We start from the raw sequence: 132,500 nt of genomic DNA, 5'->3' as shown, positions 1-132,500 counted from the left end.
GATTTTTTAGGTTGCTATTATTTTGTTGTTGTGTTTGTTGTTTGTTTTGTTTTATTTTTGGTCGTTGCAGGTTGTTGGATCCTCCAGGACTCAAAAACCAAGTTGGGATGTCTAAGACATCCAGTTTGTGGGATGAACACCTACCAGATTCTTGGCTTTTCCACTGTGAGACAGCCTTTGTTCAGGGAGACAAATAGTGTAATCCCCCAGTATTTAAGTATGAAATTAGTCTATCTTTAGAATGTATCATGTCAAGACGCTTGGTTGTAAAAATTGCTGCTTGAAAAAACAATTGCTGCTTGAGTTTCTGACTTGAGTTCCATAAAAACATCAATTAATTTTGGCTTGAGATTAGGATAGAATTTCCAGCAATTTCTAGATTATCCCTAAACATACTAATGTCAACTTATACAACATGTTTATGTGAAATGGCCATCTCAATATTGAAAATTTAAAAATTAAACTATCTACAACTCCAAAAAACATTAAAGATGCTCATATCAAATATTCAGCCACTACTGAATTCTCTATGTAGACATAGATAACTTCATTAGTCTCATTAATATATTGTTCTTTTGTCTTCAATGGTTTAATCCTAAGTATGTCAAATAATTGTTTTAAAATATTTTTTTGAGATTCATTATCAGTAAGTGTTTGGTTTTTATATACTTACTTCATGACCTAGAGTCAAATAAATTTTCTCCAGCAAAAGGTGGGTCACATATTTACTTTAAAATTTTTTATTTGGGGAGGCATGTGCATGCATACATGTTAGATGTAAATGTTTCCACAGTGGCCAGGAGAAGGTGATGGATCCCCTAGAGCTAGAGTTATAGACTTGTGAGCCATCCAAAGTGGGTTCTGGGAATTGAACTCAGGTCTTCTGCATGAGCAGTAAATACTCTTAACTGCTGAGCCATCTCTAGTCAGTTTTCCTGTGTCCTTCCTCCCCACTCCTACCCCCGCCACGCCCAGTCTCAAAGACACTCAGTCCCAAGTAAACACACAGAGGCTTATATTAATTACAAACTGTAAGGCCCATGGCTCTTGCTAGCTAGCTCTTTCATCTTAAATTAGCTCATTTCTATTAATCTATATGTTGCCACACATCCATGGTGTTACTGGTCTGCTGGCACCTTGCTGCTCATTGGGTGGAGGACTGGCGCCTCCCTGACTCCACTCTTCTCCGTCTCCGTCTTCAGTTTGAATGTACCGCCTAACCTTACTCTGCTTCGTCATTGGCCAAACAGCTTTATTTATCAACCAATGAGAGCAACACACATTCACAGCGTACAGAAAGACATCCCACAGCAGCCATCTCTCCAGCCAGGAAAAAGAAAATCTATAGTACAATGATTGCCTTGCTGTCAGCCTAATAAGATAGGCCTATGTTTTTGTTTTTGTTTTTGCAGCCATGTTCTTTAACCTAAGATCTGAGAAGGAAATGGAGAAAGGATGTAGAATTAGGCAGCTCCAGGTAGAAGGTTCAGAGGATGGGGAAGCTTCAGGCTGAAGTGTGGATCGTGTTAAAATGACTGTGTAGAGTAAAATGAGGTGAAATGCATAAAGGGGGCTCATTGTGGACTTCGCTAAATAGCAAAGGAACATGATTTGAAATTCTGTGAGAACAGAAAGTGTAGAGTCTGGGTTTTAGAGAGAAGAGGGGAATTGAGAAAGTCATCATTGGAAAACGGGTTCACAGAGTTCAAATTTTAAATAGATATTAGAATTGTACTAATGATGCAATCCAGTGAGTTGTCAGAGTAATGAGGGTATCACAGACTCTGCTTCTAGTGCTCCCTCCCTCTCTCTCTCTCTCTCTCTCTCTCTCTCTCTCTCTCTCTCTCTCTCCCTCCCTCTCTCTCCCTCTCTCAGCCTGTGGGCTTTCTGTCAGTACTTATAGTCGTGTCCTTTCTATATCAGACTTTAAGTCTTGCAAATATGAAATCTGCTTGAATTGATTCATAAGGTCTTTCTATATATTAAGGCTGTTAATAAGAGTATATATTCTCCACTCAAATAATAAATATTCTATCAGTATTGAATATTGATTATGGTATTTTTTGATTCATATATGGTTTATTTTATGCCTTTTTTCTTAAACATTATTTTTAATTTATGTAAGTAAAATTACCTAAGATTTATAATGAGTCAATTCCCTCATAGAAAATGTTTGCTTCAAGAATTACCTGTGATAAGGAATAAGATAGGGCTAGATGTTGTGGCACATATATGTAATTCCAGATTCCGGAGGAAAAAGAAAGAGGAAGACTAGCCTGTGTGTTTGTGCATGCACAGCTAACCTGTGTGTGTGTACTCACACATACATTTTCATTATTTAGCTAATCAGTAGCCTTGGGAAATGTATGTCCATCATACTTAGACAACTGCTCTCTCACCAAACTACATACCCCAACTCTGCCTACCATAATTAGAATTGTATGGAAATTTCTAGATTGATTAATCCCCATTGAAAATCACGAAAATTGAACTAATGAATAAATAATACTTATTGAGTTCTGGCTTGACCATAGTAATTACTATGCTTCCCTTGGTGATGAACTTGATTATCACCTTAAAATACCTATTACTCTGCCTCCTCTGAATTTGTTATGAAATCATTTGAAAAAACAGTTCAATAGCTTTCAGTGATAGACTCATTCCTTTCACTAGACCTGTTTCTATTATAAAATGTTAGCATATTTGACATGGGATGTATCTCACAGGGTCTGAGCTGTTCAAATATAAGTGGACTGATTCATTATAAGCTCTGCCATATTTGATGGATTGTTTCTTTGTTTCCTTAATAATGTGTTTATTCCTTTCCTTTCCCTTACTGCCTCTGCTTTCTTTTGTTTTTTTTGATTACATTAATTTTCAAATCTCATATATATTTACATAATTTCCCCCTCTCTATCATCCCTCCACCCCTTTCCATACCTGCCTTATGCCCTCTCAAATTCATGGCCTATTTTTCCTTTATATATATATAATTTATATACATATAGAATAAATATATAATTACAATATGCTGAGTTCATTTGCTGTTGCTCATACGTATACGTTTTAGGCATGACCATTTTGTACTGGATAACCAATTAGGGGAGTCATCCCTAGGAAAACTAATTCTCCCTCTCTCTGGAGTTGTTAATTTCTCTTTATCTAGGCGTGGAACCTTGTGAGATTTCCCTCATCTGCGTTGGCACGTCAACTGGTGTTGGCACTGTTTGGGTCTTGCTTAGGAAGATATATTGTTGAGATTTCAGCATGTAGCTTCCTTATCATCTATAGAAGACGCAATCTCACAACAGACTTCCTGGTCCTCTGGCTCTTACAATCTTTCTACTCCCTGTTCCAACATGTTCCCTGAGCCTTGGGAGCAGCAGTTGTTGTAGATGGATCACCTGGGACTGGCAGTTGTTCTCTGCTTTTTGATCAGTTGTAGCTTTCTGTAATGATTTCCACCTGGTGTAAAAAGAAGAGGAGGAGGAGGAGGAGGAGGAGGAGGAGGAGGAGGAGGAGGAGGAGGAGGAGGAGGAGAAGAAGAAGAAGAAGAAGAAGAAGAAGAAGAAGAAGAAGAAGAAGAAGAAGAAGAAGCTTTGTTGATGAGGGGTGAGAGCTACACTTATGTGTGACTCTAAGGGTACGACATGTTCTTCTGGTTTATGTCATGAAGTCCTTCCCCATGTACTCTTCCCTTTAATTTTTCGTACATATTGACCCTAGTTTTCTTCCTAACACCCTGTTATGCTCAAACCCTGTTCACCTTCCTCTGTGCAAGGCCTGTGTTCCAGTAAAACCAGAGTTTGGATGAGAGGTCAAGGCTGTTGACCTTGCTTTGGCAGTCATCCCGCCTGACAGGATTCTCACATGTGTAAATCTTTTAGGAAAAACATTGCAGACAGTGTGAGTGACCTGCCTTGGGTCCAGTGACATCATAGGGACCACCCTCTGTGGGACTTTCCCCATCTCTCCCATAACATTTGAACTCAGACAATGGAATCCAAGGCCACCCTGAAGAGGAGCAGAAAGAGGAATCACAGAACAGCAGCTTGAAGGAACCAGGGAGATGGTGGACACCCAGGCAGGCCATTCCAGCAGACACCGGATGTTGCCGGGTCCTGGAGGTGTTTGCCTGTGGCTCTGCTTAAGCCAAGACCTCAAAGCAGTGCTCCTCCTCACAATGAGTTCATAAGTGACTTGGAAACGGCTGAAACCGGAAGGTGTTAAACTGTTCCTTGTGTTTCCTAACTCAGTGGTGGTGTATTCAAAAATAATTCTTGATGTTAAATAAAGATAATTAATGATGCAAAATGTGTTCTGATTAAAAGTTGAAGTAGAGAAAGGTAAAACAAGTTAATTTGGGTCCCACCTTCCTCACCATCGCTGTCCCAGAGAGGGCACACAGCAGTCTTCTGAAGTGTTCACATCTAACAACTTAGGAAGAAGCCCGAATCCAGTCTCCCGCTTCTCTGCACTGATTGATGCTAAAGTGTAGCGCTGACGCTAAGGGCGCCCTCGTTTTTTGTTTGTTTTCTTTTTTCTTTGTGCAATGGTTCTTAAGGCCATTCACTTTAAGAGCCCCGGGGGAGTGAGGTGGTTGTCACCTGCTACAGGGTGTGCACATTCTTAGGACCTTTGAACATCATATTACAATACAGCACCCCAATGTTCTTCCCAACCCCAATGGCCAAATAGTTTCACCATAATTGCTAGCAGATTCACTTATCAAATTAGTTAAACTGTTACCAGACAGAAATCAAACCCCCCCAACACAGTCGGCTCGAAGAGAGGGACTTGGTAAAATACTACCAAGTGCTAATCTCAGGCATCTGGGGCTGGGGAGGGCTCCAAAGTCTTGAACACCTTAGTGATGAGAAAGACTTTCAAAAGAAGCTGAACTGGGGGGGGGGGGGGGGGCGGGGTGCAAACGAATCCGTGGGTAAAGCTTCTTGTTACCAATTCTGACAACAAGGGTTCAACCTCTGGGTCCACACGGTGGAAGGAGAGAATCAGCTCCCACAAGATGTCCTCTGATCTCCACACATGTACTATGGCACACATGTGGCCACAAACACACACACACACACACACACACACACACACACACACACACACACACCTTAATAAACAAATAAGTAAATAAATAAATAACTAAATAAATAAATAAATGTAATTTAAAGTAATTTTTTAAATGGGGCTCCAGAGATGGCTCAACACTTAGGGGTGCTTTCTGCTCTCCCAGGGTGCCCAAGTTCAGTTCCCAGCACCCACATTAGGTGACTCCTAACCACCTGTAACTCGAGCTCCAGGGCATCCAGCGCCCTCTTATGACTCCTCTAGCACCTGCATTCACATGCATATACCTCTCACATAGACAGATACAAATTCACAGAATCAAAAGTAAAACAATTTTTTTTTTTTAAATCAGCTTTGCAAAAGGCACAGAAAGGAAAACAGTTGGGCACTCATGGACTCCAGAGTCCAGTCTTCAAAGCTTTTTTGTGCTTCCTACACTGGGGAAGGCCGTGTGTGTGTGGGGGGGGGGGGGGGGGGGGTGCACGCGCGCGCACGAGTACATGCATGAGTGTTTGTGTGCGAACTTATTTTTACTTTTAGTCCATCATGGACTAACACTTCTATCCAATACAAATGAATAGAACAATTAACCAAATAGCAAAGGCATATAAAAGACATGCCTAGCCGGGCGATGGTGGCGCACGCCTTTAATCCCAGCACTCGGGAGGCAGAGCCAGGCGGATCTCTGTGAGTTCGAGGCCAGCCTGGTCTCCAAAGCGAGTACCAGGAAAGGCGCAAAGCTACACAGAGAAACCCTGTCTCGAAAAACCAAAAAAAAAAAAAAAGACATGCCTAACTTTTTATTACATGGAACAAATTATGTTTCATTAAAAATTAATATAGAGCCACATTGAATTGCTGTAATTTTCCAAATGCTCATTTTCAGTTTCTGTCCTTGTCTATCCCCTAATGAATCATAAACAGGTCTCAGACTGGCACAAATTTGCCAGCCACACTTTAAATGACTCAGTCCCTGAAGAGTGTGGCTCGTGAGTCTGCATACAGGTGTCTGGCCTATGAAAGACAGCCCCAGAGGGACAATCAGATGTATGGCCTTGAGAGCCTCAGGACAGCTGGTCTATCAGCTTCTCCTAAAATACAGGAGTGTCAAAAACATCTCTCAACGCAGCTCACAGGGACAGCTCAACAACACAGCAGAGAACCACAAGGCCCGGCTTCGACGTGAGGAGCCGGTCCCAGGCTGAGCACGGTGCACTTGCTCAGACTAGTACAGCTGCTGTAAAAGGCATCCAAAGCAAACACAGCTCTCCCCGCAGCAGACTCAACAGAGCAAAAACCAACACCCAGAAATCAATGAGATGACCCAGTTCATCCTGTTACACAGTCCACTATCTTCAAACCCAGGATCCCAAATATAATAACAAATGAGTCTATTAACTAGGACAGGCTTCACAAGCCAAAACCCAGAAACTCATTCTTATAAACCAACGCAATTCTCAGAATTTTCCAGGTCAACTACAAGAAAGAGCTATGAGCCTCTCTTCTCAATTGAACTAAATCTCACCCATGTCTAATTGCGGTGTGCAAAGCTAAATCCTTTTTCCTTTCTGCACGGCCAGCCTGCCTCCTGAAGTGTCTAAGCCAGGGGCGTCTCAGAGGGAGCAGGGCAGACAGTGCAGTCCAGTTGAAGGAAACGTGAAGTCTGAAGCCAGTACATAAGGGTTTAGGAGCCATCTGCCAGCTGGGTGATCTAGACAATCTCAGCTTCAGCTCCTCCGTCCATAAAACAAGATGAAGGGCAGCCACCTCCATAGAAACGCAGCTGAAAATGTTTAGCCATCTTCAAGAAAAGCTCTGCAGTTGTGAGTTCTGACTACAGGGAAGTAAGCTGGAAGAGATGTTTCAACCACGCCATACTGAAACTGTCCTTTACAGTCTACTTCTTCTTTACATTCAAATCACTGTTACATATCACTCATCTTCAGCTCCCAGCACCATTCATTACCTGTTAGAACAGATAAGACCATGCCTGCCTGGCAACTTGGGAAAATGGCACACAAGGGATCTATCTATTGAGAGAACGTGAGCGGTAACAGAGACCATTTGACAGTTCATGGGACACTTAGAAGGTGCTAACAGGTTCCGTCAGGTAAGTCTGTGGGTTTTCTCAAGTTAGCGCCCAGTGTGGCACCTTTTGCCCTCATTAACAGGAAGTCGCCGCTCTGAGTTTGAGTGGTTTGTTTTGTTCCGTATTTGGACAGCTTTGCTGTGGCTGCATCCCTGTAAAAGGAAAATGGGACACTACCTACCCCGTGCTGTGGTCTGACATATTCTTATAAACATCCAAGTTACTGCAGGTGAGCCATGAGATCTGGCTCAGCTCCAACGCTGTGGACTTGGGCCGATGAACCACTCTGAGCTTATCTCTTCAATTGTAGCCAAAGTCTAATTGCTGCCCTGCCTGCCTCACAGATATAGAAATGAAGACACAAATGATCGTGTAAAGAGAATTTTAGAAATAACTTAAGATATTCAATTTGCATATCATTAAATTATGCTATATAACAGATAATATTATTATTCCTATTTTTCTTGCCAAAGAAAGACAATTTTATAGGATTCTCTTGCCATCTACCAAGCATGACAGTTTTGGTTTTAATTCTTTTTTAAATATAGAAGACAGATTTCATAAATCTTAAAAAAAAATTAAACTAAAAGTTATGCAAGTTTTGGTAAGTGTTTCTGGAAAATATTGGGGCTCTCATGCCTAGTCTATCTACGTGTATTCGTACCTACTTTACACTGTATGTACTTGCATATTCAGTGTAGACAGAATCCTGCAGAATCCTGAGTCCGATCAAGAGAAGGTCCATTAAAAGGCCTGGCACTGCATTGTCGTCTGTTCCTGGGAAGAATGACGAAATATAGTCCTTGACTTTTAAAAGACATTATTAAGTCCCTGGATAAACATGTGGTCATTTTCAATTAAAATTGAGTCAAAGAGAGTTTGAATAAAAAATGTGTTGCCAATATTCTCCTTTAATTACATTATTAAACCTACAAAAAAATGTAACTAAAATTTAACCAAACCTGGTCACATTTAAAGAAAATGGCAAGACAAGGAATGTGCTTGCTGTGAAACATATGGGTTTCTCTGGATGGTATCCAGGCAGCAACTAAGCCACACCAATAAAGCCACTAAGGATCTGTGCAAGGTTCCATATCTCTCCATCATAAATCTACACACAAATGAAAAGTGAGATGCATTAAGCTTGGGAGGCACCATTTCATGCCAGGAAAAACGTAAGTATTGCTTTAGAGCAGTGGTTCTCAACCTTCCTAACACTGCGACCCTTTAATACAGTTCCTCATGCTGTGGTGACCCCCCCAACCATAAAATTATTTCACTGATACTTCATAAGTGTCATTTTGCTACTGTTATGAATCCTAATGTAAATATCTAATATGCCACCTCAAGGGGGCTGTGACCCACAGGTTGAGAACACTGCTCTATAGCAAGGCCTATCTTTGAACTGTCCACGACTCACAGGGGTCTTACGGCTTGGGTTCTTTTTATTCTTTCACCATTTGTACCACAAGCACTCATCCAGAAATGAGTTCTTCACTGCACTCTGGCAGCACAGACCTGAAACTCCCCAAGCTGATAGATACTTTGTAAACTTGGGTGTGAAAACTCTAACCTCGGGAGCACTGAGGTGAGAAACTTGTAAGAACAATAACCAAAATCAAAGAAAGGAAGAGAGAAGAAACAACCACCCATCTTCAGAATCCTCTTCATCAGCCACAGAACCAAGTAGTTCATCCGTGCTCAACGCTGAAGCCCCATAATTATGAGGCTTTCTTCATTTGCTCTGTTTTTCCTGACAGCGGGAGTTTACATGTCCTCAGAGTGTAAGTATCTCCTGCCACATGTGAGTGAATTTCTAGCGATTGCATTGTTACACTGTAAACAGTATTTTCCTGTTACCTGTGTCAGCTTATACAACTGCTGACCGGGAAAAGTATAGTAACGAACTATTGGGTAGCGTTGCTGTTTTATTGGTCTTGGAAAAGAGTCTAGTGATAATGGTGCTTGCTATCAGGAGAATTAGTTTGCCGTTGCTGGATCACGTGAAGTCTTTCGGCTCACTCTGTTACAGGTTTCCATACTGAAATTATTGGAGGGAGAGAAGTACAGCCACACTCCAGGCCGTTTATGGCTTCCATCCAGTACCGCGGCAGTCATATTTGTGGAGGAGTCCTGATCCATCCACAGTGGGTGCTGACAGCGGCCCACTGCTACGACTGGTGAGTCCCTCATGCTTTTCCATGTATGAGGTTCTCTGTGACTGGGAAGAGCAACACACATAGGATAAAGTTTCATCAATGAACTAAGTGCAGCGAGATTAACAACAGTGATGAAAGAGAACAATTAAAACAATCTGCTCTAGTAAGTTATTTAGAATGTGTGTATTGTTTGTCTCTGGAATGATCCACGTAATGTTCAACATGTTTGTCTCTGGAATGTTCCATGTAATGCTCAGTGGCCCACAAGCAACTGAAATTGCTGAAAGGAAGTCTCTGCACAAGGATAGGTTACTGTATCCTGCCTGTTTCATTGGGTTTTTCAGAACTGGTGTTTTTATTTAGGTGTTTCAGAATCTTTGACATATTTAGTAAGTGCAGATAAATTGCAGACGACACTGTCAGTGTATGTATTGACAATGGATTGACAGATCCTTTAGTTCTTCAGCTTTATGCTTTACCCTAGACATCTGAGGCCCATACTTTGGGAATCACAACAAAAAGAGACAGCAGCTTCCCTGGGCAGAAAACAATTACAGAGAGAGGGTTTATAAAAAGTGACAAACAGCAGTGGGGGTGGGAATATTTAAAGGGAAGCTTTTCTGACCATGGATGGCAACCCCCCAGGTCGCTTTCAGCTTAAGATGAAGCATAAAATCTGTCTTGGGATGCTGCGAAGACAGGCAGTAGAGAGCTGATGGTGTCTTCTTGAGTTTTCTGATTTTGTTTTTTCTGTTTGCATACTTGCTTCTTTAAGCTTCTTGCCTGGATCCCCCAATCACCTCTTTTCCTTCTAACAGTACAGCTCTTCACTTAAGAACATGTCTTAGGGGCTGGAGAAATGGCTCAGTGCTTAAGAACACTTGTTGCTCTTGCAGAGAATCAGAGTTTGATTCCTAGCACCCACGGGGTGGTTCACAACTATCGGTCAACTCTAGTGCCAGGAGTCCAGTGCCCTCTTCTGACCTCTGCAGGTACCAGGCTTGCGTGTGGTACACAGACATACACACAAGCACAACACTCACACATAAAATAAAGTGGATAAATCTAATTTTTAAAAAAAAGTTAGCTGGGCATGGTGGCGCACGCTTTTTATCCCAGCACTCAGGAGGCAGAGGCAGGCAAGCATATCTGTGTGAGTTCAAGGCCAGACTGGTCTACATACTGAGCTCCAGATCAGCCAGGAATAGATACACACTGTCTAAAAACAAAAACAAACAAACAAACAAACAACAACAAAAACCCCATAGCTTCCAAGGCTTGCTCTCTAGACATCTACAGCATCAAACAGAACAACTGAACTGACTTGATTCTCCCTGCTTTGGGGATATGGTCTGGTTGCCAGATTTTAATGGAACCATGTCGGAAGATCCAGAGCCTGAAAATGGCAGAAAGACACCGCTTCCATTTCTAAAGAGCAAGTTGCTGGAATCCTATTTCATATCCTTACTCAGCCATGTACCCCCTCACTTCTGTCCTGCTTCCCACATCACTAGAGAATTTCATTCAAGGCGAAGTTTGCGCCTCTCCAACTATGCTTACAGGGCTCACTCAGGCTCATCAGACAAGGAGCTGAATATATAAATGTTCGATAAATGCTGGTGGGAAAGGGAAGCCAAGTAGAGGATTTGGGTTGGGGATTAAACGTGAAACAAGGTGCATGGTGTGAGAAATCCCAGCAGGAAGGTAGATAATGTTCAAAGTTTTAAAATTTGCCTAATGGATTTAACTCAAGAGAAGTATATCCCAAATTGGAGGGAGGAGATTGTTTAAAATAATAATAATAATAATAATAATAATAATAATAATAATAATAATAATAATAGGAGGGAAAGGGGGAGATGGAGGGAGGGAAGGGAGGAGAGGAGAGAGAACTGAAGAGAGGTCTTGGAGTTTTAAAAAAAAGGTCTTAGAGCCAGGCGGCAGTGGCGCATGCCTTTAATCCCAGCATTCGGGAGGCAGAGCCAGGCAGATCTGTGAGTTCGAGGCCAGCCTGGGCTACAGAGCAAGATCCAGAACAGGCACCAAAACTACATGGAAACCCTGTCTCGAAAAAAAATAACAAAAAGAGAAAAAGGTCTTAGAGTTTTTTTAAAAAGTTCTTGCTAAATATCATTTTAAATGGCTGGCATATAAACGACTCTGAAATATGTGGATTGAATTTCCTCCAGGGGACATTTGGGTGTAAAAATGTAGGCAGATCAGTGCTTGGAAAAATATTAAGCCTTATGAAATTCAAAATATTTGTGGAACAGTTCAATGGTGGCTTCCCACAAATGTGCTCACAAGGATCCTGAGGGAACAGTTTACTAAACCAGCCCTCCCTTTCAACACAGTGACAAAGTGAGCCAAATTTGGGAGGAAGGCTCTCGCTCGCTCTCTCCACACATCTACTCCGTTCCTCCTTAGTGCCTTGGCAGTTATCCCATCAGCTAGAAAAGGAAATGGATGCCAGGTATGGTGGCACTCTGAAGGCTGGGGCAGGAGGACCGCTAGTTTGAGACTAGCCTGAAATACCTAGCAAGAGCCTGTCTACAAAGAAAGAAAAGTCAAGGAAATACATTTAAAAAAAAAATACTCTTGCATTGTGCACTTTTCAATGTTTTCAATTATCAGAAGCAAAACTCTTGCCTGTTATCCACTCTCCTCCCTCCCTACGCCCCTCCCTCTCACCTGCCTAAGCAAGCTATCAAACGGAACCCTCCACGGCCTCCTTCACACACTGTACTCCATCGAGCTCCCAAGGCAAACCAAGGCAACTGGTTTTTGTTTTGTTTTTGGGGGGTGCTGGGGAATTGAACCCGAGGCCTGTGCCTGCTAGGTAAGTGCTCTACTACTACCACTGAGTGACATTCCCCAGCCCAAACCCCAAGTTCTAATCCTGCCTGGATGTACAGCCCAGAGCCTCCACCTAATACATTCTTAGGTTTAATTTACCGGAACCTCAGCTTCCTTGTCTGTAAAATGGGAATCATCTTCACGCCCACCTCACTAAGCTGCTGCTGCTTCAGTGAAGGGAGCAAATGAAAAGCATAGCACAGAACACACGACCTTAGCACACGTTATCGAGTATTGCTATATTGTCATTTGTCATGCAGCCCTGCCATGGTAATAACCAAGCAATAGACACGATGGCTCACTAGTGTGGATGGGATGGGACTGGGAATATTTCGCTTCTTAACAGCCAGCAACTTCTCTCTGTCCGAGCCAAGAGGAAGTCCAAGAAATAGGAACCCTGCCTTTGATGCCAGACCTCAGGAGCGGGTCTAAGCATCTTGCTTAGCATCAAGATGGGCTGGCCCAAGAAGCAAGATGCTGGGGGATCTTGCTACAAGGCCAAAGAGTCCAGGGAAGAGCACTAGACTTGGGTCATGAACCCTGAGTTTGGGTCCAGTGTCCTCTATGTTGAGATGGGTCACTTTGAACCAGTTAGAGGACTGAGGAGGAACATGCAGCCCAGTGACTTTAAAACTGAGGAAGGCACTGTTGGGCTCCACTGAGGCAGTATTGACTGCCATCTTCGGCAGACTGTGAAGGAAAAGAAATGTGTTACAGGCAATGCCGTGATTCTACTCCGCATGTAATTCCATTACAGGGCAGTCTGGGCGGGACTCAGGAAACTGCATACAAGTACCTCCAGATGCTTCAGGCCGCTCTTAGAAAAGCCCTGTGGTGTGCAAATGAATGGCCCTGGTATTACCACTTCTCTTCTGTGTGAATTCAGATCTAGACTCATATAAAAAGATGGAGTCCAGTGAGACCACTTAATAAGTAAAGGCACTTAGCAAGCCCGAGCCCCTGAATTCTATCCCTGGGACCCACACGGTGGAAGGAGAGAGCTGACTCCTGAAAGTTGTTCTCTGACCTCCACGCACACACCACAGGACATAGACACACAACGTGTGTGTGTGTGTGTGTGTGTGTGTGTGTGTGTGTGTGTGTGCGCGTGCGTGCGCGCGCGCGCTCGCGCGCACGCGCTTTAAGAAAAAGATTTTAAAGAGGTAGAATCCTAGAACTCAGGCAATTTCATTTACTCCCTGAGCAGAAAACTTGACCGTGATGGGACAGATTGCAATTGAAAATGCAGAGAGCACATTGATCTGCATGCGTTTATTAGCCTGTGGCAGTGGAGAGAAAAATAATGAAAACATTTAGAAGTCCGTAGCTAGTGGAGGAACTGGGTGAAAAAATGAATGAGCACTAGAAATCTCAGCCTTCGCCCTTCTCCGGCGTCTACCTTCCTTCCCGGGAGGTGTTTGTTCCTCACAGTTGTCCTTGGGAGAACTGTTTACAGACACACCCACTTTGCTGTTGGAGTGGTGATCCTGGGGGACCTTGTATCCTCCTCGCCCTCCAGAGGTTTGGGTTTAGTGGGCATGTTGGATTTGAATTTGAATCAGTCCTAAGAAATCGAATCCAATCCCCTGAGAAATTCCATCTGCATTCTGATTTCGAAATAGGCAAACTTTTCAACACATAGGGCTGGAATTCCCAAAATAAGCTCTTTGGGTAGAAACTGAGCAGTGATTCCAGGCAGTCACAGGTCGGCCACAAGCAGACTCTCCCCGCTGCGGTCACGTGCACATTCTCCTTCTATTCGCTTTACACTCCTGTGCCCTTTTCGATTTTTAAGAACACAAATCCGTGTGTATACGTGTATGTGTTTCTGTTATATCCTGCCTTGATCTCATTTTCCAGTAGAAAAGTTGGAGTTTTATATAAGTACAGTTCTTTTTTTGGTTTTTAAGACTTTTCTATGGAACCCAGTTTGTAATAATCCTGCCTCTGCCTCCCATGATGGGAACTGCACTGACATATATTTCTTCCTCTTCTTTGTTCTTTTTTCCTTGTTTTTGTTGTTGGTTTGGTTGTGTGTGTGTGTGTGTGTGTGTGTGTGTGTGTGTGTGTGTGCAGCTCTCTACGACTGAGCTACATCTCTAGGTCATTTTTAGCACATCCTTGTTCTAAAAAATTATTTGAAATGGCTTTCATAAATACACTACAACAGGAAATATCTGTACAATACAAATGGTTCCAACATGCAGCCGAAACTCCCCCCAAACAAAATCATTTCTATTTCCATCACTGGCTATGAATGTACTCATGTATATTTGGTTGATATGTAATAGGCCCATGCCTCCTAAAATGAATCTCCCTAGACAGATAAGCCAGTGGGTAGCCGAGTCCTCACCTTATTCATTTAAACCCCTATCATTGTTGGAAAGATGCAACAGCTCGGCCGGGTGGTGGTGGTGCATGCTTTTAATCCCAGCACTTGGGAGGCAGGGCTAGGTGGATCTCTGTGAGTTCAAGGCCAGCCTGGTCTACAAAGCGAGATCCAGGACAGCCAGAGCTACACAGAGAAACCCTGTCTCAAAAAACAAAAAAAAAAAACAAAAAAAAAAAACAAAAAAAAAAGATGTAACAGGTCTAGAAAGGAAGCACACTGACAGAGAGGCCAGTGACTCATGATGAGATTCACTAGGGCCTCCATCGCTCCACCTGGCCCTACGAAGGTCTCCTTGGAGTCTCTCCTTGGACTTTCATGCATGTGACGTCCATCATCTCTCGCTCTGACTGGTGGGTTTGGACATCATTGTGTTACCTCCGGTTTCTTTGCTCTTGTAGGTTTCCCAGAGGTCACTCTCCCACCGTGGTTTTAGGAGCACATTCTCTTTCAAAGAATGAGCCCATGAAACAAACATTCGAGATTAAAAAATTCATCCCATTCTCAAGATCTCCATCAGGTTACTCATCACACGATATCATGCTAATAAAGGTGAGTGGATTTGCCTCCCTCGGTCTCTTCAATATTTGCATACAGGATCACTCAGTTAATTAACTACATGAAAGCATTCTGGTAGCACCCTCCCCATGTTTGAGGTAACTGTGATAGTCTATGAAGGCTCACGTTAGCTCACGTACTCCCCTGAAAGAAAAACAAAAGCCACAAATGCATTAGAGCTATGTTTATATGAGAGAAATCAACAGTACTGTTCACTATGCAGAAGAGCAACATGTCAGCAGCCCCAAGGATCCACAGGAAATGCTTTTCCCCCAAATGCTTTTCCCATTAGTGACTGAAAACTACCACAGTCGTTTATGTCACCGAGCCAACCAAGTGACCTCAGGGAATCAGAAAGAAGCTACAACTTAGTCTAGACCATACTTTGTCCAGTCCAAATGTAGTCTAGACCGTACTCAAGGGCCCTATCCAGCAGGAAGCAGCCCAGCCCGCAAAGTCATGACCTATACATGGCGTTCCACAGAAAACCATCCAATACAGGGCAAAGGCCAGTTTGCTCAAGACTGGGTGGAACTCCTACTCTGTATATGTTCCCGTTCCCAAACACCAGTGAGCTCCATGGAGAATGGAAAGCACATTCAGATAAAACAATAGCCAAAAAATGCAGCTGCACACCATCAATGTACATTCGAGAGGAAGAGACGCCTTCCTGAGGCAGAGGGACCACACATCCAATGCACAGTCAAATGGGGTCTAATTGCAGGAACCACTGGGGAGGAATAATTTACTCTTTTTTTTTTTTTTTTTTTTTTTTTTTTTATCTTTCAGCTTCACACTGCTGCAGAACTCAACAAGCATGTCAAACTGCTTCAACTGAGATCCAAAAACTATTTTAGAGATGGAACCAAATGCCAGGTGACTGGCTGGGGAGCCACCAACCCAGATCTGTTAAAATCCTCTGATACCCTGCAAGAAGTCACTGTTAGCATCATAAGCAGAAAGCGTTGCAACAGCCAAGGCTATTACAACCGCAACCCTGTTATAACCAGGGACATGATATGTGCAGGAGATGCCAAAGGCCAAAAGGATTCGTGCCAGGTAAGCATCCTCATTCAAAGCGGTATCTCTGACTATGGTGACCACTGAACTGCAGTCACTTTGGCATTTTCTGATCCCGGGTAGGGGCGAGGGGGCATGGAGAATAGGAGGGCACCACGATTCTGAAAATTCACTGTCCACTCCTGTAGCGTCCTCTACTCTTCTGTATCTACTAATGTGAGCTTCTCCAGCATTTAAGCTGCTTTCATTAAATGCTTGTTCATCAGACAACAGACTGTATCTTTACGGGTGTCCACTGAAGGGCGGCGATACCATCCTTAGAAAGTCTACCAGCCCGGAGGTCACAAGCAGAAGATAACTGACCCCCCGAAAGGACCATCTTTTAAAGCGATCATTAGAGGGGACTGAAAGGTTCATGTGCCAGAAACTCAGAAGTACGGCATACGTTTCTTAAACAACGTGGACTTCTAAGACAAAATGCCATCAGCTGCATGGCTTAAAGCCTACAAAAATTTGTTTTTCACTGTTCTGGGAGTTGGAACGTCCAGATAAGGGTGGGTAGTAAAATCGGTGTCTCATGAGGGGAGCATTCTGCTTCATAGATTGTCTCTTTAACTTCCTGGCAGAGGTGGGGAGTCTCTAGGGTTTGTTTTGATCAGGGCTTTAACCCCATTCAGGAGAAATCCCGCTGCATGGCCTCACAAATCCCTACCTCAACCGGTAACCCTTGGGAGACTGGACTGCTCCACAAGATGTAGGGGACACAAACACTCAGACCATAGACTGGCTAGCAAAAAGGAACCATTGTTCTCTTTCAGAATCCTTTGTGTATGGAGATGGCGAGAAAACATTTGGTACACATTTTAGATGACTAATAAGTAGCATAGACGGTGTACTAATTTTAAGTTATTCTTACACTGTGTTTATTTATCTACTTACTATGTGTCTGGGCATATAAATGCATGCCACAGCACACACATAGAGGCCAGAGGACAACTTGTGGGAAGTTCTTCCTTCCAGCATGTGGGTCCTAGGGGTGAAACTCAGACCATCAGACCTGGTGGCAAGCACCTTTACCCACTGAGCTAGATCTTGCTGGTCCCAGATTACTAATTTTTAAAAAGAAGAGTTTAATACTCACACCCTACTAGAGTAAGCCTTACTGGGTCGGTTCATTAAGCCTCCAGAACTTCCCGAGACCACTACCCTCCTAACCAGGTGAACATCCCGAACTAGCCCTGATAAGGTCCTGCACTTTGCCATGTGACCAGCAGCCAAGACAGGCACTGCTGAAAGCCAGCTCTTTGACCAAAAGGCTACACCATCTCCTCTATGACTGCTCCACTTGTGACAGAATCCAGTTCCGTGCTTTGTTAGAGTGGGTCCTGTGTAATCACCCAGGGGGCAGGTGGTTACACACCCTGTGTCATCTTCAAATGTGTGCTAGTGACAAATTAAAAAAAAAAAAAAGGAAAAGATGACGGGAAGCGCAACACAGCTCCTCCCATCACACCGTTTACCGTGTTCCGTTTTTCTTTTCTGCTGGTCTCAACAACAATTTGATTCCAAGCCCACTGATGTCAAACTGACAATCACAATTTCGAGGCTTATTTTATCTCAGTGGATAACTTCAAACTCTAGGTCTGCCTGTTCTTTAACTAGCAAAGCTCAGAAGCCACTGATTCCCAAAGGGAGGAGTTGACACAGACAGAGGGCAGAGGGAACAGAGGCATAAAATGGGCAGAGAGACAAATCCATGGTTATAGACAGAGATGCAAACACAGAGAGAAGGGGATAGACAGACAGACAGACAGACACAGAGGCCTATTCTGAATAAGGGGCTATGCTGGGTACTCTGGGTCACAAAGAAACCAAAGACTCTGTTAGTAACACTAGAAAACAACAGTGCATTTAGGAAACCTCAGCAGCTGCTCACTAAACATCTGCTGGTTTTCCTTTTCCAGGGAGATTCAGGGGGCCCCTTGGTCTGCAAAGGTGTCTTCCATGCCATAGTCTCTGGGGGCCTTAAATGCGGCATCGCCAACAAGCCCGGAATCTACACCCTCTTGACTAAGAAATACCAGAGTTGGATCAAAAGCAAGCTTGCCCCGTCAAGAGCAAAGTGAGATTGCAAACGGTTTTCTTGTATCTGCCAGCCACTTGCTTCTTTTTCGGGGACGTGCTCGAAGATGGACTTCATCCGCAGATGTCGCTGGCTGTAGGAGGATGGTGGGACAGCTCGGGCATATTTCTGTGTCTTAAAAACTCACTTTGTTTATCTCTGTCTATAGACAGCAGTAAATAAATAAATGGCTGAATTTGAGATAAAAAAAAATCAAAAAAAGAACTCAGTTTGTTAAGGAACCACGATCTTTTTCATGTGTATTAATGATTTGTTTTTACCACGTTGGTTTCATTCTAAATAAAACATGGGAGTCTGACTTTGTCTTTATGGATTCCAAGTAATATCTGTAGATGAATTTCTAAATGGTCTTAATAAATAAAAAAACAGGGAGCCAGAAATTTGGGTTAAAGCCAGAGAGAAAGACCAGAGGAATAGGACTAACCCAAGCTAACCTTATCTCACCAACTCTGCAGCTTCCAAAGAGAGCGACTTCCTGTCTACCCAGGCTTATAGGCCTTGCTGTTCTGCCATCTGATTTGCTCTCTGTCTAGCTACATCACTTCCTCTTCCCGGCCAGCTCTGTCACTTCCTGTCTGTACAGACCTCCAGATCTCTATGGTTGGTACTGGGATTAAAGGCGTGTGTCACCACACCTGGCTCTGTTTCCAGTGTGGCCTTGAACACACAGAGATCCTGCCTGCTAAGTGATAGAATGAAGGGCGTGTGCTACCACTGCCTGACTTCTTTGTTTACTTAAAATGGCTTGCTAGTTCCTCTGATCTCCAGGCAAACTTTATTTATTAAAGCACAAGTAAAGTATCACCACATTTCAGCACAAATAAAATATCACCACAAATATCCATCCTGCTTCCATCCATACTCCTCAAAGGGCAATGAGGCGTCTACATGAGGCAATAATGGTACCTCCTCCAACTATGCTCGTGTTGGGATTTCTGCCAAATCATCACATGCTATTAGGATGCTTTTAGTTATTGTAAGAACTTTTAAGGTGCTTTCAATGTGTTAAATGCTTTTTTAAATGAGTGTTTAATTATACGATACAGTATTAACAACTATAGATACTCAAATATAACAGATCTTCAGAGTTTATTCATTCTGGAAATTGAAACTTTATACACAGTGAAGAATAACCTCCCATTTTTCTCATTCCTCATCCCCTACCAACTACCACTCTGCTCTAAGTGTCTGTGAACTTTAGTACTATTGTGAAAATAATAAACAGAAACACAAGCTCAATGCAAAAACTATCACCACGGTACACACAAATATTTGGGTAGTAACTGTTGATTCATTTCATACTCCATTCCAGAAAGAGTTTAGTTAGATGTGTAAAATACCTGCAACAGAACAAAACACAGAATTAAAAATCAGTGGGAGATGATTGGGGAGAAAGGGGGAAATGAAAGCAAGAGAGAGGAGGGAAGGGGAAGGGAGGGAAGAGAGGAGAGGTGCCCACATGGCACTCTTCTACAGTGAGTTTCTGTCCGAACATTTGCTGGGAAGATTCTCATATGGCCTTGTGCACACTTTGGCCCAGAAAGAACAATAAGTTATATGACTTATGGTGTCAAGGAAATAAAATTAAGTTTCTTGTACAAAACTAAGACTAGACAGAACTGTCTTCCATGATCCTTTTAAGGACACTGTGACAATCTGAACATCATATGTCACATGAGACCCATAAATTTGTGCGATTTTTAGATGCTAATAAAAACGAATATGAAATGAGACAATAAAAATAAAACTTTAAGAGGATTCTCTGCCATGTTTCCCAGACCTCTACTAACTATATCAGTGTCTAAAACCATGAGATTATTTGTTATACAGATTGTATTGACCTTTTGCCCCCAAATTCTGGTTGAATGGACTTAAAAGTAGACCTGAAAGTCAGAAGAATTTTAAAGGAAGTCAGTTAGCCAGGCGTGGTGACGCATGCCTACAATCCCAGCACAAGGCACACTTCAGCAAAAGGAGCAAGAGTTTGAGGCCAGCCTGGACCTCAAAGAAAGATCTTGTCTAAAAAATAAATAAAAATAAAAACATCAGCTGATTCTAATAAATTGGAAAATCTAGAAGAAACTGGTAATATGTAACCTTTATAACATCTTACAAGAAGATGACACTAAGTGGTAGGGATTTTTTTTTTTTTGAAAAAGCATACATATAAATTCTGCATTGTAAACTAGTGATTTATAACCAAGGTTCAAGTCCCTGGAGGACCTTAGCTGTGTTGGGTTGTCAACACTCACTGATGAGACTTGTGACATTTCTAATTTGAATGGAGGACCCTGGTGGGGAATAAGGAGTTTCTTCCGGCTCAAGAGGGCCGCTTTTAACCTCATCTAGGAATTTTGTTTCTAGGAGACGGCGCCTTCAAGGTCTCTCGCATGCATTTAGAAATGGATGATTTTTGTCTGTTTCTGTTTCTTGTCATAGTTCTTGGAAATCATGAATGAGTACCACCCTGTACTAGGGAGGACGACAGGGGCTGGGAGATGGCTCAGTGGGTAGGAGCACTTGCTGAGCATAGGTGAGGACCTGAGTTCCCTGGTACACAAATAAAAGCTAGCCAGAGCCTATGGGCCTGCAATCCCAGCACCAGAGGGCCAGAGACAGGAGGATCAGTGGGGGTTACTGGCCAGCAGCCTAGCCCAGAACAAACAAACAAAAACCAGTGAGTTCCAGATCCTATCCCAGGAAAAAAGTGGAGAGCGATAAAGAGGGCCAGTGAGGTCCTTCCCTGACTTCTGTGCTCCTGTGCACATGTCCATACCTGTACACAGGTGTACAACACACACACACACACACCAAACACACACACACACACACACACACACACACACACACACACACACACACACACACACACAGATTTAAGACCCAAGAAATTTAAAAAGTGAACTAAGTAAAATTCTGAAACTGCTTTAAAAATGAAACACAGAAGCAAATGTCTTTAGATATCCCAGTTTATATCATCTAGATTCACCAAAAGCATTGAGCATTGAAAAATACTGATTGTTAAACACCGGGCTATGTTGTATAATAAAAGGAAACATTGTAGACTCTCTGGTCTCATCATTAAAATAATAATAGTCCTGTATCTACTACCTCTAAAACTTGAAACTGTATCATCATAAATCTATAACCAAGAAGACTGTGATTTTCCCTTAGCCGCTTGATGAAACTCTGGGAAGCTGGCCCTAAAAACTTCGAGTTGTGTTTTACTTCAGGCTCCATGCTGCGAGCATCTCCTAACAACGCCTTAAACCAGAACAGACTGGGAATGACGAAGCTTCCTTCAACAGCCACGGCAGAGCTGGCAACCCTGAAGAGGGACCAATGGTGATTGTGACAAGCCCATTGGTTGTCCACTGTCAAAGGCATCCTTCATCCTTTACAGGAGGGAGCGTTTTGCTAAACGCACCAAAGTTTTCCCCAACGTAGTCTAAAATAATGTGTAGTGTTTTAATTTGGTGGGTGTGTCTTTGAACGTCTACACGATTCTATCTATGGTCTCAAAAGGAGGCTTGGAGCTAATTGGAAGCAAATACTCAGATTTTAAAGGTGCTCAAGGATTTCAGGGGAGAGTAGTTTGCCTAGTAATTTGGAGTCTTCCCACTTCCTTTTCTGGGGCATGTGAGTTTACCACAGATGTAAAAGATGGCCTTGTTTTTGTCCACCCTGCCTCAGTAAAGTGGACAGCACTAACACCGAGTTAAGTCCAAACACAATTCAAAAAATAAACCAATACTGATGTAGATAAGCCATGAATCCAGCCTAGGGGCAGGGAGCAGAAGCCTTCCAACTCTGTGTTCACAATCTCAGCTCATTCTGAAATGATATGGAGACCAGTGCTTAGAGCTTCATTGCTTTAGGAACTATCCAATAAAAGGGAGGCCATCCTTGGTCAATCTAACAGCTCTCTGCTGAGATTTTCGGTGTGGTCCTGGAAACCTGCCTGGGGTGGTAAGGGAATGAAGGGTAGACACATATCCAGAAAGCTGGGATTGGGTTAGCTACACACACTGTGATAGACTCACACCAACTCTGCAACAGCTTCGACCCTCAGCATGTGCATGATGGACAGCACAGGAGGAAGGCTTGGCTGGGCTCCGTGGGAGGTCCCTGGAGGTGAGCAGTCTCTAGGACTAAACATCCAAGCGGAGGAGGCTTCGGTTGTTAGTGTTTGCACACACTGCCAACCTCTGCACTTGGACCAACAGAAGGCTTGGCTGTCGCTCTGAGCCTCACCCTGGGGGAGGCCTGGCCAAATTCCCATTGGTCTGAGACACTGTTGCGTGACATGGCCGTGCCCATGTCAACAATACACACTAACTCTAGACTTCGTCCACTCTATATGCATTCACTCAAGACCTCTTCTGCTCCCCAAAGCTCTCCCTCGGATCTAGCTGTGACTTTGGGAAACAACACTGCCGTGAACTAAATTACTCCAAATTCAAATCCATGGGCCGATGTCCTGTCTGTGGCTGTATTTGGAGATAGAGTCTCTAAGGAGGTAAACGGAGTTAAATATGATCATAGGGTAGAAGCCTAATGAGAGACAAATGCTCTTGTTAGAAGGACACCAGTAAGTTCATTTTCCCTCTCTACATGGAGGCACAGTGACAAGGTGACCATATGGAAGCCAGAAAGAGGTCCTTCCCCAGAAAACAAATTGATCTTGGATTTCCTAGACTCCAGAACTTGAAAAGTAAATTTCATCATTTAAGATATATCTACAGAAAAACCACAGCTCTCCTCTTAAAGGGAACAAGAGACAGTTCATTCTGGAGCCGTTATGAGCGACCATGGCCCGGGAACACAGATTTAGGTTACCCCAAATTCCATGTTCCAATGTGAATGCAGTTTCATGAAGTATTTATAGTTTTACAGAACAAAGAAAGTCATAAATCAAGGCAAATTGAAAATACGTTGGTGGGTGCACCAGAGAGGTAGTTATAACAAGATGAGGGGTGGGGAGCTATTTTATATGCCCAAGATGCTATCTCATGATATTCTTAGCTTTGGGATTGGTAGAAGCTAGTGTTCTGCTAAGTTAATAAATTCTAAAAGGTTTTTATTTGTTATCATGAGATGTTAGTTCAGATACAGAGTGGGGTGAGGCATGGCTGTTCCAGAAGGCTAAGATAGGCCAAGATAAAGTAACTAGCCTCTGAATCCACAACATTTCAGTCTCTCCACAGTACTGTAATCCCAACCAGTCCATCAGTCTCTCAGACACAGATGCTCCTTCTGGGAGGTTTTGTTTTGTTTTGTTGGGTTTTTTTTTTTTTTTTTTGTTCACGGCCAGACACAGCTTCTTTTCAGGAACTTAAGTTCACAGTTACCCAACCTGAAGTGGGTCTTCAATGCAGTCCTAGTTTTGACTACAGCCGACGCACAGGAGAGGAGGGAGCAAGACACTGGGGTCAACCTGTCTCAGGACAAAGCATCCAGATGTCTCCCAAGGTTCAGAATGCTAAGACGCAGCTCAAGTCCTCAGCATGCTGTGCAGGCAGTACCAAGAGCTTAAGCTCCAACACCTTGACTTCCTGTTGACAAAACCCATCTGTCTGCTGCTTTCTTTCGGGGCTCTCTGCTGAGTCATTTGTTACCAATTTCTGACCGAAGCCGTGTTCTTTTTTTCTCTCCCTTAGAACCCTGAAGAGTCTGGTACACAGCAAACAGAAGTTTATTCTTTAAAAAAAAAAAAAAAATTAATGTTCTATTATAGGAGTGGGGTATGTGCATGGGAGTGCAGGTCAGGGGTCAGGTCCCCCTGAGGCAGAGTTACAGACGGTTATGCGACACCCACCATGGGCTCTGGGAACAGGACTCACGTTGTCTGCTATTCCCCCTGCCCTCAGAGAAGAGGGAGAAGCTGGGAGAAAAAGCTCACAACCGTTGATATTAATACTAACATCAGCTCACCCAAACAAAGGACGTGGTCCTTTTTAAGAGGAAATGGGGGCTTTGCGCATTGAGTAGGGGGATCGATTATGACCCTTATAGGGAAGGGGTGGCTAGCAGGTCCACGTGGGTCCTTTAAGGCTGCCCCATTCCATCCTGTCTCTGGTTTTATAACAGCAGTGGACCCAGGCGTCTTTCTTGTCTGAAACGAAACACTAGTTAGTAAAAAGGACAGGCTCTCAGGTCCGAGATCCAGTTTGCCTGGTAACAATCAGTTAACTGAATTGCAAACCCTGCACATCACTCAGAAGGTCTCCCAGGGAGGAAGGATCACATTCGTTTTCTGGTTTTAACCGTACATGTCTGTGCATCAGCCTGCTAAGTCAGTATATGGGTTTACACTGTGGCTTTTCCTTAGAAGTTGGAGTATGAGAATTAAACTGCTCTCTGGAAGTTAAATCTTCCACTTCAGTCTGTAAAGTAGAGATAGAGTCTGTAAAGTAAAGAAGAGGGGGGCTAGCACAGGCTGAGGACCGCAGGTCTTCCCCAGGACTGGAGTGAGGACGAGGACATCTACTGATCCATCTTTGGTTTTGCCTGGTTCCATTACATACTCACTGGCTTATTTGGTTTCACCTGATGTGGTGTCCTGGGTGAACTTTGGTGAACATTTTCATCTCTTTGCCAGTTGTTTCTTGTTGCAGATTAGTGAACCTTTTGCTCTTCTACATTGACGACTTTACTCCCGTGTTGAGGGTTACTTGTGCTTCTTTTTAAAATATTTATGATTTGTGGAGAAGGGCATGCATGCTACAGTACTTATGTCAAGTCAGACACAGTTTTGGGGGAGTAGGGACCCGCTATGTGGGTCCTTAGGAATCAAGCAGGAGTCATCAGACTTGGGAGCAAGTCATCTCACTAACCCTTGAGTTTCGTTTTAAGACACAAATTGAGTTTTGATTTGCTGGGGGTGAAAACCCGAGTCTCATTTCCTGCCTAATAAAGGTCAGGCCTTGAACTTTGGCCAATCCACCAAGATTAACAACCCCCTGAGGGTTTTCAACAGACCTGCAGCCTGCCTGTCTTCTAACAGGTACTCCCACATGCCTGTGTTGGCATCAGGATGGTGGCATTACATGCAGTGCCTTGGTTCATGCCCTGGGTTCAGGAAGCCTTGCTGAGCTTTGCTTTGATCTTTAACTGTGGTCTGTGGGACTCACTCAGCAGAACATACTACCAGTTTATTCTTCAACAGGCATCTTTTCTGTCCTGATAACAACAACAAAGTCTAATTAAATTTGAAGCCACAAACATGCATGGCCAAAAGATGGCATTTCTAGCTTCTCTCCCTGCTTGTCGTGGTCACTAAGAAGTAAATGGCTGGGAGCGTATAGGAAGGTCCTTTAAAGAGAGATGACTCAGCAGGAAGCAAAGTCCTTTTCTCTCTCATTCACAAGTCTTTGGATTCCAGGAGTGATGGTCAGACCTCCAGCAACAAAGATGAACCACCACACGGCAAACTTAAAGCCAAGTGCTAAAGACATCAAAGCAGAAAGGAGCCTGATGACCAGGGACCCTCCGTGCCTAAGGACTTCTTTCAAACAAAATAACCCACTCTTGTTCTGTAGCTGTACCATAGTAGTTCCTTGTTAGTTCTGGCTTTGCTTCCACGGTTTCATTTGACCATAGTCAACCTGTTAAAATGGAAAATTCTAGAAACATACAATTCATACATTGTAAATTACATACTGTAACATTCTGAGGAAGATGAGATCTTCCACATAGCCATGAACCCTCCCTTCCCCATGCATCTGCATTTAACCTGCTCATTAGTCACAAGGCACCATCCCCATTATCAGACAGACCATCACCGTGTTGAGGTATTTATGTCCTCATGTTCTATGATAAAAATTACTTTATTTTCTCTGATAAAATGACCCCGTGTGCATTAGCGATACACATTAGATGGTGGCAATTTGGGTATGCCAAAGATAAGCCATAGAATGCGTCCTTTAAGCCAAAAAGGGTGAAACTTCTCAATTTAGATAAGATTGTATACTGAGACTATCTTCAAACCACGCAATTGTAAAGAAGGTGAAGAATGTATTCTTTTTTGCTGATGTACAAACTGATAAATGTATGAAGTGATAAAATATATCAAACTGATAAGCGTACAGCACAGTGCATGGGAAGTGCTTAAAGATGGAAGACACTAAGTTATAGGGTTCAGTACCAGCCACAGTTTCAGGCACACACTGGGACTCTTGAGACATTCTCCCATGCCCCATAAAGGGGAGAGGAACTGTAACATACATCCCACACAATCTCAATAGTAAAATCAGAAGCCTACAAGTTCTACCCTTGATGTAGACAAGTATATAGATCCATGGCCTAATGTCCAGACCTTCCCAAATCCCAAATAACCTTCAGATTTCCACCTTACTGCTGTATGATATTGTTTTTGTGTTCTGACAAATCTTGACTGGAGATCAGAGGGCAGAGGTAGCCACTAATTAACCATGGAGGCCAGGCAGTGGTGGCTCACACCTTTAATCCCAGTACTTGGGAGGAGGAAGCAGGAAGATCAGGAGTTCAAGGCCACCTTGAGCTACAGGAGATCGATCCAGTCTAAAATAGAAACAGAGCAGGGAGGCGGTGATGCATGCCTTTAATCCCAGCACTTGGGAGGCTCAAGTCTTTGATCCCAGCACTTGAGAGACAGAGAAAGGAATATAAGGAGGGTGAAGACAGGATCTCAGGCCCCTTCAGTCTGAGGATTTGTAGAGACAGGATCCCCCACATTTGGTCTGAGACTTCGTAGAGGTAAGAAGTCTCTAAGTGGCTGCTGCTCTGCTTCCCTGATCTTTCAGCTTTCCCCCTAATATCTGACTCCGGGTTTTTATTGTTAAGACTAATTAGGATCCTGTTTCACCTTACCTTACTTAAACAAGAATTGACTAAAGAAAAAAATGATATTCAATTTTATATAATTGAAAAACTGTTCTCTCCTGACTGACAGATCTTTGCCATATCCTGCTATGTGGCAAATATCTTTGTTTTTATAAAAAATAGTGCATATATGGGGCTAGAGAGATGGTTTAACAGTTAAGAGCACTGACTGCTCCTCCAGGGGACCTGAGTTCAATTCCCAACACCCAGAACCATCTGTAACTCCAGTTCCAGGTGATCTGATGCCCTCTTCTGGCCTTTTCAGGTACTGCATGCCCACAGTGAACGGACATACGTGCGAGCAACACAAGCTATGCACTAAAACAAAATTAAACGAATCCTTTTTTAAAACGACACATGGCAGTCAGGGGTCTGAAACAGTATTTTTCTCCCTTCTGTATTTTGCAAATGGATCTTGTAGAACTGCTTTCTGTAAAGTTCCATGTGGATAATGCTGTCTGGCATTTGAGGTTATTATCTGTTCTATTATTTCGCCATCACTTGAAATGATAGAGCGGTTTTTCCATTCGAAATATAATAGCCACTCCATTGGAAGATAGTTGGATGAAGCAACATCCTGAATGCCAGCAGTGTTGTAGAAATCAAAGCTGCCCCACACAGGGTAAGACGGCCCCACAGAGGGCAACCGTGTTAATGGCCGATTCAAGCCAGTTCCACGATCTTCAATTCACTCTGTAGCGTTTAGGGAGCGATTCTCCATTCCCTGATTTAGTCATGCATAAACCAACTTCTGTTTCTGGTCAGAAAACCACCTTCTGAGCTGGCCACTGGAGGAGCTAAGAAGAAAAGAAAATTCCTGCCCGATTTGCAGGCATATTTGCCTAAAAATAAACCAATGCTGGCACTATGCTTCAGGCTTTGAATGGCCCCAAAGGCCCACATGCCAAAGGCTGTGCACTCTTGGAAGACAGTGGAAGTGTTCCAGTGGTGGGGTGTAGTGGCATGTGATCTGAAAGGACTGTGAGAATCTCCTTTGCTCTCCCCTCCCCTCCCCTTCCCTTCCCTTCTCTTCCCACCATGTCCTGTGCATCCTGGGGGAGAGTTCTCCCACTGATTACACCCCAGCCCCTTCGACTCCCTCCTTTAGTTTCTGACTGCCAGGATGTGAGCAGCTCCCTATCACGTGCTCCCATAATGAGCTTCTGCCTTACTACAACCCAGAACAGTTGCTCAAATCTACTACAGGCTGAAGCTTCTGGGACCAATAACCTTTCTCCCTTTTAAGCTGATTGTCTGGGGAATTTTGCTACAGTAACAGAAAAGAGAGAAACACAACTATAATCGAAAAAAAATTTTTTTTACAATGGAGACATACACAAAAATTATTATTATGGGGATGTGAACACTGCCAGGAACCTCATTCATGCGTAAGTCCCCACATCGGTGAGCCTCTTCAGATAAAGCTTGATTTAACAATGTCCAAAGGTAGAGAAGGGAGAAAGAGCTGGATTACCAGATTTGTGCCTTCCAACCACATGAAAGTAAATAAGAACTACTGTAGTCAGGCCATATCCATGAAGGTGAGCAGGGCCTGTAGCACGAATCTTAACAGGTCTTATTAATAAAATCAAACCTGGAGCCAGGTATTGGGGTGAACACTGGAAGATCAGAGAAGCAGAACAAGCCACAGCTTCCTCACCTCGCCAATTCCTCAGCTGATCCTGTTTCCTCAGACTGGAAGCCTCTGAGTCCTCATCCAAATGGATCTCAGCTGAACTGCTGCTCAAAAGTCTAAAAGCTTAACCAGCCCTAGTTCCTTGTCCTCACTCCTTAAATACCTTTCTGCTTTCTGCCATCACTTCCTGGGATTAAAGGCTCTTGTCACCATGCCCGGCTGTTTCCAGTGTGTCTTTGAACTCACAGAGATCCAGACAGATTTCTACCTCTGGAATGCTAGGATTCAAGGCGTGTGTGTGCCACCATTTTCTGGGCTCTGTATCTAGTGGCTGTTCTGTTCTTTGACCCCAGATAAGATTATGAGGGTGCCCAATATTTTGGGGAACACAGTATCACCACAAGGGCCACTCCTTTTGAGAACTCAATTCTCATCCCAGGGATCAGGGTGACAGCTGAGCAACGCGGGAGCCACAGAAGTGTCCAGGGATGTCTTCCATTCCCTCAGGGAGTCATGACTCAGCTTATTCCCTCCAATCCAGATGACTGCTCTCTGACCAAAGTTGTGAAACTTTGAGAACTCAGGAATCGAAAGAATTTGTGAGCCCCACAACTAGACATCAGGACTCTAGGATATACCCATCCCAAGCCTTATCTTACCTACAACTTCTTCTCACCCAATCTTGATTTTTAAAGTATCCAGATAGCACAACATTAATGTAGAACGGGCTGCTGTGTTAGTTTTGATGGGCCTCCACCCTGCCTTGCCAACTGGGGCAAGGACTGTCTCCCCACCTCACAGCAAGGTCAAACCCCAGAAATCTGCACAGACTCCGGGCTCGTGCTTGTCCTGTGCAGGCAGGCGGCCTTTAGACGCAAGGTCTCTATTCTCATCCCAAGGGCTTTGGCTTCAAACCTGTGTGGTTAAAAAGTAATAGACCTCAAGTTAACTTCTGAGGTAACTAGCCGAAGCAGATTTCTAAAAAACATTTTTGATGGAAATAATACAAACTCAGAGATCTCACTAAAATCCACGCTGTGGGACCCACTAGCCTATTTACTCCATGAGAGCTGGGGCCTCTAGCTGTTCTGTTTAGTACTGTAGAGCCAGAATTACACTGTGACTACATAACAAACACCTTTAATGGATACAGAAGCGGGTGAATGGATGGATGGAAGAACTTACTGTATTCATAAGTTATGGAGTGACGATAAATAAAAAAATAGTAAACCTTGATCCAACTATAATGATATAGCCTAAAGTCACCATTTTTCCCTGATGATTTAACCTATGAACTTATACATGTTAGGCAAGTGTTCTATACATCTCCAGCCTTTTTAAAAAGTTTTGAGGCAGGGGGACTTTAAGCCACTCAGGCTAACCTCAAATTTATCATCCTCCTGTCTCAACCTCCTGAGCAACCAGGATTAAAGCCTTGCGCCACCATTCCCAGCTTAAAATCACCTTCATAATGGTGAAAACTTCTTCATAAAGGCAAGGGATTGGGATGAAGGCAAGTAGCGGTCTAGAAAGTTCCATGCTTATTTAATAATGCTTGGAGCTATGTGATGGGGGGCACCATATAAACATTGAGTACTATTATTTACTTGAAAGTTTCAATGAGCCACTCTACATATGAGATTTGGAAAGTGTAGTTTTTGCTTGTCTTGTTGTTGTAACAAAATGCCTGAGAGAAGTAACCTGAGGAAGGGTTCATTTGGGCTCACAGTTCCGGGGGTACAGTGCGTCGTGACAGGGGAGGACTGACTTGGGACCGGAGGCCGCTAGTCATGCTGTGTCCTATCAGGAAGCAGAGACGGTGGACGGATGCATCCAGCTCATGTCCTCCTTTTGATTCAGTGTGGAACCCAAGCCCACGGCATCAACCTCAACTAAACCGGGAAATACCCTCACAGACACACCCGGTCTTGTCTCCTAAGTGAATCTAGAGCCTGTCGGGTAGACAACGTGATTCGGCATCGCAGTATCACCATTCACATTCTAATGAGGAAAAGTTATGAAAACATTAGTGTCCCGGGTCGGAAAGACATTACCTTCACAGTTACCTCTTTAGGCCTCAACATCACAATTGAAACAGAAGAGCAGTGGGGTCGGGCTTTTAACAGAATTGAACCCAAAGCCGTAAATCATCTTACAAATTCTCCTAAGATTCTTTTCCTCTTTAGAAAGGATTTGGAAGTGCATCCAAAGGAACTTAATGAATCTGATGTGGATTTTCTAATGCCGACAATGAGTCTGAATGCTGGTACAGCTTGCACATCTTGCAGGTGATGACACTGAGATGTCAAATAACTCACCACACAAGCCTGAGCTTTCCAATCTTGTCTAGAGTTTGGTTTTCAAAGGCAATTCAAATATTGAGCTCTGCTGAGAAAACGGTGTCTTAACAATCGCCCCCTTCACGTGTGTTGTTCCATATGGCATGGAGAATAATTATTTCGGAATACCCCATGCCTTACTTACCTGAGAGGGGTTGCCACAGAAATATTTGAAGCCAAGGGGTGTCTGTCTTACTGCGGTAGTGGCTGAATTGTTTCTAAAATAGGAAATAATATCAGAAAAGTACTCCATACATGTTAGGATTAGAATAGGATTAGAACTGTGGTTGGAGATAAGGGAAATAGAGATGGAAAGAACAGAGGATGGAAGACCTCAACCAGACACTGAAGGCTGCTGTCTTGGCCTGGAGTCTCTCAAAAGCAGATCTGAAGGCACAGATTTGAGTGCACACTCTAGTCACAAGGTAATCCCAGAAAAGTGTTAAGATATAGGGAAATGAGAAGGGAGAACAGTAAGCCAAACAAGGTTGGATATTTATGCCACTTGCAATGGATACGGGCACCAATAACTCCTGCTACAATGCATTTGGAGACACCAGACTGCCTTTATGATGATCACGACTACGGCTTGGCTAAACGAGCTGTCTTCGACGACACATGCATGGGTGATGAGATGTAGAGGGCTTCAAGATCATCTCCGTTAGTTTTAGATGAACACATGATAGCATGGTCTTTCATTTCCAGGGGGAGATTTTTAGGCACTGCATCCCCACTGGAATGAAGGAGATTTTAAAACCCTGAAATCACACCTTGCAGGGCCTGCTTGAAATCTTCGTGATACCAAATTCATACCCATGCCAGCGGCTAGCATCTAGTGTCCCCTGAGGTCACAGACGAAAGTATCAACACAGCAAGGCCATAAAGCAGGCACTGCTGCTTACCGTACTGAAGAAATGAAGTATAGAGAGTATATGATAATGTGTCCAAGGTCACAGAGACAGGAAGTGGCGGAGTGTGGATTCAAACTCACGATCATCTGACGTGAGAACCTGTTTGTCCAGCTCCTCATTCCTAGCTTTGGCAAGCACAGGTTCACACAACTTTCATCACTACCAACCGTGAGTCACAACTTGCCCTTAGAAATTCTTCCAGTCGATTGTGCCAGCTACCGTAAAGCCACGCCACCCTCCCCAACACCAGCACATTCACCAGCCTCTCTTCTCTGTACTGGAAGAACAGAAAAGCCCAAATCTTAAGAGCATGTGGCCCCAAACAGTGAATGGTAGAGATAATAGAAAGTTCATATCGAAGGCGACGAAGCTAATCAGAGTTCTGTCACCAGAGTGCTGGAGGTCAGAGCCTGATGCCTGGCGACTCTAACAAGCTAGGCTCAGCCACCTGTCAATAGGCCAGTTACACAGACTGAAAAACAAAATGTAGGCTTATTCTATGTGGCCCACACTGGGAAGAGGAGCAAAGATCCCCAGTTATAACCCCTGCCACACGCGCGCGCGCGCGCGCGCGCGCGCACACACACACACACACATACACACACACACACACACACACACACACACACACACACACACACACACACACACACATCCAGCCCGTCTGTGGAGGCCGAGCGTGAGCTTTAGGTTTCATAGAAGACAAGAGGAGTGCACTACTAAGTGTGGATGATCAGGGTGTGATCCTGCCCATCACTAACGTACTATTGTCTGGTTTTAATCTCTTCTTCAAGATGGTCTGACCAGCTGTCAAACTGTGTGCAATCTCTTCCTGAGAGAGAAGCTTTTCCCTCCCCCAGTGTGAGATTTCTGGGGAAACAGCAGTTCCTTGAGGGTCATTAATTCAGTTGTCTGATGGACAAAGGAAGGAGCAGCAAAGGTCACTTCAGAAGATCTTCACCCTTCTAAAGGATTGCTACACCGTCACCGTGGATACAATGTGGGCAGAAGAGTCGTGAACTCTGGAGATCAGTGAGATGAGATTCAAATCTCCTCTCTGCCATGATCTGTGAAACCTTGACCAAGGCATTCATTTTCCCAGGCTCCCACGTCTCCGTCTTTCATATCTGTGAGTTGGACTAGACAAGACACAAGGTTCACAACAGCCCTGAGAATACTCTGATCCTGAAGTTCAAATGGTTTCTGGATTATTTTGAGCAACCAGCACAGCCTGGATGCTGCAGCTCCATCCTTTTCAGATGCCGAATCATTTCCAGGCCACAGCCACAGATGACTCTCCGATGTGAGTATCAAAGACCAAATGGCAGAAGCGGGGGGCGGGGGCCCCTAAAGAGCGAGTCAGCAACCACACGAGGTTCCTCACCCCGTCTCAGTTTCACAGGTTTGGCAGCCCCGGATTTTTCTTATATGAGGGGAGCCTTCGGAAAAAAATATCTCAGCAAAGTCATTTTTCCTTATTATAATAATATTTATCGGTCTCTACGGAAACAGGAAACAGACGACAGGTTATAAACACAGACCAAGCCTCAGTGAAATCAGAGAGCCAGCCTCATGTTCAAAAGACTGTCCCTGTTTGTAATTCACCTTTCGTGATGAGCATTGCTAGTCATATGCTAAAGGAGAGACACTACTATGATGAGTCCTCATGAACCCATCATGAGGTTTCTCCGATTTGCAATGCGTGACCAGTCTTGTCTCACCTCTACCCCATCTAATGCCCCAACCCTGGATAATTTTGTGGTGAATTTCACTGTCATATTGTATCATCTGTAAGTACATCGGTATGAAGCTCTAAAAAAACAAGCACTCCGTTTGAAAGCATCACTGAACCATCATCACAGTTTTTAGAAATTATCTCTTAGAATCTTTTTAAAAATTAATCAATTGTTTTGTTCTTTCTTGAAATTTTTTGATGGTTTGTTTGTTTGTTTTCAGATGGGGTGGGTCTCTTATGTAGCCCAGGCTAGCCTCAAACTCATGATCCTCCTGTTTCTGCCCCTTTCTTCTCCCGAGTACTAGGATTATAGGCAGGGCCCACCTTGTCCACCAACACTGGCTCTTTAACATCGAACAATATTCTACATTCAATTTCTCCCAACCATCTCAGTTGTTGAATGCATCTGTTGTTGTTGTTGTTTTTTAAGACAGGGTTTCTCTGTGTAACAGCCCCAGCTGTCCTGGAACTCTCTTTGTAGACCAGGCTGGCCTTGAACTCACAGAGATCTGCCTGCCTCTGCCTCCCAAGTACAAGAAGGCAACCTAAAACACCAGGACTACCAAGCCTTCTCTTTGCTAATGCATTATGAAAGCTTGTTTGTTTTTTGACTTATGTAACTCCAGATGTCTTGAAGCTCATAAACCTGCTTCCACACCCTACGTGCACACACCACCAGGCCAGGAGAGAACATTTTCTATTTATCTTCTGCTATGGTCTTGTGTGATTTGAGAGTCTCCCAAGACATCATGGTTAAAGGATTACTCCTAATAGAGGGCCTGTTAGGAGAAGATAATTAGAATCCTGGGTGCTGGGACCACATAGAGGGTGAGCTACTTCTTTTGTGACTTCTAGTTATTTCCTGTTTCCTTGTTCAAAATGTGACTTCTTACCCCAATCTGAGCTTCTGCCATTGCTACCTGATGTCACCATGCATCATTGGGCTCTCACCAGAACTGGGCCAGTGTACCCATCACATGTACCTCCAAAACTGTAAGGTAGGTGAACCTCTTTTCTTCATAACCACCCTGTCTCAGGTGTTTCATCATAGTGGATATGATGAGCACCACCGGAGGGTTGAGGATCCTCTGGTTCTCCCATGGCATTTCTTTTTGCTTCATTGTGCTATTATTTATTTTTATGAAGTCTAGTCTTCTCTGCTGGAATGTAAGTTCTTTATGGGAAGAGATCAAATCTCTTTCCATCTTGGTCTTAGCTCTATCCTCCAGGCCCCACACTGAGTGTGGCACATGGTAGACATTTTAGAAACATTTGCTGGAAAAAAATATGGGTGAGTCAAGGGTTTTAAAAGGAAATTATTTATTTATTTATTTATTTATTTATTTATTTATTGGTTTGTTTGAAAGGGGGGTCTTATTCTATAACTCAGGCTGGCATGAAATTCTCAGCAATGCTTCTACTGCAGCCTCTCAAGTGCTGGGATTACAGACATGAGCCACCATACCAAGTAAGAAACCTCTTTCTGCTGCAAACCAAAGACACCATGTAGCAAATCTACTTTTAAATCTCCTTCAGGCAACTTCTTCCAGCAGCACTTCAGCCAAGAAAGCGAAGATGCACCCTCATCATGGCCAAGTTGAGGTAGATATCCAGGTTTACCCAGAAGTCTCCCTCAACAACCATGGGGAAGAGGTCTGTCATCCTTATGGGCAATAATGACAGTTTAGAGTCCAACGAGGCTTCCACAGACACCTCCCAGACACAGAGGGCTGAATCATTACTTCTCCCACATGCCTTATTAACACCACAGGGGCACAGGCTGCTCTCTACCCCTAAGGAGGGATAGTGGCCCCAGGCCCAGCAGAGCATTTGGGAACATTCATTATAGACTGGCCAAAAGGCAAAGGTTGCCACATACTTCCTGCTGGCCTGGTGAAGGAAAGTGTGGTACCTTTATTTTTTTTTTTGCTGTGTTTGGCTATAGCAATTATTGCCTATAGCCTTTCTGGTTTTGCTCAGCTGCTCCTTTCCTGGTCCTTTGACTAAAGGTTTGGCTGGGATTTGTTTTTTGTTTTGTTTTGTTACGGCCTGTGTGTACATTTCTGTGTAAAGGGGAGCTGGCTTCTTCCTCGGTAAGTCTAGAGGGAAATGAAACAGAAGAAACTCAAGAGCCTGCCACTGATTTCCTTAGGTTCCACATATCCATCTAGTCTACTTGACTCTCTCCAACTTCAGTCTCCTTTCTTAAATTTAAATATACAGAGACAGTCAATTTTGCTCAGAAAACTCTCAGTAGCAGCAAGGTGCCAAATGAAAGAGACTGCCAGCAAGCATTCAGTTCTTTGCTCTCAGTGGACCTGGGACCAGTCCTCTGAAGAACAAGCCTGTGGAGAGCAGTCCCCGACAACAGGCAGAAGTGGCAGGTCTCTGAGGCAGGAGCAGTCTTCCTCCTTTGACAAGTGGTCAAGGAGCCTGACGATCAAAAACCTATGTGCCAGGTTTATGTAGACCCAGGTGGGCCCTGACTGTCAGGGTATATTGTCTGTATGCAAATTAGGTGTAGAATAAGAACCAATTGGTGTATTGTCTGTATGCAAATGAGGTGTAGAATAAAAACCAATCAGGAGTGAGACTGTCAAACTCAGAGAGAGGAAAGAGGAGCTGACAAATGGGTTTCCAATCAGGTTAGCAGCTCCGCTTCTGTTGCTGCCTTGCCAGTTATAGGGAAGTAGGCCCTTGGCTGTCGGAAAAATGCCACAAAACAGGTTCTTTGTTTCCTGATGCTCTCATGGGTTTGGGGGTGGGGGGGGGGGAGACGATGCTGTAATCCCTATCTACAGCAGGAATAAAAGAAAATATACATGCTCCAGAAGGAATAGAGAAAAGTTTGTTTACCTCCACAGTGACACACTTCTTCCAACAAGACCACACCTACTCCAACAAAGCCACGCCTCCTAATAGCGCAACTCCCTTTGAGGGCCATTTTCTTTCAAACCACCACACTTTGTCTCAAAAAGCAAAAAAACAACAAAAAAAAAAACAACTTTTAAAAGTGAAGAGTAGTTTTCCAGATGGAGAACAGGGAACATCGTTATAAACAAAAGAAAGAGCCTGAAAAAAAGGAACAAGCCTTGAAAGAAGGAACCGGCAAGCAAGTCCATGGGGGTAAAGTACCACATAGGAAAAACAGATGGGCGAGGGCAGTGCAGAGCAGGTATGAGGCAGATCACATAAGATCTGCATGAAAGGCCAGTGCTGAAATATTCCTTAATAAAAGGATTACACTGCATGGGTAGAAACCCTTCACATTTCCCCTTGAGCAGTTGAAGAACTAAGTCTCCTTCTAGAGTTGTTTGTTGAGAATTATTCTTTATAGGAATCTAAAGTGGTCAAATTCATAGACTCAAAGAGAAGAAAGGTGGGTCTTGTTGGCTGCAGGAAAGATAGTATGGACTTCCCAACCCACTAGCATAAACTTTCCATCCAAGGAGTATGTTGTAAAGACCAGCCTCACATGGACCTACAGTCAACAATAATTCATTATACACATCATTTATTAAGAGGGTGGGGGTCCATCTCATGTTAGTGTTCTTATCACAATCATTTATTTTCAAATAATACCTTCTTTATCCAGCCAAAGTCCATTTCAGTCAACAGTTTGTCAGTTCCAGGGTCCTGGGGCATTACCACAATCACAACCTAAGAAAGTTAGGCCCACTGGATTTCTCTCAACCACTTAGTGGTTGGTCTAGGTCAGCCAATAACTCAAAGTCCCAGAAACAGTTTGCCATGGAGTTTATTTGTGTTACTGCTGCCCTGAAAATAATAAAGGGGTAAGAAAGTGAGAGAACAAAGATATTATAGGAGAAAGTCTTTAAACTAAGGCTCGACCCTTAATCTTATCACAAGTAGGAGACCCACATACAAAGGATGTGGCCTGAAACTGATGGGCTTCAGCCAGAACAAGATGCTCATCCAACAAGCCACAGAGGCAACAGCTATAATCGAGGGGGGATTTGGCCCTCTAATGCCAACCAGTATTGTTGCTGTGGACTCTCTTGGACTGGCTGTCCCCCTGCTGTGGGTAATTTGATGGCCACTTGACTCTAAGGCAGGACCACAAACCCCATTTTTATTAGATCTACATTAATGCTCATGCTTTGGGGAGAGGAGGCTGGAGCTAACAACAAAGACTCCAGAACTTTTTCCCAGAGCTACAGCCTAAACCTCTAAGTTATGACAATAGTCATAAAATATTTGTTGAGTGTACAAGCTCATAATTTGGAAGACTTGAGAGAGGAAATCTCAAGAGAAGCAAAGTATTTTTACATGTTTTTGTTTGTTATGTTCTTTCTTTCTTCCTAGTGTTCCAAGATTCTTTCTTGTATCCTTTCTGTTCTCTTTAGAGAACTTCCTAGTGTACCCCATGCTGTTAGGGTACTTCTCATGGCCATGAGCTTTCTTTAGTAGGTATTTTTACTGGATAAAGGACTCTTGACCAACATTTTTTTCCTTCCTGATACCACTTCCTTCTGGCCCCATGGCTTCTGAGGAGAAACCATCAGTCATTTGAATTGTTTTCCTCTCTTATTGCTTTCATGATATCCCTATCTTTACTTTTAGAAGTGTGTGTGTGTGTGTGTGTGTGTGTGTGTGTGTGTGTGTGTGTGTGTGTGTGTTTCCCTCAACCATGATGGGAAAACACAGTGGACAATGAGGCAGCCGCTCACATTGCAGTCACAGTCAGGAAGCAGAGAGAGATGAATGCTGGCGCCCAATCACTTTCTCCTCTTGACTCAGTCCAGAACCCCAGTCCATAGACTATCGCAGCTTACGTTGAAGGTGGGTCTTCCCACCTCAGCTACATCTCTCTAGAGATGCCCTTACAGACACACCAAGATTTGTCTCCTGGGTGGTTCTACACCCAGTCAACTTGACAATGAAGGTCAGCCATCAGGAAGATTGTGTACCAATTGATTACAAAATGTGTCCGCCCCCGCAGAATAAAGATAGCAAAAGAAATGTTTCTGCACATGCTCACTTTTCTCTGAAAAGTCTTAGCAAAAATGCAACGACAAGATGCTTTGCAAGTGTGTTAATATAGGAGTTTGCCCTTAAAGGTTCCTGTCTCATCTAGCAGCTAGCAACTGGAGACCTGGATGGTTGGGAGAGGCAGAATTTTTGTTGTTGTTTTTGTTTTTTGCCAGAGAATGACTAACCAACTAATTGATGTTATGATGTGGATATGGAGTATCCTCCCAAAGGCTCTTATTTGGAAAACTTGGTCCCTAGCTGGTGGAACTATTGGGAGGTGGTTGGATGATGGATACTAGTGTCAGCGAGTTAACACATTCTTAAATTCAGACTGAAAGGTCGGTAAGAAAAGGGTCCTGAGTGGAGGAGGCAGACCACCTGAAATACAGCAAAATATGAAACTTGGGAGGCACTAATTGGATACAAATGGGAAATTCCACACTTGATTTTGTGTGTCCATTCATAACCAAAATGCTAGCAATACTAAACATATTACACAAATTAAGTTTAAGCTGTCTGTATAATGTATATGAAACACAAATGAAGGTCACACTTAGGCTTACGTCCAAGCCTCAAGAGATCTCATTATGACTATAGATATTTCAAAATCAGAAAAACATCCAAAATGAAACACTCCTGGTTTTAACATGAGGGCTATTTGGCCTGCACCATGTCCACATAGGTGTGCAACTTTTTTACATGGTTTTAGAGCTTAAAAATATGAATTATATGTTTGTCTATGTGTGGGTAAATACATGCACAAGTGCAAGTACCCAAGGAGTCCAGAAGAGGGAGCAGGAGTTCTGAAGCTGGAGTTATAGGCACTTAGTTATCCGTCATGTGACGTGGGTCCCCTGCCATTGCAGTGCCTGATCTTAACTGCTGAGCTTTCTCCGGACTCAGGTTTGTTCAAGCCAGGCTGAGAAAGACAAACATAGTCCAGTTCTCTTATATATTTGCAAATCTGAAACAAACAAAGACATGAAAATAGGAGGGAGACTTTTGAAAAGAGGGATGACGGGTGGGAGAGGAAAACAGATGAAAAGAATGAAGGGGTAAAAATTATCAGTGTACATTATGAAAATATCACAAGAAACCCATTATTTTGCACAATTAATATATGCCCAAAAGGGGGGGCAAAACAAGAAAAGAGTCTTTTCATTGGTTTAAAAATGCCGAGTATGGCCGGGCGGTGGTGGCGCACGCCTTTAATCCCAGCACTCGGGGAGGCAGAGCCAGGCGGATCTCTGTGAGTTCGAGGCCAGCCTGGGCTACCAAGTGAGTCCCAGGAAAGGCGCAAAGCTGCACAGAGAAACCCTGTCTCGAAAAACCAAAAAAAAAAAAAAAAAAAAAAAAAAATGCCGAGTTGACACTTTCAATGCTAAGTGTTTGTTAAACGTGGCTTCTCCTGTCTACTAAGCCTTCTACAGAATGTCAAAGGTTCAACCCAATATTCTACATATTTCTTTCACTATAAAATACAGAAAATATCAATTTTATAGCTTTATCCGTTTCAAAACTGAAGTTAGCATCAGACGTCAGTGGCTTACCTATTATCCTATAATCTCGGGTGTCTAGGAGAATCACAAGATCGAGGTCAATGTGGACTCCTTAGCAAGACTTGTCTCAAAGTCAAGTATTAAAAGTAACAATAATAACTTTACTGGGGTCAGAGAGTAGATGGGAGAAGACTGGAGATGGAGCAGACAAACTGCTCTCAGAAAACTCCATATTGTGTTTATTGTCATTCCCCAGAATGAAAGGGCAAATGGAGACTTTGAAGTCAGCAAGATGCACTTGAGGATATCTGTATCAAAGGTATCTTAAAGCTTTCTTTCATCCGTGTGTCCCTGGTAACCAACACAGTATTTAGAACAATAGATAGACATAGACACTCGTTCACTGGCCAATGGTTCTCCCAACCTTCTGCAGAGAGACTGTTCCCCCAGATACAAGAAGGTCTATCTAAAGAGTGACTGCTCCACAAAGTGAAGTTACCTCACAGAAAAAATCAGCTCTGCTACAGAAATCATGTCCTCCTTCCCAGAATTCTAAGCTGGAGCCCCTCAGGGATGTTCATCCTAAAGGACAATTTACACATTTTAAAATTATATACCTCACCTCCAAATGTAAATGGATTATGAAAGTTTATTAGTTACTGGTCTCATTCTATGATAAAATACCTTGACCAAAGCAACTTAAGAGAATGAAGGGTTGATGTGGGGTCACAGACCCAGGCTAGACAGCTTGTCATGGCAGAAGGATCATGAAGCAGCTAGTCACACTGTGTCTGTTATCAGAAATCAAGGGAAGGGGTATGGATTCTCACTCGCAGCTAATTTTCTCAGTTTTATTCAGCACAGTACCAGAACTCACAGAATGATCCTACCCATATATGGGTGTGTCTTCCCACCTCAACTAACCTAATTAAGATAATCCTCATAGATATTCCAGAGGCTAACCTAATCTAGATAATCCTCACAGATACTCCAGAGGCTAACCTAATCTTGATAATACCCACATATGCTCCAGAGGCTAACCTAATCTAGGTAATCCTCACAGATACTCCAGAGGCTAACCTAATCTAGGTAATCCTCACAGATACTCCAGAGGTTAACCTAATCTAGGTAATCCTCACAGATACTCCATAGGATAACCTAATCTAGATAATCTCCCACAGGTATGCCCAAAGAAGTTGACAATCAGTATTAGCCATTACAGAAAATCAATGTACCACCTTATATTTTATAACAACTAAATGAACAACCACAGTAAGAGCCATTTCTCCTCAGACTGATAGTAGCCCCAGAAACAATGAATATGAATCTGCTTTTCCTGAGGAAATGCTCAAGTTGTTTACATGATTGTTGTAAACAATCTGAGGTTAGCCAATGCCTGGCCTCTACAACTCTAAGAAAAATAGAATCTTTCACCAGAATTCACCTCTTCAAGGTCTAACATTTTTTCCTTAGCAAGATCTCCTTCCATGGGCTCCTGGGTATAAATTTCATTAGCATTAATCTTTTTTTCAGTAAAGCTTCCCTGAACTGCTTGCACTGCCAACACCTTCAGAACTGAAGACAAATCTTTGGCTGTAAACATCTCAAGCTCCACGCATGCTCCCTTAAGAGATACAGAGAGACCAATGCCTCCCACTCAGTGTGTACAGCTCCATTTTCAGCAATTTTATTCATCCACAGTCAACAGTGCTCAGAAAACATTAAATGGAAAATTTCAGAGAGAAGGAGAAACCACATTCACATAACCGTTACTGAAGTATACTGTTATATTATTCTACTTTATTACTGATTTTCCTAGTCTCTTAATGTGCTAGGAAATTAATATGTATCATAAGATCATGCACTCTACAGTCTCAGGCTGGGAAGGTCTTTATCCCCAGCAGGTAAGTGTAGAGATGACTGTCTGTAGCCAATAATCATGTTCTTCCCTTGTTGGAAATGACTTGTGCCCTCCAGGCATTTGGACTAGGAAACTTTAGAGGGATGATCAAGCACAAGGAAAGTAGAAAACTGTCCTACACATTGCAAAGGCATAGATTCAGTTTAGGGCCATATTCTGAGAACATGAAAAGTAAAGGTCAGTTCTAATGCTGATTTTCATGTAAGCATAATTTTAATTTTGACAGAATCTTTTTTAGTGTAATATTGTTTCATAAATTCCTTACTAAGTGGAGCTCAGAAGATGGCTTTGTGGAGAAGGTGCTTGCTGCTGAATCATGAGGACCTGAGCACGGATACCCAGCACCCAGGCTTGGCAGCACAGGTCTACGACCCCACTGCTGAGCAGGGCAGGAGTGGTCGAGCCGGGTGGCTCTCCAGCAGTCCCTGGCTAGCTGGTTTAGCCAACCAGTGAGCTTCAGGTTCACTGAGAGAGCCTGCCTTGAAAAGTAAGGCAGAAGACAGTAAAAGGAGACATCCAACATTGACCACTGACCTCCACATGAACACATACACATATGCACACACACCTGCACAAGAACATACACATGCATACAACATACACACACACACACACACACACACACACACACACACACACACACACACTTCAATACCATATAACAACAAAATACATGTAGTCATTACAACAACTATCTTTGTTGGCTCTCTTCTAAAGCAGAAGACACGAGAGCAAGAAGCTTCTCTAAAAGAAAAGTCCAAGAAGTACTAGAAGAAAATTCAGAGAGTGCATTAGGGAAGGGGAGGAAGCCTCATGAATGGATTATCACTGTGGGCTCAGACCTAGAGAGAATAGAGAACACACCTGCAGTTAATTAACCAGGCATAAGGCAGTCACTATCTACTGTCAGTCAGTAGCTGAAGGATGTTTCCAGGGGTCTTAATCCTCAACACTTTAAGGCTACATAGGATGTGCAAGCAGTTAGGTAGCACGGAGATGGGAAATTCTAAGATCTTATGTCCAGGGAAGAAGAGCTCAGGCCAAAAACTATGATATTCCATCACATTACCAAACTATTGTTTATCTATTTTCTTCAAGAATAGACTTACTATATCTGAGTTTCAGCAAGGGAAAAGTCAATTAGTAGAATTCTCTTGTAAAACTTAGAATATGTACTTGATAAAGATATGAGTTAAACTTTTCTCGTGAATCTTATGACACAAAATACATTATTATTGTTTAAGAAGGTATTCATTCATTTGACATCTGTTAAGATGGCTATAAGGAGACAAAGCTTCAAGCATTAAGAGGGATGAATGGTAACTGGAAACCTCGAAAGTTGCAGGTGGGAATGTAAAATGTGCAGCCCCTGTGGAAGACAGCACGACAGATTAACAAGAATAAATATAAGCCGGGCAGTGGTAGTACACGCCTTTAATCCCAGCACTCGGGAGGCAGAGGCAGGTGGATCTTTGTGAGTTCGAGGCCAGCCTGGTCTCCAAAGCGAGTTCCAGGAAAGGCACAAAGCTACACAGAGAAACCCTGTCTTGAAAAAAACCAAAAAAAAAAAAGAAGAATAAATATAGAATCAGAATTTCCACACAACTTTGTGGTGGTATTGTGTTCCCCAAAATATTGTACACCCTAGTAAACTTATCTGGGGTTAGAGAACAGACAGCCACTAGATACAGAGGCTAGAAAATGGTGGCACTCACACCTTTAATCCTAGCACTCCAGAGGTAGAAATCCCTCTGAATCTCTGTGAGTTCAAGGTCACATTGGAAAACGGCCAGGCATGGTGACACACGCCTTTAATCCCAGAAAGCAAGCCTTTAATCCCAGGGAGTGGTGGTACAAAGCAGAAAGGTATATAAAGTGTGAGGACCAGAAACTAGCAGCATTTGACTGGTTAAGCATTTGGCTGGTTAAGCTTCAGGCTTTCGAGCAGCACAGTTCAGCTGAGAGCCATTGGGATGAGGACACAGAAGCTTCCAGTCTGAGGAAACAAGACCAGCTGAGAAGTTGGCCAGGTGAGGTTAGCTGTGGCTTGTTCTGTCTCTGATATTCCAGTTCACCCCAATACCTGGCTCAGGTTTGATTTTATTAATAAGAACTTTTAAGATTTATGCTACACAACCTAGTATCTCCATTGTTGGAGTACACACCCAAAAGAATTAAAAGAAAGGACTGAAATAGGTGCTTGTATACCCATGCCCACATAGCATGATTAATGATAATTAAAAGTCGAAAGCTTTAACTAAATGCCCATAAACATAAGAGTCAATGAACGAACCATGGTCTATACTTACAATGGGATGTTTTTTTTTTTGTTTGTTTGTTTTTTTTTGTTTTTTTTGGTTTTTCGAGACAGGGTTTCTCTGTGTAGCTTTGCGCCTTTTCCTGGAACTCACTTGGTAGCCCAGGCTGGCCTCGAACTCACAGAGATCCGCCTGGCTCTGCCTCCCGAGTGCTGGGATTAAAGGCGTGCGCCACCACCGCCCGGCTACAATGGGATGTTTTTCAATCTTAAAAGGGTAACAAATTACTGGATCCAGTAAGATGGCTCAGCAGCTAAAGGCACTTGCTGCCAAGCCTGAGGACCTGAGATTGAGCCCCAGGACCCATATAGTGTAAGGTGAGAACCAACAAACTGTCCTCCAGCTTTTGTGTGCTCCCCATAGCCTATGTGTATGTAAGTGCACAAGTGCACACAAACACAACAAATGATTGTAATTTTTTGTAATCAAAGGGATGAAGTTCTAATACACACTCTTATACAAATGGACTTTGAAGACATGGTCACAAAGGACAAATACTACATGATTCCACTCATATAAGATACTTGGAGTAATCACATTCATGGTGGAAAAACAAATGTGTTTGCCAGGGTCATGAGACAGAGGTATGGAAAGCTACTGTTTAACTGGTGTAGAATTTCAGTTAGGAAGATGAAAATGTTGTACTAGAGCCAAAGAAGGCTATGATTGTAATTAATGCCCTTGAACTAGCACCTCCCAGATGGCTAAAATGATAAAATCCATTATACAGACCTGTGTGCATGTGGAGTGTATCTATAATCACCACATTAAAAATCCTGCAAAAATAAAATAATTAAAAGAAATGGGCTGAAACGCAAGGCCCTACGTTCAATACCCAATACCACAACAAATAAACACACAGGTGACCATTGTCTGCAGCAATGTGAATTTTTAAAGGCATGCATTAGTTTTCTCAACATCTTCTATTCATGTGCCTACTTAGTTTCTATAAATAGCGTCTAGAGCTCATGAAAGTACCTTAAGAGTAGCCATTCTGGGACTCTCTGGTGTTCTTCCCTGTCTGATCTAGATGCAGGCACACCCAGGTCTTCTTCATGGAAATATAGGTACTATTACAGCTTAAATGTGTCTGTTTCATGTTCACTTTCTCCAAGGCACGGTTCACTTGCAGGTGTGTGACTCTGTGTTTGTGAAGAAGAGCCAGACCAAGGAACCAGGCAATCTGGTATTGCAGGTTTGCTGGTATCTGTGTTGAGACTGGTTCTCTGAGTGTATTCCTTCTGCCTCTTGAGGGCAGCTGTGAAAAGGCCACAAAAGTGGAGACTCACGGAGGCTTCCTAGTGAGAACTTACTCAAGGTCTGAGCTTGCTTTATCCAGCAGGACTGCATAAGGTGATGATTTGACCATGGGCGTGGTTACCAGGTGTTTGGAAGGGTCTACACTTGGCTGTGTGGTGTGCTTTGATCTGGCAAGGGGGAAGTCTTTTGCCCCACCCCTTGACATTGTTATAAAAATCATTTAGAATAAACCTTCAAGGCCTTTGGGTAGTGATCCAAGCCCTCCCAAAGCTATCCTGTGTTTCTGTCTTTCTTCTCGTCAACTAGGTCTCTCTTTCTATCTAATATTTTCTTATCCCTCTCTCATAAGAACCCTTCAAGAGGTAGGAGCTGGCCTCCCACACACCGAGGAATGTGGGTTTCGTGTTGGTCTACTACACACTCCTATCCTCTGAGGGACATGGATTACTTCGGACACCAACTTATCTTACCATCGTACTAATTAAAGCAAGATTCGATCCTTATGCTTCCTCCCACACAATGTTGAACTCTTGAAGTGTATGGAATAAGGGAGAGGAACCTCATAATGGCATTTTGTTACCTGGATTCCTGACAAGTAAAATTGTGTGTTGCATCTTAAACATTCTCCTTACTCCCAGCATTTGGGTGTGTACCTTCCTTCTTCAGGAGGGTCTTTTGTCCACTTTCCCATCTCTGTAGACCTCTGCCAACTTCATTCAGCACTCTAATTCCACGCTGGAGTATTGCTTGAGAAGTAATTTCTTCTTCCTCTTCCAGAATACCACAGTGCTTTTGTATTATCCTACATTCAGCATTTATCAATTCCAACGCGTATCTTACACACTGATATTTGCCTTATCCCCCTTGACTTAAGACAAAGTCTTTGATTTGGTGGGTCCTTTCTCTGAGCTTTGTTTCCTTATTTTCAAACCAAGAGACTGACCTAGGAGACTCTATTACAGTATTACACAGTAAGTCTCTTTGAGGAAGCAGAAGTGTTCTGTATCTATGCTGCCCAGTGTGGAAGCCCCCATTCACAAGCGACCACCGAACACATAAAACATGGCTACTGGGAGCAAGGAACTGGATCTTTAACTCTAATTATCCCTTTTTAATTGCTCCTGTGAGTAGCAACTTCTATATTGAAAGGGTGAAGCTTTAAGCCATTATTTATAAATGCCTCAAGGCCTTGACATTCTAACATTCTAGAACTTTCTAAATTACTCTACCTCGGCCTTTGTCCTCCTACCAAACTTTGGTAATTATATTCCCCACTCTCATAAAACAGAGAGAGAGGGAGAGAGAGAGAGAGAGAGAGAGAGAGAGAGAGAGAGAGAGAGAGAGAGACTCAAAGGACTAAAATTTGACTTTCTCAAAATAAACAGTAGGTGTCTCCATTGGCCAAAATATCAACTATTCAAAGTGTGTTTTAAAAGCCTGTGGATAAACAGACATGGGCCTAGCCAGTGTGTTGTCTCTGGACAGTAACTAAAACCTGGAATCCAATTGCTTTCCAGGAAATCCCTTCATGCCAGAACATTGGGCCGAAGAACAGAAAGTGGGCTCTGTGAGGGTGTAATTGGACCCACCAAACTAGGACTCTGGAAATGGCTTCTTCTTGCCTAATGCCACTGAGACACTTCCTAATTAAGCTCATGTCATTGTGTTGGATATTTGGGGATGGTGGGGAATTTCAATCTGCCTCTTCTGAAGAACACGGTCATGTGACATGTGGCTAGCGATTTTCAATTACACCCAAGTGAGTGGCTACTAGTCACTTGGAATGGTTCCCTAGAATCCCTTGGCTCCTGCATCCCTCTGCAGTTCCTCAGAGAGTCCATATCTTGCCGAGACAAAAATCACAACAAAAATGAAGAGTAGTATACATTTGCCCCAAACTGCATTCCATCAAGTAATTTTTCAAGGCATTTCCCCTAGAATGGCTTTGTGTCTGACTATCCTCCTACAAAGAGACAAACTACAGCAGCAAAGCCAGACATAGGTTGAGGTCAGGGCAGGTAGCAGCGCAAAGATGACCAGGCTGGACTCCAAACTGGCCTATGGGCTGCCTAGTTCCCTGTGTTAGAAAGATGGTCTCAGACATTACTGTCTGTCTTACACTTTCTACTGCTATGATAACACACTGTGACCAAAAACAACCAGGAAGAAGTGGTTTATTTGGCTTACACATCCTGGGTCACAGCGCACTGAGGGAAGTCAGAGCAGGAACTTGAGGTGGGAACCTGGAGGCAGGAACTGAAGCAGAGACCATGGAGGAACCTGCTTACTGGCTTGCTCTCCAAGGCTTTCTTGGCCTTCTTTCTTTTACAGCCTTGTATTTGTCCATGGGTGGCACTGCCCACAGTGAGCTGAACTCACATCAATCACTGATTTAAAAAATTCCCCCACAGACTAGTCTTATGGAGGTATGTTCTTAGTTGGTGTACTAGACTCAACTAGACACAAGTTAGAGGCATCAGTGAGCAAGGAGCCTCAATTGAGAAAATGCCTTCATAAGATCCAGATATAAGGCATTTTCTTAATTAGTGATTGATAGGGGAGGGCCCAGCCCATGGTGGGTGGTGCCATCCCTGGGCTGCTGGTCCTGGGTTCTATAAGAAAGCAGGCTGAGCAAGCCATGAGGAGCAAGCCCATAAGCAGCACTCCTCCATGGCCTCTGCATCAGCTCCTGCCTCCAGGTTCCTGCCCTGCTTGAGTTCTTGTCCTGACTTCCTTTGGTGGTGAACAGTGATATGGAAGTGTAAGTCGAATAAATCCTTTCCTCCCCAACTTGCTTTGGTCATGATGTTTCATCACAGCAATAGAAACCCTAACTAAGACCGTTGAAGTCCTCTTTTCTAAAATTACTCTAGCTTGTGTCAACTTGACAAAAACACTGACCAGTACACTGCCATCCAGCCCTCCTGCACAGACTTTATTCCTGCACAGACCTCAATGAGCATATGTAATACGTTGCACACAGCTCACTAGTACACATCCCCTTACACAATTATCTCAACTGCACAGCTATTTCTGTGGCCCAGACCTCACTATGCATGAGTGTGAGTCTGTGTCCCTCACACAGACACCATCACTGCACAGGTGTGCATCAGTGCACATCACCGTGGCACTGTGGTCACACAGTGCTTGAGGGCGTGGACTCTGGATTTGCACTCCAAGTCACAATTAACAAGCTAGGCCACCTTACTCAACCTGTTGGATGGTTTTTAGGAAACAGCTATATAGAGAGAGAAGGTGGAAAGAAAGAGACCATGTTAATTCACAGTTACAGGCATCTTGTCATGCACATAGGTGGATGACCAAAATGCCTGCAAAGGAAGATGGGAGGTGGCCCCTCCTCATAGAGACAGAGATGGGTGGAAATGACTTCTATAGTCCACAAGGGAATCTGGGAAGTGTAGTTCTTCAGCAGAAAACTATGACAACCTCCCTAATAACCAGTGTCCTCATATATAAAGAGACCATTTGGGAAAAACAACAAGAAATCACCACAGTGGAAGGTCTATGTGTACATGAGTTATTAAGGAAGAGTTCTTTCTTACAGCTCAGCTATATGATAAATTCTTTCCCATTTTTTTCAATGATAAAGATGTAGCCCTGGAGATTTTCCTGTCTCCTCTGTTCTCATGAACTACCTCATCGGTCACTTTCTCAGCTTGACTGAAGATTTCCATTGAACAACACATCTTGAGTCTTTACTCTCATAGGCCCTCCATTCCCAGGACACACACATATAAAATAATCTAATCTCCCCCTTTCCCAGCATTGGGCCACACATTGGCTTCCCAGGGCACCCTGGGACACTGTCATATGCCTTTCCAGTTTGGGATGTTAGACATCGCCTTTTCTGGCTGCACTTTCTCATGGCCACGTCTGTGTTGCTATTACAGAATTCCCGAGGCAGGGTGCTGTTGTTTAGATCCTGAATCTCCCCCAAAGCTTACGTGTTGAATTCTCCATCTCCAAGGAAGTGCAAGTGGGAAGCAATAGAAACTGAATGGTAGAGCCTGGGGAGAAGTCTTTGGAGGCATGCGTTTGAGGAAAATCACGTGGCTTGGCCCCCTCTCTGCTTTCTATTTTGCTCGCTGGCCACCAGTGTCAGTGGTTTCTTCTATCACTCATTCCTGCCATGACATCCTGCCTCACCCTGCGCAGGCCTTAAAGCGATAGGTCTGTCCAACGGTGAATTGACACTGTACGCCAAAAGAAACCCTTAGTGTTTATAAGTTAATTACCTTGAGCATTTATGAGATCAGAGTGGTGGGAGGCTCCCTAAAACCCTGGACAATCCATAAAGGACAAATACATGCAATGGGGAAGTCCAAAGTTGATGGGCTTTCATCAGCTTATGGCTGATGGACAGAAGGACAAAGGACAGAAGGACAAAGTGGGGCTGGGAGGGCCAATGGAGGAAAAGGAGGAGGAGCGCAGACTCACCCTCTAACCAAGGACTCCGTTCTACGATAAGTAACTCATACCGTGATAATGTATTTGTGAAGGTAGCCTTACAGGCCCAGCCTCTTAAAGCCCTTATTTCTCCACACTACCCCATTTGGAAGTTCAGGTTCCAGAGAACTTTGGGAGGCACACTCAGACCAGAGACTTTCACCCCTGGCTCCCAAAATTCATCTTCTCAGCTCACAGTTCCTAATTCTCAAGCATCAACCGAAAGCCCCAATTCTAGGGCCTTGTGGGACAAAACACAGATGAGTCTCAATGCGTGATCTACCCAGCTGTGAGTCTTTAGAATTAACAAATTACATGCTTCACAAAGACATCGGTGAGACAGGAATAAGACAGATATTCCCATTCTGTCTGAAAAGGAGAAATGGGCAAGAAAGGGGTAATTGGCCCACAAAATCCAAAACCCAACAGGGTAAACAACGGAAAGTCTTAAATAATCTCCTTTAACCCCATGGTGAACATCCTGAACATCTCTGATGTCCTTTGACATAGGATTGCAGGGCCCCAAGCTCAAGAACTCCATATCCATATTATTAGCATCATGCAGCACTTGTATCTCCAGAGTGGAGGCCTAAGCTTCACCCAGGTCTCCTTGAGTTGCAGCTAGGGTAGCCAAAGAAATGGGTGTTCTACAAGAAACAGACACAATCAGCTGCAGTTCTGGAGGTCCCAAGGTCCCAAGGCCAAGGGAGCAGAATCCCAAGGCAACCCTGAACATGAACCCTGCTCTGGACCAGTGACCATGAAGGCCGCCTGGAAGACCTCCGAACGACCTTCAGAGCCCCTCCCCTCATCCATGGCCCCTTCTGGCCCACAATTATCTCTTTAGCCAAGGGTCCCTCGGCCAACTTTTAGTTGTTCTCCCAAACTCACCTTTGTCCTCTTTATAAGCTCAGGGTGAAGTTTTTCAAGTATTTTATTTCCTTCTTTTCTTTTAATTAAAAATTACATCTTTAAATGATTTCTCTCTCATTTTACTGCAATCAGCCAAAAGAAGTTACACTGCACCTTGGGTCCTTTGCCATTTAGATAGTTTTTATGCTGATATCCTACTTTGTCACTGTTAATTAAGTTCTGCCTTAGTCAAAGACCTAGGACCTGCTCATACATCTATCAAATCCTTTGTCACTGTATAACAACAGGACCTTTACTCTACTTTCTAGTCTCCATCAGGTCCCTCTGATGTCTTGGCAGAATGATCTGGCTGTCCACATGTCCACTAACATTCTGGTCACAGCCACTGTCATCATCCATGAGAAGGTCCAGGCTTTTTCTCCATCATCATCCATGAGAAGGTCCAGGCTTTTTCTCCATCATCATCCATGAGAAGGTCCAGGCTTTTTCTCCATCATCATCCATGAGAAGGTCCAGGCTTTTTCTCCATCATCATCCATGAGAAGGTCCAGGCTTCTCCTCCAGGGCTCTTTTTCTCTGCCCCCACCAGCATCATCCTGAACGCTGTTTTCAGGGATCCTGGCTTCTCTACCCTCATCCTCTAAATCAGCGGTGGTTGAGGAATATTGTTCTAACTAGGCAAAGATGTGTTTCATTTGTCTATGCTACAGAATATCACTTTAACTGTGCAGGTGTGCTACTTTTGTCTATGCTGCATTTGCTTAATTGTGTAAAGATGGGTTGCACTCGTTTCACTTTGCCTGCCCATGGCACCTGATTGGTCTAATAAAGAGCTGAACGGCCAATAGGTAGGAAGGAGAAAGGATAGGCGGGGCTGGCGGGCAGAGAGAATAAACAGGAGGAGGACTCTAAAGAGAAGAACGAGAGGAGGAGGAGAGAACGAAGGGGCACACCTGGGGCCAGACACCATTCAGACAGAGAGAAGCAATGAGAGTAAGACATAGAGAAGAAAGGTAATAAGCCCTGGGGCAAAAGATAGATAAAGAGAAACAGGTTAATTTAAGTTAAAAGAGCTAGCCAGAAACGTTCCTAAGCTAGGCCAAGCATTCAAAACTAATAATAAGTCTCCGTGTCATGATATGGGAGCTGGTTGGTGGCCCCAAAAGAAAAAGCCTAGTCCAAGCGGTTCTCAACCTGTGGGTTGCAAACTTTTGGGGTCAAACAGCCCTTTCACAGGGGTCTCCTAAGACCCTCAGAAAACACAATGTTTACATCAGGATCCGTAACAGTAGCACAATTACAGCTAGGAAGTAGCAATGAAAGTAATTTTACGGTTGGGGGTCACCCCCACATGAGGAACTGTATTAAAGGGTCGCAGCATTTGGAAGGCTGAGAACCACTGCTCTAAATTCTCCCAGCCCTCTATTCAGTACTCAGTCAAGATGCTTCCCCCTTTTCGGGTATTTGTTGTAATAACGTTCTAATTCTCAGCATCAGTTTCTGTCCCAGTCTGTTTAGTGCGGCAGCAATCAGAATCCCTGGGGCTCAGAGTCTAAAGTCAAGGGGTCCTCATCTGGTGATGGCCTGTCATCCACAGCAGAGGGCAGAAGGATGGAGGGAGACGGGAGGGGGCTGAGCTCATCATTTGATAGGGAACCCACTCCCAACAAATGGTTCCTCCTGCTCTAACAGCATTAACTCATTCCAGCCTCCTCTAGGGTCTCCCACTTCTCAGCACAATCGCCTTGAGAACTGAGCTTCCCCCACACAAACTTGCACAAAACATTCAAACTGTAGTGCTATCAGATACCATCCTTGGAAAGCAGTTAAATATAACCTATTAAAATGATCTGAAGACGATCAGATGGTCAAAGCAAAGACATTAATCCTAATTGCCTCACGCCCGTGGGAGCCCACTAGTAACTAACCTTAGCCCCACTGTGAGGTGGGTGTGTGGTTTTCAGCTCCGAACATTTGCTGTTGCCAGATGGGGTATATCAAATTGAAACAGCTTTGCAGCTATGACTTCCTGCCCAACAGCTGGGCTTCCAAATGACTCAGCACATGACCACAAAGCTGCACCTATATTGCTCGATATAAACACTAAAAAGCCAAATACACTCATCTATTTCTTTAAGCTCAGTTAGGCCAGAAAAGTTAGCTATCGCAACTATCTCTTAAAAAATCTAAATAATAGCAGAATAGACACTTAAAATTCAGTAAATTGGACTTCCATTTTTACCCTGTAACTCAAACAGTTACTATGGATATTTATGGAACTGGCCATGATCAACAGTATTTCTCAATATAAATGACAAAAGCACATTTTAAGATTGCTTTGCCAGATGTTCAATTGAAATACATATAGCATATCAAAACTGTCATGGGTGCTATGTTTTAATTATACAGGACCTCTATTTGTGTGCAGGATGGGTGCCACTTGCCTAGCGTCAGTTATGCGCCAGACAGTACTTTACATCAGCACTCTATGGCAACTGCATGCTAACCACGTGGGAAGCAGGGAGAAATACCCGAGGTCTCCCTAGACCAAGCAGGTAATGGTCATATACTATAATCCTCTCCACAGCCTCATGAACCAGGTCCAGCTGTGCTCATGAGTGATGGTGATGTTAAATTATGAGGCTAGCACTCCTGACTGGAGTGATTTAAGGGAGAGCTGGAGTAGATGGGTTGAGTCAGCGAGTAAAATAGTATAAAGGACAAAATGCTGACATGAAGAGGAGTTCAAGGAATTGAGAGGCCAGGGCACTGCAGTTTCTGAATCACCTAGAACTAAGACACAAGAAGTAGTAGAGGAAGAATACTAAACCCGGGTCTGCAGTTTTCTAGAAATTGGGGAGTTCCTAAAAAACACTGAATGGAATTAAGATGTGGCCCAGCAATTTCCTCCTGAACACACACTCAAAGGAAATGCAAGCAGACCAAATGTGAAGTGTTAACTGTATCCGGAAGGTGAGAACAGCCCAACACCATTAGCAGGTCAGTGGTAAGCAGCGGAACTTTGTTCAGCCATAAGGAAGTGTGAAGTTCTGATACATCCTGCAACAAGAATGAGCCTTAAAGACATTGGGCCAGGCGGAAGAAAACAACCGAAAGGGAACAGTGTACGATTCAACTGATTTGAAATATTTAAACAAGCAAATTCATTGGGACAGACAGATCAGAGGTTCCCAGGTGCTGAGGGGGAAGAGAGACTAGGAAGGCATTGCTGTTAACAATTAGTGTTATAGTTATAGTGTTTCTGCTATGAAGTAATGAAAAAGATTTTGAAATGTAGTAGTGAGAATTTCAAACATTTTGCATCTATTTAGTGCTATTAAATTATGTTACTAATATGGTTAAAATGGCATTTTTATAATACATCTAGTATTTAAATTAGTAATGCAATGTGCCTAAAATCATTGAATTACACATTGGGTGAATTGTATAGCATATGGCCTATCTCTTAATGCAGTGACTAAACAAAATTAGAAACGACTGTTCCAGAAGGCAGAGCAGGTGCAGCAGCATGCAAGGCAGTAGGTGGTTTAGGTGGTGACCTGAAGAGACGTACTGCTGTGTGCTGGGGACCTGGGGAGAGCAGTCCATTTCCTAGAAAACTCACCACACGGAAACTTTGGGCCTAGACCACATCTAACTGACCAAACTCTAACCAAATGAATTTGGTGAGAACCCCATCAAAGTCTGTTCTCATGTCAAAGTTCAATTGGAGTCCCAGGTTCAGAAAGTCAATGAATGATGATGGACTCTTTCCCCACCAGCACCTTGTGGGGAAAGCATGTTCCCACACCATCCTTTACTGAAGGATGGAAAAAGAACAGCTCTAACCTATAGCTCTGGTCTACACCCTCTATTCTAGTCCACTCCACCCTGTCTTGGACTCCCTACCCTCCAGTCCTCCTTGTCTACTTTATGGAAAACCATTGTCAATAAATAAATTCATTCTAACACCTCTAACATACTCCTTCCCTCTCTGGCACTCTGTAAATTCAGACCCAAATGATAATTTCCTAACTGATCATGTATGTCTGTAGCTGGGAAGTTTGCAGCCTCTCCCCTAATGTGAGTTTCTGCCATCCATTCTAACAAGCATCCATCCTTAACAAGCATTCACTCTAGATTAGATTTGGGTACTGCCATGAAGATTCTGCTCTGAGACCATGTCTAACCTCCCACCTTGAAGCAGATTGCTGCCCCTTCAACCTTGTATCTACAGACACTCTGGAGCTGCCACTGCCTCGACATTGGTGCCAGACGAAATCCCGCCTTATCAAATACAGATCCTTGAAAACACTAACTGGCTGATATGGCTGACCACCTTTCTCTTCTGGAAGTGTGCAAAATACCTTCCAGCACTGTGAATGCTAGTCAGTGGGGGTGAAGCTGCTAGTGGGGTACCTGCTCAGTTTTTCACGTTCAGGTGCAGAAGTGATACCTTCAGCGATAGGGTCTTGCCTTCAAGTTGTGGAGGGTAGCCAAAGCCTTTGCAATAACTTGTGATGTTTAGGGAGTCTATAGGACTCCTTTGGCCAATGACTCAATAAGATGTGAGCCATTTCTACCAGGGGGTGGGGGTTGGTGTGTACTTGGTGGCATTAGTCATCTAGTTGGGGCATTGTCTTCCTCCTTATATAGTGACTCCATGTAAGTTCCTTTCTGCTATGCATGTATTTATGAAGTGTCTGTGATAGCAGGCTTCCATATAGCTTTTCAAAAGATCTTCAGCGTTAGTTGTCCTTCCCATAGCCTGCCCTTTAACCTGTCTTCCAGTTTCCCTTCCCATTTAATCCACCTAGTCTAGTTTCCCCTTTATTTACAATACAATGTTCTGTTTCCTGCTGGAGGAGGAAAGTAATCATCAGTATCATCCAGCTACAAACCCTGTGACCAACAATAAGATGTACTGGTACAACAGTGGTACAAACTTTATGGGAGCAAACAACCACTTTTGAAAAATTGGGTTTAAAGTCCGTTTATGAGCTGGAACCCATATACGACACTGCTGAAGTGGCCAAGAACCCAAGATATATAGATAGAGATAGAGATAGAGATATATAGATATAATCGGCCCTGGGGAAAATTTAATAATACTATTATTCTGCTAAAAAAAACATAGCAATAAAATTATTCCTAATGATATATTGTTATATTCATAGATCAAGGCATTGCTTAGCCCTCATCAGAGAAGCTTCTTGTAGTAGATGATAATTAGCTCAGGGACCCCAGACTATACAATGTGTAGAAAGTGAGAAATTTTGGAGCACTCATGTCTAAATGAAATTTCTTTATCAAACCAAAGTTCAGAGATCTATTTGGAAGAGGAATCAAAAAGACTGTAAAAGTCAGAGGTAGATGACTCTAAAGAAAGAGTATCTCCCGGAAACAACAGGCTGATACTCATAATGATATATATATATGAACTCACAGAGACTGTGACAGCATGCACAGACCTGGACAAGTTCAAACCAGACAAAATCCCAGCGTGGAGATGGGGAAATAGACACAAAGTCCCACCCTAAACAGGAAGCTGTTTGGACCTGATACCTGCTTGGAAAGGGAAAATCAGTTTTCTGCAGTGGAGTTTTGGTGGGTTATATCAACCATACTCCAGAGTGAGCCCCATGCCCAGGAATAGTTGGCCAACATAAAGTAAACTCCATGGTTTTTGTGTACTTTTTTGTTTTGTTTACATTTTGTTTTGTCTTACTGGGTTTTCGTTTTGTTTTAGTTTTTCTTTTTCTTCTTTTTTGAGAGAGATAGAATGAACATGAAGTGGATACATAGGGAGGCAAGGGGGATTTATGGGAAATTGATGGAGAGTAGAGAATATGATCAAAATACGTTGTGTGAAAAAAATTCTGAATAAAGGTTAAAAACCCGAGTGGCTCCCCCTTGTCCTTTTACAGCTGTAGGCCTTATTTATCATGATGCTCAAAGTTCACCATAATGCTCCCAACTCTCTCACCTCACCTCTCATTGCTACCCACACTGAAGTTCCTGAAACACTGGCTACTTAAAGTCCCTGTATAGACCAGGTCCTGAGGTCTAAGGTTTATCCTTTCATCTAGCACTGTGTCCAGCAAATAGGACCCAACCAGAAATGTACTAAATGAGAAACTTATTTAAATATATCAACTCCATTGTGAGAAATAGTATTAATTCTACTTTTCAATAAAAACAACACCACTTTTCATGCCTGTTACAGTGCCTGGACACAAGAGATGTTCATTAAAGACTGAGTGAGTAGGCTGGTAGAGGGATTGGTGGATGGATGGATACATGTGAAAGGGAAAAATCAGTAACCATCTTGAGAGACGCTTCCCACTCCCCAAAGGTATTTGCTGACCAGAAGTTTTAGAACTAACCAGAAGTTGAACTCATGAGAAGATAAGGCTGAAACAATAAATCTACATATTCTGGGTTCAACAAAAGCAGGACATAAGGAGTAAAAGTTTATGTCTCTGTAGATACCCTGAATCCTGTTAGCCAACAGTAACCTAATGCTTATAGTTCAGCCGGTAACTTCAAAGAACTACCTCACCCCAGCCCCCTCATCCAATCCCAAGCTGTACGTAAACCTTTCTGATATAAACCCCTTAAAGTGAGTGCTCGGGCTGTTCTCCTTCACCCGCTGTGTCAGATGTTGAACATGGACCAAGCCCCAGGCTTGCTTGCTTTGTTATTAAAAAAAACTCTGTGTGCTTGCATTGGATATAGGCTCTGTGGTAGTCTTGCTTGGGGGTCTTGTGACCTGGGCACAACACATGCATGGATGGACAGACAGATAAAGATGGAGGTGGACAGGTGAACTATGAGGGGAAAAAAGTACATTAGGAGAGTGTCTCCTCTGGGTGGCGAGGCTCTTAGATGCAGAGAACATGTCTGTGGTTGTTGGGGAATGTTATTTTAAAGTGTGTTGAGTTTTTCCCTACTGCTTTTGTTAACAATTCAAATATGTGTTTGATTAAATAAAATTAACCTGTAAGCAGGAAGCTGAGTCAGCAAGTAGCTGACAGAAAGTGGTAGGAAGAAACCAAGTGTAGCAAGGATTTTGTAAGTGGGGGTTAAGAGAAGGATGCTGGGTTTTTTGGAAGACACCAGCAAAGGGAGAAAGTTAACTACTTGTTATTCAGCCTCTCTGAGCGAGCAGAATTCCACCTAAACCAATGAATCATGAGTTCTTTAGATTTAGGCAAAATTTCCCTTAGTAGCTTTGAAAGAGTCGGTGCCTGAGAGAACAGAATCCCCTCAGGCTGCAGCCCTTGCAGTCAAACCCTATCTGCAGGAGTTGCAATCTCTAACTAGGATAGCCATTGCTTAAGGAACAGCCGCTGTAGATAATAAAAAACAGAGTACAACATGCGGTGATTTGAATGAGAATGTTTGGGAAGGATTAGGAGGCACAGCCTTGAAGGTGTGTCACTCAGGGCAAGCTTTGGGATTTCAAAAGTCCATACCATTCCCAGTTAGCTTTCTCTGCTTCTTGGTTGCATCTCAAGATGTGAGTTCTCAGCTATTGCTCCAGTGCCATGCCTGCCTGGGCTATGCTCCCTGCCATGATGGTCATGGACCAACCTTCTGAAACTGTAAACATCAAATTAAACACTTTCTTTTATTAATTGGCTTCATTATGGTGTCTTATCACACAATAGAAAACTAAGGTGATGTCTTAATTCAGCTTTATAGTTTTGCATCTCAAAACAGGCTAACATGGACAGTTTTTAACAAAGATATCAACAGCAAATTGATTTGGAATTACACAAGTAATATAAATAGTATTATCACAGTAAAACATAGTTTAATAAGTAAACCTGGTGTTCCAATTAGGTATCTTATATGAAATGATGTTTTAGACATAAAAAGTTCAAACATGGGAAGTCATACTAAATAGAAAAAGGTTTCAGGCCTTAAAGGGAATTGTCAGCAACTAGAACAATCTGTAAAAATTATTTTCATTCTACTGTAAAAATGAACCACATTTCCTTAACCACTCTTCAGTTGATGAACATCTGTGCTGTGAACAGAGCAGCAATGAGCACAAATTAGCAACTCTCTCTGTAGTGAGATGTAGAGTCCTTGGGGTATATGTCCAATAGTAGTGTAAATCTATTTCCAGTTATTTGATGAACTTCCTCACTGATTTCCACAGTGGCTGTACCTGTTTGCACTCCCATCAGCAATGAGTAAATGTTTCCCCACATCAACACCAGTATCTGCCATCATTTGTTTGCAGTAGTGACAAATAGAATCATGTTAGTAACCAGCCACATTCTGATTCAATTTAAGACCCACTCCATAAGATGGAACCCATATCTGACCCCATTATGGAGGCCAAGAACTGTGGCTAGATAGGTCAGCGGCCCTAGGGGAGAACCTACCACTATTACACTGCCAATTGGAAATAGTATTAAACTAGCTTCCAACGACTCCTCGGCGTACCTGTGGATTCGCACATCTCTAAAAAACGCATCAGAGAAGCTTCTTTTTACCATAGATGGCGATTAACACAGAGAGCCACGGTCGGTCAAGGTTCAGAAAATAAGTGACTGTAGAGTTCTCAGACGTAAATGGGACATCGACTTCACACCCATCTCCTCCCCAGGCTCAGGGACCATCATGGAGGAGGGGAAGGAGGGACTGTAAGAGCCAGAGGCGGTGGGTGACTATAAAGAAACAGTGGGGTTTTTTTTTTTTTTTTTTTTGGTTTTTGTTTTGTTTTGTTTTGTTTTCTGGATAAAACAGCGTGCTTGCGCGTGTGAGCGCACAGCAGTTCTGTCATGCCCAAGATCTGCCCAAGTTCACTCCAAACGAAGTCCAAGCATGGAGTCAGGAGGTAGGTACTAAGCCCACCCCCTAACCAAGGAGCTATTAGTAACTGATAGCTGCTTAGAGAGAGAGAAAGTTGTCTTTTTAGTGGATGGCACACACCTAACTGTGGTGATATTTTATTTGTGCTTTAATATAGCTTTCCTGGAGATCAGGGGGAAAGGCCAGCCATTTTAAGTAAACAAAAAGTCAGGCAGCACACGACCTTAATCTGATCATCAGGCAGGGTCTCTGGGTGTTCAAGGCCACACTAGGGAACAGAGCCAAGCATGGTGACACACGCCTTTAATCCCAGTACCAACCATAGAGACCTGGAGGTCTGTACAGACAGACAGTGACAAGGAAGTGAGGTAGGTGGGCTGAAATAGCCAATGAGAGGGCAGAACAGTAAGGCAATAAAGGCGTGGGTAAGACAGGAAGTAGCTCGCATTTGGAAGCTGCAGAGCTGATGAGGCAAGGTTGGCTAGTGGCTATTCCTATTTCCCTGATCTCTCTAAGGCTTTCACCCCTATATTTGGCTCCATGTTCTTTATTTAATAAGACCATTTAGAAATTCGTCTATACTTAACACTATATAGCCAACACTGATACAATGTAATGGGTTGTTTTTGTTGTTTTGTTTTGTTTTGTTTTTAAAAAATAAGGGCACAAAGTTGAGTGTGCATGCAATGAGGGGATGAGTCTGGGAGGATATGGGGGAGGGGATGGATATTATCAAAATACAGTGTATAAAATTCTCAAAGAATTAATAAAGACGTGTTTAAATGTCCATTAATGTCACCCATCTCTGATGATACCAACATTTTAAATTTTTTTTTCCTAAGCCAGAGTCTCACTATGTATCCTTGGCTAGCCTGGAAGTTGCTGTGTAGACCAGGCTGGCCTTGAACTCACAGAGATCCACCTGCCTCTGCCTCTCAAGTGTTGGGATTAAAGGTGCGCACCAAAACACCTGGATGGAGCCTACATTCTAAAAGAAAGACTAGCAAAATAGAATAAATGTCATGTAGAAAAAAAAATTAATCATTAACATTCACCTTAAAGGTATTTTAATATTTTATCAATAATTCTGTCCTTAACAATTTATTACAAAAATATTTAAAATATAATTATATAAATAATAAAATAGTTCATCTTCTGTAATCACCACCCAGCACAAGTTCTTTTTACAACATAGAGTTAAAATATGTTCTTTTCTTTGTACATTTAGGAGTGTGTGTGTGTGTGTGTGTGTGTGTGTGTGTGTGTGTGTGTGTGTGTAGGTAGGCATGCTACAACACACACACATGAAGGTCAGATGACAAGCACAGGAGTTGACTCTCTTCTTCCACCATGTGGGTCCCAGGGAGTCGAACTTGTCATCAGACTTAGAGACAAATGACTTCACCTCCTACTGAGCCATCGCCCCAGTCCTAAAGTATATCCTCATATTTTCATTGCTTACATGTGTTGCGTAACACAGATAAAATGAGAATACTGGAAAACCTTTGCCTTTGAAAAGAAGGGTCTGTAGAAAAATCTCAGCTGCTCCTGTGTTATTAGGTGGGGTGACCCAGAGCAGCAGGATGGAAATTTGAAGGGGTGAGGGCAAGTCTCTGCCAGGTTCACTGCCACCACAGCCAGCTCTGGAATGGGCACAGTGGGGCTACTTTCTAGGTCCTTTCTGAAAATCAGTTTGTTTAATTTACCCAGGACAGGCGAAAGAGATATCTTACACTGGATCTGTGTACATTGGTGGGATTTTCCTCATAAGGCATTTCCTGCCCTTATCTCTTGTTCTGAATCATCCAGGAAAACCTTTTGACATCTCACACCCAATAGCGATGGGAATAGCCAGAAAAGCAAGATGAGAATTGCACTATAAGGGACTAAGTTAAAGGAATGTTGGGTGGATCTATGTGAAGCTGGTTTCTATGGTAACCTCTGGGGAGCATAAGAGACCTAAGCACATGAGGCAGAGATCACCTGAGGAACCTCACTGGTGTACGATAAAGGTTCTTAGCCAGGCCTCCTGTGATAATGGGCCTCTACAATGCATGTGAAGCCTCTGTGTGTGTGTGTGTGTGTGTGTGTGTGTGTGTGTGTGTGTGTGTGTGTGTGTGAGAGAGAGAGAGAGAGAGAGAGAGAGAGAGAGAGAGAGAGAGAGAGAGAGAAAAAAGAGAGAGAGAGAGAGAGAGAGAGAGAGAGAGAGAGAGAGAGAGAGAGAGAGAGAGAAGAGAGAGCTCCCCACAGGTAACTAGTGGTACACATTTTCTCAGAGTCCCCTCCAGGTTTGTGGATCCATGACCTCTAAAAAGACTTAAGTAGAGTAGCAAAGGCTACAGTCTCCACCACTACCAATCTCCTGTTGAAATACCACGTGTTTTCTCAGCTACACATTCCAGGGCTTTCTCAACGCTGGCCAGTCGTTTGGTTGTTCTTGGTTTATGGCTGGATACAATGACTTCCTGTCGAAGCCATCATTGCCTTGTAACTGTCAGGCCATGGTTACGGCAACTGCTCCATCACCTCTGTCCTTAGGTACAAGCACCATCCATCCCAGGGCAACCCTGGGACCCACATATCCTCCTCCCTCATCACCTAGTGCTCCTCTACTTTCTTTGTAGGATGTGGACCAATTACTCTCATCCTGTCCTGGGCAGTGAACCTGCTCTTTGCCTGCTGGCTGACTGGACAAAGGGACTATAGGAACCCTGTTCTCCCCACCTTCCCATTCACTGCAGTTCTCATGACTTTGCTTCATCCCAGAGAGAAACCCACCCTCTCCTATCCAAAACCCACCAGAACCTACTATCATAGTGATATGAAGAACAGATTGTACAAGACAGTCATGGAGAGTCTTCATAGGAGGGATCATTAACCCACTGATGAGCAGCCTAGGTTGATTCTCGGTCATAGCCCGTATGGCCGATGCTACCATAAAAATGGGCATGTAAATATCTCTGGGGTTTTTTTAAGATTTTAATTTTATGAGTATATGTTTGTATGTTTATTTGTATATGTCCATGTGTATGTGTACATGCATTCGGGTATCCAAGGAAGCCGGGAAAAGACATCAGACCCCTTGGAGCTGCAGTTACAGGCAGCTGTAAGCTGTCCCCACGGACACTAGGAAATTAAATCTGGTCCTTTGTAAGAACAGCAAGTGCTCTCAACCACTGAGCCATCTCTTTGGCCCCTGTAGGTAGCTCTTTGATATAATAATTTCATCTCCTTTGGACATATACACTCAGCAGTGGGATTGTGGGATTCTATAGTAGATCTGTTTTCAGTTTTAAGGAATCCCATACTATTTTCATGAAGCCTGTACTAATGTGCAGTCCCATTAACAGAGTCCAAGAGTGACTCCTTCACACATGCTCGATAGCAGGTTATTCTTGATGATAACCGTTCTAATAAATTTACACTTCCCTGGTGATTTCTGCACCTGCTTGTTGGCCACCACAGACTTCTCGGAAGAAGTATCTATTCAGATTTAGTCCATTTGTATCGGATTACTTCCTTTTAAGCACAATTTTCTTTTTAATTTTTTTATATAAATTAACATAGTCCCATGACTTCACATTTGCCCTTTTGGACAGGACACATCTAACCCCAAAGGAAATAACCTCAATTTATGAAACAAGTAAGTACCCACACCACAGATAAAATACGACTCAACTTTCCAGTAATAAAATACCTACAGCTTCTGCATAACACAAGAGAGAGGGGTGAGGAGAGAGGGCAAACAGCTGTGTCTCCTGTATTACTGAAGCCAACACCTGGAACAGCACTCTCCAGATGGGGATGGATATCGGCAACAGCAGGGTGCCTCCCGCCTCCTTTCTCCCCAGGGCCATCTTTTTCCTTCTCATTTCTGGAGGTAAGACATACTTTTGGATGCTTTTTCCTTTTGCTCCTGAGGAAATAGAAATCTATATTGGTTTAATTTATGCTAAATGTTATATAAAAAAGGAAAGAAAATGATAACCCCCACCACTCATTTTTAAGGCACCCTTTGTCTCTGCTATCTAAAAGGCACACCAGATTTAAAAAAAAAAAAAAAAGTCCAAAGTGTCTAAGGTGATACCATGAAAGCATCAGCCATACCTGGTGTCTCTTACAATTCAGACTCTACCAAGCAAGGTCTTTCAATGGAAAACTGCCAGTGCCATTAAAGTGGGGATGTCCAGGGCTGTATTAACTGACCTGCCAATTACATAAGTACAACCGAATGCTCTCAGATAAGTCTTCCAACGTTTAGTTTCAAGATTTTGTTTGTAGCTGTGTTCATGCCCAGTTGTGGGATGATGAAGGAAATAACAGTATCAGTACAAAATAATCTTGACTACATACACACATGCACGCCCACACTCGCACACACATGCATTCATACAAATGCACAGGAACAAATGCCTGTCCTTAACAAAATTCCTCAAATAAAAATTAGCAGTATGCTAACTGTCTATAGACACTGGCTCAGTTGAACATCTTAGTGTCTGTGAAATCATCTCCATTTCACACTTGGGAAACCAAGACCAGAAAGGTTACTGTATGAGCTGAACATGCAACTAGTTTGTAGAAGCACTGGGCTTGAGCTCTGACTTCAGGTTCAACCACACCTTCAGAGCTGGCACACTGGCACAGGATCTAGGCACCTATTCAAGGCCATGCTTAGACATCAGAAAGTCCACAGCTCTCCCAAAGCCATGTGTAAATAGCTAAATTGCATGTGTAGGCCTTGTGTTATTAGATTCTCATAACGCTGTAAGAAAAATGCTAAAAGAAAAGAAAAGACTGTGTAAGAAGCCACGACTGGAGGAGACCGTGCTTCACGATGGGAAAATATGGGTTTGCACTTCCTGTGTTAGGACGGTGCTCGGGCATTGTTAGTGGTGTGAACTTGGGTGTTTAAACTTCATCCTTCTTATCTACCTAGAAAAATATCACCTGTCTTCCGCTGTAGTTAACATTATGAGCGGTGTCAGATACAAATGGTGTCACAGATACTCCATTACTGCTGTCACTGGAGGTTCTGAATTTTTTTCCTTTACTTTTAATATATTTACTAAAACTGACTACAGATAATAAACATGCTATGGAATAGAGCAAGTTTTTAAGGCCAATACCCCAGTGTCCCACCTGTAGGGGGCGTCAGTGTCCAGAAAAGAGACTTCCTGACCACTCTAACCTCCCTGAACCCTGAGCTTTACAAAATCACCTGACGAAACCCACCTACATTTTAAATATGTGGTTTGAACTCTGTTAAGGAAGAATTTATGATACGGTTATGCAGAGAGATCAGGATTGTGGTCTTGGATGGAGAGAATTGTGTTCCGTTCACTCCTGGGCCCGTTTTAACAGCAGATACTCAAAAACTGTTGTGAAAAAATGGGATGATTGTGAATTAATTAGAAAAGAAGTCCTCGATTCGTACAACAGAGGGCACGGGAAGCCGTTAAGAGTTCTTGCACAGTAAGTCCCGCACAGGACCCCGGTTCAGTCCCCGCACCCACATGGTGGCTCACTACCATCATTACTTCAGTTCCCGGGGATCCAATGCTTTCTTCTGATCTCCACAGGCATGCATGCAGGAAAAACACTTATACACATAAAATAATTTTAAAAACCTATAACCTTAACATCTATGAAGTGGATGATGGTATGCAATACAGACCTAGAATGCCCAGAAGATGGCTAACATGGGCTCAGAAAACCAAATCAGTGGGCTGAATTTCTTTATAGACAGACTAGCCCAACAAGTACTTTTTCCTGTCCAGGCATTATGCTAAGGTGTTTTGTTTTTTTACTTACATGAGTCCATGTTTTACTAATAATCGATTTTTTTCATCCATGACAATTCAAGAAGGCTCTCGGTATCTTTGCTTCTGAATAAGAGCATAGAGAATTAGTCACCATGCAAACTGAGAAACTCTGTTTGAGGCTAGAGCCAAGCCTGGGCGTGGGTTGGGGGTGGGGTGGAGGGGGGGTGGTCCAATCAAGGATGCTGTCAACTCCGTCTTCCCTACTCCCTTCCAGCCCTCCAGCTTCTGGCCACTTGGTGGTCTGGGATGTCTCTAACAAGTATCAGATGACTCTCTGTAAAATGCCATCTGCTGGTGATGACAGGCCACAGCATCAAAGTTGGGATAAATCACTACTTTCCTACACACATCCACAGTCCTCTGCAGCTCAGAGAACTGCCCGCATCAGAATCAGGATGCTTATTTAACACATATGTTTCCTGGTTCCAAACCATTCTCTCAAGTGGGTCTATGGAATGAATGTATGGTTTAAATATGGGCTATAGGTTATTATCATGACAATAAATTATTATGCACAAAGAAAAGCATTCTACATATTTGTCACTTAGCCATAATGAGAAAAATTGGGTAATAAAGCAGAAGTAGAAAGAACAGAGAAAGTAGGAAAGAGAGAGGGAGAAAGAGAGAGAGAGCATCAATTTAGGCATATGGCATAAAAATATAATTTAAAAGTAGGGATGTTTACTTACAATGAAACTTAATAAAGCTAAACTCAAGCCTGACATGGTAGCATACCTGTAATCCTAGCATTTGGGAGGCAGAGGAAGGATAAAGGCTAGCCTTGACTACCTAACAAGTTTGAAGCTAGCCTGGGCTACATGAGACCCTGTCTCAGAAAACAAACAAAAAACAGAAGCCAAGCACTAAGCTGAGTGCAAACAAATGCTATGGAGCAGCATGTGTGGCTGGGAACACAGCCATGGGGCAAATGCTCCAGCAGCAAGCCCTAGCCAGAGCCTGGGAGCTTGATCTGTTCTTTTCTGGCACAGGACACACATCTAAGAATTTGCAACGTAATTTTTTTTTTGCCAAACTTTCCGGGGGGTAGGTAAAGGATGATTACATGAGCAAGGATGTCACTCTCTATCGATCTCTTAGTTTTTCCAGACTCCTGTAAGGGAATTATAGGAGGAAATGAAGTGCCCTCTCATGCCAGACGCTACATGGCTCTGATCAAAGGACTAGGAATCTGCGCAGGGGCCTTGGTCCACGAGAACTGGGTCCTGACGGCTGCTCACTGTGACCTGTAAGTCATCCCTGCTCCTCTCACTCCCAGTGCTGACTCACAGCCATCCAGTCCAGAGCCGCAATCAGTGTAGAATGGAGAAAGCAGTGGGTACCCATAATCAACATCATATCCTGCTTCATGGGGGAACCCGCCCCCACTTTTTCCCCAGGGGACTCTTGAGGAGAGAGGGATAATAGATATTAGGTAGAAAGATAGAGGGGAGAGAAACAGATAGAAACACAGGATAGCCTCATGAGGGCCTGGATCAATATCCACCGGCCCCTTCTGTCTCGTCTAAAGGAACTTTTTATAGGAATGCCAAGGGGTGGAGCGAAAGACCTCCCCCTAGCACAGCCAAGTGCAGACCCTTCCAATCACCTGGTAACCACACATGTGGTCAAGCAATCCTCTAATGCAGCCCTGCTGGGTAAAGCAAGCTCAGATCTCACTAGGAAACCTTTGTGGGCCTCCACACTGTTGTAATACTTGCCTCATAAACAAGGCCAGATAATATAGAATAAGACTGAAATGCATAATACCACTCTAAATATCAACCGTATTAGAAGTTGAAAGACAGGGAAATAACAGCACTCAGTGAACTCACCCAGTTAACCGCCCCCACACAATCTGTCTTTTGTTCCCTGTTTGGTTCATAAGCATCTTTTACACAATCAATATCAATCACATTGAGTGTCTCCTATGGTTACAGCTCGTTTATTCGCTATCACTGGTCTTTTCCCACCTTAGTATGATATTTTAGAGTGATCGTAGGAAATTACTACTCTTTGTGTGAAAAATATCAATACTCTATAGCTTAAACTAATGGTTTGAGTCATTATTTTAAAGACAGGGTCATATTTATCAGGTAGAACTACTATTCTTTTTTTTTATAAGTCTTTTTTTTTTTTTGAAACAGGGTTTCTCTGTGTAGCTTTGAGCCTTTCCTGGAACTCACTTGGTAGCCCAGGCTGGCCTCGAACTCACAGAGATCTGCCTGGCTCTGCCTCCCGAGTGCTGGGATTAAAGGCGTGCACCACCGCCCGGCTAGAACTACTATTCTTTAATTGGTGCCTGTTGTTGGTAAGCAATACTGTATATTCTCTGCGCTCACTCTGGCACAAATTGCCTAAACCAAAGATTCAGCTTAAAATTATATATGAAGTTATGCTGTGGTACAAAATAAAGTTTGTCAAGTAAGAACATCAGCACAATTTATGCAAACAAGAAAGCTAACCACTGACAAATCTGTTAATTGACAGGACTGGTTAGTGCCAAGTTGACCCAACAAATTGGGATACAGTTTTTCTCATCTGTCATTGGTTCATAAACTAGATTAGGAGTTAGCTCTAGTTCCATTTGCTTCTGTATGTGTTTGGTGAGGGTGTATCTGTGTGTATCTATGTATACGTCCATATGGGAGGCAGCAGGGTAGGGGGGTAGGGGTAGTGAGTGTGTGTGTGTGTGTGTGTGTGTGTGTGTGTGTGTGTGTGTGTGTAGGAGGGCTGTCTCTGTTTGTCTGTCTGTATGTGTGTGCATGTGTGTGTGTAGGAGGACTGTCTGTGTTTTGTGTGTGTGTGTGTGTGTGTGTGTGTGTGTGTGTGTAGGAGGGCTGTCCGTGTTTGTCTGGGTATGGGTGTGCAATTCTTGGTTTCACAGTATCCCTATAAAGGCATCTCTTCCTTCAAGTTCCTAAAAGCATGCCTTGGACCACCTTTTCTATTTTGAATACAACAGCAAGGTTCACTATTTTCCTGGAGCACATAAAGGCAAGCCTCTCGATATGCCTTTGGGTTGGATCTTCCCACTGGGTGTCATCAACCCAGAAGGCCACTAGGAGACAGACTTTGCTGCACAAATCCAAAGCAGCGGAAGCTCCTCCTTTACTGCAGCAGAGTCCAGTTCCTCTAGCCCAGGGCCTCAGTGCCTGTCCAGGGAAGCCCTGTTCCACACCCTCTCCAGGACATTCCAACTCATGTTTTTTTCCTAAGTCAGAGACTCCCTTCCTGGTTGCTTTCTCCTTGAAAAGACATGGGCAACTTGAATGTGTCCTAACACATGTGGGAAGTCTTAGGTAGAAGACACCAAAACACCAAAAAAAGGGTTCTATAAACCCCGGCCCCATTTTGTGTTTGTTTATAAATATGAAGCCATCTGCAAACACTGAGGGAAATTATACCTGGAGCTGAGCTTACTCTAGTCTCTAACTTAAATACTGCATGATTTTCTTTTCAGGAGAGGCAAGCCTCAAATTATTCTTGGTGCCCACTCTGTGTCTCAGACAGAGAAACTCGAACAGATGTTTTCCATTAAAAGGGCAATTTCCTACCCGTGCTACGATCCTGAGACATTTCAAGGAGATCTTCAACTCCTTCAGGTAAATATGCTTCCATTTTTTGGTTTTTTCTCATAACTTTTAGTAAACAGACAGTGTAACCTGAAACCAATTACTACATGAGTGTGAGAGAGAGAGAGCACGCGCACGCGAGCACACACATACACACACAGCATAAACCAGCCCTCACAAGATGGATTCCAAGTGTGAGGTTCCTCAGTAGGGCAAGGATCCAGCCCTTCACCCCGATGTTCCTTCCCGTTCCGCTCAACTGTTTCTCACAAATTCTTACCATTGCAGGACCAGGCAGTCTACAGTGGTGCTGCTCATTGACCCAAGGCCACCAGAACTCCCCCAGAGTCACACATGTCTGTGCTGACTGACACTCACTCAGCAGGGGAGATGGCCACTCTGGGAAACTGCTGGGGTAGACTCAGTGAGAGGACATGCCGGGAGCCCTCTTGTAGGATTCAAGCTCTGCCTGGCAGTCTGGTAGAGCACCGAGGAACTGGGTCTGCTCTGAAGGGGGTGTTGTCAGCGAGTGGGTTGGTTCTGTGATGAAGCATCTTTACAGTTTTACTTACCCAGGAAGCAGAAGGCAAAGAGCCAATGTTGTGATTGTAAGGACATATCCGTCGTGAATTTTAGCCAATGGTGTTTGGTCATTTGGGGGTTGTGGACAATGACATCAGTTTTGTCCCTACTCAAACTTGACTACAGAGCCATCCTGTGCTTGTTCCCTTCATTGGGTTCACCTTGTCTGGTCATGACAGTCTTAAGGAAGCTAAGAACTACCAGGAGGATGAAGGCCACTGCTCAGTGATTAGTGCAGCCTGCCTACCTCTGCCACAGAAGAGAAGTTCTAAGTGGGACTTCCCCTACAGGTGCTCAGTCTAGAGAGAGGCAGACGGATAAACTACTGACTCTGAACTGACAGTGTTCTGTTTATCCACGACCAAGATAACATGGGAGCACTAGGGAAGAGCAGGTGGTCAAAGAATCCTGCTGGGTACCAGGAAAAAGGGAGGAAGGCGCTTTCTAGATAGGAAGAACACCGTGTGTGAAATAGAATAGCTTGGAGGAAGAGGAGAGAAAGGAGTTAAGATGACATTTGAAGTGGAGGGGTAAAATGGACACAGAAACAAAGGTGGAGTTTGTAAGTCTCGGCTAGGATTTGAGTGTTATAGGGGAGTGTTTTAAGCAGGAGGGTGACATGACCAGACACATCAAGAGTGATGTAGAACGTAGGACAAAGAAGACAGGACCAGAAGAGAGTGAGGCAGGAGCGGCCCGCAGTGTCTCTCAAAGCTGCAGACGGGTTGATGGTGAACTTCATAAGCAAGACATGAGACTGAGCCCAGGGCTTCTGCATCCTCACCACCGGGGGGTAGAGAGAGAGCCACGGGACTCCGTTCACCTCGACAGGACCCTCACCTTCCTTGTCCCCATACTTCCAACCTAACCTCTCCCACTGTTTTCCTAGAGACCACCAGCCCTGGCCTTCCCTGGGTCGCCTCTCATCCCTACGCTAACTCCTGCCTTGCTTCCTGGATGGTGTGAAGCAGCTCCATCCCCACCCCTTCATGCTCTCTCAACTCCCTTGGTTACACTTCAGGTTGCATTTCTTCCTCTGCCTGCCTAGGTGCATGAGGCCATAAACAACTCTGTGTTTTCAGCTGGATGGTAAAGCAGCTATAACCAAAGCTGTGGGAATCCTTCGCCTCCCCCAAAGAGGAGAGGATGTGAAGCCCCACACCAAGTGTCGTGTGGCTGGATGGGGGAGCACCAAAAGAGATTCTTGCAAAGTTTCCAACATCCTGAGAGAAGTCAACGTCACCGTGATTGACCGAAGAGTCTGCAACAATCCAGCGCACTACAATTTCAAGCAGTTGGTGGACAACAGCATGCTCTGTGCCGGCGGCAGGCGAGGGGAAGACGATTCGTGCAGCGTACGTAAATTAAAACGTCTAAGCATCCTTTGACTCTGGGGAATGAAGGGTTTAGAGGATCTTCTAGAAAGAACACGGTGAACAGCTGCCATTCCCTTTTGTGTCTGAGGACCCCTGCTTGTCCCTAGAGTGGTGGTGCCATTCTCCACCCCTTGGCAGACCCCCCTCAGGGAGCGGTCTCTATTTTCTAATGGTCATTTCCAGTACATGGCCAGAAATAAGGTAAAATGAGAACTCACAAATTCCTGGAGAAAAAAAAAATAACCTAAAAATTGTTTTGAGATATCAAATGTGCTCTTCCGTCTGAGATGACTTAGCTAGTGTCCTCCTTGGAGAAGGGCATATTTGGGACCCCATCTCATGCTTTCTAATTGCCCCAAACATATGTCTTCCCCCTGACAGACTGACCAAGAGAGAAAACACATAAACTTTTTTTAATTTTTTGAAGGGACAGCAATGTGGATCAGCATGTAAAGGTGCTTGCTGCCAAGTCTGAATTTCATCCCCAGATTCCAAATAGGAGAGAATCAACTCTCACAAGTTGTCCTGACCTCCACATTGTGGCACATGAGCATACATACATACATATATACAGAGACAGAGAGATAATAATTAATAATAACTGTTGATAATATTTATTAATCATAATTATGTATTAGTTATTAATAATTATTATTCAATTTAAAAAGAGAACACAGGTCAATGAAAGGAGACTTGTATTCTCTCCTGTCTTACTGATAGAAATGATTCTTCACTGCTGCAGATCTGCCTTTTTTTAAAAGATTTAATTTATTATGTATACAGTGTTCTGCCTACGTGCCGGAAGAGGGCACCAGACCAAATTACAGATGGTTGTGAACCACCATGTGGTTGCTGGGAATTGAACTCAGGACCTGTGGAAGAACAGCCAGTGCTGTTAACCTCTGAGCCATCTCTGCTGCCCCAGAACTGCCTTTTGAAAGGGGTGAATGCCTGGAAAACATAGACACCTGTAAACTAAAAAGTCCATACACAGATGCTAAGGGCTGAGAAGTGGTGGAGGAGATTTTTAGGTTGTTTTTCATTTTGAGAACCTCTTTTACTTGATTCATTTTTCTCATTCAGTTTTGTTAGAGTACATGCAGTGTGAAGAATAATGGGTTTCATCACGGAATTTTCACTCACTAACACACACAAACACCACGCACGCACCACACATTGTGTACTAGTCACACATGCTGTCTTACCCTCTCTGTCCTCCCCCACCTGCCTGCCAGTCCCCTTCCTCTTCCAAACTCTCCTCAACTTACTGTCATATCATGTCATCCCTTTGATTTAGTTTTGTTTTTTGAGACAGGGACTTACATTGTAGCCCAGGCTGGCCTAGAACTCACGGTAATTCTCCTGACTCAGCCCCTCATTCTCAATTTTTAGTCTAGTTTCTACGTATAAGAAAAAAAAAATGGGCTATTTGTCTTTCTGAGTCTTATTTACCATCACATGATTATCCTCTAGTTAAAGGAGATTTAAAATTTGCTTTTAAATCAGGAAAAAGAAATAAAAGGAATGGATGGATGGATGGATGGATGAGTGGGTGGATGGATGGATGGATAAAATGATTAGTAAGTATCTTGGAAAAGCAGCACACTCATGACACATATCTTTCTGTTCCAGGGGGATTCTGGAAGCCCTCTGATATGTGATAACATTTTCAGGGGTGTCACTTCCTTTGGGAAATGTGGTGACCCCAAAAAGCCTGGCGTCTACATTCTCCTTACAAACAAATATCTCAACTGGATACAGAAAACCATTGCAGGGGCCATGTGACATCGTTCTGTGGAAGCAGACCCCTGAGGTTAATACTGGTAGAGATCAAGCAAAAGGGTCTGAAATTTCACCTATCCCAAGAAGCACTTCTTCCTAACCGTGCCAGCCATGGCCTGTCTGACATGATCACCAGCCACCTGCTTGCATTGCTCTGTAGATCATTAAGGCTGCCATTTCTCATTTAACTACTTCTGTGCCAAGAGAAAGCCCTGAGAAGAGGGTCCTTGGTTCAAAAATCACTTTGCTTTATTCACAGAGTATGGGCTGATGTTTTCCTGTGTGCTGCTTAAAAGAAGCCAATCCAGAGAAAACCAAAATAGTCTTTGCCCTCCCAAATACAGTCCCCAAATCCTGTGGCCCTTAGAATGCGTGTGTGTGAAATTCTTTATTATTAAAAATAGATTCTTCTCTCAAACAATGCACCCAACCAGAGTATCCCCTCCCTCCATTCCTCCCAGCTCCTTCCCACCTCCCCTCTCCCCCAGATCCACTCCCTCTCCATATCCTCTTCAAAAAAGAGCAGGCCTCCAAGAGACAGCAGCCAGCCAGACAGGACAAACCAAGATACAATAAGACAAAGCAAACACCCTCATGTTGAGGCTGGACAAGGCAACCCAATAAGAGGAAAAGGGTCTCAAGAGCAGGCAGAAGAGTCAGAGACACCCCAACTCCCACTGTTAGGAGTCCCACAAAAAACAAGCTAACAGCCATAACATATACTCAGAGGACCTGGTGCAGGCCCATACAGGTCCCCATGCTTCCCACTTCAGTCTCTGTGAGCCCATGTGAGCCCTGCTTAGTTGATTCAGTGGGCCATGTTCTCCTGGTGTCCTCCATCCCCTCTGACTCCTACAGTCTTTCCTCTCCCTCTTCCATGGAGTTCCCCAATCTCCGAGGGGAGGGACCTAATGGAGACCTCTAATTTAAACTCTCTCTCTCCACATGTTGTCTGGCTGTGGGTCTCTGCACCCGCTCCCATCTGCTGCCAGAGGAAGCCTCTCTGATGATGACTGGACAAGGCACCAATTTATGAATATAGCAGAATATCATTAGGAATCATTTCATTGATTTTATATTTCATTTTATTTTATTGCCAGTCCTGTTTGGTTCTACCCGAGGTCTCTGGGCTATCCAGTCTACTGTTCCTAGTCATCCAGGCAGGTTAAATCATGGGCTCCCTCTAGTGGGGTGAAACCAAACATTGTTTGGCCACTCCCCACATGTCCTGGGACACCATTGCCCCAGCACATCTTACAGAAAGGACAGATTGTAGATGGAGAGTTTTGTGGCTGGGTTGGTGTTGGGGTTGCTCTTTCCATAGCCTGCAGAATACCTTACCACACCAAAGAGACTAGAATGTAGGAGTGAAGTCCATGCCTGCAACCAGCTCAACCTCTCTCTGTTTAATGAGCTGAGTGGGAGTGGCCATTGAAAATGCCCCGCCCCGCCCCCTCCCACCCACCTACCCCCTGCTGTCATTTTTCAGAGGGTGACCTTCTGCCCTAGCACCAGCCTGGGCTGTTTAGAGATCTCCATGGGACCTCCTTGGCCAACACCTGAACAGAATGTCACCCAGACCCACCACTGGAAGCCTTGCCTGGCTACAAAAGAGGGCCAGTTTGGACTTGGTGTCCTCCATTACTACGAGTCCTCACTAGGGTCTCTCTTGTAGACCAGGAAGTTTCCGCTGAGCTAGGTTCCCACACCATCCTCCAAACGCCCCCCAATTATAGCTGTCTCTCCTTGCACTCTCTCCCTCCACCCACCCCCCGAAATCCAGCCACTTCCTAGCCCCACTTGAACATCAAGCAGCCCCTTCCCCTGCCCCCAGATCTTCCCTCTTAAACCTGTTTCAACTCTGGTTTTTCTGTTTCTAGGAAACTCCCCTAGATAGCTAGCTCTGTGTCTTAGCATACCCAGCCTCCTTCAAAACACTGTGGTGTCAGTGCACACCTCACCCCTGGGACACATTCGCTGCCGTGTGTGTGTGTGTGTGTGTGTGTGTGTGTGTGTGTGTGTGTGTGTGTGTGTGTTTTCCTAATCTGTTATGTATGTGTAACCTTGGTGAAAATGTTTCTTCCCACTAGTGCATAAGTCCCATGAAGACAGAATGGTGTAACTTTCAGTATCTACATGTTCAATAAATGAATGTAATGAAGCTTAACTGCTGCCATGTTAGCAAAGGACTACCTACCAGACCCTCTGAACAGCTGAGCACCTTTACCCGAAAAGTAACTCTGACCCCCACTTCTAACATCAGAGTAGAGCTTTGCCTAAGCATTGGTGATGGTTGTCTTTATACACCCACCCCTGCAGTGCATGCTGCTGTCTTTATACACCCACCCCTGCAGTGCATGCTGCTGTCTTTGTATACCCACCCCTGCAGTGCATGCTGCTGTCTTTGTATACCCACCCCTGCAGTGCATGCTGCTGTCTTTATGTACCCACCCCTGCAGTGCATGCTGCTGTCTTTATGTACCCACCCCTGTAGTTCATGTTGCTCTCTTTATACACCCACCCCTGCAGTGCATGCTGCTGTCTTTATACACCCACCCCTGCAGTGCATGCTGCTGTCTTTATACACCCACCCCTGCAGTGCATGCTGCTGTCTTTATCTACCCACCCCTGCAGTGCATGCTGCTGTGTGAACTGATTCTTTGTGGAACATTACACTTGTGAGGTTCATCCACAGTGAGACAATGCCACCACGTGCCTGTCCTTCTGTGTCTGCTAAGATCCACAGGTTTTCAGCTTGGCCTTCTTTCCGATGGGGGCTCCAGAATCGAACCCTTGAAGAAAGAGTCTTGATTGACTAAGAAGGTGACCCAGGGTAATGGGAGCAAACTAGCGTTGGAGTAGGAAAATGAGATACAAAGGGCACAGTTTCACCGACAGCCCAACAATGCTCCCTCTGGGACTGTGAGTGTAAACACAGAGTCAAAGAGCCCTCGTTCTCCCTCATTCTCACCAGCAAGGCTTGCCTTGCTTCCTGTCTCCTTGAAGGTACAGATTCAGTCAAGACGCACAGACAGCAGAAGCAGAAGCTATTTATGAAATGAAAGTGGAAAACACACTCCAGACCCTCTTGAAAAGGACTGTGGATCTCCCAGTCAGCCAATGTATCCCCCTCCTGTCTCCCCCATCTCCACCCTTCCCCATCCCATCCGCTTTTATTTAACATATGACCGTCGGATGCTACACGTGCTCCTACGGTGCTGTGCCACCATATGCTGCTCTCATTAGAGACTAAAAAAATGGCTGCATTTGATCCTGAACTCTGAACCCCCCAAAAACCGAGTTCAATAAAACCTTTCTTGGTATAAAGTTAGTTGCCTTGGGTATTTTTCTGTAGTCATACAAAGATAATATATCTACACCACTTCCTCAGCCACATTGATTTTCTTCTTCCTATTTATGAAATAGGAAAGCAGTGCCGTCCAACACGACTAAGTCGCTGGTGTTGGTTCAAACTTTAGGAGTCTGACCCTGAGTAGTTTATTTCAGGGATATTTAAGCACATCACAACTTGGTGAAAACTTTCCTGGTGATAAGTAACTCAGTTCCATGTGCACAATAAAGCGAACATAAATCTCCTTGAGGAACAAAGTAAACTAAATAAATGCCGATGTGACTACCTGAAAACTTCTTGTAAAGTACATGTGACACGTTCCAGAGAGATGGGTTCAATGCATTGACTGGGAAAAATAAGCTTATGACAAGGGTCTCAGGGAGGGTCCAGTGTGGTCTCTGCCTGCGCAGATAGCACAATAGGGCAAAGGTCACCAGGCTAGAAGACATGTCTGCTCCCAGCCTTCTGGACAGATACCACATATACTGTTCCCTCCCTTAAAGGAACAATCCCGTGTGCTAACATTCCACTTTCCCCTAGTGCCTGTCTGTGAGCACAAGGACCTTCATGCCTCCTACAATTTCATATATTTTAAATGAATCTCTGGTTGACATTTTAATTAAATAGAGCTAACAAAAATGCTCATAACATTGTTGAATAAAAAAGTTGAAAAGAAAATAGCTATTGATTGAACGTAGATGAAATGTGGTGAGGAGCATGAAAATATATTTTATAACTGCCTGACTCAAATGCAACATGGGAGGAAAGGGCTTTATTCAGCTTCTCAACAGAGGACAGATCCAGGCTCTGATCCGGAAACAGCAGATCTTGAGCATAGCATCTCTTCACACTGAAGAGCGTCTCTTCACTGTCTGGAAGACAGAGCAACCTTCGCTCGCTGAAACGCAGAAACTTGTAAAGCCCATGCCAAAAGGATGCCAAATAGTCAAAATGGCGACTTTGGAACATCCCCAGGAAGCCCGGTGGTTTAGTTCGGTCACTACATGGGGAATGTTGAAGCCTGGTGTACTTCAGAAGCCTCAATTATCTGAAAACAACCCCTTTCCTTGATAGCACTTACGTAGTCTTATTTCTCAGTCAAAAGTCAAACTGTAAGGGATGGAGGAGGAGATGCCTTGCAGTCCAAGCAACATGACCTCATTTGCTGAGTGTGTGTGCCAGGCACTGTGCTGGGCATGCGCACCTGCTTTCAAGTAACCCTCTAACATACAGGTTATCCAAGATCAGTTTCCCCCTCGGGATTTTGGAAAAGATGGTGAGGTGGCAATAACAGCGTTTCCCTAAGGTTCTCTGAAGCTCTATAGGAGAGAATCCTTAAAAGAGACCTAATAAGTGCCAGCTCTCCTTCTCTTTCCCTTCTTGGGCAAAATTCCTTCTTAGGTAAACAGAGCAGTAGACATCGCTGTGAATATTCAACGAGAAAATGTTAAAAGAAGGCAAGTTACATGCAAGACCCTTTGGTCTGAGTGTGGTTCCCGCTAAGCAGAAAGGGTGGAGTGTAAGGTTATCTGTACTTTATCCATTAGAAACTAGCTAAACACACACCTTGTCTCTGCATCCTGGGATGGAAGACTGAGAAACCACAGACTTGCCCCAGAAGTCCTGACTGCCTCCACCCCTGACTCTCCATAGAGCTCAGAAGAGATCATTCAAGTTCCTGGGCCCCATTTCCCTTGAACTGCCGGTGAGAACGTGTCCCGGAGTATCTTCAGCCTCAACCCTCCCCAAAAGAGGCCAGGCAGTCATTCTCCAAACCCCCTCTCACACACACCAGGCTCCACCCTGATGTGGGCTTTTATACTCCCACACACATCCACCACACACACATGACTTCTCAGCCCCACAGGCATACACTCACCTACAAACGAGTTTCTTTACATCCTGCAGGCAAATGCTCAGCAAAGCCTGTTCTGGGCACCCTTTCCCACACACACCCTCCCCTATTTATTCTCCATTCTAGCACTCGACTGCTTTCTTTCAAGATGCTTAACAAATTAAAATTCTTACCTGTCTATAAAACTTCTTCCTTCCTAGGAGCCAGGGTCCATAATGGCGATGCTAAATTTGTTTTATCGCCTTTGCTTCTTGCCCCTGATATCTGACATCCTGTCTGACACATACACACATTCAGTCAATACTTGGGTGACCGTTTAATCAATATGATTTCAATCACTTTCCCCAATAGTCAATTCACTACTCTGCTACACGGGAGCAGATCTGTACATTCAAATGCATGTGGAAACATGCACTGACATTTTGGAAAATATCGATTCGCTGAGCTCCACATACTTTCCAAAGTTTTCCCTACCTGAAATTAAAGGTCATGTTTATTAATTCCTCTACCATTCCATCGGGAGTCTTTGAGGGATACAAAGATGTTAAAGTCCTGAATCACAGACCTGAGTTTTCCAAACAGTCTTTCATATGAAAGTTCTAGTTTTATCATTGGCTACAAAAATGGTCAAAACTGCTCTCTTTAAAGAGGCAGGCTACTTCACTCACACTGTGCATATAGTACTAAACAGGCATTCACTACAGGGTTGTACCTGAAGCTAAAACATCTTAGTGCTTCAACTGCTGAAGCAAGGACATTCTTGAGTGAATTTGCTTTTTTTGTTTGTGTTTCTTGATAGTTCCTGACATTGAAGAACATGGTAGTACTGGAGCAGTTTGGTGTAACTGCACTGTGTGTTCTAAAGCCCTGGAATTTTGATCAGCACAAATGTCAACATAAGAGCCAAAGGCAAGCATCCTAGTATTGTTATGGAAACAGTTTGGAAGCTGGAGAGATTGCTCAGTGGTTAAAGAGCTTGTAGCACAGGCTTGAGGACCCAAGTTCAGGTCCCAGAAATTCTCATAGATGCCAGGTGAGCAACACAGCCCACCTGTAAGTCCAGCTCCAAAAGATGGAGACAGGGACTCCCTAGAGCAAACGGGTTAGCAAGACTAACCATATGAGAGACTTCTGGGTTTCATTGAGAGATCCTGCCTCAATGACTAAAGTGCAAGAACAGTTGAAGATTCCTACTATCTACCTCAGACCTCCACATGCTCGAGTGAGTACACACAAACACACACACACACACACACACACACACACACACACACACGCACACGCACACACACACACACACAGGGGGGTGGTGTTTGACCTCACAGACCCCTGAAGGATCTCAGGGTGCCTTACAAGTTCACAAATCACACACTGAGGTCCACTGGTTTGTAATGTTGCAGTAGCCTTCCTCACAGTAGACTACATTTAAATGTTCATAGGAATGGAAAGAAAAGCTGCACCCACAAGTTTTGAAATTTGTATCTCATTGTCAAAACCATCTGGGAAAGAACTGTTAGGACAAAGGTAGTGAACTCACATTTTTCTATTTCAGATGTGTTCCGGGTGATATATATGGACATGGGCGATACTTTTCAGTTTCAAAAGTTTACAAAGCTATAGTAATCAAGACAAGTGGGACTAACATAACAACAGACCTATCTATGCATTTTGTAGAACTGAGATCTCAGAAATAAACCCAAATAGTTATGGTCAAGTAATATTCAACAAGAAGTAAAAACAATCCTGTCAGGGAAAAATGGTTGAACAAATTAATGCTGGGATAACTGAATATTCACATACAAAAGATGAAAATGACCCCTACCTCAACCACACACAAAATGTCACTCAAATAGGGGCTGGGAAAATGACACAGCAGTTAGCAGCGCACACTGCTCTTACAGAGGACGAGTCCAGTGCTCAGCATCTCCCAACTACCTCCAGTTCCAGAAGATCCAATGTCCTCTTCTAGATACACAGACATACACATTAAAAAATAAAATAAATATTTGTAAAACAATTAACTCAAACTATAACAAAAACATTCAAAAATGTGTCTAAATATTAGAACAAAGCAGAAGACAACACTCAAGAAAATGTAGACCAGGCTGGACGGTGGTGGCAGATGGAATTCTGTGAGTTCAAGGCCAGCCTGGTCTACAAGGAGAGTTTCAGGACAGCCAGGGCTACTCAGAGAAACCCTGTCTTGAAGAAAGAAAGAGAGGGGGGGATAGGGAGGGAAGAAGGAAGGAAGGAAGGAAGGAAGGAAGGAAGGAAGGAAGGAAGGAAGGAAGGAAGGAAATACAGATGGAAGTCCCTCCAATCTTGGATTAGTGGATGACTTTTTAAATATGGCATCCAAGATGCAAGTGATGAAGAGGGCTGGTAAGTGGAGCTTTACCAAAACTTAAAACTTCATGCTCCAAAATGCAGCATCAAGAAAGGGAAGAAGCTGGGCAGCGGTGGCGCACGCCTTTAATCCCAGCACTCGGGAGGCAGAGCCAGACGGACCTCTGTGAGTTCGGGGCCAGCCTGGGCTACAGAGCAAGATCCAGGACAGGCACCAAAACTACACAGAGAAAACCTGTCTCAAAAAAAAGGCGGGGTGAAGAGATAGCCACAGATATAGAGAAAATACTTGCAAATCCGACAAGCTATGAGAGACTTGTATTTGGAATATTTAAAGAATGCTTAGTCTTCATTAATAAAAAGACAACAATTTTAAAATAGGCAAAGGATGTAAATAGACATCTCAGCAGAGACATATGAATGACACATGAGAAGTTCATCATCATTAGTCACTGGAGAAATGTCAATCAAAACCACAATGACTGAAAAAGAAATTATCAAAGTAGTGACAATATTGGCAATGATGCAGATAAATTAGAGAGCCCTTGCAGATTACTGGGGAAAGTCTAATACAGTGCCTCCATTTCATTAAAGTTCCTTTAAAAAAAGGTAAACACACAGTTACTGTGCAATTACTCAGTTACTCAGTAATTGCACTAGTAGGTACAGATCCCAAAAATGTGAAAAGAGAAGTTCACATTTAAAAATTATACATAAGTGTTCAGTCGCTCGAGAGTAGAAATATGCCATGTATCCATCAACTAATGAATGAATAAATAAAATGTAGCTTACCTATATAGTGAAATCTTATTGGCAATAAGAAGAAATAAAATACGGACAGGCGTTACAATGTAAACTCTCAAAAGCATTGTGCTAAGTGAAAATAATGACTTGCAAAAAAATAAAAGAACTCCTTTATATTATATGATTGCACTTACCTGAAATGCCCAGAATAGAGAAATCTATGGAGCCAGAAAGTAGATTAGAGAGGCCCTGATGGGGCAACAGTTAATTGATAAAAAGGTTATTGGAGAAAATGTCTTACAGTTAGATTATATTGGTGACTATATAACTCTGGAAGTATGCCTTAAATGAGAGGAGTAATGGTACATGAATTGCACCTTATCAAGCAATTAAAAGCCAAAATAAATGGAGAAACTATGATGACAGTTATATAGAAACAGAATTGACAATGTCTCCTTTTTTACTTGGCGCAAGTGTGACTTTGAAAAAAAAAAAAGTGAGAAGAAAACTTCACCAAAACCAGAAGCACGGTATCTCATTGCTGTTACTGAAAATGATAAAACCCTGGTGCTCTCTGAGATCTGGGAAAAAGAACCGCAGATGTCTCAGCAGGGGTCCCTTCTAAAGTCATGTGACTTCTAAAGAAGCACTCACTGGGTCTGAAGTCACAAGGGTGTTAACTGTGGGGCTGTGTGGTTTAACACCAGATATCCTCGTGGAACATATGGCCAGAGGCCTCACTATCAAGACCACTTCCTTGGCTCCGACAGAGAGCCCAAGACTTTCTACTAGAAACGAAGCCAGCTCTGTCTTCCCAAGACTGGCCATGTGCTTGGTCTGTTTTAAGAAAGCAACATATCCCAACGTTGGGACAAAATAACCTAACTCGTGCTGTCCTTCAAAACTGAGGCAGGAACTTCTGTCCATAAATCTTCCTCTGGACCTCCACTTGTATTTTTCTTATCAATTCTTATAACCCGAGAAAATAGCTAAAAAGAAACATGTCTGGTGATCAATTTTAGGACTTTTTTTTTAACTCCAAGTGTGTGTGTGTGTGTGTGTGTGTGTGTGTGTGTGTGTGTGTATACATGTGTATGCATATGTGTGAAGAGACCAGAGGTTGACACTGGGCATCTTCCTCAAGCACTTCCCACTATTCTTTGAGACAGGGTCTCTCACTAACCCTGGAGCCAGTGCAACAAGATCTCCATCTCTTGGCTTTCCGTTTCTGGGATTACAGGCACACACTGCTGCACTCAGATTGTTATGTAGGCTCTGGGAGTCCATACTCGAGTTCTTGCGTTTATGTGGCAGCACTTGACCAACTGGCACCGAAAACTGTTTTGTTTTGTTTAATTCATCTATTTATTTTACATCCCAGCTGCAGCCTACAACCCACCCCCCACCACCATCCTCCCCTTCCAGTTCCTCACCCCCAATCCCCTCCTCTCTGTCTCTATCCAAGAAAGGGCAGGTCTCCTATGAGTATCAATAAAACCTGGTATATCAAGTTGCAGTAAGACTAAGCACCTCCCCATGTATTAAGGCTGGGTAAGGTGACCCAGTATGAGAAGTAGGGTCCCAAAAGCCAGTAAAAGAGTTGGAGACTCTTAGGAGTTCCACAAGAGGACCAAGCTACACAACTGTAACGCATATGCAGAGTGCCTAGGTCAGTCTCATGGAGGCTCTCTGGTTGTTGGTTCAGACTCTGTGGACCCCTATGAACCCAGCTTAGTTGATTGTACGAGCCTTCCCGTGGTGTCCTTGACCCCTCTGGCTCCTATACTCTTTTCTCCCCAGGATTGCTGAACCCCACCTAATGTTTGGCTGTGGGTCTCTGCACCTGCTTCCATCAGTTGCTGGATTACGCCTCTCTGATGACAATCTGGTCACAGGAGAAGGCCATTTCAGGCTACTTACCTACTACTGCTAGGAGTCTAAGCTGGGGTCCTCCCCATTAACTCCTGAGAGACTCCCCTGCACCAGACTTCCACCCGACCCCAAAGTGGCCCCACCCCGGCAATCCCCCTCAACACTCTTCTCCCCACCTCCCACCTTCCCCGCCCCCCCAACCTGATCGCTCATGCAAAACTCTGATTTTCAGGTTTTCAAAGAGTTTCTACTAATGGATACTGACGATAATATTGCTGGTGATGAAAATATCCCACCTGAGTCATTTCTAGTCCCTTCTTCGGAACTATATTCTAATGGCAACAAGGTCCCCTTCCCCTCAACTGTTGGGTAGGAGGACACGTGGCCCTCTGCACCCCGCATCACTAACACAGTCAAACATGCGCACCCCCACCCACCCCCCGCCCCGAGATGAGGGATGACGTCTGCTTTCCTCTCTTTTAGTTTCATTTTCCAACTCCACACCTAGAAATCTGAAAGAGAAGAAATGAAACCACATCCTTTGTACTCTCATATATAGGTGGAAAGAAACAAAACCAGAGTTCCCTGCTGATTGATGTGGGGTGAGCCACAATGAAGAACTTCTGTGCTCTCCGGGGGTCTTCTCTTGCCACTGTCATTTTTCTCCTGCTAATTCCTGAAGGTAAGGCAGACTCATGGCATTCCCATCGCAACCATAATGGAGCAGATTTTTGTGATGCTTTAGCAATGGTGCCTTATTTATAACCGATAGAATTTTCAAAGCCTGGGAGCATTTAGCATTCGTTTTTGAATTATATTTATTTTAGAAGAAAAAAATATTTGTAATTTCTTTCCAAAAATTGGCAAAACCATCAATTGGTAGTTGCTGCCAACTTACAGCTTGCATTTTGCTTTAAAAGACAACGTGCAAATGAGCAAACGAATGAATGAAATGCTCTTGAGTTGGGAAACCAAGCTCTAGATTTCAAGAAAGGAAGTAGTGGTGGGGCTTCCCGTTCTCTCACCAAATACTGTACAGACAGCTTTGAAGAGAGTTGAGCTGAGTCTGAGCTAGACAGCAGAAGCCAGTGAGGACCGGTAGGTGCCTCTCACTGTTGAACACTTACTTGGTTAGCGTTTCCCTGGCCAGTCTTCCGGACCCTGAGGAAGACCTCTCACTGACTCCTTGGGAGAGCTGGAGTATTTGCTCTCCGGCTGCTCCATCCACGTAGTAAGTAGTAACCCATATTCCTGTGTGAGTGAACGCACCGTTGCACCCATGGGAATGCCATCGCGAGAACAACAGCTTCTGAGGGGTTCTCCATGTTCCTTGGAGAACCTGCTAGGAAGCTTGGCGTGGGGGTAAAATGACTAGAAAATACAGAGGCAGCCATGATTTCTCCCAGGACCCATAAGCTTTTAGGGGTAGAAGCGATGGGCAGGAATTTCAAAAGAAGTTCTAGTGTCAACTTTATACCCAACAATGAAAAGAAAATTTAAAACAAGGTGGAAAGATATTTGGGACCAAAAGGGGACACATGACCTGCACAGCATAGCCCACAGGTACTCAGTCATGTCAAATCCCCCCAAACCATGAGAGTAGAGCAGATTTTCTTTCTTTTTTTTTTTCTTACTTTATCATTGGATTTTGGTTTTTTAAATCCAATTACATATATTCTTCAAGAGAAACCATAAAAGCAGCTTTTTTCTATTACACTTTGTTTTCTGTGTTCAGAAGGAGCTGTGTGACCCGAAAAGGGGAAAAGCAAGAAAGCAGTGCTTTGTATTCAGGACTAGTCAGAATAATCTAGAAGACCTTTTCAAAACAAAGTCTGAATGTCACAGCTCCTGCCTCTGAAATTCTACTAAATCTAATTCTGAATGGGGAGGAGTATTTGCTAGTGTTTAAAAGCTTCCTGCCCACGCTAATCCTATCCCAAACCTTTTTAAGTCCAGTTAGTGGCAGACCTGGCCTTATGCTCAGGCTAACATGAGATCAGGCACAGAGCCTTACAAAGGAGAAAGTTCTCAAATTCATGACTCCTGGTGTCCACAGACTCTCCTTTGTAGTCTAGCTCTGTAAGAGTCACCCCAGGAAAACTTGGGATGTGGCCAATGTTCTTTTGGTTCTATCCAAGTCTATTTCTAGAGCCTAAAATTCTGCCTTCCCTATTCCCTCACGGAAAATGGACCATGTGCCCTCTTTTCCAGCCTCTCACCCTCCTCAACCTGATGAGAAGTTCCAGGCCTACCACTGATACTTAAGAATTTGGCAATTAGTTTGACTTATCTGTGGAATAAGAAACCATAACTCTCGGCCAACAGTCAGAAGTATTTGAGAATCCAAGAATATCTTGTATAGAAGTTGCAAAACTACAGCTCGCCACAAGGCATGGGGTCCTCTCCACTGTCACACATACTCGCCTTGTGCCTATGTGTCTCTCTATCCTCTGACGGTGTCTATCATCCTGGTCCAGCTCACGCAAGTTTTAATGAAGTGGACTATTTACTTACACACCTCCACTCCTTTTCACTCTACTCATTCAACTCACCTGTGAAGGGTGTAAACTAAACCATGTTTGGTCCGAGGATTGAAGCAGAACCTCAGGGGAGATCAGTGTTACTCTCTCCACTTGTGAATGAGAGTGGTGCTCTTAATACCCGAAATCTCACAGGGACCAAAGTCTTCATGGAGGGTCCCAGCTACAAGGTGCTAACATCAATGTGCATACTATGTTTTTACACGGCCTCTGAGTGGAAGGGGGAAGTGACAGGCTTCTACAATCCATTCCTATCCTGCTTCTCCAATTAACTCTCATCCAGAAGGGAGTAGGGGCAGTTAGGGCTGCATCAACACCAGCATCCCCTCTAGCAACCGCTAATGGTATCGACCACTGCACAGCTCTCTGCCCTTGGCAAAGCCTGATCTCTGAGGCTACAGTTGTGACAGGTTTCCAGCAGAATGGTCCCTGGAACACCAGTGGGCTTCTGTGGATGTGACAGCAGGGACTTCTCAGGAGCCCCAAGGGCCAAGACTTAGGGTCAGACATCCGAAGGTCTACATAGAGGGAAAAGAGGAGGGTAAACATAGGTCATACCAAATTCTCTCCAAATTCTAAAGGCATGCCTTGTCCCAGAAATATGGCTTTCTTGAAGAGTTACTTGGAGTGGGCACTCACCTGAGTTTCCCTTTTCTATTGAACAGGTGGCTGCGTAAGAATCATTGGAGGAGATACAGTGGTTCCTCATTCAAGACCTTACATGGCCCTACTTAAACTTAGAGGGGAAAACATCTGTGCTGGCACTTTGATTGCAAAAGACTGGGTGTTGACTGCTGCTCATTGCAAGCCGTAAGTCTTGGGGGTTAAAGTTTTGTAGAAATACTCTAATGAGGAAAAATAATAAAAAGACTATATCTCACTAACACATGGGAAAGTCACAAATATTTTTATATGTAAGTGAAATCCTTGACAAGTTGTGTTGATCTGAAAGGAAATTAACCCCACATTTGTCGCAAGGAGCCAAGGCGATGAGGATACAGTGTCTGCAAGCTCTCTCTCTGAAGGTCCTCACTATGAAGGAAAAAAAAAAGAGAGATCACTGGCTTGGAGGGCATAGGGAGGTAGAAGTGGATCTGGGAGGAAATAGGAAGGAAGAGGAGTGACTATGATCAAACTACATTGTATCAAAGATTTTTTTAAAGAAAAGAAAGACAATAAACAGGTTTACTAAGTGGAAACAAAATCACTTTGGCTGTTTTATAAAGGGAGGATCACTCCCGAGAATTAATAAGCTAGTGAACTGGGGTAAGGCGAAAATACCAGTGGGCCACTAGACTCCTGACCCTGTAGAGGTCATTACGAAGCACCCACCTCTCCCATTTCTCTAGAGCATATTCCATTTGTTGAGTGAAGCCCATGTGGAGAAGGGCTTCCGGTCCTTTTCAGCCAAATGGCTTCTTTCATCTGTCAACATGATGGCATTTTCCCAGTGCCTAAGCTCCTGCCACAGTACTCCATGGGAGACATAAGTTCCATCGAACTAAAAGTACAAATTTATTTCTTTGGTCATGCACCAGAGTCCTAGTAGCTACGTGTGACTCATGGTTTTGGGGCCATGCAATTTACAGACCGTGGTGTTATCAAAGCATGCTCTGGAATGTACAGTTATGACGTCTTACGTGAGACCAGCCTCAGCTGGTGCAATAGAGAAAAGACAATGTGTCTATTGCTCAGTTTGATGTATAATGAGTTGTGAATGACAAGAGCCATAAGCATGAACGCATTAGGAAATGTCTGCACCCTGCGTGGCATGTACATAGGATTCCTTACTAAGCTAGCTGTTTCTGGAAGCTTTCCCCCATCTGAGTTTGTTCTCTTACAAAGAGATCAGCCAGAAAAATTGTTTTCCAGCCCCCAGCTTCCTTTGTTTCCTGCCTCTGGATCTCCTGGGAGCTTTGCTTTTCAGGGACTTGCAGCCTAATCCTCTACCTCAGCCAATCAGGGAGAGGAAAGAGTAAAAACAAACCCAAGATTTGGATTTGCTGCCTTGAACTTCTCTCATGTGATTTTCTCATAAACCTGTTATCTTGTTATAAATAAGCTGTTGGAGATAACAAGTGTGGTGGCTCAAATGTCATTTGTCTCCTCAAAAGTTCATTTGCTGGAAGTTTGGTCCCTAGGGTAGCCACACTGAGAGGTGGTTGGGACCTTTAAGAGATAGATCATGGGGTCTCCATTCTAGTAACGGGATGAATGTAGGCTTCAGGGTTGGCCAGTTACCATGAAGGGCAGCTTGTTATAAATCAAGCTCCATTTCTGGTCGCTCTCTTGCCTCCTCCTCTGTCACTCAGCTGATCCTCTTCACACATCCTCATCCCTCCAAGCACTTCTCCACCATGAGCTGACATGTCACATGACCCTCATTAGAAACCCAGCAGATGCTGACACCTAACTCTTGAACTACGAAACTGTGAGCCAAAGGAAACTTCTATTCTTTATAGCACACCCAGCCCTGGATATTTTGTTAAAGCTACATAAATCTAAAACAGTAATGTTAACAGAATCATACACACCTTACCCTTCAAGGCAGGCATATTCTTTCAAGCAACAAAATTTCTCCAAAAGCAACATTTACATCAATGGCATAATGAAACTGCTCAACACATATTATGACCAGTTCCTGATTAAACTAATAACTAGTATTGTGTCTATTACAGGGGGAAACGTTCTCAGGTCATCCTTGGAGCTCACTCAATAGACAAGGATGAGCCAGAAAAACAGATATTATCCATTAAGAAAGCATTTCCCTACCCATGCTTTGACGAGAATACACATGAGGGTGACCTGCAACTTTTACAGGTATGTACCTTTGGTTGTTGTTTCAGTCACAAAACCTTCTAAAGTTTCACCACTTACATAAATGTATGTTCCTAGTTCCCCACCTGGTAAAAAATAAGGGAGCCCCTCAGAGATAGGTAAGAAGTTCAAATATTAATATTTATTGCAGTTGGCATTTTCTTTGGGCCGACAACCAGCTCCCAAATAAAGACATGGAGACTTATTATTAATTATGAATGCTCGGTCTTAGCTTAGCCTCCTCCCACTAGCTCTTTTAACTTAATTTAACCTGTTTCTATTCATCTACATTTTGCCTTGAGGCTTTTTACCTTTCTTTCATTCTGTATGTCCTACTTTCCTGCTTCCCCCATGTCTGGCTGGCTGGCCCCTGGTGTCTCCCTGGCATCTCTTTTTCTTTCTTTTCCTGAACCTAAATTCCACCTCCTACTTACTCTCCCTGCCCAGAAGTCCCACCTATAGCTCCTCCATCACTATTGGCCGTTCAGCTTCTTATTAAACCAATCAGGTGCCTTAGACAGGCAAGGTAAAACAGCAACACATTTTTACATAGTTAAACAAATATTCTACAACATAAATAAATGCAACACACCTTTGTTTAGTTAAACAAATGCAACACATCTTTGCTTAGTTAAACAAATATTCCGCAACAATTCATTTCATACGCTGAACTGTTTATGTTTGTCTTCCCACAGTTAAATGGAAAAGCAGCCATTAACAAAAATGTGGCAATCCTTGCCCTGCCTAAAAAGGGAGGTGACGTGAAACCAGGAACCAGATGCCGCGTTGCAGGATGGGGGAGAATTCAGAATAACTCACCTCCCTCTTCTACTCTGAGGGAAGTCAACATTACTGTCATAGACAGAAAAATCTGCAATGACAAAAAACACTATAATTTTAATCCTGTAATTGGACTAAATATGATTTGTGCAGGAAACCTCCATGGTGGAAAGGACTCGTGCCAAGTAAGTGAAATGAGATAGAGTGTGTCAGCTATTGGAGCAAGGTACAGGGGTGTAGATGGTGTGACGTTATGTTTGGTCTTGTCAGGGCATTGGCTTCTATGGGTTCCTACTGTGTTTGTTTGTTTGTCTGTTTGTCTGTTTGTTGAGACAGGGAGTCTCACTATGTAGCTCTGGCTACCCTGGAACTCACTATGTAGATCAGGCTGGACTGGAACTCACAGAGATCCACCAGCTACTTCCTCCTCAGTGCTGGGATTAAAGGCCTGTAGCACCATGCTCAGCCTTCTACTGTGTGTTTTGAAATTTGGTAAGATCTAGGTGAATAAAATAACACACTCAGCTCCAAAGAGTCAGTAAAAATAAGAATCCACTGCTAGGTCCATGGATGACCTATACATTGACTTTCTTTCATATATTAAACAAAACAAACAAACAAACCGCTTAGAAAAAGTGGTGAGGGAGTTCCCAGCTTTCATGTTATCATATAGATACAAACAAGATACACAAAATTCTAAAGAGTTCCTGAAGAGCTGTCAGTCTTTCCCACCTCATCAGAACCCCAAAATGCTCAACTGCCTTTTGTGTGGACATGTTTGAAATGCCAGCCATTCCCAAACCTGGCCAGGGACCTGGAACTAGAGTAAACAATTTCAGGCACGACCCTCACCAGAGAATGTATAAGCCTCCCTCCCAGTGTCCCCAAAAACATGAGGGACAGGGCCTGATCAGAGACAAGAATTTAAAAGAACACTTTGCAAATGTTTAGACCCTCAGTTCTAGCTTGTTAGTTCTTGCCTCTCCACAAGACTCCAAAGAGTCTCCTGAGGTGAGGCCAGTGTGTCTCTCAACAGGGAAGGAGTCAGAGGACCTATGCCTTGTCTTCAGGACCAAGGTTGGCCAAATGCCAAGAAGAAATGGCACCTGTCCTTAGCACCTTTCTTCTCTTTACTTAACCTTCCCTCCCTCATTGCCTCCCACATCCTCCACTGAAGGCACCCAGGAACCTGGCTTTCCCTCCTGGGGATTTATACGCAACACCCTGAAGCCACAGCAGCATCCCAGGATGCCCCTCCCCTGGGACCAGCCCCTGTACCCGCAGAGGCTCAGCAGTGCTCCCCATACCCGCAGAGACTCAGCAGTGCTCCCGTTCTCTCCGTGCCCTAAGCTGGCTGCTGAGGAATCCAGCCTACGGGGCTGAATCTGCACATTCCAGATGCTCTAACAAGGAGGGAATGTATCTCAGCAGGGATGGCCACAGTTCTCACATGATCTATTACTTCATACAGATATAAAGACAGCTTTTCCCTGAAAGGAGGACTTCAGTTTTCTTTCTTTGGGAAAATAGTTATCTTCTAGAGGGACCAGAAAACATGGCAGTTACTCTTTACCTAAGTGTGTCATCTGCCTCTCCCTGTTTCACTCCAGGTTGAAAAAATAATCAAGAGGGATGGCTTTCTGGAAAAAGGCAACCGATCTTCAAATCAGTGGCTAAAATATATAATACAACTTGCATTGCAGTTTTCATTAATCTATACATATTAAAATATTGCTAAGCTTCTTGATGTTTTAAGCAGTGATTTTCAGTGAAGTCTGGGCTGCTCTTCACACTAAGTGCTGCAGAACTTCTTCATAACTCATACTGATCTCACCTCATCCCACCCCTCTTCTCTCCCCAGGGAGATTCTGGAAGCCCTCTGGTGTGTGACGGTATTTTCCGAGGCATCACAGCTTTTGGCCTTGAGGGGAAATGTGGAGATCCCCGAGGGCCTGGCATCTATACCTCTCTCTCAAAGAAACATCTCAGCTGGGTAATTAAGACTATGAAGGGCACAGTTTAGATGCGTGAATTTCATTTCATCTGCTGTCACTTCTACATCTAATCACAAATAAAATCAATTGAATGACTGCACGTGCTTCTCTATTGCAGTGTTCTTGGGCGGATCTCCATCAGCAAAACCAAGAGTCAGAAGGCAATGGCAAGGACAATGCAGGAGAGAGATAAGAAAGCCAGGGCCACACCAGTGTCATCCATGGGTGCAGGGACAGGGGAGCTTGTCCCTGGACAATGCACTTCACTCTCCGCAGATCTGTCTGGCAGTAAACACAGTGGAGGGGCTCAGGCGTTCTGAACTGCTCTGGAGTGTAGGAGTGAAAAGGGAAAAGCCTGGCTCCCACTCTCACACCTCCACACCACTACTCTTATTTATACGCAAGAAGTGAGAGGCCAGATCTCAGAAATGACTCAAGGGTAGTTTCCCTAGGACGATGTGCATTGCCTCTTGGCCTCTGGACTAAGATGAAGCATAGCGTCAAAGGTTGAGGGAGAACAGAAATTGGAGTTCTAGGAGATACAAATGAAGTGCCTGGCCAGCCAAGAAAAGGATGTAACAGAAAGTCAGCTTTGGTAGTTTTCATTTCAGCCTTGGATTATCTAGGTGATCTCTTGGTTCCCCTTGTCTGTGAGCCTGGGTTGATGGCACCATCATGGTGGTTACAGTGATTGTCATGTCCATAGGGATAGAAATGAATTGTGATCTAAACATTTTCTTGAAAAGAAAAAATGCCCCGTGCTTGCTCAGCATTTTTAATTTAGTGGACAGTCATCATCCCAGTAGCCATTTTAAAATGGGATCAAGGGAACAAATTCCTTCAATTTTCATATGAAGTGTTTATATGTATGTATGCAGTAATGCATGTATGTATACACATACATACATAATTCCTGTCCTATCCAAAAACATACACTAATCTCAGCTTTTGAAGCCAATGAAGAAGCAAAACTCAGGCTGATTAAAACACTAGTCACAGCCTTTCAGTGATGGTTGCCCACCAGATTCATGGGCCTATCCAGAATCACCATTGCCCAGGGCCCACCTCTAGAGATTCTGAGTCAATTAATATTGGTGGATTCCTCACATTAGCACCCCAACAAGACTGATAACACCCAAGGACCATACTCCCTGAACTATAAAATGAAGTTTCTACTAGAGGCGTTCTGGGATGATATTTTTGGCATCTCATAATCTTTAATATGGATTTAGGATTTTAATTACAATAAATAGACTATTCTTTACTGAATTCCATTTTTTGAAACCAGAACACTTATTTTATGACTGATTGAAATCCTCAAGATGAACCGGATGCTGCAACAGTTGCCCTCTTGGGTTTAGGTGTTGTCCCTTCACGGAATCCATGTCTGAATCTTCGATAGACAATTTTCAGGTGCCTCATCCACCCAGTCCCGGTAGTGTTACGTCTCTTAGCCTGGGCACTCCATTTACACATTCTCTTGCACTTGGCCAGGTAGCCACATTTGCCACAGGTCGACTTCTGAAGGTGCGAGGCCTTAGAGGCACAGCGGCGGCACAATGTGTGCATCTCATTGTGACACTTTCCAAAGGATGACGCTCCTTTCGTCACCTTGCTTCTGCTGCCGAGGCCAAAGAGACTGGAAAACCTGCATTCCATTTCTTAAATTGTTGACTTGAACCCTTGTGCATTGCTAGTTGAAGTACAAATGTGCCTTTCTTCCCGGAAAAGTTACTGGTGTCTGTTGAAGATGAACCTGATATATTTATAATCTAGTGATTCCACTCTTGAGTACATACCAAACTGAAATGAGTGTTTTGTCCACCAAAGATATGTTCAGTAATGTACATACCAGATTAATTACTAAAACCCCAAACTGCAAATAACTTAAATATCCATTTCTAGTAAGATAAACAAGTTTATTCTCATAGGGTAAAATGTATAGCAGTGAAAATAACACTGTGGTCTCATGTAACACACACGTTTATGGCAGGATTCTATCTAGCTGGAGGTCGGCACAAGTAAAGACCGGTCCATCATGATATAAACCAGAATACAGAGACTGTTCACTGACAGTACACACACAGATCATTTTAGGAAACCAGGAACGTTCATACTCTAATCTGGATAGAACTTACTGTTATCTATTCATGAACTAAGAAATTTGTCCAGCTATCCACTAAGGATTTATACACGTGAAGCTTTGTATTACAAAATTCAAAAAGTGATTGTAGGCAAGGCTTCTGTTTTGCATGTTATCTAGACTTGTTCTAATTTCTTTATAAAAGTCATATCCCAAACTTTCTGCCAAAATTAATATCAGATAGAAATACATTGATGTTTTTCTTAAGTGAGGCCCCTTGGTCACGTATCAACATTGACTGTAGAAATGACCTTTGATCATGACAGTGTTATAAGACTGTTAAAACAGAAAAACATAAGTAGAATGATGGGGAACACTTGAAACTGTCTAATGTGTGTATGAGAGAGAGGGAGAGATGACAGAGACAGAGAGAGACAGAGATGACAGAGACAGAGAGAGACAGAGACAGAGACTTGCAGTTTTGGGTGCCCTAAATTTTTCTAAAAAAGGAACTACTAACCTTACTGAGTTAAAGGAAGGTGGGAAAATTAACTGACAAATTGATTTTGAATTTGGCAAGAAAAATCCTGATTATATATACGATACCCTGCTCTACAATAATGGGGCTTTTGTTTTGTTTTATGGGAGGAATAAAGGGGAAGGCATGTTTTCTTTAAGAGCCAGGTGTGGTGGCCCACACCCATGAAGCCAGCATCCGGGAGGTGGATGCAGAAGAACTGTGAGATTGGGGCCTGCCTGAACTAGGTACTACTGTCAAGAACAGCCTGAGCTACAAAAGAAAAGTCAAAACAACGAGGAAAGAAAAACCAACATTTGTTGCCTGGGATGTGCTCCCCTGTCACTCCAGTTTCATTGTCCATCAGGGGGAAAGTGTGTTGAAACTAAAATAATCAAAGTTTCACATAGTAAAGTAAAAACAACAAAACTACAATCATGTTAATACCGAATAAGTAATACAGACTAATACCATGAATCCAAGCACAGGTAACAAACATCTTGTGTACACACCTTTAATCCCAACACTCGGGAGGCAGAGGCAGAGGCAGAGGCAGGCAGATCTCTGTGAGTTCGAGGCCAGCCTGGTCTATAAAGCGAGTTCCATAACAGTCAAGGCTACACAGAAAAACTCTGTCTTGAAAGAGAGAGAGACAGAGATAGACACAGAGAAGAGAAAACAAACATCGTGTGCAGGGGAAAAAAGGAAGAAAAAAGCAAGAATTCCAAAGGACAAGCAAAGCCTGACACTGGAGTCATACAGAAGACAGGCAGAGGTCGCCAGAGGCTGCTGACTGGCTTTCTCCCCTGGCTTGCTCAGTCTGCTTTCCTGTAAAACCAGGCCGGGTGGTGTTGACACCCACAGTGAGCCTCCACAACAGTCATCAATCAAGAAAATGCCCAACAGGCTTGCTTGCAGGACAATCTGATGGAGACAGTTCCTCAAGTAAAGCTTCCTCTCCTCAGAGGACTCTAGCTTGTGTCAAGTTCACACACACACACACACACACACACACACACACACACACACACACCCCACAATGAACTGCTGTAAGTGACCTCCTGGCTGTCTTGGCCTCTTGTGTCTTTTGCCCTAGGATGGCACAGTGGGAAAATCCTTATCCGATGCCAGGTTATCAGCATGCTCTTGGACTCCCCAGCCTGCACAACCCTGAGCTAAATAAATGTCCCGTGTTTCTAAGTTACGCTGTCTTGGGCCTCTTTATAGCAGCAGAAAACAGAGACTGGAGGAAAGCGGGCAGGAGAGCTAAGTTTGCTTGCCACAGCACACAGCGTATGTCGGGAGGCTGGCAGCGGGAGGGTGGCAGGGGTTTTTCAGACCGGTAAACTGTACCAGCAGTTGGAACCAATGGCAGGAAAGCAGCTCAAAAAGGAGAGATGGGAAAGGCAGTTGGAAATATGACAGAAGGACTTAGAAAAGGCAGGCAGGAAAGAACTGTTTAGAACTCGTTGTAGCTAGAGTTTTCCTGCCTGGCCCACAGTCAGGACAAATCTCTCTCACCTGCCAGTCCCACAGCCGCTCAGACCCGACCAAGTAAACACAGAGACTTATACTGCTTACAAACTGTATGTCCATGCCAGGCTTCTTGCTAACTGTTCTTATATCTTAAATTAATCCATTTCTATAAATCTATACCTTGCCACGTGGCTCGTGGCTTACCGGCATCTTCACATGCTGCTTGTCATGGCGGCGGCTGGCAGTGTCTCTCTCTCAGCCTTCCACTTCCCAGCTTTATTTTCCTCCTTGTTCTGCCTATACTTCCTGCCTAGCCACTGGCCAATCAGTGTTTTATTTATTGACCAATCAGAGTAATTTGACATACAGACCATCCCACAGCAACTCATTTTTACTAAAACTGTGAAAAATTAATCTTGAAAGAGGAAAGAACAGAAGGCAGAAGAGGAGAAAGGAGAGAGGAAGAGGAGAGAGGGAGAGGGAGACAGAAGAAAGTTGGGCCATCTCTGGGCTGCGGGGTGGGAAGAAGTACAGAGAGGCCAGTCTGAGAAGAAACGGGCGAGGAAGAGCCGAGCATCACAACTTCCGATCCCCATGACCTAATGGAGAAGGAAAGCCTGAGGCACTGTTCTCAGCTAAGACTGGCTGGGTGACCGGTGGCTCTTCCACACACAAGCTGTCCCATGCGCCAGGGTCTCGTCTGGACTCGTGGCCAGGTGCAGCACCCTGCCTCTGTGACCTGTGGGAGAAAGAAGATGCATCTGGCGCCAAGTTACAAGGGTGGCCGATGAAAACTAAGTAACCTGAGCCGGGACCAGCATCCCTCCCAGGGTTCCCTGTACCCGCCAAGTTCACCACCCAGGCCATCCAGGCCTTTCACCCAGCATCTGAGGCTAACGAAGTTTCTTCTCCAATGCTTGTTCCACCTTCCCGCTCCCCCTACTCATCCCTACCCCCTCTCACCCCCCACCCAAACCTACCCACCCCCGCTCCCACCCCACCCTGACCAGTGCCTTGTGGCTATCGTAAGAAATGCCCACAAGCTGGGTGGTTACGCACCAGAAACTGACTCTCCCACAGTCTGAGGTTGAAGTGTGAAGTCTAGGGGTGGGTGGGACGGCATGCTCAAAGAGTCTCAGCCTTGCCACTTCCGGTTCCTGACAGCTGCAGCCATTCTTCGATTTGTGCCCACACCACCCCAGCCTGCCTGTGTGAGCACACTGACTTCTCTGTGTCTGCTCTCTGATTGTCTTCTGAGAAACAGGATACTTGACATTGGATTTAGGCCTGCCTTCATAACCCGGGACAGCTCCTCCCAAGACCCTGAAACTCATCACATCATGAAAAACCCTTTGTCCACAGAAGGTCACAGGCACAGCCTACGGAGATTTCACAAAGTACCTTTAAGGAAACGGAGCTTCAGCCCACACTCTTGCCCCACCTTCATTGGTTTTATCTTCTGCTGTCTCAAATACCCCCTTTCGGGTAGATTCCAAGAAATGGATCCCATCAACTGCGCTGCTTAAGGCAAAGGGGTCCAAAAACTCTTCCACAATGCAAGTGTGAGACTTGCGTACAGGATTCTGGAGCTTGTGGCTTCCCCCTGCTCTTCTATTCCCTATTCCCAAAGAATACTCTCAATTATGCTTGCTTTCTACAAGGTTGATAGATATTAAAAATGAGAACAGCATTTAATGGTCACATTAGTTGGGGAACTCTGAGTTAATATCAAAGTCAGCTCTTTATTTCAGAACTCATTTTATTTTAGGGCTGCTGTATGATTTTGGGCTGTTTGGAGGATGAAGCTATAGTGGGTAGCATCAACTCAGCTGACGCGCAGTCCTTTTGACTTTGGCATGACAAGGTCCTCAACAGTGTCACCTGGAAAACGCTTCGCAAACCCTAGCCTAACCCAACAGTGGCCTTAACAATCAAAACCTTGGGCCAAAACAAACAAAGCTAATTCCATGAAAGAGGCTAGGGATAGGAGGATATGAAAGATTAAAGGCCAGATAAGGTTTGAGTGGGGAGATGTTTGGTGATACAACTGAAATCAAACTCAGGAAGGGGTCACCTTTTCACAAAAGTGGGATTTCTTACAAGTCATTTGAGAGCGGGACTCTGAGACATCATCTTGTCCTGTGGTACAAGATCTTCAGCACTGGTGTGCTGTATGTACTGTTCAGCTCCTGGAAGAGACATAACCTAGGTCCTAGACCCTTGGGAGTTTTGTTGCACCTACATATCACTCCCCTCTCTGCACACAATACACACATACACATACACACAAACACACAACACACGTGCCACTATATAATATTCCAAGGGGGGACATGGGACTGGTTCTTTAAGTGTTTTACATGAAATTATGTTCACAGAATAATGCAGGCCCTTAATTTATGAATGAATAAAATAATGTAGAAATAATAAACATCTCACACAAGGTCACACCATGAATTAACAGCAGAGCCAGAACTAGGACCAGTTCAATGCTACAACATTAGGCCAAACTCCAAAGGAAAATCTCTTTTTCTATTGCAGGCCATTATCTTCTTATTTTTAATTTATAACTTTAAGAAAATGCAACTTGATATAGTTGTTTTTAAATGACTTAGAACCAGGGCAGGAGAGAAGGCTCAGCAGCCAAGAGCATACACTAACTACTCTTGCAGAGGACCTGAGTTCGATTCCCATCACCCCTGTCAGCTAGCTCACAACTGCCTGTAACTCCAGCTCCAGAGCATCTAACACCCTATTCTGAACTCTGGGAGCACCCGCACTCACATATGAATATACTCATCCACATTGATACATAATTAAAAACAAATATTTAAAAAATAAACAAAAAGGTATATAGGACCTTGCACTAAAGCTTTTCAGTCATTTTATCCTATTCTCATTTTGATAGTCTAATTTTATTGATATATTTATGTTGTTTATTTTGACCACCCTAAAATATGCAAGAGAGTTACCTTTTTGAAGAAGTGGGAAATTAAATGACTTTAGAACTAGGAAATTTTTAGCTGGGGAATAGCATGCTTGCCCAGAATGTGCCAAACTCTGGTTTGATCCCAAGTACAGCAGGAAAGAAGAAAGGGAGGGAAGGAGGGAGGGAAGGAAGGAGAGAGGAAGGGAGGGAGGGAAGGAGGGAGGGAGGGAGAAAGGAAGGGAGGGAGGGAGGGAGAGTGGGAGGGAGGGGGAGAGGGAGGGGGGAAAGGGAAGGAGGGAGAGGGAGAGGGAGGAAGGGAGAGTGGGAGGGAGGGAGAGGGGAGGGAGGGAGAAGAAATTCTGTACACATAATCAACACACAAACTCAATTTTAACAATTTTAGAAGGTCACTTTAAGATAAAGCCACAAAGAAGGAATGTAAAATAGACCCTCTCTTGGGGCTGGACAGATGATTCAGCAGTTAAATCTGTGCCCTGTTCCTATACCACCGAGCACTCCTTGTTGGGTGGTTTGCAAACACCTGTAACTCCAGCTCCAGGAGATCTAATGCCTCTACCCCGCCCCCAGGACACCTTCACCCACAGGTGTACACACCCACAAACACACAAGCATAATACAAACAAGTTTTTCAAGTGATTTCCTTTTGAAAAAATGATATCAAATAGTCCCGCGCTCACACTTCTCCAAGTCTTTTTGCTGCTCCCCTTCCTTATCTCCTGGACAGAAAGTTCTTATAAGAAGAAAAAATAGATAGTTGCAGCGTTAGGTACATACAGAAAATTGTCACTTGGAGAACCCTCTTGTTAAAAAGTTAAACACTCCCATTGATTTCTGCCACAAAGTTCCAGGCACAAGAATCTTGAAATGTTCACTTCCAACTTAAAATAATGCTTTGTAATCCACACTCGCAATAATGTCTTTATTATATTCAATAGATAGAATGAGCAATGAAAAATGACTTTTTTACCCACTATGTGTTAAAAAGGAAAAAGAAAGAAGAAAAAAAGAATGGAATGGAATAGCAAAGAGGGAAAATCCCATATATTTTCAAAAGCAAGGTTTGAAAGCTAACTTGACTTAAATTGAAGAGAAACTTCTGGAAAAACGACACGTGGCACGAAAGCAGCAGTGTTCTTGAAACACTTTCGGAGCACATCAGCGACAGTCTTAACTCACTAAGTAGTAGGAAATGACACCTTCACCTCAGACAAAGATATTCTTTACGGGGAGGCTGTGGCTTCAAATTCTAAGAACACTGTTGCTGTGAGTTTTGTTTTCTACACACACGTGTCATCAATGACACTACATATTGATCCTTTGCTCTGGACCGAAAAAGCCACGTCAAAGACAGGTCTCACCAGCAAACTAGACAGTTACTTACACCTGGTTGTCTTTTTAATGTAAAGAAAAAACCAGCTAACTTTTTGAGAATGTATACAGTGTATTTTGATTGCGTTCACCCCCCACTCCTCCCCTAACTCCCTTCAGATCGTCTCTCATCTTCCCCTTACCTCCCAACTTTCTGTCATCTTTTTATTAAAACACCTCCTGAGTCCAATCTGTGCTGCCCTCGTACTCACGAGTGTGGGACCATCCACTGGACCTTGATCACCACACCCTTAAAAACCAAAATTGGACTCTCCCTCCTCCCGGGAGCCATGTAGCTATGGCTGTCGATAGTGTTCCCCTGACTTGAGCTCGTGCGGGTTTTGTTCAGGCAGCCACAGCTGTGAGTCCATAAGCACAGCAGGACTGTCATCTACAGAAGACAGCTTCTCTCCAGAAACTGACTAAATCATACACACTCAAGGAAGTGGAATCTGGACACCTCTAAGAGATGCACAAGTATGGTCAAACTTAGAAGCATTCATCTCTGTGTTCAGAGGTGGGGTGACTGTCAGATTTTGCCCTCTATTGATGTTGAAATCAAAGAACCAGGCTTTCATCCGAGCTTTCCCACTTGATGCAGCACACTTTGCCGTGGTGTGTGGCATTTACTCACCAAAGAACTCACCCACCAGCATGGGGCAGGCCCACAGAGCCACAGCACTCTCGGGAGCACCTTGGCTTGTTGCAGTCTCCTTTATCTTAGGTAGCGAGAAGAGGGAGCAAATCTATAATGAGGACCACAAAACACTGAATGCTAGCAACTTCTGGCGCAGGAGGAATGTGCCTACACTGGTTCTAGACTCTACGTTCTGTTCTGTTCACTCTCCCTCCAGCCACAAGAGGACTGGGTATTTTTAGAAATTATATCCATCCTAAGAAAGTTTATCCCAAGTCATCCAAGGACCAAGAAAACAAATAGGCCCCAATGTAATGAACCAGGAGATTTAAATCGTGACCACTGGCCAGGGATAGCCAGCTAACTCTCAAGTTTCAGAGTTAAACTGTGATGAGGTGAAAAAAGCAGAGAAGGAAGAGATGGAGGGAGGAGGGGAAGAGAGAGAGAGAGAGAGAGAGAGAGAGAGAGAGAGAGAGAGAGAGAGAGAGAGGAAACACAAAATAGATTAACTTTGGACTCACCAATTGAGAGATTTTACCAAAAAAAAATTCATAAGAATTGGAATTCCTTTTGTATTCAGAAGGGAAGGAAGGGTGGGATCCTATGTTCTATCATAAATTGTTTTCATAAGATTCTAGATGTGGGATGAAGACGAAGCTTACCTGTGAGTGTGTGCTTGGAGTCTGAATGCTCTTCCCAGTATTTACATCCAAAACATGTAGGCGTCCATCCTTCATTCCTCCGCCAACGGCAAGGACTTCAGACCGCCAGGGACACCACTCCGTGGCCTATAAAGTTCCAGGTAAGAACACAGGCAGGTGAGCAGCAAGGTCACCTGGGGGATGTCCACAGAAGTCTGCAGCCGGAGCAGCTCTCCCGGGTGAGGGCAGATACACCCCTCAGAAATTATTCCCCCGGGATGAGAAACCACTGCTGAAAGGGAGGACACCAACTAAAGACTTCCTTAAATGATACTAACAATTGTCAGTCAGTATTTTTAGCATATAATGGAAAATGTGTGCATGCAACACACCCATTCGGCAGAACTCTAAGGCTGGAGAAGCCCATGGCTCTTCTGGGTTCTGTGCTAAAGGACAGCCTCTGCTTTGTGACCTGAGTTCTTGTAGTCCAGATAACAGTACGTTAAAGAAAGCTGCACATGACTACCTGTAAATTCAGATCTCAGGCATCTCGAATCCCAGTACACTTCAGAAGAGCAATTACTTGCAAATAACTCTAATCAACTGAACATCAGGATTCATAGCTCATGTCTATACTGATAACTGGGATGGCTAGTGACTCTAAAGAGTGTTTTAACAACTATTTCAGCTAGATTCATCTGCAAATCTTGTTGCTCATCCCAGGAACTAACCTCATTTTTGCATATTATCTTCTGGGAGTCAAAATATTTACAGAGTAACAAACTGAGTTTATACTGATCTGTCCTCCTATTGCTTACTATATAAACCTTTCTGTGTTTTAACATACTTTACATCATTCCCATTTTTAATGGTTTTAACTTTTATTTACGAGTATGTGCGTATGTATGTTTGTGCACACATGTGTGCCGGTACCTGAGGAGGCCAGAAGAAGGTGTTGAATCTTCTGGAACTGCAGTTATAGGAGCTGTGAGCTCTGTTGTGAGTACTCTGCAGGAGCAGCAAATGCTCTGAACTGCTGAGCATCTCTCCAGGCCCCGTGACTATCATTTTCACTAATCTCCTTCTCTTCCATCAATTGTGGTCCTGATGCTGGATTTACAGGGTTTTTTTTGTTTGTTTGTTTGTTTTATTTTGGTTTGGTTTGTATAGCATTAAGTTGACATTTTTAAAGAGAAGTGGATTGTTTTGTTTGTTTTGTGTTTCATTTAGTGCTTGATGACATATAAAACAAGATGTATCTTTTGTTTCTGACAAAAATCTTCAGGTAAATTCCAAATTTCAAAATAATTTCAAAGCTAACATAACAACTTTCCAAACAATTATAAGTTTTTGTTCTGTCAAAACAGTTTTTGGTTTTTCGAGATGGGTTTTCTCTGTGTAGTCCTGGCTGTCCTGGAACTTGCTCTGTAGATCAGGCTGGCCTCAAACTCACAGAGATCTGCCTCCTCTGCCTCCTGAGTGCTGGGATTAAAGGTGTGCGCCACCATGGCTGGCTCAATTATAAATTTCTAAAACACCACCACACACACACACACACACACACACACACACACACACACACACACACAAAGCATACTGGTGTTATCCTGGCTGAAATTATTTGAAATTTAACATGTTACTTTATATCTAGCAAAATGTAATTGTGAAATAATCATGTGTGATTTATTTTGCATTTCTCCTTGGCAAGAATGAGTTCCCTCCATCATAAGGGAATGCAATCTTCCTCACTTTGTGTTGTGTGTGTGTGCGCACGTGCACGCACACTCGTGCACGTGGTCCAGGGAATTGAACCTGGGGCATTGTGTATGCTAGATAAATATGCCACCATAAAGCTGTAGCCCTAGCTCTCTTTTTATTTTTAGACAAGGTCTCACTAAGTTGCCCCTGTTGGCCTTGAATCCATGCTTTAACTGAAGCCAGCATTGAATTTTTCAGTACTCCTGTCTCAGCCTCCCAAATGGCTGATATTACAAGTCTGTGCCACCAGGCCTGGTTGATTTTCTTTTTTATCTGAGATACCCAGTGATCTCTGACAAAAGCAAACCTAGACAGCTATGGGATCTCTTACCTTAGCTGCTGTGGACTGAGGTATGACTTTCAGTGGTGGGCCTTGAACACTGGCACCTGGATCATGGGGCCATATTCTCAGTAGTCCATCATTACACCCAGTGGAAAGCAGCCTGACATCAGGTGACCATTTCAGAGCACACACAGCCTCCTTAAGGTGAAGTGTTCTGACATAATGCTGAGCCACCCAAACATCATTGTGGTGGGCACGACCCAGTCTGGACCCCCTGAACTAGAGGTGAAGAGGCAGGTTCATGTGACGAAGAGGAAAAGAAAAAACTCACTATCTCTCAAGCACGAGACAAGTACAGTTCAAAATAAAACTGAGCTGGATAGTGATGGTGCACGCCTTTAATCCCAGCACTGGTGAGGCAGAAGCAGGTGGGTCTCTGTGAGTTCAAGGCCAGCCTGGGCTACAGAGTGAGTTCCAGGACAGCCAGGGCTGTTACAGAGAGAAACCCTGTCTTGAAATTAATTAATGAAAGTGAATTCATTAATTAATAAAACTATGGAAAGACCCATCAGGATATCCAAACTCAGATAAAAATCCCTTGGGTTAGAAGGATGGAGCAGTCAGCCCGCGTGAGTCTTTTCACAAGTAAGCTAGGTTCACCCAGACATGGCGGCACATACAGCTAATCCCAGCACTCAAGAGGCAGGGACAGGCTGATTTCTAAGTTCGAGGCCAGTCAGGGCTACATAGTGAGACCCTGTCTTTAAAAGAAAAAAAAAACACAGTGAAATGGATTTGCCTGCAACATTTTAAATTTGGAATCAAAATAGATGCTTCTAGCAGCTTTAATATTGTACTAACAGTCATGAAAAAGGCAAAATTAGACAATTACAAGATTCCCCTGGGTAGTTTACATACAATATCTAGGAAATGATATTTCTCTCTTTTGAGAATATCTCGCATTAGTCCAGGAGCATGGCTTTAGTAGATTCTTGTTGTAACATGTTAAACAGGATTTTTTTTATTCACTTTTCTGACAGGTCTCTCCCTGTTAAGCGTCACTTCCGTTCTTAGTGTTGTCCGTGTCACTAAGACATAAAAAGAACTCAAAACTCACTGAATATCTCAGAAAAATGCAGCATATTTCAGAGCCATGATGAAGGTCCTACATTCTCCCACAGACTATGAACTCAAGGCTGATCTGATGTTCTATAAGGATCAAGGAAACGAACTTCTACAATTATGGATGCAATTTCTCAACATCTGATGTCATACTTTCTTAAGTATTCAGGCACAACCCTAACTAACATCTTGACTAACAGTATGGGCTCTGGGACTAGGTTGCCTGGGGTTAAATCTTGACTCAGTCGCCGGGCGGTGGTGGCACACGCCTTTAATCCCAGCACTCGGGAGGCAGAGGCAGGCGGATCTCTGTGAGTTCGAGGCCAGCCTGGTCTACAGCGCGAGATCCAGGAAAGGCGCAAAGCTACACAGAGAAACCCTGTCTCGAAAAACCAAAAAAAAAAAAAAAAAAAATCTTGACTCAGTCACTTGTTAATCAAGTGATTTCATTCTAGTGCCTCAGTTTGCTCCTCTGAGAAGAAAATTGAAATAAGAATCCCCTATAACAGGAATTAAAACAAGATTGTGCCCATCAAGTATAAAGCATAGAGCAGCCCAAAACAGCTGCTGTGATTACAAGTTCATGTTCCTGTGGATAACAAAGTCAATCCTTAATGATGTCAACTGCAAAAATAGCATTTGCACAGAGCTGACCTGACCACACCAACCAAGGGATGTGAAGTTTGGCCTGAAAAATCCCAAGTTATAAAGTTTCCAATTTACTTCTCAGATACTTAACTGGTCTATAAAAAGCTTTGAAACCTTACCGACTTAAATCTACCTTAATAAATAGAATGCAGGGATGAATGCTAGTACTAAAAGCAATCCATATTGAAACCAATTCTATAGTATCATAGGAATAATTCCCACAACTTCCCTGGTTAAGAAGAAGCTGTTAAATCACATCAGTATGCTTGATGTCCTTCCGATGTCATTGACCTCACTTGGGAAATTAGAAACACAAATTATACCCCCCCCATACCCTAATATGAGGAAATGCTGGAGAGGCACAGTGATCTCTGTCCATGAGCCCTGCAGGGGAGTCCAGTGAACGCTCATGTTTGAGTGCTATTGAGCAGGATCATCTATGCAGCCTCTCCCAACTCTAATGTCATAAGTCTACAAATTAGAAGGCCCCCAAAAGTTTAACATTTTCCGTATATACCAACAAACACTGGTTTCTGTCCAAAAACGTCCTTTGCAGGTATTACTAGATAGAAAGAAACTTTTTGCTTGGAGAGAGTTTCTCAAATTATCTGAATAATGAATTGAACTTCATGCTGAAGGCATGGTCACCGCATGTGTGTGCCCTCTAGAACATATGTCAGAAGACCCGAACACCTGCCAGGGCAGAAGGGCTAAGAGACACAAAGCCTAATGGGCTGCTTTGTTTCACTCTTGGTTTTTTCTTTAAGTGTTATGGTTCTGTCCACTCCTAATTCAGTGGTGAGACAGACAGACAGTTCAAATACTAACTGTTTACCTGCTGTGGGTGCAGTGGTTCCAGCTCAAGGCTCCGACCACTGACAAGTGGCCAAGCATGTTTCTCTGCCGCTTTCTAGTGATTATATCCCATGACTGGAAGACATGACCAAGCATGTTTCTCTGCCGCTTTCTAGTGATTATATCCCATGACTGGAAAACATGAACAAGCATGTTTCTCGGCACTTCTTAGTGATTATACCCATAACTGGGAAACATGAATAAGCAATAGAGTCCATGGCACTGCCTTTTCCCCAGGCCACCATGTTCTCAAAGGCCTCAGAGCAAATTACTAGATACAGGCAGCCTTCTGTGAACTAAGAGAAAACTCAGTACCGCTCATTCTAATGGCCATCCTTCTCTGACTACGTACGGGGGTCACGTGGGGAGTATTGCTCTGTGCCAGTAGTTGTGGTTTAATTGGTAAGGTAGAACCGGAAAGTGTGGCATTCGTGGTAAAGCTCCTAAAATGAATGCAATGTGCAGCCAAGGACTGAGAATCATGATTGAGCTTCTAACATCTTGGAAACTGGGACTTCTCGTGGTCAACCTATACAGTTCCAACAAACACACAGGTGGAGTATTTCTCACCCAAAGCTTCGGGAACAAGAAGTGTTTTGGATTTTGGAGCTTTTGGAAACATTTGTATAGAATGTACCTGTTGTACAGTCCTACTCCAAAATGCAAGATGCTCTGAGATCTGCCGCATTTTTATTAGTCTGTGTGGATAAAATGAGGGTGAGTCAGAACTCAATATGCTACTGAAACTCCATTCTTCCCTTAATGAAAATGAGAAAGGCTAACTGTGAGATAGGAAGACATCGTGATGCAAGCTGGCCTCCAAGGTTATCCAGCACCTGGGCAACATTCTTTATGCTGCTGAAAAAAAAAATCACGATGATGGCTACATGAGGAATTCGGCTAACAAACACCTGACAGATGCTTGTCTCGGGCAGCCTATCAGGAAATAAAAGTCATATTACACCATTCTGCACGTATCACAGCTTCCGATGAACAGAACCTGAAAAGGCACGTTCTCTCCTGGGTTCCCAAACTAGAGGCTTTGTAAGTCCAACCTGAGTTTGAGAGATTTTTTTTTTTTCAAAAAATGAAAGATGACAGACAGAAAGATTGTGAGGGAAATGAAGGAAAATACCCTTCAGTCTTCAAGAAATGCCATTCGGAAGAAAACAGTTCTGTCTCTCCTTGCTTCCCGCAGTTCCAGGAACCTCACTTAATCTAGTTTCTCTATATTAATACACTATCTCTATATTAATATGTTACATAGTAACTGCACAGAGGACATCAGGAGGAAATGTTTCTAGTACCTGCACTTCTCCCTCGCTGGTGCCAATAGCCAGCACGATCCCTCTCTGATCCAGGACACAGACGATGCATAATTACAGAAGAGGCTTAAGTCTATTATCTTTTTTTTTTTTTTTTTTTTTTTTTTGGTTTTTCGAGACAGGGTTTCTCTGTGTAGCTTTGCGCCTGTCCTGGAACTCGCTTTGGAGACCAGGCTGGCCTCGAACTCACAGAGATCCGCCTGGCTCTGCCTCCCGAGTGCTGGGATTAAAGGCGTGCGCCACCACCGCCCGGCAAGTCTATTATCTTTTAATCCCACTGTGGTTTTGTGTGTTCCAGATGTATACAGAGGATCCAAGGGCTACAGCAACAAGATTTTGAGAATTCCAGTCCAGGATAGCAAGGTCTATAAGGAAACAAACCTGAATTAGCACGATTGTGCAGCCAAATCTTTGAAGGAAAGACAGAGTGCTGGGGCTGATGAGATGGCTCAGCGGTGAAGAGCACTGGCTGCTCTTCCAGAGGACTCAGGTTCAATTCCCAACACCCACGTGGCACTTCACAGCTCTCTGTAACTCCAGTTCGAGGGGATCCAGCTCCTTCATATAAATATACATGCAGGTACAACATCAATGCATGTGAAATAAAAATAGACAATTTTTTAAAAAGTTTTTAAAAATAGAAAGGGAGAGAAATCAATACCTTTGCCATGGACAGATGTAAAACAAAGTCCTGAACCAAAGCAGATCATTTCAAAGATAAAAGCTGAAACATAATCTGGTTCAAGACCCATAGTCTGAGGAGCAATGCTCAAATAAACCTGTGTAAGAACATTGGTTTTTTTGACTTAGTGTGTTCATCCACCATGGTTAGTACAGATGTACCTCAGCTAGGAGGTTTCTGAAAACTAATGCCACATAATTTTTATAAAAATGCCTTTGGACCTGCCATATCTACATGGGAAATACTATCATTCTTTCTAACTTTAAAAACGACATCAAGTTAAGTATGTCTAAAAGAGATAGTGACTCACTTATGACATCTCAAAGTTCTCAGCAGTTTTCTTTAGCCTACGCATATAAGAGCTCTTTTTAAAAGATTTTTAATATTTATTGACTATTATGTGTGTGTATTGCTTGCACGTGTGTATGTGCACAACATGTGTGCAGTGCCTGAAAAGTCCAGAAGAGGGCATCTGAAAACTGGAGGTGTAGATGGTTGTGAGTTGTCCATACAGGTGCTGAGAACCGAACCTGGATCCTCTGCAGTGCTCTTAACCACTGAGCCATTTCTCTATCCCCAAAATTTTATTTTTTGATTATGTGTATATGGGGATAGGGCAGGGGATATGTGCGCATGAATGCAAATGCCCGTGGAGGCTAGACAACAGTGTCTGGTCCCAGGAGTTGGAATTATAGGTGGTTGTGAGCTGCCCTATGTGGGTACTAGGAATGGAACTCATGTCCTCTGCAAGAGTAACTTTTAACTGCTGAGCCATCTCTCCAGTCCCCTGATAAGAACTCTTTGACTGCTGTGAGAAAATGTATGTTATGACCACTTAATACCATGTCGAGGAACTTATTTCTTATAACTCATAAGTGCCTGTCATGCCTGACACATATCAACATACGGTTATGAAGTGCATCAGTTCTATTATAGTAGACTAAGTCCTCTATGTACATTCCTTCCCACTAATACCAACTATTAACTCTTGACAAAAATATTAAAATCAAACCCCTGAGGACCCTTAAAAGTAAAAACAGGTAAACTAAGTCAGGAAGTCAAAGCATGAAGAAGGAGCCTACCCATCCACAGGAGAATTTTCACTTTTTTTTTTCTTGTATGACTGTCTTAACCTACCACCTACAGTCAAGCCTCTAAAAGACCCCATCATCTCTGTGATCAAAGACAAGCAAGAGCTCACGCATGTCTCAGCCTACCAGCTAATCGTGGGAATGGAGAAGAGATTCAGGGCAACCTAGCAAAATCTGCGAAAAAGAAGCAGAGATCTAAAATATTTATTCAGGTCTCAGCTGGACTCAGAGCTACATGCATAAATGATGGGCCCAAGTCAAGCACAAGGCTAAGAAATGGATGTGAGGGACTGAAGAGCTGGTTCAGTGGTTAAGAGCACTGACTGCTCTACCAGAGGACCCAGGTTCAAATCCCAGCACTCAAATGGCAGCTTACAACTGTCTATAACTCCAAGATCTGACACCTTCACACAAACATACAAGCAGGGCAAAACACTAATGTACATAAAAATAAATAATTTTTTAAAAAATGGATCTGAGATTTTTAAACACAAGCCAGAGATGGAAAGACCAGACCTAAAGGATAACCCTAGCTAGGGCAAAAGTATCAATATTCTCAACAGGATTCAAAGTGAAAACAATATAATATGTATAAATGTCTAGTGTATGATTCAAATACTTAACATATGTAAAGAGAAAACAATCAATAGATGAAAACCCAAGATGATCTATATATAAAAATGGTCAAATAAAGGAAGGATAAAAAGCCTAAGTGTAAAATTGATAAAAATAGAAACTACAAAACAAATGTCTGAAACAGAAAAGCCATAAATGAAAATGTTTAAATTAAATAAAACATGATATCTAAAACATTCCATTGATGGGCTCAATAGCAAAATAAAAACAGCAGAGTAAAAAAGTGTCAGTGAACTTACTTATGCGATAATATTCAAAATCTGACATATACATAATTAGAGCCGAATCCTGGACCCAGAAGAAAGAGTTTTTATCACAAAGGAGAGAATCCAAAAACCAATGGACCAGCATCTTTCAAATACTGAAAGTAAAATCTTCCAGCTCAGAATTCTGTCCAGCAAGGATGTCATGAAATTGAACATGAACATCTGAGAGACATCTCTGTTGATTGAGCTGGTCAGTAAGAAATGCTAAAAGGAGCCCTCCAGAATAAAGAGAAGTTATTGAAGAGAATCTCTTAGTTGATCTGGCTATTTGATTCCACAGGATCCAGAAATACCTAGAAGACACAACTCAGCTATGTGTTGTGAGGATGTTTGTGGAGGCCCACAAGTGACTCAGTTTCCCACTGGGACTCAGTTTAAATCTGAAATCTACTCTGACTCAAAAGAGTTCAAAGCTTGCCGGGTGGTAGTGGCGCATGCCTTTAATCCCAGCACTCAGGAGGCAGAGGCAGGCGGATCTCTATGAGTTCGAGGCCAGCCTGGTCTACAAAGCGAGATCCAAGACAGGCACCAAAACTACACAGAGAAACCCTGTCTTGAAAAAACCAAAAAAAAAAAAAAAGAGTTCAAACTTGCTTGATATTGACCAGAAGCCCTCCCGGCACTGATTTTCTGTCTCCATCTATTCTTCTGTCTGTTTTTCCCTCAGCCTCACGCCTACTCAGCTGCCCTAGCCAACGGGTCAGCTGACTCCAACAGATGTTAGCAGAGAGGCCAGCTGAGGGAGGAAGACATGCTCTCAACGTGAGGGACCCCTCCCAGACAGCATCCCAGATAGAGATCCAAGGACAGTGCCACGTGGGCCTTCGCTTCTTCCTGATCGAGCACACCTGCTGCTGATGCCGCTGCCCTCACCGACCTCAGGCTCTGCTCCAGCCTTCACCCTTGTGGACTGAGCAGCTGCGGACTCTCAGCCTGCTCATGTGTGGACAGCCATTGCTATACTACCCTGCCTGTATAAGGCAATATAACACATCCCTTTTTATAATGGATCTACATTCTACTGGCTTGAGTTCTTCAAAGAACCCTGCCTACTACTGAGAAAAAAATTAAAGCTTTAAGAATTAAGGAGAACATCAGACTTGACCCAAAAAAAATATTTGAATAAACAAAATGAGCATGGTTTCCCTCTTAAGAAATTTAGTTTTTAAAAATTTTTACGTGTGTGTGTGTGTGTGTGTGTGTGTGTGTGTGTGTGTGTGCTGTGTGAATACTTATTAAAATGTGCCTGTGTAAATGTGGAGGCCTCAACTGATATTGACAGTTCTCTTCAATCCTTCCCCTTCTTTTATTGAGTCAGAGTCCCTTGCAGAACCTGGAACTCCTCCGTTCTGTCTAGTCTAGCTAGCCAGCTTGCCCAGGGTCTCCTATCTCCCCTCCTGAGTGCTGGGATCACAGGCAGCCAGCCAACAATGTGCCTGCTCAGCTCTACATGGGTTCTGGGGTCCAAGCTCTGGTCTTTATGCTTGCAGGACAAGCGATTCAGCTACCAAGTCATCTTCTCAGCCCAAAGTTGTATTTTATAAAATGAAAGTCTTAACAGTAGCAAGGTTTTCAATAGCTGTCATGTAAAACACAGGACAGATACAGTAATTTGGGAATGTGTAGATTATAATGTAGTACCTACAGCAGTAAATATTAACACACAATAAAGAAATCAAGTAAGGTAGGACAGAAGTAGAAAACAGGCAAGAAATGAGCCTTGGGCACACCAACATTTAGAGCATAGAGAGACAGAAGAGGGCCAGGGGTCAGCCAAAGGGCGGTCACAAAGCCAGGAGGCCTAATCTGTCCATTTTAAACGGACACTGTAGCAGGCAACTCCAAGAGTCATGAAACAGGCCTCAGTCAGCTGCCTCTGGTTGGAGGTATTTAGAAGGGCAGTTGTGATGGTGAGGTTTAGAATTCCACTGCAGTGGGTTCAAGACAGCCTGCAGAGACAGCTGCTGTCAGTATGATCATCTTTTGACAAGTTTGACTCTTGACGGGAGGAAAGAAAAGAGCTCTGGCTTGAAGAAAAAGTGTGCACAAAATTTGCCTTTTACTATGAGTGTTTTGAGTTTTTGATATGTCTTGAGACTTTATACCCCCTAATGGTCATGATAATAGAGTCTCCGGGAGGAAGCTCTAAGAGAGTAATGGTGGGGAACTGCTAACTTCTGCTCATTCCTCTTTGTGGATGCTCCCCCTCCCTCTTTTGTTCCCTCCCTCACCAGGGGAGTTCACCACGGCCCTTGCTCTCAACCCTAATCATCCACCCTACATGACAATTTGTAGCTAGAGTTTTCCTGCCTGGCCCACAGTCAGGACAAATCTCTGTCACTCGCCAGTCCCACAGCCGCTCAGACCCGACCAAGTAAACACAGAGACTTATATTGGTTACAGACTGTATGGCCGTGCCAGGCTTCTTGATAACTGCTCTTATATCTTAAATTAATCCATTTCTATAAATCTATACCTTGCCACGTGGCTCGTGGCTTACCGGCATCTTCACATGCTGCTTGTCATGGCGGCGGCTGGTAGTGTCTCCCTGAATCAGCCTTCCACTTCCCAGAATTCTCCTCTCTCCTTGTCCCGCCTATACTTCCTGCCTGGCCACTGGGCAATCAGTGTTTTATTTATACAGAACGATATCCACAGCAACAATTCATCCTTTATTTCAGCCACTGACTTCACTGTGATCTGCCAAACTCCACCATGTCACACCAACTCCTTCAATGAAGGATTTGAAGCAGTTTTCTCTCCCCAAACTGTCTTCCCAATGGTGCCACTCTCCTGCTTCAAAACTTGTAACAACACTAAATTCATTCTTGATTCTTTGGTAGCTCTCTCCTGTAAAAAATGTGTTCTGTATTTCATGCATATAACATCATATACACACATGCACACACACACACACACACACACACACACACACATACAGTAAACTGTCTTCATTCTTTTGATATTTGTCTTAGTCAACAAATCCCAAATTAAATTTCTACAACTGATTCTTGAATTTCCACATGATCTGCATTTACCTACCAGTGGCTCAGTCCCACTACGTCCTCTTTGCTACCATTACCAATAATTCCCGACATAATGCCTTTGCTCATGCAGCATCAAATATGTTCTCATCTACCCTCTACCCTTACAAGTCTTACCCATCTTCCTTGAGGCAGCTTAAGTCTGGATAGCTCTAGAGTATTTCTGAGTTCACTGAGATCCATAACTCACTATTTATATTCTACATTGGCATGTTGGCAGTCAATCCTGTGTGAGTTAGCACTGTTTTCCAAACTAGACTATGAGAGCCACTTACTAAACCCAATGAGACAGACTGTTTAACTGCTTAGACATTGCCACAGTGAAATTCCATGTGTAAGAGTAGGGCAACATCAGGACAGTTCATTCTAATATAATTTCAAAAATGTACTAGTGAGTAACAATACTCATGTCCCACCAACAAAACCCATTACTGAAAATTAAGTAGTACCCAAAACATGGTAGTTACATTAACCATTGTTGCATGTTAAATCATATGGGCACGAAACATACGGACCATCGGGCTCTTCCAGAATCAGACTTTGGTTTTATGCCAGAGCATTGGCTGCATCTTGTTATTTCAGCTGCTCAACTGGCAGTCTAAGCAGGGACTTACAGTGGTCATTTAAAAAACCCGTGAGATGAAGCTTCACCTCTGGTTGGCATGTGGAATGGTGGACACCACTGAACCTCTTAAGATAGAAGAATTCATCTCCAACTCCATCTCTACAGCCTGCAGGAAACAAACAGTTCTACGGATCTCCAAGATCCCACAAATACAAGAGTTCTCCCATGGGTATCAAGAGATTACAGAGGGAAAGAGAAAGTAGTCACTCTGATAAAACTGTGACACGAAGGATACAGGAGGAAAGAAAAAGAAAGGAAAGGAAAGAGTTCAGTGTGGACTTTAAATAAGAGTTCAAAGTTATTCAATGGCACTTTTCAACAAAGAATACATACATGGCAAAAATAAGTGTAGACAAAAGGTGTCATGAGGAACACACAGAGTACCACATCATGCTTTGAATATTCATTCTGCCATTTGATATTTCTTAAAAGAAAGTGAATTTTGTATGTTTGCATATCCATACCAGCCATGCTTACCTAGCAGATTTAAACCCTATTCTTTGTATAAATAGTTGTTGATTTATTGATTTTAATTTTTTTTCTTAATCTTACAATACCAGAACAGTTACTAATTTTTGACTAGTTTTACCCTTGACTATTTGGGTTCATGATTCTATCATTTGTTCAGTTTTAAGTTTTCATCAGAAGACCCCACTAAGTCAAACCACTGGCACTATCTTTCCATCTCTAGCCCTCAACTCATGATCAAACTGATAATGAAACATATATCAACAGGAAACAAGGTAACTCAAGTGAATTGTGGTCTCTGTGACTAAATAGTTTCTGATAAAAGCCTGAAAGTTTCACAGTGTTGTGCCAAGAAAACCAATTGTTACTCATAAAGGCTTATCTTGGGGTTCACTATGAATACTTCCAACTGTCAGACTTTAAGGTTACTGGAAACACTTAGGCCTGCTAATAAAAGGCCACAAAATTATTTTTTAACAAAATCAATACCTAAAGCATTAATAACATAGATAAGGATTTAGTTTCATGTTGAGTGCTTGTTTAACATGTACAGTGACTTAGACTCAAGCCCCAACACCACACACAGACACACAGACAAACACACACACACACACACACACACAATCAATCAATCAATAAATCAATCAACAAGAAGAACAAAGAACAACAACAAAAAATATAAGATCTTATTTATATCTAATGAGTAATGGGTCATTATAGTAAAGTTGCAGGATATAAAATTAACATGTGAAAGTCAATTACATTTTTATATGCCGTCAATATACAACTGGAATTTGAAAGTCAAAACAAATAGTATTTATATTATTAGCCAGAATTTTAAATGCTTAAGTATGTCTCCAAAAAAATCATATCTATATTTAAAAAAAAACACTAAAAATGTTTGGTGAAAGAAAAAATAATATCTATATAGGGAGGTATTTGCACATACAAGAATAAGAAGACTCTATGTCTACATACAGTTATCCCCAAATTGATCAACAGATTCAATGCGATCACAATCAAACTCACAGTAAGTTATTTTATGGATATTGGTAAAGTAATTCTAATAGCCATATAGAAACAAAAGAGCAAAAATAGTCGACACATATTGAAGGATAAGAACAAAGTGAAAAGACTAACATTATCCAACTTCAAGACTTATAAACAAGTGGCAGTAATTGGGACAGTTTAATATTGACAGAAGAATCAACAAGTTCGATAACAGGATGGAGAGCCTAGAAAGAGACCTGTACTAATACAGGAACAAAGACAGCATGATGGGGAACAGGGAACTCTTCAACTGCTTCTGCAACAGCTGGATTCCGCATATGAACAGCTGAATCTACACACAGACCTTTCATTCCTCACAAACATTAACTCCAAATGGGTCACAGACCTAAACTACTACTCTCCTAGAAAGCGGCATAGGAGAAAACCTGCATGAACTTGGGCTTTGTGATGACTTTTTAAATAGAACACCAAGAACAAAACTCATGAGTGATTTGTGAGCTGGACTTTGGTAAAAATTTAAAACTTCCATCCTGCAAGACACTGCTAAGAGAATGAGAAGCAAGCCATTTTCCACAGTTGATAGAAGACTGTTTGCCCAAATGTACAAAGAGACTTTTAGCTGGAACAAGGGCTATCAAGATGGCTCAGGGGGTAAGGCTTGCCGCCAGTCCTGACAACGTGAGTTCAATCTCCAGAACCCATATGGTGGAAAGAGAAAATCAATTCCCACAAATTTTATTTGACAAGTGTATGCATGTATATACTCTATGCCTTATAAAAATGTTACATATATATATATACAAGTTATGATATAACATATATTATCGAAAGTATCAGAATAATAAAGATACATGATCGCAGCCTTCACAGGATTTTTTTTGTTGTTGTTCTGTCAAATAGTTAGAAGAAAACAGTTACTGCTGCTCAGACCAGAAGATGCAAAGACTGGGTTAGGGAACTTGCCCAGAGTGTGCAAGGTCCTGGGTTCAAATGCCACAGCAACAGAACTTCAAAAGGAGGAGGAAGTGGTGGAGGGGAGGAGGGGGAAGATGGGGAAGAGGGACAGCTGAGGCAGGGCACCCTTCCAGATAGTTTACTCTACTTTAAATTTATTATTCCAGGCCGGGCGGTGGTGGCGCACGCCTTTAATCCCAGCACTCGGGAGGCAGAGGCAGGCGGATCTCTGTGAGTTCGAGGCCAGCCTGGGCTACAGAGAGAGTTCCAGGAAAGGCGCAAAGCTACACAGAGAAACCCTGTCTCGAAAAAAAAAAATTATTATTCTGAAAAGAAGATAAAATTCCTTCTCTCATCCCAACAGTGATTCTATAAAGCACCCCCCCCAAAAAAAAAAAAAAGAACATGCACAAACCTGAAACTTTGGTGCTCATTTTTATATATCTAACACCATCTTTCTCCATTTTACCGCCAAGAAATATAAGCTTGAAAACTAAGTATGTACAAAGGTCTAGAAAATGAGGCTGTGCTTCTGTGTGTTTTTTATACAATGCCTAAAACTTTCAAAATTCTAATGTAAAATTAGGAACACAGAAGCAGACACGCTCTTTAGAATTGAGTCTCTCTCTCTCTCTCTCTCTCTCTCTCTCTCTCTCTCTCTCTCTCTTTCTCTTCACGTTTGTGTCTGGAGTCCAACCCATATTTACAAGCTGTTATTACGAAGGGAGAAATAACAAGAACGTTTCCTGGACATTTACAAAGTGAAGAGCTCGTTATCTCACAGATTGCTCGCACAGAACTCAGGGCTGCAAGCCTTGCTAACAACCCTTGCTAACAAGCCTTGCTAGCAACCCTTGCTAACAACCCTTGCTAACAACCCTTGCTAACAACTCTTGCTAACAAGCCTTGCTAACAACCCTTACTAACAGAGCCACAGACGACAGGACACATCCAAAGGAAAGCAGAAGCAGAGAAGAGACTATGAGGGCTCGGAGACAAGCACTTTGTGTGTTCTAAAAGTGGCCTGCCCTAAGAAGCTTCTGGAAAATACCACCAGTAATTACCTCACAGAGTTGCAGAGCTGTCCAGATACACCACCAACCCTTCATCCTCAGTCTGCCTCCAGCTTTGGGCCCTGCTGGTACACTTAAAAGTTGTAGGAGCTGCCCGCCATGAAGCTGCTGGGACTAATCAGGTGTCAATAAAGCATATAAAAAATGCTCCAGGTACACAGCACCTGTAGAAAACTGTCCCTGAGGCCCACGGAACTGATGATTTGCCTGGTGTGGAGGAAACCCATTTCATTCAGCTCCCATAAGAGAAGCAGGAGAGAGATCTACACAGCTCATCCCAAGAACCTCTCAGTCAGTCTCTGCCTCCAGCATCACATCTTTCCTCAGTGCTGACACAAAGTGACCTCAAGGTACTTCAGGTAAAGTACATGTGATGGGTTTGCAGAGCCAGTCCAGGGGAATGGCTATATAAGGTTATTTCCTTGACCTCTTAGTTACAACCAAAGTGACAGCAAGTGACTGAGATAGTAAGACATACAGAAAGACAAAGAGCTGGGCTGCTGGCACACGCCTTTAATCCTAGCACTCTGGAAGCAGAGGCAGGGGGATCTCTAAGTTCAAGGCCAGCCTGGTCTACAGAGTGAGTTCCAGGACAGTCAGGGCTACATGGAGAAACTCTGTCAAGAAAAACTAAGAAGAAGGAGGAGGAGAGAAGGAGAAGAAGAAGGGCATGTATGGAACTAGACAACCAGCTACAATTTTTTTCTGGAAGGCAGATAAAGGATTAGTAACTGGCCACAAAGAACATAAGAAAAAGAATGCTGTAAAAAAAAATTACCCTTTAGATATTAAAACTAGGGTGTCCTTAGTGATGTGCTGTGGTACTGGGGAGGCAGAGGCAGGGAGATTGTGACTTGAAAGCCAGTCTGTGCTGCATAAAGAGTTTGACACTGGCCTGAACTACATAGTGAAACCTTGTCTCAAAAAAATATTTTTAAACTGAGATAGCCAAAATTTAAATTTTAGTAACGAGGCTGGTAAGTAATTCATTAGAGGAGAGAGAGAAAAAAAACAATAAGATAAAAAAATAGAACAGAGAAGATAGGAAAATCAGAAAATCAATCCAGAAGTATCAATAATTAGCTTAAAATAGAAAGAAAAAAGTGGCAAAATTATGAAAAAATAATTAGAGAATTTTAGTGAATGGAAAAGTCCACCAAATGGTGCTTTTTAATGTACAAGGAGGTAGAGATGGGTATTAATGCCTAGTTTTATCATCCTGAAATTCTAGGACACTGGTGGTAGGAGAGGCTGCTAACAGTGGCTGTGGGGGTGGAGGGAGGCATGTGGCATACAGAATACAGGAAGTCAGAATAGGATGGGACTTCTCAACATGTGTGAGCTAGAAAAGACAGTGTCTCCACAATGCTGGATGAAATTGGAATTTACAGCCAGTCACACTATGACTCCAATTTGAGTATCATAGATAGTTTCAGAAATAGTGGGTCTAGCGTCAGAGAGAGAGGAGTCGCAGGATTATAGCTCTGCAACTGGCCAAGTCAACAGTCTGTTGGTAGAGGGACACCAGGGAAAAGGAAAGTAGAGTGAGTTAGAGAGGGCATGGTCGTGTTGTCAGGAGTGAGAAACAGAACATGGATGCCAATCGGAAAGAAGAGCTTCACAGACATGTTAAATGAAAAGAAGCAGGGGAAACAGAGTCAGACTAGAGAAGAAGGTTACTTACAGTGAATATAGTTATATGATAACAGGGTATGGACACTGACGACCAAGTCTGGTCTAGTTTTGCAAACTATAACAGAAGCACATCCAGAAACTGGAAAAACAATGAGGCAAGAGGGGCCCTGAGTTCTTGTCTGCTGTGCCAGAGTCCTCAATAGTCTAAAACCATAAGGAATAGCCAAAGAAACAGAGGAAGACATAAGTATTGAAGGGAGAACTGAGAATGATATCCTCTAGAAAATGGGACTTGGGAGTAAAGGTGGCCAGAGCAGAGGATTATGGGAGTTATGCAAATTGGATAATGATGTTGATTTCATCTAATGAATATAAATAACATTTTAAAGTAAGGAAGGATGAAAGAGGCAGGGAGAAAGGAGGGCTGGAACAAAGGGTAACACCAGTCTCTGCCCCATGCCTGCCCAGACACATCAGGATTTCTCACAGGGATGCATTTTCCCATCAGTTTGCTGAACTCCCTTCTGGGTTGAAAACAGCTGGTTTAGCCATTTCTGGAAACAAATGCACATAAAGAGAATCCTTCTTTAGGAGCACACGTGTGCACCTCAGGTGTGATGAATGAAGACATTACAGCCGTGAGTTTGTTAGAGAGGTCCAAGTTTTCACAGTGTGATGACTAGTGGTGAGAATCTCACATAGATTGTTTTTAACCTCAGCAACTCCATAGCTCGGCAGGGAATACTGAGCTAAAGTAAAAGCCTCTCTTTATTCTTCCAGACCTGAAACTGACTTAGTATACAGTCCAATCACAAGCCAATGGAGTGTGTCAATTACTCATGAGGAATGGGAGTAAGCAATCTCCAAGAGCTTAAGGAAATCCTTAACTTTCCATGAACAAAAAAAGATATCATTTTATTGGGACATTGAATGTTCTTATGACATCCTTTTGTCCAACTTTGATCAAAACCAGCTAGGAAAATTAGGAATAAATACCCAAAAAAAAATCATGTATTGGAATTTTCAAAGAATATAATAGTGAATAGGTAAAGTGGAGAAGATTCTTTTTTGTTTTGTTTTGTTTTGTTTTTTGTTTTTGGTTTTGTTCTCCACAGCCCAGACATAACTGTCTTTCTAAGCATCATTTTAATATTTTGGTTTCCTCCTCTATGGCAATATATTGTGATGAAAATCTCTCTTACAGTCTAAGAGATTGGAACATTTGCTGGACCTCACAGCTAGAGTTACTAATGCACCTTGTGGTCAATTAAGACTTAAGACTGCTATCCCACTGTGTGCTCAGCCTTTTTGTTTAACCTGCCTTTAAGAGAACAATGTAACATCTAACCTTACTGCCTTGGGCTTCCCATGTAATCAGCCTCAGCTAAGATTACATAGCTGTAATCCTAAGTGATGTACTCTTCCATGCCCCTGGCTCAGAGTAATGCATGTATGTTATGATCATCATCTTCTGGAATCAGTAAATAGAGGCTGGAAGCAGCCTTATAAAATGAACATCCACCATAAATATTGGCTGTGATGTATGGATATTGTTGGATAAACGATGAGGTTTGTAGTACTGTTTGTTATCGGGGGCAGTTGGAGTCAATAACTCAATCCCTTGTAAAATTCTATTAGTTTTTGTCCAGCGTCTACCTTCGTTTCTTCCACATGTGATACTGTGTGTGCTAGTCAATAAGGAAAGAGCAAAGCTTTTGTTAGGGACACACACTCAGACATTCACAAAGACAGACAGACACAAGGACAGGGATAGCTTCAGAAGCCAGCATCCAGACAGGCACAGATTCGGAGTCATACTATAGGCAAATGAGGAGCATGGGAGACACAGAGGGGGTGAAGTAGAGAATTCAAAGCCGGTTCACTCTGAGTTCAATAATACCAAGAGGAAGCGTTTTAATATCTTTCCTTAATGTGACACTGACATTACTGAAGACTAATTCATCAAATCCACGCACTCCTCAATTCATCGAAGGTAAGCATTGCCAGCCAATGAATCGTGGCTCTGGTGGATTCCAAACAGAACAACTGACTGCAGAGGAGTTTCCCAATCTCAGTGCTATGGGCATTTCTTTTTTTTTTCAATATTTCATTTTGATTATATTAGAAATATTAAAATAAAGATAAAACATTTTCTCAGTTACATTAAAATTTATCTTCATGGTTTGTCCTCAGTTGTAAAATGGAAGAGAAATTGCTGAAAATTGCACTTTTTATGATGGAAAGGATGGATTGTGGGTGTTTTAGTTTTCTTTTTTTTTTGTTATTAAATTTTTTCTATTTATTTTACATACCAACCACAGCTTCCCCTCCCTCCACTTCCACCCCCATCCCCTCCACTCCTCAGAAAGGGCAAGGCCTCCCACGGGAGTCAACAATGCATGGCATATAAAGTTGAGGCAGGACCAAGATTGCACACACACATACACCCTGCATCAAGGCTGAGTGAGGCATCCCACCACAGGGAGTAGGTTCCAAGAAGCCAGCTCATGTGCCAGGGATGGATGGCAGTCCCACTGCTAGGGGCCTCACAAACAGACCAAGCTACACAACTGTCACTTACATGCAGAGGGTCTAGGTCTGTCCCATGCAGGCTCCCTAGCTGTCGGTCCAGAGTTCTGTTGGTCCAGAATCCGTGAGCTCCCTCGATCTCAGGTCAGCTGTCTCTGTGGGTTTCCCCATAATGATCTCAGCCCTCCTGCTCATACAATCCTTCCTCCCTCTCCTCAGCAGGACTCCCGGAGCTCAGCCCAGTGCTTGACTGTGGATCTCTGCATCTGCTTCCATCAGTCACTGGATGAAGGTTCTATGATAACAATTAGGGTATCACCAATCTGATTACAGGGGAAGTCCAGTTCAGACACCCTTTCCACTATTGCTAGGAGTCTTAGCTGGGTCATCCTTGTGGATTCCTAGGATTTTCCCTGGCACCAGGTTTCTCCCTAACCCCATAATGGCCTCTTCTACCAAGATATCTCTTTCGTTGCTCTCCCTCTCCATCTATCCCCCAACTCAACCATCCCAATCCTTCATGTTCCCATCCCCTATCCCTTCCCCAATACTCCCTCCCCGCCACCCCCAGTTTACCCAGGAAATTTCATCTATTTCCCCTTCCCAAGGCAATCCATGGGTCCCTCTTAGGGTCCTCCTTGTTACCTAGTTTCTCTAGGGCTGTGGATTGTAGTCTGGTTACCCTTTGCTTTACATCTACTATCCACTTATGAGTGAGTACATGCCATGTTTGTCTGTCTGGGTGTGGGTTACATCATTCAAGATGATTTTTCTAGTCTTATCCATTTTGCCTGCAAATTTCATGAGGTCATTTTTTTTACCTGAGTGGCGATTGGCATTTCAAGGCAGGTAGTTATCTCTTGCTGTAGGGGCTGTCCTGTACTTCACAGTGTGTTTAGCATCATAACTGACCTGCACCCACTGTGGTGCCCTTCCCCAGAGTTATGACAATGGGAAACACCACCATGTATGCAATGAGGCACAAAATCATCCTCGGATGAGAACCACTGATAAAAAACAACATCTCTAACATAGTCTGCTGGTCAGTAGATGAATGCAGCATCTCAGATGTAATAGACTTCATAGATGCATTTCTTCAAAAGCCCATATTATCCCACAGAGCTGACCAAGGCATTGGCCAGCACATGCTGCTCTTTAGGTACTCATGGGTTCCCTTTCTTATGTGAGATCTATATTATACTTTAATTAGCGACTTAGGACTAGCCCAATTAATGTGCGTTCTGGGAGTTTCAACAACTACTCAGACTCTCATTGTGGCAACACCCTCCAGAGGATCAGTGAGGACCCCTGAAAGACCACACGTGTTTGCTGAAGAGCTGTCTTCACCACTCTGGATGCTACCTGACTTCTAGCTAATCGTGACAACAGATGCTCGCCACTAAACAACAACACCACTTCCGTTATCCCCTGCCCAGGTTCTTCAGTGACTTCTGTTTAACAATTTCTCCAAGAGATGTCTTGCCGAGTCCTTTGTGTGTCCACAGAGCCACCAGATACCAGACATGGTAAGAGGACAAAAAAAGTTCCAAGAGGCTGGGCAGTGACACTCTAATCAGCAGTAGAATGTGAGAAAATAGTAATGTTAACAAACTGGCCCAGGCATGAGGCCCAGCGGCACCCCTAACTATTTTATAGAATTTTCATACTTGGACCATCACTTATCCTCTAAGCTCATACTCAACAAGAAAGCATGAGGGAAAGGCCTGCTCTGTGTATTTATTTCTTCTTTCCAATGAGTTCAAATAACTAGAATTTATACTCATAGTATATTCTTTCTTCTTGCACAATATGTACACTAAACACGAAAAGAGATATACACTAGATGATACTCTCGACTGAAGTATAGTTTTGGGATGAAATACTGCTTCCTTTAGAAGCTAGTCGCTGAATTTGGTAAACCTAAAAGTAACTGACATATAATGTGCCCAAAAGACCTAGAGCGAACTCCTGAGAGCTTAAAATCGTAAGAAGAAAGCAACAAACAAGTAACAGCAAAGACTTCAGGAAAATACTCAGTTAAAAATCTTCTAGAGCCGGGTGGTGGTGGCGCATGCCTTTAATCCCAGCACTTGGGAGGCAGAGGTAGGAGGATCTCTGTGAGTTCGAGGCCAGCCTGGTCTACAGAGTGAGTTCCAGGAAAGGCTCCAAAGCTAAACAGAGAAACCCTGTCTCGAAAAAAAAAAAAATCTTCTAGAGCACGGCTTCTTTAACTGGAGGTTCTGTGGGGGCTGAGAAGTAATTGGCAGCAGTGAAGGGTTTCTGAACATTCAATAACCAAAAGTTCAATCAAAACTAAACGCATAATGAATCTAAGTTGTTTCTCTCAATGTTCTCTCGTGCTGCCTCACACAACTTCACCACAGCCTCGGTTCTGAACATACCACATGGGCACTTTGCACTGAGAAGTCTATCGTACCACATAATGTCAACAACAAACATTGCCCCAAACACCTCATCTCAGACTCGAGGCTGTTGTATATGATGAACAGTAGTGTTTTTACTGTGTGTACAAAGGTTTTCTGCTCTTACAGAAACCTAACGATTTCAGTAAGAAAAACTTCTTGTATTTTCCCACTATCATCCCTCAGAATGTAAGTATCAAAGGAGTGTATCTTTGGTCCATGTTATGTTACAATGTTGGTTTTAAAACTGCTGCTTGAATTCTTGACTTGAATTTCATGAATAAAAAAAAAAAATCAGTGAACGAATTTTGGCCTGAGATTAGAGCAGAATTTCTAACAATTTCTGAAATGGCCCTAAACATGCTTCTCCCATTTTGTACTATATATCTACACAAAGCAGCATTCTCAGCCCTGATAGATATAAAATCAAAACATCGGGGCTAGAGAGATGCCTCAGAGGTTAAGAGCACTGGCCACTTCCGGGAGACCTGGGTTCAATTCCCTGCACCCACATGGCAGCTCACAATTGTCTGTAGCTCCAGTTCCAGGGCATCTGACACCCTCACACAGGCATACATGCAGGCAAAACACGTTTTTTTTTTTTAAATAAAAATAAAATAAAAAACATCAATCAAATCTGAAAGATCCTAAAAATATTCTGCATCCTGTAATACCAACTATTTCAGCCAAGATTTAATTTTCTATGTAAAAATAAATAAGCATGTCTATCTCATTAGTATCCAAATTTTGCTCTAGTCTTAAGACCAAATTTTGCTCTAGTCTTAAGAAATAATAAAGTTATGTGTACACTAAACAAATGTTTTTAAATATATTTTTCATGATTTGTTATCAGGAAATGTTTGTTTTTTATGACCATTTTATATACTTTATATTCCTAGGGTCACAAAAATTTTCTCAGGTGAAAATGGGGTCATAAGAAAACCTATGATAGAGGAAGGATCAAATTGATGCTGAGAAACTTTTTAGGTGGCCCCTTTAGGACAAACCAAGTCACCCCATTGGCTGAGAGGAATGTTTTCCTCTGTCCCCTACATGAGGTGTCTTACAGAAATGGAGATTGGAGTTATTCATTTCAGAGCTTCCTTTGGGGGAGGGGGGCGTGTTTCAGTGATTCTTTGCTGTGGGATCCGGCAAGGAAAACATTTAGGTTTGAATCTGGTTTTTAAAATACACCATCGTTTGGATTACTGGTCTGACTAGCCATGGTATCTTTCTTGGTAGATTAGAATGTGAGGTCTGAGCTCTCACACCAAATTCTAGGGAAAAGAAAAAAATGAATGGACAGGGCCTTTGCTAAAGCTCTGGGCTCATCCATGAGCAGTCACAAGAAACTGCCTTAATGGCCTCTAAAGCCTAGAGGAAATGCCAGAGATTAAGGCCGGACTCCACCTTCAGCAGCAGCAGCCATGAAAGCCTTCACTTGTGCATGAATAGAACAGATTTTCAGAACAGGTAGAAATAGTTCAGTAGCTTAAAGAATGCTGCAAGGAGCATCTTCTCGAGCTGTGATCATCCCCCTCGGACATCACTGTAGAATGCTTGTGTACCAGTCATTGCTCTTCACTACCTGATCCTTAGGGTATCACTTTGCCTCTCCTCCTTCCTGTCACAGAAAGATGTGGTAAGGGCAATTGGCGATAGTCACAGTGAAATACTGTCTAAGAAACAGAAGTCAATGTTATTGATATCAATATTTTTCATATGTTTTCTGTGATGGTTAGCTTTAGCTGTCACCTTGCCACAGTCTAGAATCACCTAGGAAGAGAGTTTCAATGGGGATTGTCTACATTGGGTTGGCCTGTGGTGTGCCTGTAGAAGACTGTCTTAATTAAGTTAATTGATGTGGGAATACCCTGGCCACTGTGGGTGGCAACATTTCCTAGGCAGGGGATTCTGAACTGCGTATGAGTAGAGAAATTGAGCCAAGCACAAAAAAAAAAAAAAAAAAAAAAAAAAAAAAAAAAAAAAAAAAACAAGCAAATAGGCATGCATGCATTTATTCTCTCTCTGCTTTTGGATGTGATGTGACTAGATGCCTCAAGTCCCTGACTTGGTTTACCCAAAAAGAAGGAGTTGTAAGACAAATAAACTCCTCCTTCCCTAAGTTGTTTTCTGAGAGAGTATTTTCAAGCAACATAAATGAAACTAGAATATATTCTTTTATCAAGATTGAGAAAGCCCTTTACCAGGAATACCTGTCAAATCACCCTCAAATACTAGATATCTACCATGTATATCAAAAACTAAATATCCATCACATATATCATCTCGGTCAAGGGGCCTCCAGAAAAGCTTGGCCTTTTGACATGTAACAATCCTTCCTGCATTTGGACACCTATGAGCTTGATGGATGTCATTCATGTTCTTGGAGCACCCCAGTTCCCAGGACTCAAAATATAAGAGATGGACACTAGGTTACAGGAGGAGAGAGGGTGTAAACATGAAACATCTCTCAAAGTTTTAGATTTGGCTCTTTGTTTTGAAATGTTTAATTACTGAGCTATTTTTTTAGAAGAATATAGAGAAAAAGTTAGGCCTCAGAACCTCAAATGACACAGGAAAAGTGTGGTGATTTGAATGAAAATGCCCCCATAGGCCCCTAAGAAGCAGCATTATTAGGTGTGGCCGTGTTAGAGTAAGTGTGGCTTTGTTGGAAGAAATGTGCTTTGCGGGATGGGCTTTTCGGTCTCAGATCCTCAAGCCAGGATGAGAGGCTTTCTCTCTTCCTGCTGTCTGCTAATCCAGATGTAGAACTCTCTGCTACCTCTCAGGTACCACATCTGCCTGTGTGCCACCATACATCCCGCCATGATGACAATGAACTAAACCTCTGAACTGTAAGCCAGCCCCAACTCAATGCTTTCCTTGATAGGAGCTGCAATGGTCATGGCATCTTTTCACAGCCATAGAACCCCTGACTAAGACAAAAAGCGCGCGCGCAAACACACACACACACACACACACACACACACACACACACACACACACACACACACCGAGAGAGAGAGAGAGAGAGAGAGAGAGAGAGAGAGAGAGAGAGAGAGAGAGAGAGATGCTAAAAATGGGGGAGGGGGGCGTGCTTGGAAGCTGTCCGAGCCTCTAGCCTCAGAAAGCAGGAGATGGCAATTTCGTGCACAGTGCATGACTGTAAATGAACCTCTCTGCAGATAGAGTAGATAGATGTCTCTGCAGACAGGGGATGGAAGGACCTTCTGAATTTGTTCCCCTGAAATAAAACAAAGCACCCCCAGCAAAGTCCCTAGAATACGGAGTACATGTTTGGTTACGTCTGAGTTTTAACTGAAATAGAAACTGAAATGGGCTTTTTTTGATTGACAAGCTGTTGCTTGGGATTTCCAATTTTTCACGCACTGCTTTATTAAGAAACAAATGGTGAATTTCAAGCTCAGAAAGAGCCAGGAAGCCCCTAATTTTAGCAAGAAATTCCCCTAAAACAATGACAAGCCAAATTTCCTCAATTACACAGGAATACAAAAGATTTCCCACACTCCTATCTCCTCCTGCCGCCGTCAGGTAAATTCTGGTGTTGCTACTTGTCGTTATATGGGAAAGCCCTCGGCTTAGGAAGATTTGGGTACCTTTTCAGTCTTTGGAACCCTGGTGCCTCAGGAAGAAGCTGGTACCACGGTCAACATCCATCTTAACAAGACGACACAGTGGCTCACGCCTGTCATCTCAGTCCTTAGAGGGCTGAGGCAGGAGAATTGTGGCAAGAATGAGGCATGCCTGAACTACACAGTGAATTCCACGCCAGCCGGGGTGATATAGTAAGACCCTGTCTCAAAAAGGAAAGGAAGGGAAGGAAGGGGAGGAAAAGCAGGAAAGATGCTGTCCCAAGATCATGTTGCACGGGACCTTTAAAGAGTAGAACAGGCACTAAACCATTAGATGATTCACGGAAAAGTTTGTTCCTGAAGGATGGAAATTACAATATATATTTTCAGACTCTCATGTACCAGGAACCTTAACAAATTCATTAATAGTCTAGAGCAGCGTTTCTCAACATGTGGGTTGTGACCACTGTGGTGTTGCCTATCAGATATTTACGTTACAATTCATAACAATAGCAAAACTACAGCAGTACTTATGAAATAGCAGCAAAATAATTTTACATTTGGAGGTCTTTTACAATTAAAGGGTCTTAGCACTTGGAAGGTTGAGAACCACTGCTCTAGAGTCTTCAAAGCAAAAGTATAGTCATACACTGCAGAAATACACACATATATAAGTATATATGTCTATATACATGCACATATATGTCTATATATTCTGTGAGCATATCTAAAGCACAATGTTTGTATGAACATGACAACCACCACACTATAAAAAGGCAGAAACACAGCATGGTCTGTGGAAGGCCCTGCACTTGCCCACTAACCAAAAGCCTAAGACTGGGTTCATGTGGAGTTAGGGTGTCTGCTGCGAGCGTTATCTTCAACACTGATGAGGATTCAGGGATGTCTTAAAGAGTAGAACAGAGTACAGCAGAGGAACAGGCTTCCTGGTCCCTGGCTGGGCTTGGCTGCCATCTGGTGGTGATGGGGCTGCTGGCCACAGGAGTCTCGACAGCCTCTTCACAAAGTTGCTCTTGAAGTTGGAGTATGTGGTGACGGAGTCAAAAGTCAACAATGGAAACTGTGAGTGAGTTCTAGTGAGCTCAAAGAGGCAAAGGGAAGAATTCCTTTCACTGGAATTGCCTGGTATTTATCTAGAATAACACTGTATGTGTGCATGGGATTTAACTTTTGTGAACCCGAAGAATACTTTTCCATTTTTTTAATACCAGAACATCATTTCATAATCACAGCTTCCATCCATGGTTTTTAGATATACCGACACCGTTTAGAGAGTGATTCTATTTGACTTATCGTCACTACACATCAGTGGGATACAGAGCATACAAAGTGACACTGTCAGTTCCCTCTCTCTTCAATTTTCTTGTCACCAGAAGTCCAATGTGTTACCATTGTGCCACAGAGCCACGTCTCAATTTTCTTGCTGGATCTAAAGTTCAGAACTTGGAGGACTAAGCAAGTCACGTCAGAGGCACCTCCAGACAGTATCTGCACTCCCAATAATGCCATCTAAGGCTGGTGGAGACAAAGGAACTGCCATATTGGAGGGAAGACAGACACTCTCGTTCAAAATGTCCTTGGTGTTCTAGAATTTAAATAAGCATCTCCAGATAAAATAATTTTGAGCTTCAAAGGGAGAGGGAGAACAAAGTCGATGGTACATCAGATGAGAAAAGGGATCGATAAACTTCACGCTGGTAATCATACTGTGCCTTGACATGTCTGTGTTCCTTGGCATCTGTCACTCTGTCGGTCTTGAATGATTCCTACTTGGAATCTTGTCCAGGACTCTCTTCCAGGGTAACCGCTGGCTCACATTCACGGCTGGGTTCACCAACAGTTCCTTCAGGGAATTGTCTGGAACACTGCCTCTCTCTGTGCCACCCTGGGTTGGCAGCCTATTTAGGCTAAGTAATAATCCCCCCAGGATTCCAGATCCTAATCCCTGCCACCTACCAACATCATCTTCCATGGCAAAGAGACTTAGCACATGAAGTACCCACACACAGTACTAAGCTGCGGGTTGACTTGCATGAGTTAGGGACACTACCCCTATCATCCTATTGAGACCTGAATATCATCATTTGTCCTGATAAGAAAGTGGAGGGAGACGGAACTAGACCAAGAGGGATGGCACTGTGCACCCAGAGCAGAGATGGCATCGGTAACATTCACAAGCCAGAAAATGCTGACAGTTGTCAGAACTGAGAAAGACAAGGCACCACAGCTCCAGGCGAGCCTCTGGAGGAAACAGTGCCTGTTGACACTTTCCTCTGCCTTAGAGACACTGGCCTCTGGCCTCCATACGTCTCCATAATTGCAAGACAAGAAGGTGTGCTTTATGCAAGAGAGCTTTAGGTGGTTCCTTTCAGCAGCTGCAGGGAGCTGATGCACAGCTCTCAATGACCTTCTATAGCTCCAACAGAGTGTCAGCACGCTGAGTTAATACTAACACTTACAGTACACCCAGCGGTCAGTCGGCTACGTGAACTAGATAGCGTGTGTCATCACTACCTTCTCAAGTGGGCATTAATAAAAGTTAATGGAGCTAAGTCATTTAAGCAAAGAGTTAAGTGACTGAATCACTTCCCCTCAAAGCAAAGCATGTTGAGAAGGCAGAAGGGACCGAAGGAAGAGTGCAGAGGGGAGGAAGTGGTCATCCTCTTCCTTCTCTGTTAGGAACAAGTTTCAAGTTAGGTAAAATAAAATAAAGGTTTTTCACATAAACTGGAGCATTATGCAAATAACACAGTAAGAGTGCTAGAATGTCAGACAAACACAAGTACCCAGGGACACCCCAGAATACTGATGACACGTCCAGACTCATCAGTGATCTATTAAAACACACAAGAAAATGCTCCCCGCAAAAAAGCGTTCTTTTAAACTTTCTCAATAACAAAACCAAGTGCCCTCCTCCAGGGTAGTAAGATGGACAATGAGGTCTCTGGTCTCCAAGAACGACCATAGTGAGTGAGGGCTAGAGCTGGGCAGAAAGTCAAGGATGAACACAGGTGCCTGAAGCACAGGGACTAGAGATTGTCAGAGCTCAGGCCATGGCAGGGTCGCTCTAGCTGATTGTGAGGGTTGGGCCCAGAGTCCAGAGGTGCCACAGACATTAGAGGGTAGGAACAAGAGCTGAATTAATGGTATGATGCAATTCCAAAATCAGTACGGTCTTAGGTCCCATTGGTTTAGAGTGAGCACTGCTCTTGCCGAGGACCAGAGTTCAGCACCCAGCACCCACAATGGGAGGTTCACACCCACCTGTTACTTCAGCTCCAAAGGATCTGATGCCCTCTTCTGGTCTTCAAGGGTGCCTTCACACATGTTTTTTTTTTTTTTTTTTTTTTTGTGTGTGTGTGTGTGTGTGTGTGTGTGTGTGTGTGTGTGTGCGCGCGTGTGCGTGTGTGTGTGTAAAGAGAGAATAGACATGCACACACAAATAAAATTTTAAATATTTTTAAAAGAGAAAAATAATATCTAGACTGAGAAAGCAAAATCTCACTGTTTCTAGAATGGCCAGAAGTCAACTGAAGATCACTGTCCAGGCTCAGAACTGGGCTTTAAAGAGGGAGCTGGTCAACAGGAGAACGGGTACACTCATACATTTATAAAATGGAACCCTGTAAAATAAGCATGAACTGAAGCTCTATACAAAGAGCAGCACGCAGCCTATCAAACAAGAAGAAAAAATGGGAAATAGTATAATTTCACTTAAGCAAAGTGCAGGGATGCGAGAAACAAACCATATTTCAGGACATTCACGGCTGCGGGAACAGGACACAGGGAGGAAGGGAGGCATCAGAAACCTAAGGTGGGGTAGGTATATTCTAATTCTATCTGGGAGATGTACCCAACCTTTTGACATTGTGACATGACATTGTCATCCACAATATTCAGTCTTGAAAAGCATGCGATCGAATTGTGGAAGGGGCATGGAAAAAAAATCACATGGTGGTTTAAATAAGCTTAGAAACTTGTTAGGCCGCTTTCATGGATACTCTGGGTTGCAGGTTGGACATGATGAGTAGAATATTTGCTTTGGGGGAACAAAGGGGGCAGATTCTCACTATATAGTCTAGGCCAGCCTTGAACTCCAGGTCTTCCTGCCTCTGTCTCCCCAACCCTGGGATTACAGGAGGACTTCACAGAAATTGGCCAGAATGTTTTCTCCTAATTATTTTTTTATCAAGCTGTCTATCCATTGTATGTACTTTTCAGAATGTTTTAATATTTCAAAACAAAAAATACACAATGAGAAAGAAGAAAAGAGGGAAGAAAAGGGGGAGGGGAGGAAGACACAGGTATAAGTCAGGATTCAAATGCCAAGTTCAGTGGGAGGACGGGGCCCATGACGAGAAAGGCTAAGATGAATGTCCACAGCCCCCCATCATGTGCCAGGCTCCCATCACAGGCAGCGAGCGGAGCCAGAGTGGTGGTCCAGAGGGAAAAGGACACAAAAGGAACTGTCGCCAAATATTTAAAGAAACGCAAGGCACGAAAAGAGAGAGCGCTTCGGATGTTATATTGTCCCCATGACAACACCCGGGCCAGGGAAAGGAAGGGGCAAATTTTTATTAAATACAACGATCTTCCTAAGAGAGTACAAGAGGTCTTAACACACCGAATATAAAGTTCAACTCTCAACCAGCCCTTCCATGGGGAATAGAGTGAGGTATTTCAATGTAATCTTTTAATTGTTTTAGCCTTTCAGCATTAATATAACTTCTACCCATACAAAAATTATTTCAAGCAAGGTAAATGAATAGATTTACATTAAAATATGAAGGTGATAACAAATGATATGCAAATATAGAGAACACAGAGGCCGCACGTAGACAGCCCCGGCTCGGGCCGCACTATTTCATCTTCGATGTTTTTAAGGCTTTTGTTCTAGGATCTACCTCCTGCTGAGGAAATGCCTGTCGCATAGTTTCAAATGACTCAAGCATTTATTAATAGCGAGGAAGAGGAAGATGAAAAGTAAGACAAAGGAGGGAAAGGGATGAAGCCCATCAGCTCAGCTTGTCCACCTTGAATGGTCACATCGTGATGACATTCTACAGAGAGGAATCCGGAGCCCAAGATAAATAGAAAGGAACCCAGAAACGAGGTTAAAAATAAGGTCAGGAAGTCACAGGATGAAGCGACCAAGAAAACAGAAACCAACGGGTCCGGTGATAAACGATGCGACACCCAAACATTCGGTGGGTGGGGCAAGCCTGAGAAGTCCGGAAAGGGCACGTGGGTGATGGACGTCTGCAAGAAGCTCCTTGAGAGCGCGCAGACGAGGGGGCTCAGCAGGTAAGAGTGCTTGCTACCAAACCTGACAAACTGAGTTCAATTCCCAGGACCCACCTAGTAGGAGGGGACTGATTCCTACAAAGCCAGCCTGGGGTCTCCACACGTGT

The 132,500-nt window shown here is 43.3% G+C and overlaps 5 protein-coding genes across 5 annotated transcripts; 3 read left to right on the top strand and 2 right to left on the bottom strand.

Annotated features, from left to right (window-relative positions):
* Window positions 1-8,891: 8,891 nt before the first annotated feature.
* Gzmk (granzyme K) lies at window positions 8,892-21,642 on the top strand. The gene is made up of 6 exons (XM_052743773.1): window positions 8,892-8,952; window positions 9,201-9,348; window positions 14,974-15,124; window positions 15,920-16,189; window positions 18,115-18,272; window positions 21,468-21,642. Exons 1-6 carry the CDS (start codon window positions 8,892-8,894, stop codon window positions 21,640-21,642), a joined length of 963 nt encoding a protein of 320 aa, XP_052599733.1.
* Window positions 21,643-66,833: 45,191 nt separating this feature from the next.
* LOC128113249 (granzyme A-like) lies at window positions 66,834-73,075 on the top strand. The gene is made up of 4 exons (XM_052742824.1): window positions 66,834-67,006; window positions 69,221-69,362; window positions 70,997-71,269; window positions 72,923-73,075. Exons 1-4 carry the CDS (start codon window positions 66,834-66,836, stop codon window positions 73,073-73,075), a joined length of 741 nt encoding a protein of 246 aa, XP_052598784.1.
* A 10,778-nt stretch (window positions 73,076-83,853) lies between these two features.
* On the top strand, window positions 83,854-91,401 carry Gzma (granzyme A). The gene is made up of 5 exons (XM_052742823.1): window positions 83,854-83,923; window positions 86,447-86,591; window positions 88,460-88,601; window positions 89,294-89,563; window positions 91,240-91,401. Exons 1-5 carry the CDS (start codon window positions 83,854-83,856, stop codon window positions 91,399-91,401), a joined length of 789 nt encoding a protein of 262 aa, XP_052598783.1.
* Window positions 91,402-92,682: 1,281 nt separating this feature from the next.
* On the bottom strand, window positions 92,683-93,031 carry LOC128113849 (60S ribosomal protein L37-like). Its single transcript, XM_052743772.1, has one exon. The coding sequence runs from the start codon at window positions 93,029-93,031 to the stop codon at window positions 92,690-92,692; it is 342 nt and encodes a 113-aa protein (XP_052599732.1). The 3' UTR covers window positions 92,683-92,689.
* A 3,052-nt stretch (window positions 93,032-96,083) lies between these two features.
* Window positions 96,084-129,054, bottom strand: Cdc20b (cell division cycle 20B). Its single transcript, XM_052743771.1, is given in 14 exon segments — window positions 96,084-96,187; window positions 96,508-96,517; window positions 100,417-100,512; window positions 101,066-101,191; window positions 103,134-103,359; window positions 105,691-105,785; window positions 107,018-107,049; window positions 107,052-107,115; window positions 107,282-107,400; window positions 113,369-113,485; window positions 118,981-119,074; window positions 127,998-128,080; window positions 128,083-128,149; window positions 129,046-129,054. Coding segments are annotated over 14 exon segments (1,242 nt in total).
* Window positions 129,055-132,500: the final 3,446 nt, after the last annotated feature.

This window comes from Peromyscus californicus, unplaced genomic scaffold, assembly GCF_007827085.1.
Source record: "Peromyscus californicus insignis strain IS unplaced genomic scaffold, ASM782708v3 Scaffold_18__1_contigs__length_77618521, whole genome shotgun sequence".
Classification (NCBI taxonomy): domain Eukaryota; kingdom Metazoa; phylum Chordata; class Mammalia; order Rodentia; family Cricetidae; genus Peromyscus; species Peromyscus californicus.
This window is presented reverse-complemented; position numbering and strand designations above follow the sequence as displayed.

What these genes read in the sequence shown, in the direction of transcription:
- Gzmk (XM_052743773.1), top strand. Translation starts at nt 8,892, where the DNA reads ATGAGGCTTTCTTCATTTGCTCTGTTTTTCCTGACAGCGGGAGTTTAC. An exon ending in ACGATATCATGCTAATAAAG is followed by an intron (nt 15,125 to 15,919) that starts GTGAGTGGATTT and finishes TTTATCTTTCAG; the next exon opens with CTTCACACTGCTGCAGAACT. An exon ending in GCCAAAAGGATTCGTGCCAG is followed by an intron (nt 16,190 to 18,114) that starts GTAAGCATCCTC and finishes TTCCTTTTCCAG; the next exon opens with GGAGATTCAGGGGGCCCCTT.
- LOC128113249 (XM_052742824.1), top strand. Translation starts at nt 66,834, where the DNA reads ATGTCACTCTCTATCGATCTCTTAGTTTTTCCAGACTCCTGTAAGGGA. An exon ending in ACGGCTGCTCACTGTGACCT is followed by an intron (nt 67,007 to 69,220) that starts GTAAGTCATCCC and finishes TTTTCTTTTCAG; the next exon opens with GAGAGGCAAGCCTCAAATTA. An exon ending in GGGAAGACGATTCGTGCAGC is followed by an intron (nt 71,270 to 72,922) that starts GTACGTAAATTA and finishes TTTCTGTTCCAG; the next exon opens with GGGGATTCTGGAAGCCCTCT.
- Gzma (XM_052742823.1), top strand. Translation starts at nt 83,854, where the DNA reads ATGAAGAACTTCTGTGCTCTCCGGGGGTCTTCTCTTGCCACTGTCATT. An exon ending in TCTCCTGCTAATTCCTGAAG is followed by an intron (nt 83,924 to 86,446) that starts GTAAGGCAGACT and finishes TCTATTGAACAG; the next exon opens with GTGGCTGCGTAAGAATCATT. An exon ending in ACTGCTGCTCATTGCAAGCC is followed by an intron (nt 86,592 to 88,459) that starts GTAAGTCTTGGG and finishes TGTCTATTACAG; the next exon opens with GGGGAAACGTTCTCAGGTCA.
- LOC128113849 (XM_052743772.1), bottom strand. Translation starts at nt 93,031, where the DNA reads ATGGAATGCAGGTTTTCCAGTCTCTTTGGCCTCGGCAGCAGAAGCAAG.